This window comes from Myripristis murdjan, chromosome 6 (assembly GCF_902150065.1).
Source record: "Myripristis murdjan chromosome 6, fMyrMur1.1, whole genome shotgun sequence".
In the NCBI taxonomy this organism is placed as follows: Eukaryota; Metazoa; Chordata; class Actinopteri; order Holocentriformes; family Holocentridae; genus Myripristis; species Myripristis murdjan.
Genome location: NC_043985.1, coordinates 18,484,187 through 18,596,495, shown reverse-complemented (window position 1 = coordinate 18,596,495; position 112,309 = coordinate 18,484,187). Strand labels below are relative to the sequence as shown.

General features: G+C 40.5%; 8 protein-coding genes across 16 annotated transcripts; 3 read left to right on the top strand and 5 right to left on the bottom strand.

The window, feature by feature from the left end:
- Positions 1–3,330: 3,330 nt before the first annotated feature.
- On the bottom strand, positions 3,331–12,035 carry hexa (hexosaminidase A (alpha polypeptide)). Its single transcript, XM_030053970.1, has 14 exons — positions 11,697–12,035; positions 10,332–10,436; positions 10,130–10,195; positions 9,909–9,955; positions 9,646–9,756; positions 9,452–9,553; positions 9,061–9,193; positions 8,483–8,663; positions 7,888–7,974; positions 7,689–7,761; positions 7,116–7,290; positions 4,847–4,937; positions 3,871–3,978; positions 3,331–3,707 (listed from the first exon to the last, which is right to left on the bottom strand). Exons 1-14 carry the CDS (start codon positions 11,956–11,958, stop codon positions 3,644–3,646), a joined length of 1,605 nt encoding a protein of 534 aa, XP_029909830.1. The 5' UTR covers positions 11,959–12,035; the 3' UTR covers positions 3,331–3,643.
- Positions 12,036–12,740: 705 nt separating this feature from the next.
- On the top strand, positions 12,741–31,854 carry arih1 (ariadne ubiquitin-conjugating enzyme E2 binding protein homolog 1 (Drosophila)). The gene is made up of 14 exons (XM_030053026.1): positions 12,741–13,185; positions 16,630–16,697; positions 16,823–16,970; positions 21,023–21,115; positions 21,206–21,261; positions 22,087–22,153; positions 22,313–22,419; positions 24,144–24,186; positions 25,489–25,560; positions 26,700–26,830; positions 28,203–28,260; positions 28,668–28,928; positions 29,781–29,893; positions 29,973–31,854. The coding sequence occupies exons 1-14, from the start codon at positions 12,901–12,903 to the stop codon at positions 30,055–30,057; spliced, it is 1,587 nt and encodes a 528-aa protein (XP_029908886.1). The 5' UTR covers positions 12,741–12,900; the 3' UTR covers positions 30,058–31,854.
- A 3,755-nt stretch (positions 31,855–35,609) lies between these two features.
- Positions 35,610–45,802, bottom strand: c6h15orf39 (chromosome 6 C15orf39 homolog). The gene is made up of 4 exons (XM_030054290.1): positions 45,603–45,802; positions 38,428–41,722; positions 36,847–36,881; positions 35,610–35,692 (listed from the first exon to the last, which is right to left on the bottom strand). The coding sequence occupies exons 2-4, from the start codon at positions 41,678–41,680 to the stop codon at positions 35,687–35,689; spliced, it is 3,294 nt and encodes a 1,097-aa protein (XP_029910150.1). The 5' UTR covers positions 41,681–41,722; positions 45,603–45,802; the 3' UTR covers positions 35,610–35,686.
- A 6,094-nt stretch (positions 45,803–51,896) lies between these two features.
- On the bottom strand, positions 51,897–57,172 carry ppcdc (phosphopantothenoylcysteine decarboxylase). Its single transcript, XM_030054617.1, has 5 exons — positions 56,939–57,172; positions 55,326–55,421; positions 54,756–54,884; positions 54,496–54,664; positions 51,897–53,118 (listed from the first exon to the last, which is right to left on the bottom strand). The coding sequence occupies exons 1-5, from the start codon at positions 57,080–57,082 to the stop codon at positions 53,030–53,032; spliced, it is 627 nt and encodes a 208-aa protein (XP_029910477.1). The 5' UTR covers positions 57,083–57,172; the 3' UTR covers positions 51,897–53,029.
- Positions 57,173–57,426: 254 nt separating this feature from the next.
- Positions 57,427–63,150, top strand: hacd3 (3-hydroxyacyl-CoA dehydratase 3). 3 transcript variants are annotated; one of them, XM_030054040.1, is made up of 11 exons: positions 57,427–57,532; positions 59,069–59,111; positions 59,214–59,287; positions 59,405–59,569; positions 59,679–59,724; positions 60,366–60,476; positions 60,607–60,734; positions 60,880–60,992; positions 61,292–61,398; positions 61,774–61,905; positions 61,995–63,150. In XM_030054040.1, the coding sequence occupies exons 1-11, from the start codon at positions 57,470–57,472 to the stop codon at positions 62,069–62,071; spliced, it is 1,059 nt and encodes a 352-aa protein (XP_029909900.1). In that variant the 5' UTR covers positions 57,427–57,469; the 3' UTR covers positions 62,072–63,150. The 3 variants fall into 3 exon arrangements, with proteins under 3 accessions (XP_029909900.1, XP_029909899.1, XP_029909901.1); XM_030054039.1 differs by lacking the exon at positions 57,427–57,532 and adding an exon at positions 58,091–58,349; XM_030054041.1 differs by lacking the exon at positions 57,427–57,532 and adding an exon at positions 58,301–58,349 and having other exon boundaries at positions 59,069–59,121.
- On the bottom strand, positions 63,151–68,339 carry ints14 (integrator complex subunit 14). 2 transcript variants are annotated; one of them, XM_030054037.1, is made up of 13 exons: positions 68,186–68,339; positions 67,917–68,046; positions 67,189–67,474; positions 66,935–67,042; positions 66,631–66,786; positions 66,017–66,135; positions 65,599–65,741; positions 65,412–65,504; positions 65,123–65,267; positions 64,825–64,958; positions 64,162–64,280; positions 63,827–63,892; positions 63,510–63,743 (listed from the first exon to the last, which is right to left on the bottom strand). In XM_030054037.1, exons 3-13 carry the CDS (start codon positions 67,408–67,410, stop codon positions 63,510–63,512), a joined length of 1,539 nt encoding a protein of 512 aa, XP_029909897.1. In that variant the 5' UTR covers positions 67,411–67,474; positions 67,917–68,046; positions 68,186–68,339. The 2 variants fall into 2 exon arrangements, with proteins under 2 accessions (XP_029909898.1, XP_029909897.1); XM_030054038.1 differs by lacking the exons at positions 67,917–68,046; positions 68,186–68,339 and having other exon boundaries at positions 63,151–63,743; positions 67,189–67,410.
- Positions 68,340–68,430: 91 nt separating this feature from the next.
- On the top strand, positions 68,431–76,994 carry slc24a1 (solute carrier family 24 member 1). 4 transcript variants are annotated; one of them, XM_030054036.1, is made up of 10 exons: positions 68,431–68,566; positions 68,917–70,199; positions 71,358–71,417; positions 71,590–71,698; positions 73,101–73,175; positions 73,778–73,863; positions 74,072–74,326; positions 74,418–74,507; positions 74,913–75,079; positions 75,212–76,994. In XM_030054036.1, exons 2-10 carry the CDS (start codon positions 69,084–69,086, stop codon positions 75,459–75,461), a joined length of 2,208 nt encoding a protein of 735 aa, XP_029909896.1. In that variant the 5' UTR covers positions 68,431–68,566; positions 68,917–69,083; the 3' UTR covers positions 75,462–76,994. The 4 variants fall into 4 exon arrangements, with proteins under 4 accessions (XP_029909896.1, XP_029909894.1, XP_029909895.1 ...); XM_030054034.1 differs by having other exon boundaries at positions 73,778–73,929; XM_030054035.1 differs by having other exon boundaries at positions 73,775–73,863.
- On the bottom strand, positions 76,329–103,709 carry dennd4a (DENN/MADD domain containing 4A). Of its 3 annotated transcripts, none has more exons than XM_030054029.1 (31): positions 103,494–103,709; positions 98,980–99,311; positions 98,503–98,749; positions 98,060–98,129; positions 97,707–97,876; positions 96,400–96,638; positions 96,036–96,102; positions 95,853–95,911; positions 95,601–95,745; positions 94,717–94,892; positions 94,270–94,370; positions 92,798–93,016; positions 91,523–91,668; positions 90,975–90,995; positions 89,107–89,243; positions 88,566–88,698; positions 87,933–88,139; positions 87,335–87,463; positions 87,093–87,237; positions 85,757–85,879; positions 84,358–84,468; positions 83,474–83,554; positions 82,551–83,350; positions 82,170–82,386; positions 81,367–81,458; positions 81,062–81,237; positions 80,346–80,733; positions 79,791–79,908; positions 79,322–79,484; positions 79,143–79,207; positions 76,329–78,229 (listed from the first exon to the last, which is right to left on the bottom strand). In XM_030054029.1, the coding sequence occupies exons 2-31, from the start codon at positions 99,288–99,290 to the stop codon at positions 78,093–78,095; spliced, it is 5,193 nt and encodes a 1,730-aa protein (XP_029909889.1). In that variant the 5' UTR covers positions 99,291–99,311; positions 103,494–103,709; the 3' UTR covers positions 76,329–78,092. The 3 variants fall into 3 exon arrangements, with proteins under 3 accessions (XP_029909889.1, XP_029909890.1, XP_029909891.1); XM_030054030.1 differs by having other exon boundaries at positions 89,107–89,240; XM_030054031.1 differs by lacking the exon at positions 90,975–90,995 and having other exon boundaries at positions 89,107–89,240.
- Between the last annotated feature and the right edge of the window lie 8,600 nt (positions 103,710–112,309).

The following is a 112,309-nucleotide window of genomic DNA, read 5'->3' as shown; positions in this document are numbered from 1 at the left end:
TTGTTTCATAGTGTAAGGACACAAAGAAAAGCTAGATATTGCACCATGCTTGCTATTCTCTGCATGGATCTCTAAAACTACAGCCATGGCTGATGTCATTACTGGGAGTTATAATAATAACATCTACTCTTGTTTGTTGTTGAGTCAGCTGCAACATAACCCTAATAAGACACCAAGGATACTGAAGTTAGTGTCTGGCATGTCCTCCGGCTGATTTCTTTCATCTCTAAAATATTCAGTCATTCTTGAATTTAGGAGGATCACTTTGTTCTGAAAACAGAGCTCTTCTGTTGCCCTAAACTGGTGTATAAAAGGATTACCGACTCAGAGCAGTCTAGCGGAGTCGTTGTGGCTGGCAGACAGAGACTTTTGAACTCGGAAACTCATTGTCTGAATCAGATGTATAATCTGGACAGGGGAACAATACAGCTAAGATGTTGTTTATTCTCAAGAACTGCTACATTTATTATTGAAAACTACAACCAAGATTTATGTATTTTTTGGTGTCCTGTATTTTGAGTATATTCACGTTTTTTTGTTTTGTTTTGTTTTGTTTTGTTTTGTGAAATAACATCTTAACAGGTCTGTTTTATTCCAGAGTTTGCAGATAAAGTACATGAACTTACTAGTCTCACACCAGCTGTGACATTGTGTCATCATTTTCTTTGCATCAAAACCTTTAACTGTAAATTGCAGAGTCAAAATGGATTCAGTGTAGTAAAGCAGAAGCACAGCCAGTGATGGATTGACAGCATGGCACAACATACTGTAATCAGAGAGCGGGTCTTTAAGTCAAATGTACTCATTCTTGGTAACTTCTTAAATTCAAGGACAGTTTTGTTCTTCACCAAGACTAAATTTAATCAGGTAATCACTGTATTTTAACTTTTAAATGTGATATTTCTGTATTTTAAGGCAGTTCTGTGTTTTTTTGTGAACAGCTGTGACTAATTTAAAGGAATGGCTCAGTAATACTGATACACAGTATTACACACACTGCATAGAGTGAATATGAAAAGGTAGAAAGTAGCAATAAAATTTTTCTGTGTTTTCCCCATCATAATACCATATAATAATATATTTTATCATTCATTTTTAGAATCATTCAATGTCCATTACATTTTTCTGTCTGGCCGAAGACAGGAATTTAAGCCTATTCTAGCATTGCACTCATTGTTGGTCACTTTGGATGATCCTAAAATGCTTAATTATACCCACAGATGCAGTGCTGCATGTTGCAATGTGGAATTCAAATTCTGCAAGACTTATCAACGCCAGCCTGAGTCATAGGAAACACATGGATTATCTCACCTGAGCATTAGGGAGCAACTGGTCATCTGTGTCTCCACACAAGCAGGGAGGCGCTTTATATGAATGGCTGGTCAAGTTAAATGTCTTAGACCATAGATATTTGCAATTCAAAGGTTTGTGATGATAGGTTATGATACATTGGGATCTGAATATATCATTGCCAAATCTAGATGTGTGAATGAGTCACACATAAAGGGAAATTTCCAAAGATTTCCATCATCGTAAGAATGAAACATGAATAAAGCCATACCGGCCTTTCCCTGTCTTTATCTAGATCTCTGACCAGCTGCTGGTACTGGTGAGGTGCTGATGCCATCAGCGCAACACTGCCTACAGGTTTTGCCTGGGAGGGATTACTGTCAGATTTCTCCCTTCCTGAGCTCTGTGATGGATGTCAATAGCCCTCTGATTGTTTTTCAGATCCGGTCAATCTTTAGCAGCCACCTGCCATGAGCTAACTGGGTGATTAAGATGTGCTAATGTATTTAGGAGAAATATGTGTGATGACAGCAGCCCTTCAGAAGATTGAACACGTGTCACCGTTAAAACCCTAGGTCAGTTGCACGCCAGATCATGCAGATCAGCTGTCCATGAGTTAAAGAGTGCTTTTGTTTTTAACCAATTCTATGCATATGTTGAATATGTTTTTCACAGTACTCAGTTGATTGGGACGTTTATACATTATTTATAACACATGACTAAAGTAGCCCAAGTGGCACTGACTGAACAAGGTCTATTTTGTGTGTGCCCTTGAGTGGATGCCCTTCAATGCTAGTTTACAAACCTATGCATCAGCCTAAGCAGCTTTATATATAATCTCTTTGAATGTCAGCTATTGTCAAAGAGTGAGATTAACTTTTTAGGTGTTGGTGCCCTCCTTGTACATGGGTAGAAGGTATCCCAAGTTGCAAGGGTATAAAATAAAGCTATAATAGATAGCATACTCTCTTCATTGCCAAAAGAGTGATACCCCTCATTTATGAAACTGTTGTTTGAGTTAATTTTCATATCTTTTCAACAAAAAGGAAACATGCTGACAAAATTGGGCGATTTCAAATGTCAAAGACAATTTTTTTTGCAGATCCCAATCTTGGCTTTTTGTTTAAGCCCAGAATATTTAGTCAAGAATTTTGCATAAAGCTGGTATCATCTTTTGATAATTCTGCCCAGTACTGGCAGTGGGCTTCTGTTGTATTGCACTGAGCTTGTCTAAATTGATTCCAATTATCTTTGTTCTTCCCAACAACCGCAGAGGACGGATAGCCAAGGTTGCATGGTTAACACTCAGTTGGGCTTGTTGGAGCACTGCAAAGCCCTCCGCAGTCCCCCCAATTCAGATGAAGAGTGGGAGCAGGATTGAGGCGTCAGCACTATGGCCACCAGGGATTGCCCCGCCCTGCCATCTGCTGTCACCAGTATAATCCACGTGATGAGAAAATCAATTGTCTCAGTCCATATCAAAGACCTGTCAGCTCAATTCAACAAGTAAATTAAACATTAGGGAGACTTATCGTAAAGTCCATGTTACTGCTGACACAGTAATTGAGAAGCTTATTGGTTATTCTTGGGTATGTCTCCTACATGGCCAGCCCATACTCTTTGGCATGGATTAAACTCAATGTTCAAATGTGAATTTAAACTTGAATTACATTACATTACTTCTCTAAAAGTGAATGGGTAACTTTGCATTGACTTACCATGTTCTGTATTAATATTAAAATGATTCTGCCAGGTGTGGCACACTTATCCCAGAAGAGTTAAAAGTGCAGCTATGCATCATGTACTCAGTGGGTCAGCTCTATTCTTTGTGCAAAAATTGTTTTCTCCATCATAGCCTTGCATTTATTTATAACTAGTAGTAGTGGTGATTTCCTTTGAAGAATGTTTAATCATACTTAATCATAAATGTCTGCTGGTAGACGAGAATATTATGACATCTCAATGCAACACTAAATTCAGTATATTAGCAATCACAGTGCTTAGTATAAATACACATACACAAAATAAAAATGTGCTTAATTTATTTTTCAGACAGGAGTATCTAGGCTATTATCATCATTCAAAGTACAACCTAACAGTGCACAATCTAATCCAAAATGCATCACTTTGGATTTCCAATAAGTTTTCTGTGTAGCACCTGTGTAGCATGACTGTTAATTTCTAAAATGCAAAAGAAAATGAGCATCACCCAAATAACCATTACATAGTCCATTGCATTGCACAGTCTTCAGCTGCATAATCCCTAAGGAAACATTTTCTTGAAAACTGGCTGAGTAAATATGAACTTAATCAATCTCTGAAACCTATTGTTGTGTTTGCCCACTCAATCTCTTCAAACACCCTGGTACTCATGTCTGCAGTGGCCAACAAAGAGAGGCTCCGCCTGGATGCCACGCCTTGGAGAGAAAGGGAAGGAGAAAGCATGAATATCTAATGACATGGTGTATAAATAAAACAAGAAACTGGAACAAGTCATAGTATCAAGAAAAAAAAGAGAGTTTAGTTTGAAATACGCAAGCACTGCACTCTTTACATGTCCAAGACAGAAAAGCTTACTACCTAAGCAGCTTGCAGCGAAAGTCCTGCAAGCGAGAAAATGCCCGTGCCACACTGGAGGTTTGCTTCTCATCACTCCAAAGTCTCTCTGCTGCAGCGCTTGCCCTCGGCCTAGGATAATGAATACAACAAGGGGTTATGTTGTATGAACTCATGATTCAAACTGTTACTAAATTTTCTGCCCATTAAAAGGGTTCCAAAAGAGTTCTTTATATGGTGTGGAAAGGGACTTCTGAGAACTGCTCACCTCTAAAAACACTTTTGTGCTTTATTAAAGGTTACTCAGGTTTTTTGTGAGACAGTCATTTTGGTGGCAGCACATAAGCCAACAAGGTTCCTTAAAGGGATAGTTCTGAATTTTACACATATAGTGGTATCTGTTGGTCTGTGCAATTATATCCACCAATTTTGGCTCATTAACTCCTTCCCTGTCGGAAGAACAAGAGCTTCACCAGAAGTGCACTGCTCCAAAATGAATGGAGTAGATAGAGACCAGAAAACAACAATGGTGGTACTATTTTACAGTTCTGCCTTTTTGGACAGCAGGGGGCTTCAGAAGAGTCCTGGAAGTGAATTCAAAACAAATGTGTGTTGTTGTGCATCCCTCAAAACTATTTTTCAGCTTTAAGCCATCTACATGGGAGTAGTTCTGCATTTTTCTACATATAATATAGATTTAATAAAAAACTAAATATTAAAGGGATCTTGACTGTAATGAACTCAAATGGATGGCTGTTGTGTGAAACTAAAGAACATATGAACCCATGTTAGAGGGTTACACATGTCACCTCTTACTGTGAGTTCTAAATAGACCCATTTAGTAAGGATTCTTGATTAATCCCTCTAAAAGGGTTTTATGCCACCTACAGCCAAAAATGGTTGACATGTGAAGACAAGTCAAAGAACTCTGTATTGTTTTAGATAGTCCCTCTATTTAAACTTTATGTTGTGATTTCAGGATTCTTAAACTCATGCATACCAAAGACGAGGAGAGAGATTGGTGGCATCAACATATTCCCCCCACATGCAGACCTCACCCCCAATCACCAGCTTCTTCTGTTCCTCTGTACCTGTGAATGGACAGTAACAACTCTGAATTTAAATCCACAATGTATAATATACTGCAACGTGGTTAATGATTGTACTTAAGCAAACTTCACTGCAAGTCAGCACGAAAATATGTTACCTTTACCTGGTTGTTCAGCAAGTTAATGTTTAAAAAGATTTAGCCTCTCTTTTGTAATATAAAGAAGCAACCTGTGTTAATGGTGATCCATTTGCAAAAAAATTGGGTGATAACTGGCAACTGCCATCACCAGACAAACAACAACAGCTTAACTATGCCAGCATGTAATATTGAAATAACATATTGGTCTTGCACACATCATGGAAGCTCTGTGGCTGCTCACATTTTGTGGTTTAATCGCAAAATTCAGCATTTCCACAAAAGTCATTTATCAGCATTTGTCAGTGCAAGCTTGCACTGAAATACTGTTAACAGTGTTTGATTCATACCCTCTCCATGGTGCAAAACATCCTAAATCCAGGTGAATTTTTGAACTTGGCTCTCCCAGTGCCAGAGCATACTCTGCCTCAAACTACACTCTGTTTATAAATTAAGAGCCTTATCAGAATAACCATTCTTCAGAGTAATACTGTCTTGGAGCATGTAGAGCACACTGCAGGACATTTTGATCAAGGAAAGTGAGAGGGAGCATTTTAATGTTTACAGCAGTGGAGCAATGGTATCACATAATTGGCTAGGCTTACTACCTAGCTGTCTGCCCGTACACACAGTTACAATAATTCTTCTGACTCAAATCCTGACTGCCCTAAATTGTCTCATGTTACCCTGAGAGTTTATTAATGTCAACATGAAAATTACATTAATTTGACCCTTTTCATTTAAATATTTTTGTTACATTCTATCGGAGGCAGGTGGTTCTCCATTTTAGCAGAGCATCATATTGTATAAAACACAATTAACAAGTGTGTGTTATGATAGAACTACGGTTAAATGATTACATTCAGGGGTTGACAGCTGGCTCTTGTGCTCCACAGGAGATCAGTGTTAGCAATGCCCCTTTATTTATTTATTTATTTATCTCAAACTATAAAGGTAACAAGGGCATATGGGACAAAAAAGCAGGCACAGTTGCCACAACCTAATATGTTAATAAATATAAGAAATGTCTGACAGGAATATTAAGTAACTCCGAGTGTTAGGAGCTAGCTTGAGTAAGCAACCTGTCTGGAAAATATGCATAATACTAGAAGACATTATTTGCTTTTGGTAGGCTACTAATCATCTTTAGATTTCTCTGAGTTTTCCTTAGTAACTTGTGGCATGCTGACAGATTTAGTTACACCTCGATTCACTTTTTGGGAGACCAATTTCTTGGAAGATGAGAGTTTTGTTGGTGCTGGACCACTGCCTTGTCTGGGAGGAGCCTTGTAAATAGCTGAGTGCAAACTAAGGACACATTCATGCACATCCATCCTCTGGTGTTTGAGGGAGAATTACCCCTGGTATTACACCTCATCTGTAAATCCCCTTCCACACTGCCTATACAACTCTCTACACACACCAAAAAACACCAGTGTGTCCTCCACCAGTGTGTAACAACAGCACACAACTCCAGAGTCTTCTCCAAGGACTTCTCATCCTTGCTCTCTGATAGGCCTATAAACTCTCAGTCACAAATACCAAAGGTATTTCAAATTAATATATTTTTTTAAATACTCTATATCATTCACTGTGATTTAAAAATAAATAGTGCAAGAACAACTGAAAATAGTCTATGGTACCTTAGTAAGCATTTTGTAATGTTTGGGTTGTTTGTTTTTAATAGTTGGCTTTCACAACATCCTATGAATATTCTAACCATCAATTGTAAACGCACAATATTACAATGCTGGCAGTTGTTTGTATTTGTTGGGTATTGTATGAATGGTGTGCAGAGGGCTTTAACGGCACTGTGGGCTTTAACACATTTTGAGTTAGTCACACAGCAAGCCCCAATATCTGTGTATCAGTGAATTGCTAAAAGTCTTTACTGCCATCTAGTGGTGCAACTATACAGTCAGAGCATTGTGATCGCCACTAAAAGTCAAAAAAGACCGGCGATGCGCAGCCGATTCTCCACAAGAAAACAAGTTTTACCTCAGCATGATTATTTCAGACAAACACACACCAGTTAGAATTTAATACACTTCAACTATCCACTGCACACAGGTCAAACGCTGACCCTTGAAGGCGAGGGGCCACACGGTGTAGTAGCGGACCCAGTCGTGTGTGGGCCCTGGCAGGTCCAGATACCACGGAGAGGCCAGAATCACTTTGAGCCCTGCCTTAGTCACCCTGCGCACCTCACACAGGTAGCAGCCCTCTCTCCACACCTCTACCACTGACAGAGAGCTGCGCTGAAACACAATCCTCTAGTCTATCAGATATCAGCTTGTAAGATAAACGCAGTTAGATCACTCACTTAGAGTGGAAACTTTGTCTTAACTCCTGTAGAATGAGGATCATTCAGACTGAAATGTTTTGGTTATTAAAATCCAGTTTAAGCCATGATATGCATTTTCAATTTACAAACATTTAGTTATTCCAGTATTATGTGCAGTTGAAATACTTTAAAGTCAAAATGACGTTTCAGCAATTCTGCCCATTTTCTCGTCACAGCTGTAAGGATAGCATAGGCATCTGAAATTCATATAAGTGAGGCTCTATTGTGATACATTATATTGTTTCTTTTATGTTAATTTTCTGCCTCAATTTAATGACAAAGGACAACAATCATTTGTTGGGGTGTACTTACTCGTTCATGGTACTCAAAAACATCTTGCCACACTATGGATGTCTTGTTGAGAGCTGATGTTATGTTCACAAGACTGGAAAATAAATAAGATAATGACCTTTGTAGGATTAATATGTATGTCCTGCCTTGATGCTGTGCTACAATTTGATCACACACCACCACAAGCCAGTCTGCCTCATGTTGTTCTTGCACAACCTACTTCTCCATGTAGTATGATTCCAGTTTGGCGAAATCATTTCCAAATCCCATCTTCTGCATAAATACCTGGACATCAGGGTTGGATTTCCTTTGGAAAACAAATAGTATTGGGAGGAGTTTTGCTACATGTAATTAAAGAAATATTTTAACTCAATGTTGTATTAGCATGGAGGAAGTTCAACTCAATTTAAAAATTTGATAGTGGTTCACAGTGTTTCTAGTAGTGTATTATTGCCATTTTAAAGCATACTTAACTACTGCAACTACAAACTCTTTTGGAATAGAAGAAAATGAATTGTTTTCTTTAGTCTTTGTAATTGTCAGATTTTTCCACTGCCTCTGATGTCTTGATTACATTTCCTTGAAAGACAATTGCTGCAAAGTTATCCACTCTGTAATCTCTAACACTGAGGTGTCATATTGTTGGAAAAGTATGAATTATGGACATTGAACACAAAAGACAGTTAACAGAGTCCTTGCACCTCTTGCTGTATCCAACCAAGGAAAGAGATTAGTGATATAAAATGGAGGACCCTCTTCTAGGTCATTCAATGACACAAGATATTAATTCAGTGATGGATCAAACTTTGGCCTACCAGCAGGAGACGTCAACCTCATCTCCTCCTAAGTGAATATAGGACTCGGGGAACACTGCTGACACCTCTTTAAACAGTCTGGCCATGAACTGGTAGCTGGAGGCTGAGGCAGGATTAACGGGACCAAAAGTACCTGAAGGGATGCCCCCTTTGTAGCATGGAGTCAACAGGTCAGACTGCCCTGGGGGGAAGAAGGGCAATTAGAACTTCATTTCAGTTAGATCGATTTGCTTCACTAACTATTTACTTTAAATACATTTTATTTTATTGTGTAGTGTGATGTGGAATTTGATGTCAAATCACTGGAAAATGAGAACTGTTGATGATACTCAGTGATAATAAAAAGAACAAAAGCACTGAGGCAGCCCACAGAGTGGTCAGGCTCGGGATGCAGAATATGTCTATGGCCATTTAGAATCTTGTTTGCCATATTTACCATTAAATACTCCTGTTGTACTAAACCAAAAAGAATGCTAGGCAGGTGTAGAAGATATGTCTGATGTGAGAAAACTAAGATGACACAAATAAAATCATATTTCTAACTAGAAAATGTGGTTCCAATTGTTTTTTAGTTTTACCTTTTCCCCAAGATTGGGTGTGACCGGGTGAATCAAACTCAGGAAGGACTCTGATTCCTCGTAGCCTGGCATATGAGATCACCCTTCTCACATCTGACTGTGTGTAGATGTGAGTCATCGGATGGAAAGCCCCCTGAATCAGAGCCAAAACTTTTGTTAAGGGCGGACGCAATTTTTCAGTGTTTTTTGTCCTCAGGAATACATGTTTTTAGAATGCCCTTGTAACAAATCTAGGATATTATAAACCAACCAAAAATGATCTCATTAAATACAGAGAAAGAAAAAATGTGTACAGGAAATCATTATGAATGGGCAGAGTTATATTTTAAACAACACTAAAAGTGGCTTTCTTTTTGTTTTATACCCAGAAGTGCCCATCTACTTGTCTTACCTTACTGCTAAGGCCTGGAAAAGTGCGGCTCTGGTAAGGAAAGGAGGGGTCATCAACAATGTGCCAGTGAAACACATTGAACTTACTGTATGACATTGCATCCTAAAAAGAAACATATCCATTAATAACCTTTATGACAAACATTCCAGATGAAACATTAAGTTAGAGTTTAAAGAATAACATAGGATTATTACCAAGGTCTTTAGAATGACCTGCACTGGTAAATAGTGACGGGAAGTGTCCAACAAAACACCCCTGAACTGGAATCGGGGGAAGTCCTCTATTTCAGTCTTGTTGACAAAAAACTACAAAGGAAATAGCATAACAGGATAAAGAATATGCCACTTACCCTATCCCAACATTTTAAGCATACACCAAGGTTTACACCAAGGTAAAATCACATGTTCAATTATTGACTTCCTGAGCTCGTACAGAGAGAAAAAATTTGAGAACTTACTATGCCAAAGTCATCTTGATACACCAGTTGACTGAATGTTTCTAGACCTGTACTTAATCAGAGGGTATTGATTGACATATAATTACCATTCATGTTTAAATAGACACATTTAAAAGCTGGATTTACAACATGAGCTATTCAATTCACAGCAACGCACATGCAGAAATCCAATGCCGTGATTCCTTTGTTCATGAACATGCTACATAAATTATTAGAATTACCTCTTAGTGCACCCCACACAGTCTCTGCATTCAAGGCCGCCCGCTCTGCAAACACACTCAACTTGTCTAGAACACAAACAGGAGCACGTTAGACAATGAAACGGGTCTGGGGTCGTGTTGCTGGCAAGACCTCAAAGAAGAGCTGCTCCGCATTGCCTCCCTGAGGTTGGCCTGGTTGGGACAGCTCAGTTTTAGTACTTACATTTCTCAGAAGAATCTGAGTTTGGGTAACTCTCACAGTCTCCTTGGTCCACATAAACATCCAAAGAATATTCCTTAGCCTCACTGAATGGCAGAGCACAATTTCCTATTGGTCAAGTGAGATTTAACACAGTTATTAGTTAATGGGTGATTTTGTTGTAGCAGAGTACATACATACATAATTCAGTTCAGTTCTTTATTATAATCCTTAAGAGGGGCAATTTTGTTCTATCATATAAAACCATGACATAGAACATACAAGACGTTAAAAACAATAAAAAGTAAGAAGAATAAAAATGTGTACAAGTCTATAAGTTCTCCAAGGTTTCAATGATTTCTGTTCATGTGTTTGCATTTGGAGACAGTGAGTGTTTGTGTCAATTACACTTTAACCTATGCAGCCTAGAAAATAAACCATAAGGAACAAATGGAAACTCAGTTGATGACTATAGTCTGAATGCATAACCAAAGCTTTCTGCAGGAGACACTTTCACAGAGATGACACAAACTCCTTTTGTTGGATTCCAATTGTCTTCCCACACCGCATGATCCTTTCATTTAGTAAACTGTTGCTCTTAATGTTAAGATTATAAAAACGCATATCATAGAGAAACATGAAACTCCTCCAATATAAGATTACACAGCACATGCACTGCCAGTTTCACAATGTTATAATCAAAGATGTATTATTCTACACTTTAAAGCACTGACATGAACCAGTGTTACTCCAGGCCATTGTTATGTGGTTTTGGGTAGGTAGGCCTACATTGGCTGACTGATGGTCCGTCAGGCAACAGCTGCCTCTACAAAGCCCATTGATCTACGTTAAAAGCCAACATGACAAACAGAAAGGACAGAACAAAACCACAGGGAGCGCTTTGCTCCACGGTGTTGTGCACTCATACAAATGAGGTAAAGGTGCAATCTTAAATCTTTGCATCACCGTCCTTATTCACTCCTGTTGTCCACAATAGTTATAAAAAGGCCATGACAAATCAGTCAGAACCATACACTGTACTACATATGAAGTAGCCTATAGGCTCTCTTTGTAATATAACTATAGCAACTGTATGGTAACCTTTTAACACTACCAAAATACCAAAGCAAGACTATAACTGCCTCTAGGAACTAGGGGATATCATAGGCCTACAGGAAATTAAATCATCATGTAGCCTTAATCAGTGTAACCATAATATCACCACTGTGGCCTACCACAGACGCACTATACGCCCCTACATGAATATAACAGAGATTTTTGATAAGACATATGTTTTCTGCATTGTGCTTTCAACTCCATCAAGTATATAATCTTCCATTCAATTTACTCTTACTCTCAATTCCACACAAGATCCACATTATGACCTACCTGAAATGTGATCTGGAAATATGATAGAAAAATATCTCTTGAATGCAGCATCCAGGACAGAGCATCCCTGCTGCGTGGCTGAATCCCTCCCATAATTGAAGTTGAAATATTGCGGGTCCAATGAGTATCGCTCCGCTGAGCTGGTCATAGTCTGCGGTAATGGCCATATCCCCTCCACTGCGTGCAGACCTACCAGAAAAATAATTAGAGGCAGGAAGTGAAATCTTGTAACAGAACAGCGCCTAGAATGGACTTCAGACATGACTTAAAATTTTCCCAGCCCTTGTTTGTAACCTAACGCACTGCCTCCGGTCAAGTGCCGCAAAACATTCAGTCACATGATTCCGTGGGGCACAAGGTGTGGTGGTATGTGGGTTTGTCAAAAAGGTAAAATATCCTGCGGTGTGGATGACTACCCTTGTGAAAAACAACTACAATTGTGTAATAATCTCCCAAGTGATACCATACAAATATCACAGCAAATTTAAAAACTACATATAACCTATAATATAAGACTGTTCTTGGAATATTGGAGAAACTGGCGGATATTAAAAAAAAAAAAAAAAAAAAAAAAAAAGGCTTACCATAAACCTACTACAAGGTCACTATTATAGGCATTCATCGAATAACACAACTTGATATAGGAAGATTACAGGGATATGCCAGTGATTTATTTTTATTTTATCAGATCTATAGGGAATGGACCAAAGTTTTGACCCATGAAATACAACATTTATAGCTTAGTGATGTCTTAGAACAACTGCAGGATAGCCAGAACAGGCAAAATAAGCATTGTAAATTAATATTCCTTATCATTTTATTTGTTTTAGACGTTGGTCTTGACCACACACGTCCAAGTATGTTAACGTTAGCCGCAATTGGTAGGCAGCAGGCCGATATAACATTTCTTTTTTTTCTAAATATATGTGCTAATTTTTGAATTTATTTGGAAATACGGTGTGACAAACTTTTTCATAATATTTTAAAAACATTTTCTTTCGCAGGTCATCTGACGTAAGGTCGTCGTCAGTTGGTGACGCTGTGTCTCTTTGTTGGCTTAGCAGCGGCGACGTGTTGTTGTTATTTTCGCTGCAGCTGAAAAATAGGCTCGGATAATTTTGGTTTTTGTATTGTTCCGCAATCGACATTTAACACACTCTAAACCTTTAGGCGTGCTTGTCACAAGTTGATAACCACCCTAGGAATGGACTCAGACGAGGGTTATAATTATGAATTCGACGACGAAGAGGAGGAATGCAGCGAAGACAGCGCCGAAGAGGAACCCGAGGACGACACCCTGGAGCTCGGAGAGGTGGAGTTGGTCGATCCCGTGGTGGCCGGTGGGGAGCGAGACGAGTGCGGCGAGACTGGTGGAAGTGGCCACGGCCCGGGCCAGGAAGAGGAGGACTACCGCTTCGAAGTTTTGACTGCCGAGCAGATCCTACAACATATGGTGGAGTGTATCAGGGAGGTCAACGAGGTCATCCAGGTAGGTATTTTGGTATGTCAGCGACAGGAAAGACCGGGGTCCGGGCTCGGGAGAAGCATAAACAGGCCGTTAACGTTAGCTTAGCCGTGTAGGAGTAGTTTACTTACTGGAAGTTTACAGTCCCACAATTAAATGATGATTAAAAAATAACTTTCACGTTATTATCGAAGTTGTCTTTACGATGTGTTCTTAGTTGTTTGTAGAGCCAAAATACGAGGGTATTTAGATACGCATTAGAAATATAGCAGTTTTCGCCCACGTTCGGTTCCAGGAACTAGTCTTATCCCTATTGAGAAGTTGGCAGCAGGGCTAAGCTAACGGTAGCGTTAGCTTGCAAGGTTAGCCAGCCTGCTAACTAACGTTATCAAACTACCGTAACGTTATAACCTTAGCTAGCGTAGACGAAAATCAGAGTAGCGTCAAATAAGGCTTTTAGTTGTTTAGCTTGTTAGTTGCCAGCCATTTTCTAGACGTCCGTGTGATTATGTAAATTGAGCAATTGTATAAATATTGTTAATTATATTTTCAGGATGGTAGGAAGGCTTGGCCAGCGAGTTGGCTAGCTAGTGTTAACGCTGGTTTAGCTAACCAAGAGGACTACCGTTCATTTTAGGATGATTTCTTTCTTGACTGGAACCAGAAGAAGACATTGTGATCTGGTTTCAGCCATACATTTCTAAGCTTACGAAGAGTAACGTAGCCCCTCTTCGTCTCCGCTCAGGCCACCATTCCCTCCCCATACCTTGTAGTTAAGGCCCACAATGAAATGGAAAGAGGTCTTTAACCTCTTTAGCTAGCTCCTCCAGATCTCATAAGATACAATATAAATTTAAAGAATCGCCCATTTACCATGTTGATATTTCTCATCTTTATATATGTTAAGCCTCACGACATATCAGATGTGAAATATCAGCACCCTGGTCAAACTGGTATGAAGACAAAAAAGAGACGACTGGCAGGAATCTGTCTCTAAAAACGTTACCCAGACCTACTTCATTATCATTTTTTGCAACATCAGGGAAGAACTGAAAAGTAAATTTGCTCAACTGACTTCTGAGTAAAAGTTATTCATTTTAGAGTACTTGGATGCTGGACAGGTGGGCAGACTTCAATGCACTAGTCAAGTAAACTATTTTTAAGGCCATGTCCTCAGCTGTTGAGAGCAATCGGTTTTGCATGGCTTCTGAAGAGACTTGGGAGGTAAAGTTACAAGTGGCTGATGTTTTTTTGCATGGATAAGACTTGGAAGACTCCTCACAATGACACAACATACTTTACAGCCAAAACAAACACATGGATATTGTTCACATACTCAGTGTTGATCTCTAGTCAAGAAAGAAAATACATATGTCTATACAAAATTCTACATGACCAGATTTTCTTTTAGGTAGTCAAAGAAGACATCAAGATGTTAAACAAGTAGAAAAGAACATGCACAAGGAGAACTTGGATTCACCGTAATTATATTATGCATGTTAATGACCTACCTGGATTTGCTATATCATTATGGCAGTGCCTTGTAGAGTGATGCTTTTTATGGATCTCTAATATTATGTAAACATGCCAACATGAGATAAATGGCCTATTCAGTTTGCCAAATCCGTCTTAAGGGGCAATTTGCACAGACACAGTTTAGATTAAGTCAGGAGGCCTGAATTTCTGAAATAGTCAAGATAGCACACTCATGAAAATGGCTTTCATTAACATGGTTAAATATGGTTTAATCACATTTATACGGTGGAATCCATTTCATAAATATGTCTGAAGTTTTCTCTGAAACCCTAAAATGGCCATGAAAATGAATGTTGTAGATTGTTCCTATGGAATTGGAGAATAAATTGCTGAATATTTGAGACAACATGGCGAAGTATGTGTTTTTCATCAGTAAAATTGAAACAACCCTTAGTCCAGTATATAAATTTGCAAACAGCTGAATTTGAGATTTGAATCAAAATTAGAGATAGACTGATGAATCAGTTGGCTGATTAGTCAGGTCGATATCTGGCATTTTGAGAAAATCTGCAGGCAAACAGACAAAGCAGACAGTAACAGTGTTGAATAAATGTTAATTTAAGTTCAGTAACTTTGTGTCTCATTTGTCTTTATTAAATTGCTGTATTTTGTCAGATGCAAAAAACAAAACAAAACAACGTGATATCAGCATTATATATCACCATATGCGGCCCTGCTCTCTATATATAATATCGGCATCAGCATTGGCCATTGAAAAACCCGTATTAGTTGACGACTAGTTACCCCTTGTTGCATGTCTCCCCCCTTCTGTGTCCTATCTTTCCTTTCTCCCTCCACTGTGACTGTCTAATAAAGCAGAATTTCCCCCAAAATATACTTAAAAATATCAGTAAAGACAACTATCAGTTGCCTGGTCATACATTAAAATAATTTACTTGGCTTTGATTACTGTATGAATTACGGTACGGCTTTAAATTATTCTGTATTTTCAGTCTGGTTTCAGTTAGGGTTAGGGTTAGGGATACTATTGACAAACCTCCGAACACAGTAGCCCCTTATCCATTACTGTCATTGAACAGCAACTATACACTATAACTTAACCAATAAACCCATCTCTTTTTACTACAAATTACGATACTAGAGTGTTAACACAGACTGGCACACACAGTTGTCTGTCTGTGAAGACCAGACCAACTCCTCCCCACTTAAAGGTCTTTTTAAAATAGGGATAATTTTATATCTAAACGCCATGTCCTTTTTCCAGTGGACAGGTTGATGCGATTTTCATTGTTTTCTAATACACATGTAATCTTGTAGCAGTTATTGAAACGGTGAAGTGTAACTAAACTGAGCAAGGAATGATTGTTTTGGACAATCAAGGCTGGTTCTGGACAGGACATGAATCAGTTAATCTTACATAAACTTAATCATGTCTCAAAACTTTGTATAAATTATCTTAAATATTGATCAATTAAACAAACCAAATACAGATGTCATATGTAGGAAATATTGGAAATTCAGTATAAATTTGAAAATGGACACAAATTGAAAAATTCTTCACCAAAATCATTGTAGGAAAAAGTGAGAATTTTGAGTATGGTAGTGAAAACCCTTGTCTTTAAAATTGAAGTCCTGAGCTCATGTTCCCCCCACATTTCTCTATATAAACTCAAATGGCATCTTAGTCCAGGACAGAGTTTAATGACCTGCTGTAACACAAGGGAGATTAAATCTTGTGAAAGGAGTAGAATCACCACCAGTGGAACAACTACACCAGCTTTGATGCCTCTTAATTTTGTAGTTTACTCAAACAAATGTGTGTCGGGGGAGTTAATGTGTGGAGATGTAATTTGGTGTGCTTTTCCCGTTAAGAATAGCCATAAATTTAAGCTGTTACTTAAAATTGCAAGTTGTTAGTTGTTAATGTAAACTTAAGGGTGGCATCTGAACAACCATTTCTCTTTCCTCTAGAATCCTGCAACAATAACACGCATTCTTCTCAGTCACTTCAACTGGGATAAAGAGAAGCTCATGGAAAGGCACGTATCTGCAGTATAATCGTTATTTGACATTTTAGGTATATTAGCTGGTAAATTCTTTGTCAGAGTGCATGTATTGACTTTACAACTTATATAGTGATTTGTTTTTATCTTAACTTATACAGGTATTTTGATGGCAATTTGGACAAGCTTTTCTCTGAGTGTCATGTCATCAACCCCAGTAAGAAATCTCGGACCCGTCCTCCAATCAACACAAGATCATCTGCACAGGACATGCCATGCCAGATCTGTTATCTAAACTACCCCAATTCTGTGAGTTCCATAGTTACGATGGTTCTACATTATACATACTGATTGTTGTACCAACGGAGCATGTGTTGACTCTAAAGATGGCACGTTAAGTCTATGCTAAATGTTTCTTTGAAAGTGGTTTGTGTAACAATGAGGCTGTACTTTTATTTAGTTGCTCTGTGGAAATTTAATGTTGACTAGTTTGGTGTAAAGCGACTACTAACAAAACCACTGTCACAGGTGGTGATGTTCTAATTTTCTATGGCCATTTAAGTGCAAGCCTGTCCTGGCCCACATTAACATTAACCTGAGTTAACTCATCCGGTCACAAGAGAGAGTATGAATACAGCAAATATAACACCAAACATTTAAAAAGTAACAGTTATCTAGTTCTAAGTGTTTGGTTTGATTTGTAGTTGTCTCCCATACCTACTACTACCACAGACATGAATCTGTACAAGTAGATATAGCATGGAGTTTAACTGTTAATTTGAACAGAATAGAAACTAACTAGTTGAATCTAATACAACGGCTCCTCTTACTAATAGTTCTGAAAAATATTATTTCATTATTAGCTAGCTCAACTTTTAGTTCTGATCTAACTTTACATAACTGATGTCAGCCACTCTTTATCTGTTCCTCTGTATCCTCCTGTTCTTCCATCTGTCAAATTGGCATGTTACACCAGCAACTACATTATGAAGAACTCAACACCTAGTCAGAAATAGGTATTGAAAGTTGTAACCTATATGTCTACATTAAAACTATTTCAGCTACTGCAACTGATAAATAATGAACAAATTTTGCCTTACATAGCTGTATTATGATTACATTTCTGCTGTTTCCTTAATGAAACAGAGCATGGGTGCTGCTGGGTTCAAATTATTTGGAAAAGGGGTTATGGCAGTGGGCGTTGACAAAACCAAGCAGCAGGTGATCGACCATCTGTCTATAATTAGCTAACAAGTCCAATCAGACAAATGAAGGACCGAAGTTGTTTGAGAGTGGTGAAGCTAAACGAACAGGAGCAACTATTATGGTGAAACTGAGAAAGTATAGTGGTAAGAATTTTTTCCCCAATGTTCTGTTTGTTCCTGTTTTGTGCTCAGTGAACTTCAGCTTCTCACTGTCATCATAACCTAAGCCACACCTGTAGTTCCTTAAGGGAAACTGATTAGTCCGGTTGTTTTGTGGCTTCTATTAATGCTTCAGATAGAACATGGTCAGATGGTTTTGCAAGTCTAAAGAAAATGAATTCACAAGATTAGCTGGCTGTGCAAGGTTAGAACAAATTAGGACAATGAGAAATTATGTTCAGACCAAGTGGCTAAAACCACAGGTGTGGTTGCAGCAACAATGCGTCTACTGACCAGCTCCAGGACAATTCAAAGCTGGGCCCACTTCCATACAACTCAGTTAGACCACAATCCAACTTCTTGCTAAAAATATTAAGTCAGTAATTTTTTCCTCAAGAAGTTTTGGTCTCAGTAAATATAACCTCATTTAATGTGTCCCCTTTTGGTAACCTTTAAAAAAATATATATATAATCGTGCAAATAAGAGGATAGAACAGGAACTTGTTTCAAGTTGTATACTGTATTCCTAGTGATCAACAGTTCCACTATGCATCACTGATTAGGGGGCATCAAACGACAGTAAAGGTGCCTCTGTTCTGTCCTGAAATGACCATGACTGTCAGCAGTGTTTCCTTTTGTCTCTAATTTTTCTTGACGCAAATGGGTGACAAAGGAAAAAAAACACAACATAATGTCTTTCTAGGGTGTTGGGCCATCATGGGCTGCCAGAACAGCTTCACTGCACATTAGCATAGATTCAGCAAGTCTGTGGAACTCTACTGGAGGGATGAACATCACTCTGTCAAAAGATATTCCCTCATTTTGGTATTTTTTGGTGATGGTGGTGGAGAGTGTTGTCTAACATGTTGGTCCAAAATATCCCATCGGTGTTCAACTGGGTTGAGATGTGGTGACTCCAAAGGCCATAGCATATAATTTGTATCATTTTCACCCTCATCAAACCACTCAGTGAGCTCTTGTGCCCTGTGGATGGGGGCATTGTTTTCTTGGAAGAGACCGCTCCCATTAGGATAGAAATGTGTCATAGGATGAAGGTGATCACTCAGAATAACATTGTATTGATTTGCAGTGAGCTTTTCCTCTAAGGGGATAAGTGGAGCCAAATTGTGCCATGAAAATACCCCCCACCACATAACAGAGCCCCCTCACTGTAGGGTACCATTCAGGCTTGTAGTGTTCTCTTGGTGGATGCCACACATACATTCGCCCACTTGTCCAGAATATGGTGAAGGATGACTCATCTGACCACATTACTTTTTTTCCATATTGCTGTAGCCAGTGTCTATGGTCTTTGCACCACTTAAATCTCAAATGTGTAGGCCTATTTGTATTTGTAACAGGGGTTTATGTGCTGCATCCCTTCTGTAATAGTCCTCTCTACACAGTATCTTTTGGAAGAATGGTCTTCAGTCCCTCCAGTAGAGTCTCAGAGACTAGAGTTGTGGTGATCATGGCCAGTCATCATTAGTCAAAATGATTGCATCTATCGACATAATCGTCAGTTGTGGATGCTTGCATCTACAAGTTTTATTGGTTCCCTTTTATTGGAAATTCAGCAGATTGGCTCTTCCAAATTATCTGGTTCTCCGTTTTCATTTGGTATAAATTCAAAATGGGTTCAAATCAGCAATGTTACCTTTAGTTTTCTAACAACCTCCATCATGCCAGCTTCTCTCAGTGAGAGAATCAGAGATCACCACTAGTTCAAGTTTTGATGTTGGGTTTCCTGTCAGTCAAAGTGGCTACGCTGCCTGCCACAGAGGGCCTTTTGTTTTGTAAGGAGTATAAATGCATTGGCAACAGTAACATTTATCTGACTGTCCAGCTATAGATATACATATCCCTATCCAGAGAGAGAGAGAGAGAGAGAGAGAGAGAGAGAGAGAGAGAGAGAGAGAGAGGAGAGAGAGAGAGAGAGAGAGAGAGAGAGAGAGAGAGAGAGAGAGAGAGAGAGAGAGAGAGAGAGAGAGAGAGAGAGAGAGAGAGAGAGAGAGAGAGAGAGAGAGAGAGAGAGAGAGAGAGAGAGAGAGAGAGAGAGAGAGAGAGAGAGAGAGAGAGAGAGAGAGAGAGAGAGAGAGAGAGAGAGAGAGAGAGAGAGAATTGAAACTGTTGTGGCAGCTTGTGGTAGCCCAGTCCACCAAGGCTGCTATACAGTTTAATTTAGTTTGACATAGATAAAATGTATCTGGATGTAGCTCCACTAACTAACATGCAAAGGATTCAGTTCTCTATCTTAGTAATTCAACTTTTATATCAGTTGACTGTTTTGGTTTACAGTCTGTTGTTACACCCCGCTCCACCTTGGTTCCACCTGTGGTCTTGTTTGGTCTTCTTTGGCTCCAAGAAATGATGACATGGTGGCAACTGTAAACACAATTTCCTGGCTTCAGAATGACAAGCCAGAAACCAATGGATGACATCATTTTCACTCTACTTATGTACAGTTTATGGTCCAAACTAGCCTTTGTCTGAACTCAAATTTATTTGGTATGGCAGGCTACTGATCTCTTTACCTTTTTGTTATTACTCAATTGACACTCAAGGCCTTTCATACTGTTAATTAAAGGCCAGTCAGGGATGGAGGATAATACATGCTAGTCACACATGAGGTAAGCCACATGATTGACTGAAGAGAGAGTATGTTCACTTGACCGCTGCTAACAGTTTCATTGCTGACACACAGCACAGACTCATTGTAGGGCTGATTACAGATACTTTGAAACTGATGGATCCATGCTGAAAAATATCTGGAGCTTTATCGGTTTAAATGTAGCTCTAAGCTCTCTTCTGTGGTTGCCTGCTTGAAAGTGTAAACACAGTTGTCGGTATGGCTCAGTCATATTAACAACTTAATTTGCTTAGTTTATTTGACTGATTGATCACTCACATAAACAGTATGCACTGAATGCCAGAGGTTTCTATAATTGGTGTACTGTGTTGTCTCGATAGAAATTGAACTGTTTCTCTTTTTCACAGTACTTCACAGGCCTTGAGTGTGGACACAAGTTCTGCATGCAGTGTTGGGGCGATTACCTGACCACCAAAATTATAGAGGAAGGAATGGGACAGGTATTTACTAAGATATGCCTCAGGTATTCACATGTTAGTTTTTAAATAGCTGTCTGTCTGAATTATTTGCCTTCTGTGGTGTCTTTTCAGACCATTTCTTGCCCAGCTCATAGTTGTGACATTTTGGTTGATGACAACACAGTCATGTGAGTATCTGCTCCATCTATGTCTGTTTTGATGTGTTGTTGCCTGTTGATCAGTAGTGATCAGTATTGGTACATTAGATGTGACAGTCAACTTTGATAATGGGAAAGAGCAAATACACCAAATTGTCCTCTTCTCTTTTCATTTATATTATGTTTTCTCACAATACTTTGAGATAGAAAAATGACACTTTGATATATTACCTCACCATTAGACTGTAGGCTTTTTTTTTTATTTTCACTGATCATTTAGTTAACCACAGAGATTCATTGAGTACACAAGGCAACTCAGACATGCCAGCAGCCAGCAACGCTCAACAACATATTGGGAAATAATTTATAAAAAGCAATTGAAAATACAGAAAATGTGAAATATCAAAATATATCATGTTGCTTTTTTCAATGAGCGGGGCAGTAATTGCTTGTTTCAGGAGTATGAATGTTTAATTGGAAAATCTAACATTTTTGTCTGATTATTCACAAATAAAAATAAAGTAACTGATTTAGTATTTGAAGTGAGGCCTAGTATACACTGAAAATGTTGCACAGCCTGCAGTATTTGGATATATAACGCCACATTGATAGCAGAGATACTAATCTTCCCCAGCTCTAAGGCTGCCACTAATTGTCTTAACCTACATCTTGATCTCACCAGCTAGCAAGATGGTTGCTAATGTGTTGTCAGTTTAGGAGATATTGCACTACAAGCACAAAACCATAAGCCCCTCAACATTCCAGAAATTGTGTAAGCAAATGCTGTGGTGTGATCAACATTTAATTTTGAGACACTGATTATGTTATGTTTTTTCTTTATTTCTTTCCCTGTAGGCGCCTCATAACAGACTCAAAAGTGAAGTTGAAGTACCAGCATTTAATTACAAATAGTTTTGTAGAGGTAAGGTTGTTGAGATTTTTTTTAAAATTATACTACAAGTCTGTTGAAATTACATTTGAAATTATGTTGAGTTTATTTATTTATTAGCTTAGTCTGTATACACAGAACCTATTAATGAAGCTATGTGTTGTAATTCTCTCTCTCATTACTCCTTTTAAGTGCAATCGACTGTTAAAGTGGTGCCCTGCACCGGACTGCCATCACGTTGTCAAAGTCCAGTACCCAGATGCCAAGCCTGTGAGGTGCAAGTGTGGCCGTCAGTTCTGGTAGGAGAACTTCTTACATAATCTCATGGCTGTAAATCAGACTACTGATGACATCCTTCTACTCAAAAGTAGTTTGCCGCTTCTGTTATGCCTTGGAAAACAAAAGTCTATGTCACAGTAGAGCTGCCACCCACAATTTCCCTATGAGAAACGGCACTCTTCTGGGATCCTGGTTACCAAATCCCAAATACACATGTCCAATTTTCCTATGTAACTCCTGCTTTTTCATGTTCCTCTTAATGTGTTCCTCCAGTTTTCCAGATTTATTCCCATATTTTTAGCGAATTTCAAAATCTGCCCATTTGATATATTTGTTAAAATTAGTAACACGAAAACTTTGCCCAGTACTGTCACTACTAATACTGAATGGTCAACAATAGTCTTCATAGTTACTGTGCTTCCAAGATTGGCATTTATCCCCTCTGATTAGGCAGACTACACTACTACTGCTTCTGTTTTGGCTGTGAGTTGATGAGACATTCTGACATTTAAGCCTTTTTTTTTTTGCTTCCAGAGGCGTGTTTGATTTACGCACAACAATATCATGTTTATGGCCTTTGTTAGCTACATATAGCATTGTGAGATGTGGACATGTCTTAAAAACGCCTTTTTAGTCGCTTTCCCTTTTTGACACATACCTAGTCCAGTCTTCCAGTTTTTGACAACACTGTTTTAGCACACTAGTTATTTTGAATGCCAGTGTCCCACTGGGCCTGTTGGTGGTGCTAGAGGGAAGGTCATGGGGTCACCAAAATTGCCAGGTTTCATCCTCTTGGCAACATGAATGTTGTCACCAGTTTTGATGGCAGTCCATCAGATGGATTTAGAGAGATGTTGCTCTGGACCTAACTGCTAACAGACTGACAGACACAGTGGCATATAGGCCCCCCACTTCCCAGCGAGGCAAAAAAAAAAAAGATTAAGCATAGTAGTTTGCGGTAGATGATACTGCATTTCGTTGTCTTTGTACTTTGTGCAGTGACAATAAGTTGAGTCTAATCTAATGATACATGTGCTTTAAGATGCTTTTAGATGTATTAAGTTACCCCACTGATACCAGAAAATTAGTATGCTAATAGCTAATAACTAATGAGCTATGTAAAGTTCAAGTCTAAGAAATTGATGGTGTACTCAGAGCCAGCGTTTGGTGTTTTTTACTGAGGAGGATTTATTTATTTATTGTTTATATATTATGTTTTTAACACAGAAAAAGACAGCACAGAATAGTTGACAGTTACCCAAAGGCAGCAATAACTCTCAGGCCCTTAGAAATTATTTACTGTGTAAATCTGTTGGGTGACAAACAGAACAGGAGGCACTGTATCCATAGCTTGTTCTTGGTGTCTTCAGAATGTGGGTATATTAGAACTGCTGCACTGTTGTAGTCCAAGTACTTGCAGAATTGCTTGTGCATCTGAAGACATGATAAAGAAGCAGTACCCTAAGTTGGACCACAAAAATACTTCAGTCTAAATTCTGTATGTCATCGTGTGTGTTCCTGCTTTGCTCTCATGCTGATCTGTTGCCACTGACAGGGTCTGACTGTTTAATTGTTTGATTGATTGTGGTTGTTCTGTTTTAATCTGTTTTTGTTATGGGACTGGTGGACTCAAACTGAATTGCCCTACAGGGATAAATAAAGTTGTTTGAGTTGAGATGAGTTTAAGGTAAGTGTTAAAGATTCTTTGAAATTTATTTTAATGGTTTGTGTGTTGCCCTTGCAGCTTCAACTGTGGAGAGAACTGGCATGATCCTGTCAAGTGTAAGGTATGGTAATGGTGAATGCAATTAAGGCATCTTAGAGGGTGCTTGCAGGTTGACTGCATTCCTTAAAAACCCTGTGCAATTGCAGCTGTATTTCTAAATTTCATTGTACAATTTAGCAAAGGACCAATAAATGTAAAGTTGCCCAAACTGTTGTAACTGTCAGCATTGTGAAAATGAGATTAATGCCCTCTGAAAAACTCTCCCTCTGGTTACAAACAGAATAAGACTTCCAGTCCAACTCCTGCTGTAGATAACGTCAGGCACAACAATGTTTTAATGAATGCTCTGATTGGTAGATAATATGCACAGTGGTCAATGAGATGCTCCATAGTCTGACAGTAGCCAGCCAGCCACCTGCTAGTGCATCCATTGTTGCTTGGTGTTAAAATTCCATCACTATATATATTTGTTCCTCGAAGATAAAAAAAATATTGGAATACAGCTGATGGAATAATCATTGGGAAGATTAGCCTCTCACTCTGTCCTGCGAGCTGTGTACCATTGACCTTTAAAATTTGAGAGGTAGAAAAAGTTCTCATTGTGTAAGGTATTTCGCAGTTGAGTTGAAATCATTGCATTGGATCATTCAGTGAGTGAAAAAAAAATCTTAAATAATAAATAAGTTTATTTAATTATTTAAGGGGTGTATTTTTTTCTACCATACATTGACAAGTTTCTTTGTTTTAGATTGACAAAACAGAAACAGAGTACAATATTGCAAGACATTGCAGGCTTCATTTCTGCTTTAGTCAGCACAACTGGACTTCATATCCCTCCTCCAATGTTAATTTGCTGTACTTTTTCTGATATGGCCAATTTGTATTTTCAGAAATTTCTTTAGTTACATTCAAAAAGAAATTGCCTGACATTGATTTTTCTTTTTTTGATTGGCATGAAATTCAGCAGCAGGTAGAATGGTCTTTCAAAAGTATTTAATTTGACTTTCTGAAACTTACAGATACCCTGTGCTTGTTAATAAAAATCATACAGTCCATCAGTGCATTAATTACTTTTTGAAAAAGTTAACCTCCATTATTTTTTGCAGAAGTTTGAGTAAAATAGTCCTATTTAGACACTGTTGTTTGAACAAAGAGTAAGACGGCAGACTGCCACCCTCCCACTCATTTTGCTAGAGGACTCTCATGAGACCTGCTGTGTTATTGCAGAAACAGCCCTAGCAGCAACAGAGCATGCCTATGAGCCCGTGTAAAATTGAGATACTTGCACACTTGAATGTCAATACACTATTGAAAAGTGGCAAAAGGGGTTATTTATTATTCTTGTTTTACTTTTGTTTTATAGTGGCTGAGGAAGTGGATTAAGAAATGTGATGATGACAGTGAAACTTCAAACTGGATTGCAGCAAATACTAAGGTATGGACATAATTAGTTTGTTCCAGAGTTTAGTGTTTTTTCCCCTCTTGCCTGGTTACATCAGTACTGCAGCTGTCTGCTGGACCAAAAGTTCCCAGTTTGTGCTTAAAAAAATAAAAACTACTCATTCCTATTAATTTGAGTGGTTCTCACTGTGACATAAGTGGCATTTCTGCTTTGTTACCTACCATGTAAACATCCTGTAATGGGTTCCATAACATGAGTCAATGCGGATCAGAGTCAGAGTAGATTTGCTGAGCATAGGATGAGATGATTTAGAAAAAAATAAAGGTCCAGATATTAATAATACACAGGATTGGGCTGTCACGTTCAGATGATCTTAAATTTGGTGATCAATTTGCATGCTGATGACTTGTTTTAAGCATGAGCGCCTTAGAAGATTGATTAATGCCAGCCCAATCAGGTATTGGGTATTGTTGCACCTGAATTATCAGCTGTCTAAATCAACTGTATTTTCTGTTTGTAACATCCCATATAACATCCAGTGGTAAATTCCTTCGAGGAACATGGTAAAAAGTTAAAATATTTTAACGGCAGTGCCATCGACCATTGCTGCTGCTGGCATAATCTGCCGGACTCGTCTGATATTTACCGTCCTGTCTCATCCACAATAATGGCATCCAGCTTACTATCTGCCGTCTATCCTATTCCATCTGAGTGCAGCATAAGTCCTTACCGCAGCGACCTGCATTTGGTTCCAAACTAGGCCCTTTGCTGTATGTCATTCCATCTTTCTCTCCCCTGCCTTCCCTGTCTCTCTAATGAAACTGTCGAATAAAGCAGAAATGCCCAAAAATAAAATTAAATCTTAAAGTAATTAGGTCTTATTTACATAAAATTTGTGAGATTGTATTTTTTAAAATTTTCTTAACATTTTACTGGTCACTTTTGGGGGACGCATGGATGGGTCTGATTGACAAAACTGTCACAGTAATCCTCATTGCGGAATCATTCTCATCCTCCTTTTGTGTGTTTTGCTTTTATGTTTCTTGCATAACTTGCACTGCTTTTTGATTGTGCTTCTGTTACTTTTGCTTTTGTTTCATGCTTTGTTAAAGCACTCCATAGCTGCTTTGAGAATATAAAAATGATCATTTTTAATCTGCTTCACCCTACAGGAGTGTCCCAAATGCCATGTAACCATTGAAAAGGATGGTGGCTGCAATCACATGGTTTGCAGGAACCAGAACTGCAAAGCTGAGTTCTGCTGGGTCTGCCTGGGTCCATGGGAACCCCACGGCTCAGCCTGGTATGTGATGATTGTGAATACTTTGCAAATGATGATGTACCATTTGTAGTGCAATATAGGAGCACACAAAAAGTATCAGCATCTTTCTTGATAGTAATGTCACTTAAGCAGAACACCTTTACTTTTAGGTCATGATCACATAGTAAGCAGTTTTGAACATGGCTGTGCCGTTTTGCCATTATTTTCAGTGGTTTGTCGTAGGCCTGAATAATTAATTGTAATATTTTCGAAATTGCAATATGGTGAAGTGTAATATCCAAAACACAGAAGGTGCAGTTTCTGATAAAGGTAAAACATGTGACAAAATGTTGAGGTAAATAAAGCATTATGGAGCTACAGTGATGCTCTGGCCTACAAATGTCCCAGTATTTACAAGTGAGGATCACAAGTGCACCTTGTGTTTTGCCAAAAAAAGCATATCCTATGTGATCACAGCTTAAACAGGTGGATGAATGAGTTCTGGATGTTGTTGAGCTGTCGCTTATTCTTTGTCATGTGGACGTCGAGGACAGTGCTCATGGAAGGGGGAGATGGGTGTGGTGGTTGCCATTTTTAAAAAGGGGACCAGAGAGTATGCTTCAGTTAGTAGAGAATCACACTGCTCAGCCTCCTTAGGAAAGTTTTATACCAGGGTGCTGGAAAGGAGACTGCTCATCAAACCTTGGATTCAGCGTGCATTCTGTGCTGGCATTGAAACAGTGGAGAAACTCTTTGCTACTGTTCATTGGGTGTTATCCAAATTTTGGAACTGTAGGAGTAAACAGTCGTCTCGGCCCTGGACACAGGGATCACATAGGGTAGTACTAGCTAGTGCAGTTCCAGGAAGTTAGATTGCTGGCTAGTGAAGGCATTGAACTCGATCACACATTAGTCCTCGCTGCAGCTTTCCTCATGCAAATTTTGTACACAGCTTCATCCAGATATGTAGGCTCCCGTCATTAGGTACAAACACAAAGTGTGTCCAAAGTGTAGCAGTTGCATTCCTTTTTAGGTGTTACCTTGCATGGACTTCCCTCCCTCTTAAGAGGAGTAGTCGCATGATGGTAATGACGTGACATTGCTATTTTTAATTATGGGGGGTTACTGTATTGGCACCCACTCTTAACTTGTCAGAGACATTAAATACAAATTGGCATGCTACCAAATACAAATACAAGTCCAGTTGCCTATGATTCATTTTGCCCAAAGAGACATATCTCAAATACACTACTGACAGATGTTATTCCTAATATGTTTTACACAAGGAGACATGAAAACTGTTTGTTTTAAAACCATCGTGAAGCATGTTAATCAATTATACTCTTTTTAAGAATGATATCGCTTTGACAGCAGTATTCTAAGTGTGGGTTTTTTTGTGGCTATGACTTTTCAGGTACAACTGCAATCGCTATAATGAAGATGACGCCAAGGCAGCCAGAGATGCTCAAGAGGTAATAATTAACTGTCAAAATACCGGAACAATGTTATTGTTTTGACATACTAAGTTTCTGTAGCTTGTTTGCTTTATATCACCTGCCACACGGTAGGAATAAATTTCTACATTTGTCGTATAGTTTATCTAAGAATTATACTTTTGGAGAACTATATGGTGAATATAAATTTGGAAAATATTGGAAAAAATCTCTTGCACTTCCAAATGGCAGAAAATGAATCTAAATTGTAGTAAAAGTGTGTTTCCCCTCTGGTTATACTCACATTTGAGTGTTATAGTCAGTACTTCTGTTTCATTTGCAACAACATTTTGTTGCTGTCAGTGTAGGCCATGTACTGACAAATATGCTGTGTATTGCAGTCTGTATATCCATTGCAATTAAAGTCAATTTTATGTTGTCTGCAGCGCTCTAGGGCAGCCTTGCAGAGGTACCTGTTCTACTGCAACCGCTACATGAACCACATGCAGAGCCTGCGCTTTGAGCACAAGCTCTATGCTCAGGTCAAGCAGAAGATGGAGGAGATGCAGCAGCACAACATGTCCTGGATTGAGGTGCAGTTTCTGAAGAAGGCTGTGGATGTGCTGTGCCAGTGCCGCTCCACGCTCATGTTCACCTATGTCTTTGCCTTCTACCTCAAGAAGAACAACCAGTCCATTATTTTTGAGGTAAAGTGAAATGAACATTGTTAATTGATTTTAACATCATTAGACTGAGTACAGATGGTGCATGACGCAAGTTAACTGAAGATTGTTCAGCAATTACAACAATTTATTATCAACAGTTTGTACAGTAGTCATTAAGTGTAGAGTTAGACAATCACTAATAAATGGAATGATTAATTCCAATTTGATACATGAATTGTATCTTGATAATTGAGTACAAACATGATACCTTGTTGTAGATATCTGTTCATGTCTATGCAGAATTATATTTTTGCTCACCCTCAAATCTTTGTTTGAAGTTGTTTACATTCTAGCAAGCCAGTCCTAGTGCGCCAAAGTCCAAAGAAGTCAGAAGTTACCATGACGTTTTCCACAACTGGTGCAAGTCAAACGGCTAACTTGAAAGTCTCAGTTATCAGAGTTTCTCACCAGTAGATGAACACAGCATCGTAATTATAGCTAAAGAATTATCAAATAAGACATAAGACACTTAATTATCATTGTAGCTTATATGAAATTTTGCTTGGCACTTCCCGAAAGCAGCATAAAATAACAAGAAATAGTGGCAGAAATCCTAGGTCCAGGTCACCACCTGTATCTAATGAACTGATCCTTTGGCCAAGAGCTATCTGTGAACCATATTTCAGCCAAACGAGCGTATTTTTAACTTTTTGAGATGTTAACAGGCAGACAGGGCAAAATGTGGGGCCTGATCACAACGACCAGTCTCCCTTTTCTCTTTCACTTTAGATTGTGATATAAAATAAGTGCATAGTCTGCATTATTTTTAATATCTTATTTTTCATATATTTGATGTTGTTTTGAATATAGTCTGTCTTATTTTTGTGCTCTCAGAACAACCAGGCAGACCTGGAAAATGCCACTGAGGTGCTGTCTGGCTACCTAGAGCGGGACATTTCCCAGGATTCCCTGCAGGACATCAAGCAGAAAGTACAAGATAAGTACAGGTGGGTAAAGGAAGCACCTTCAGCTGTCTGCCATGGTTCATGGTGTTCTTGATTTCTAACAAGCTTCTTGTGTCTGTAGATACTGTGAGAGCAGACGAAGAGTGCTGCTACAGCATGTGCATGAAGGCTATGAGAAGGACCTGTGGGAGTACATTGAGGATTGAGGACACGTCCCCATGCAACGGACTCTTGAGTATCTTGACAAACTAGAGCGCTGATGCAATTAAACAGGGCAGCACGGGCCTTCTGCCGCCTCTCCTTTGGCAAACCAACCACTTTTGCATCATTTTTTCTGGATTTGTTTAACAAAATCTTCAAAGTAAATTATATTTAAATAAAAAGGTAGAGTAATAAAAAGATTAAGTGTACTACAGTATTGTTAGCAACAGAGTGGAGTCTGAGAAAGCAGAAAATCCATCTAAAACAAATACATCCTCTTGGCTTGTATTGTAACACCACCCTTGGACTATCTTGTTTTCCTTTTTTTTTTATTTTCTTGTGAATCTTTTCTGTTTGATTTTGACTTGTTTTTCATTAGTGTGAAAATGTTTTCAACACAGCTTTAATTGTCCTGGCCATGTCTGCTATATGTGGTGAGATCCTTGTCTGGGTGGCTGAATGTTGATAGGATGATTGCAAAGGGGCAAAGACATTTCGGGGGGGAAAAGAAAAAAAAACATCAAAAAGAACAAAAAGCAAGTCTGTATTTTTCAATTTGTAAATAATCCATATGCATGGAAGTTAAAGAGCAAGAGTGGCACGTGTTTGCTTAATTTTTAAATTTAGAAATATTTATTCTTTACCAATATTCAAAAAGGTGTACATTTGCTATGTAGGTTGAGTCTCTCTACCCCCGCAATAGAGTGTGGGAGTTGGAGGCCTTTGGCATTAAGGTACCCCCTACTCTCTCACCCTCCATCTCTACAGAGTGGTGCATAAGTTACACCTTATCAGAGACTGTAGATGGGGACTGATAGAAAGAGTTCATCTTACTTGCCAAGTGATGAGATATAGGACTCCATAAAAGTGCACAGCAGGTTTAGAAAACCAAGAGGAAAAAGAAAAACTAAAATTAATAGGTGAGGTGGAATGCACCGGTTCTGTCTCCCTCTATGCTAACCTTTCTCCTGTATCCTCTCTTAGTTGTTTTTAGAGATGTTTAACATTTAAGAACATTACTAATTATTTACAAGAGCCAAACTGAGTGACATTCACTCATTTGTTTTTTGTTTTTTCTCTTTCCCGACGTGGCTTGAGGTAGCCCTCTTTAAAGCTCAGCTTGCACCTTTGGGATTGGATGAGGGTAATGGAATGTACTGACAGCACTGCTTTTGAGTGCTGGTAATTGGGCTGGATCACTGTCAAACAGGGTCAGGCATTTGCATCACTTGAGCAGGGAATACTTGTATGGCATGGGGCTGATGACGGCCATACTTCTTGGAAGAGATCTCCTACCATGCAGTGAATCAGAACATTGCTTTAAACCAAGTTACATAGATGGACTTGCGTGAGCCTTAGACAGATGAGGAAAATAGGGCGAATTTCTGAGGGTTGTAGGACTGTTTAATTAATGCTGTTATGCTTTTACATTTGAGACTGTGTTTTCACAAATAGGTTGAAGTTTGACATTGAAATGTCAGTGCCCCTCCAGGTATTGCATTGTTCTGTGTGGTGGTTGCTCTGGTTGTCAAGCTCTCTGCTTGTAAATGCTCGCATATGTCTCTGCACTATAGCAGTCTTCACAAGATTGACTGGAGGGGACATGAATATACAGCTACTGGTGCAAGTCAGAAGATGACACCAAAGTGTCAGCCATCATTAAAACACATCCTTTGCCCTAGTTTCAGATCTTTGGGGAAATCTCTCCCAAATGCTTCTTATGTGTTCAACAAACTATTATTTTATCCTAGCAAAATTATAAACTGTATTGTTTATTTGAATAAATGTCATGAGAAATCTCATTATTGGGAGTACTGTGTGAGTCATTAGAATAGGCTTGGTCTCAGTCATATGAATTACCCAAATGTCCATGATGCATTTCTGCGCTATGTATTTTGCAATGTAGTTTATTCTACAAACCAGAGAGCTGTGGTTGTCTTCCAGAATACGGTGAAATGAATGAATTTGGTAACTTATGAATAATTTTATTTTTAGGCATAAAATGTTAGCTTTTTGCACCAATCTTACTTGCAGATTGTTAATATAAGGATACCAAGTGGTTGTCTGTATGATGTCACTTTTGAATTCATTTTGTGTCTCAAGTCACAGACCAGTGATAACACAAGTTGAATGGACAATGACAAAGATGGACAATTTTCTCTTAAGCTGTCTTGCAGATACCGAACACACCAGTTATTGCTGTGGTCATTATTAGGCTAATATGCTCTCCAGGGCTCACTCTGTTTTCATTGTGTCTGCCAGTAGTTCATGAACATTTCAAGATAACATTAAAAGTAACAGAAGCAGCTACTTTCATTTAATTGAGACATCCAAAAACTTTTAATACTTTTCTACATATATCTTTTCTTTATGCTATCAAAGGTGTTTTATTTCCTATTTACATAGTGTAAAAATGTGGGAAAAATTAGTTGTCTGTTTTGGAGAAAATATTAAAGTGCAAAATGTTGCAAACATCCTTCTGGCATGGGTGATTGTTTCATAATGCACACAATGTACATCCTTGCTGCAGCAGCAGCCATTCTTTTTGAAACTTAATACCACACTCAGTTAAGGTGTTTCAGGCTGTACTGGATAAGAACACCAGAGGTTTGAATGGTTTCGAATCCGGCCCCGTTACTGCATGTTATACCCTGCCTCTGCTGCCTCTCTCTATCAATCAAAGAAAGCAGAAATGCTAAAAAAAAAAAAAAAAAAAGTATTAAACCTCTAAATGCTAAACCCTCCCCTTGAAATTCATTTACACACTAGACACTAGAGGGAATTTGAACAAAAATCTTGCCACATGATGGTGACAGAGACCATGTGGTTCTTAGTAGATTTAGATGCACAAAGAAACCGTGATTGGCAAAAATTCCAGTTTACAAGAAACATTAAATACTCAATTGGCACCTGTGTGTCTTCTTTGTAGTAATCATACTGTGAACCCTACACTTATGTTGCTGTAAAAAGATACATATACAGAAGGTAATTTTTACAATTTAACATTAATGTGATTAAAGGCTGACAGCTGGGTGACATTAAGGCCAAATTTTTCACAGCACATTGTCTGACCCACTCCTTTCATTATGTTGCTTATTTATATTACTTTTGTCCCCTACACTGTAAGTTAAGAATGTAGAGCTGGTAATGTGAGGTCTGTGTGAATATATACCAATCTCATAAATTCAAAACACCTTTAAGGTAAGTACTCAGTCTGCACTCTGCTCCGGATGCCTTCGCTCAATGTACTGGTGTCATTTGAGTTGAATGACCAGAAACGGGAACTCCAGGATTAGGAATAGTTCATGTATTTTATTTGTTATATTTTTTCAACAAATTCCCTTCTAACTCGGGTATATATGGTTAAAAAAAAAAAACCATCACACCACAAAATGCTCACCCTGAGAAACAGTAGTTCAAAAAATCTCATAAAAAGTATGTTCTCCATTAGGTGGAGCCATCTATAACATGACAGATTATGGAAATTCTCAAAGCATTACAAAAGTTTAAGAAGGACAAGAAATTGTCAGCATATCGCAAGGGGACAATCTTCTTTCGACAGTTCAATCTGTAAAAGTATTTAAAAACCTTACAAAATATTTAAAAAGCATAAGAAACGCTTGAGGGGGACAATAAATTTATGAAAATAATCAAATCAAGACAGTATTGTTTCAAAAGTCCAATATAAAAAAGTATTTAAATTAACAACATGAAATTTGAGGTGAAAGCTTTAGGATTCACAGTGATGGAGACACCTGTCTCAGCAAGAGACTTTTTCAGCAGCTTAGTTCAGAAATATACTTCAGTTAAATGAAAATACCAGCCACAGTAATGAGGTCAGTCATTCTTTGCTGCAATGATAAGACTGGCACTGTTATAGAATATCCTTAATATATGTAACTGGTGCTGTATCACTGTTAACAGCAACAGGGTGGATTGCAAGATATCAGAAAATGCAGAACAAAGTTGACGTTTCACACATTTGTTGGATTGCTTAGTGGCAAAAAGACTTGTTAACAACTATCCACCAGTCATTGACATGACTCTGCTGTGGTATTTCTTGTGTGACCAAAAACAGTGACAATGATGACTCAAGCATCAGGACAGACTAGATAGTTATTTATGATACAATAGCGTGGGAAATGAATGTACCCTTATTCAAACTTTAAAATTAAGTACAGTAGTTGTCGTGTTGCATGTTTATCCACCTCATAACCATGCCTTCATTTGTGGAGTATCCGCAAAAGAATTTTCTCAGAAACCGTCAGTGCCTGAAACCATGTGTCAAAAATATTGATAATACACACAAACACACACATACATACATATGTATACATCTCCTGTCAAACTCCACTCCTGTGGAAACTGGGAAAATGGTAGCACCTGGATTGATAATCAGTCTGAATGGTGACAGTGGGAAACAGTGTAAAGAAGCAATACAAGACAGTCATTTCAATCAATCAGAAGAAAACAAAGCAGGGTTTGCAGCCACTTAATCCTCGATTTTGAGCCAGCCTTTTTTATAGTCTATCAGCAGCTCCAGGTAGTACTTCCACTCTGGCTCACTATCATATCTGACCTCAAACACAGTCTTCAGAGGGTTGGGATGAGCCTCATGGATACGCACCACCTCTCCTCTGTACCACACCTCTGACTTGTCATCCTCCTCATACAGATGGCGAATCCTTTTTCCCACCAGGTCTGGGTAGTAGAACTTCATGGCCCGCCGGGCCCTCTGGACCGCTGAACGCAGAACCCAGCGCCTCCTGTGCTCAGCACTGTGACAAGCAGACAAGTAGGGGCAATATTTGATCTTCATGAACGATCTGTGCCGTCTTTTTGAAGCTCTGGCAGAGGAAATGGGTCGCAGGGCATGAGGGAAGCCTCCGGTTCTCTGCCACCTGCGGGTAACCTTAGATGTCTTCCTCCTGTGGAGATCTCTTTCACCGCCCCTCTTTGTGGCCACTTCTCCCTCCCCATCATCAGCTTGTGAGAGGGAGGGATCAGAAGTTGTCCCTGAGTGAGAGACTGCTTGGTAGCAGGCCTTTCTCCTGTTCAGGCCTTCACTAAATAGTACCCGCCTCAGCTTGAGAATCATGCCTGAACATTTCTTGGATCTGACCTGAGATTTGGCTAAGCCTGAGGACTGGCTGGCATGAAGTGGGTTGGAGGCTCCTTCTGTTTCTGTGTCACTGGGAGAAGAGGAGAGCTCCTCTGGAGTCAAAGGGCGTGTCCAGGAATTATCAGCGTTTTCCTTTGGAGGGATGATGAGTGAACAGTCCTCCACAGCTGTATGGTCACTTCTTCCATTCTCAATCCCTTTAGACTGGTGGCCATTACAGTCTTTATTACTGAGGACATTCACAGTGTCTCTATTTCCAGACTTCTCTGTATATTCCACTTCTTCTTCCTCTGACAAAGTGTCCTCCAAAAACATACGCCTTGAACTGCTCTTTACCCTGCCTTCTTTTCTGTTCTTATTGAACTGTGTTTTTGTCTGCTTGTCCTTCAGATGTCTCTGTGGGTCTGAACCAGAAGCTGGTAAAGCAGTGACGTCTGAAAATACAGGGATCGTGGCGCCGTCAGTCTCTTCGTAAGCTTCATCTGACTCTCTCTTAGGAGACTCATCTATCTCTAGCTCTGCAACAGAGGGAATGTAGCCATTAGGAACGGTCAACATAATTACAAAAAAATCAAATATATGAAACTGAGGTTATTGACAAAAGAGGAGCGTGATCTTGAGTTAAATAGCTTGCAGATTTTGTTTAGTGATCAGTGAGAAAGTCCGTTCAAGTGAGGGGCACAAGTCAGAAAGGTGGGGGTGGTGAGGACTTATGAGAGAGAGAGAGAGAGAATCAATCATGAGAGAGTCAAGATTTCAAAGAACGATGGGAAAAGACAGAGGTAGTCTCATTTCCATAAATGCCTTCCTAAACAAAGTAAGCTACCAATCATGAAGTCTATGGCCCCCAGCTCTTCCAGAGAAAGTTGACAAATACTTCTGCAAGCTTTACTCAGCACACGTGTAAGGACAGTGTCCTACTAATATCAATAGACAGTGATTGGACAGCATGAGCCTCTCACCACAAAACACCGTTATAACAGCGATAGAAATGATTGCTCTGGGAGTGAGAACAAGCCAGCTGCTACAGGGGATAGCCAGGGTTAAAACACCAATGAAGCAAGAATAACACAGTTCAGATACCAAGCATTCAAAAACATGTGAACCCTAAAAACATTTAGCAGTGAACGGATACAACAATTAGATTACCCTAATTTTACCAGCAAATTTTAATCAGACAATTAGATTAGCCCAATTCAATCAGCAAATTTTTTGATGGAAATAAAAGCCGTTGACAAAGGCCACAAAGTAAAAAAAAAAAAAAAAAAACATAATCAAAGGGGCGTCGTCATCATCATCATCTGAAAACATGACTTGCTTGCCAACCCAAAGGCCACAGAATAAGCCAGCATGCACTGCTTGCCCCTTTGTGCACATGTGTAGGCTGTCATTTCCTTCCTCCAGCATTTGGTAACATGATCCTAGGGCCTGCCTCACACTCTTTAGAGCGGGGTAAGCTATGTAGCCAAATCATGATGGAAAGGTTTAATTTTTTCACAGATATGGCCCCCGCCTCCACACCTCCACACCTCCAGAACAACAACTCCCCACACAAACCATAACAAGTATCTTGTCATGTTACTGAATGTTAGATAAAATGTTACTTGATTGTTGATCATAAAAGCAAAGAACAGTGAAGCTCAGGGGACAACATAACAGAAGACAAATATACCTGGACTTTCTTTTGGACATCAGGTGAGGTCGATTCTGTAAAAAATAAATGGATTTGAAATAGGATATTTATTTCCTTACAGTGACAGTTGACCCTAAAACAACATTCGACCCATAAAACATCTTTACCCTAAGGATGTGGGTCACGCAGATATTTTTTAACCAACCAAGGTCCATGTAAAAGCATGTAATCCGTGGAGTCATCATTTGACAAAGTAAATGTTGGGCGGTCCCAAGTGTTTTTGGGGCAAACGGGGGTCTTTTTTTTTTTTTTAAACATAAAACGTTCTCATTTCTGGCTGGCCTTCAGCCGAGCAGAGGGTAGAGATGGATGGATTTGACCGAGGAACTTAGAGGTATTATGGTTGAGTTTTTACAACTCTGCGACCCTAATACCCGGAGGTTCAACCAAAATCTTACAAACCACCAAAATAAGAACCCTCACACCCCTCACACTCTTTAAAAATGTGGTGTAAGGTTACAAAGAAAGTCATAAGGGTATCATGCTTTGTTCTAAATAAATGGGCCAAGAATGCAAACAAATGTGGTAGCCTGTTTTAGGGGACACCATCATGTAGTTAAAAGTTACTTTTTACCCAATACTAATGCTGTCCACATTGTAAGATACAAAAGAATGGGTACATTACATGGTGTACCAAAAAGATTTACAGAAATCTGAATGAAATGCCAGGACATGTTGTTGCTGTGGGAGCTATGGTCACATGGTGAAATACAATGAGTCATACTGATGTCAGCTTGAGATCCGGGAAGTGTCATTTTTCAAATTCCATCCATCACGAGTTTGTTTCTCTCTATGCAATGAGAAATTTCCTTGTCAAAAGGGACTGAGATGCTGTTTGTCTTTTTTTTGAAAATCTGAAATAGTCTCATGTCGCTCCTTTCTTAACAAACTAAACATTTTAGTGATTCATGTTTACTATAAATAACACAGTAAGGAGAAGTGACACTACTAAATGCCGTTTTCCCTAATATAATACCTTTTGAACTTATCAGAATATTTGTTACATAATTCCTTTCATGGCTTTTTATCTAATAATTATTTTGTGGATTGCAAATGTTTTTTGTCACAAAAATAGTATGTCATCTCTTCTTATAGCAGTCTAAAGAGTAACAAATATAATAAACTGCAATCTTATTTGGACAATGACGTGTATAATGCCTGAAGCTCTTCAGTGTTGTGTGTGTACATACATGCCCACACTTCCACATGCGTCAGTGTATTGCCAGTCTCCCTCAAATGAATGTCCATTGTCTATTCATTTCCCTTTTCCTTGGAGGAACATTTGTTGGCTTTAGTATTGCTTGAATAAGCAACTGTGTCAAAGGCATTGCCCAATATGTGATGGTTAACACAACTGTTGTTTCCTGCAACACCTAATTTGTCAAGTTTGGTTTCACAATAACAAAAGGAAACAAAGACATTCCATCCAGCTAGCCCACAGCAACATTCATTTCAAGAAAGCCAGAAATATCCTGTGGACAAGGATTTAAAAAATGTATTACTCATGTTCTTCTTTACCAGGAAAACTGTAGGATAATTCTGAAGTGACTGTACACTTACCCAGACGTTTGCAGACACAAGCATGATAGAAAAGGCTGACCACATCAGCATAGATGTCAGGCAGGTGTTTGAGGGACAGGAGTCTCCTGAGCTTGGAGGAGCAGGCCCGTTTGTGGAGCTGGGTGAGGATCTTCTCTTCCGAGAGCGTAGTGGGCCGAAGTTCTACTCTGTGCTCCTGCAGGACCTGGTCAATGAAGCCTCCCTGGACCTGGGGGAACAGCAGCTCCTTCACCACCAGCATGGGGATGAACACTGCCCCCGTTCGCATAACATGTGGAAACGGACAGTGTTCCTGAGAAACATACTCTCTCAGCCTCTCAAGAACCTTCTGGAGAGCTGACTTTGTCTCCTCAGTAAGCCACACCTGCCTGTCTTTTACCCCCAACAAACTGGATATTTTCTGAATTTTGGCTGAAGGGGATGCAGGCTCATTCAGTTGCAACTGAGACAGCCAGGCTCTCAGGTCTTGCTCTGTAGAGACTAACACTGTGTTGGACACCAGCTTGCACAGAGAATTATGTAGCTCCAAGAAGCGCTGCCGGGCTGATTTTTGGACCTCAGATTTGGGTTTGACTTCGGCCACTGGCTGAACAGGAGACAGCTTCTCTGGGGTTAGAACAGGGGTAGAACACAGTGTATCTGGAATGACAATCTTGTAGGTGGACAGTTTTAAGCAATGGGCAGGGATGTTTTGGAAGTTCAGTTTGCTCCCAAGTGGCTGATGTGGTGAATTTAATTCAGGATGAATGATGACCATCTGTTCATGTGGTTCATGGGTATCACCCTGAGAAGATCCTGCACTCATTTCTACCATAAGTTCACACTGTCTGCAATCATCTGTGGTCTCATCTTTAATCACTAATAAAGGTTCACTTACAAATTCATCGGGTTCACATTTCTTAATCACCAACATGGGTTCTTTATCATACGAACCAGTGTCCTCAACCTCTTTCTTGATAGTTATCTCCCTGCAGTCATCCTCACTCATTTTACAGTGACTAACAGGAGTTCCCACCAAAGTGTCTGGTTCTACCTTTTCTACCTTTATATCTTTGTGTTCAAGGATTTCTACAACAGGCTGTTCTGCTGGAGTATTTGGACAGATGTCTTTGGATACTAGACAGACAACAGGCCCCTGTCCTCTGTCTGTCTCTTTAATTGCACTGGGCTCAGGGGACTGGTCACTTTTCTTGGGTGCTTTTCTTGGAAATAACACTCCAGAGGCCTCAAGGTATTCTTTGTAAGGGGCCAAGCTGAAGACATTGTCAATGACTGGCATAGGTGAGTCAGGTTTATCTTCTACCTTTACATTGTCAACTTCCACCTTTTGTCGTTTCTGATATTGATCCATTTCACATGAGTCTCTGGTCTCTTCTTTAATTTGAATGGATGGAGATGTGTCACCAACAGGTGTGTGTGAAATACTTCTCTTCAGTTTCCCTTTATCAACAGTTGTACCTAAACTGGATGCGGGGGCATGGTGCTCTTTGCTAGTTGCAGCAGCAGGAGTGACAATCACTTGCAGAGGATTTGTACTAGTGCCAGCTTTGTGGTTATGATCACCATTGTGAGCCGCTGACTGGGAGAGCCTATCCCCTGGGGAATGAGCAAGACCTTGGGGCTGTTTTGGGCATGTGTTTTGAGCTTTATAACGAGAGTAGTCCAGGGGTCGGTCCGTTTTGAATCTGGCTGGAGACGGACTGGGTCGGTTTGCATGCAGGCTGGTGAGTGGGGAAAAAACTCTTGTCATTTGTGTGCTGACTGGTGAGACGATGGGCTGCTCCATATGTCTGCTGGAGTTGGGTTGGTCCACATGTAGGCATGCTGGGGAGGTGCATGATCGGTCAACATGCAGGGTGGCTTTGGGTTGGTGTTTATGTAATTTGGCTGAGGAGGCTAAGGTTCCATCAATATGTAGGCTGGATGGGGAAGTAGTTATGTGGTTAGAGTGCAAGCTAAGTGGTGCATGTTGCCTTTTTAGGGAGGGTCTCATTTGGCTTGCATTCAAATGAATTCTAGGAACTGCATAACATGCGTAGTCAAAACCCCGCATAAAGGCATGACTTGGCATGGTTTCAGTGCTGGGCATAGGGATTTCACCATGAACAGACTGGGAGACAAGGTAACGTTCCCGTGGGTTAGAGATTGTGTGTTTAGGAAGAGCAGGAACAACATCTTCTTTATGCTTTCCCCCTGTATCTTTACACACTGCTCTGCTTTCTACCTCAACATTTGCCTGGGGGTAGTAAAACATAGGGTGCTGTGTTAGCTGGCCATATTTGGACATGGGAGAATGGTCCTGATAAACTTCTGAAGTCATATGCTCATATGGAGGAGGATGGGGAGGGTACAGGCTATGACAGCCTTTGGGGGAAGTCAGCAAACGCTGGCTCGGCTCACTTAAAGGGCCAAACACTGTGTGAGTTGAGGCACAGGGGTAACTGCTATAGTTTGGCTCAATGTAGGCAGGCAAAGTCCTTGCTCTACTTGGGCTCAAGCTGTGATATTTCTCTACAGTTATGTTCTTGAGTGGTAGTTCTGCATTGGGTTGAAACTGCAGACCTCTTTGTTGCATCAGTGTCTCTTGTGTCTTTCTCTGGATAGGTGATCTCTGAGTGTAGCGAGCACTAGTATGCATCCACTCATTCTCATAGACAGTATTTGGCATTCTGTGAGACCCATGCTCCACACTGTATCGCTGTCCTAACATACAACCCAGTTCATTACAGCAGGGGTTATGGGCATAAATTGGTTTAGGAACCGCTAAATAAACCGAGTTGTCTGATGGAGGAGATGAATTCAAAGCTCCACTGGTTTGTTTTCGAACAGCCACTGATGCAGCAGCTGTGGGACTGCTAATTCCAGGACTCCTGGTGTAATATGTAAAGCCTTGTTTGCCTGGAGTTTGAAGCACAGAAGAAGGAGAATGGCCTTCCTCTGGAGAGAATGCCTTGTTGTCTAGTCTGTAAATTACGTGGTTTTGTCCTTCCATGCCTGCATGGTGACTTGCAGGACTTCTGCTATTCAGCAAAGTGGTATTTGAACTGGTCCAAGGAGTAAATCCTGCTGCATCCTTTTCTCTGTGCTCATAGGTAAAGTAGGTCCCACTGTACTGCAGAGTTTGCTTACTGAGGAAACCAGACATATTTCCTGGTTTTGACAATCCTGTAGATGCTATGGTCCCCTCAAATAATGGCATCTTGCTTTGAGGCACTGGACGAATGAGGCTCTGTACTGATTGGCTGCTCATCATGTGGTACCATTGTAATGATGATCCAATATTACTGCCCCAGACCTAAGAATATAAAACAACAATTAGATATGTGCATTTAATTTTAAAAATTGTGGTTGTGTGCTGCAAGTTATCGTCAAGTGTGATGAGGTGAGGGGTCACGGTGGCATTGCCCACGGAAACATGTGTTTGTCTTTTTTTGTCTTCATTTGACAATTACCTAAAGCATGCAGTCATAAGGAATATCAAATCATCAGAAAAGTAACAATTACAGAAAAAAGTGTAAAAAAAAAGGGGGGGGGGGGGGGGATTGCAGCAAAAAAAATACATTTAAGGCTTAATAGTTAAGGTTTTTACATCTTTTTTGGTTTTTAATATCATGTTGACTTTCATAATATAATAGTTTTCTTACATTTTGAACTATTCTTATGTGGCTTTTTCTTATACCATTTACATTTGTGAATTTGTGAATACAGAATGAGGAATTAAATAAAAGGGAAAAAAAAGATTTTCTGTATGAAGGTCTTTCTTTTCAGAAAAAAGTTTTTTTTTTTTTTGTCTAGGCACATTTTAGTGCTATGTAGCTTTTTAGATATTCAAAGCCCTGCCACATAAAGATATTCACAATACAAATGCAAGACTGTTTATGTATCAGAGTCACAAAATTCACACTTTATGTCAATGTCATTTTTTATATTTAATTTTGAATATATATTATGTGGATAATTCTTTGATAGACATCCTTAACCTTACTGGTGACACAATTCTGACTAGTAAAGGTTCTAGCCACTTCCCATTTAAGGTTTTCACAGTCAGCATTTCAGTATTGTTTCACATGGGAAATGAAGACAGGAAAGTTGTTGACATATCACTGTGCAGTATTAACAATATGGCTTGTTAGTGGTGCAATAGGAAAGACCATGGGGCCACTGAAGGTGACAAGTCATCTAGCCAACATGAACATTGTAACCAGATGAAATGGCCCTCCACCAAATTTTGAGGTATCACGCTGCAATATACACAATTTAGCCTGCTGGCAGCACCAGAGGGAGGGTCACAGATAAACAAAAATGGTCAGATTTCACCCTCTAGGAAACATGAATGTTGTCATCAAATTTCATGATGATCCACCAAACAGATTTGGAGATTTGGCACCTCTGGGTCTAACTGCTGACCAGCCGAACAACTGGCATGGTGATGAGCAGCATGTGGGAGAAAACGACTACTGTAAGATTAATGTGCAAATTACGCAAATGTGAACAGCCAGGTTCAGATTTGATGCTGTCAAACTGGTAAAGCTCACCTTATTGCAAGTTTCCGCTAGAAAGATATGATGAAACTCTGAAAGATCCTAGGCTTGATACAGGTCCAAAGCCTAAATGACTCAAGATTGAGCATTAAGCTCCCTCAATCGGTATAGAAACACTGGCACGACAGCACAACAAACTGGTTCATTTTCTAACCATTATTTCTATTTTGTGTGCCAACAATGTGAGAGTGAACAGGTAAAGTACGCATTAATATGTCCCAAACTGTATAACCGAGACATAAAGTTCCCAGTAAGAAGTGAAGATGAAACTGCATGATAAAGGTTTCACCCACATCCCAGTGAGAACAGCAGGAATCAGTCTCTCAAAACGAATAGGCAAACCCCTAGACAGGCACACTTTGTGCACACAAGGGGGTCACCATGAGATAACAACATATGTAACATGAGATAGGCACCTTCCTAACCTTGGCAAATTCTGTGGCTTATCACATGGTACATACATCCTTATCCAACTACAGACACTGGGTCAAGCATGAAGTGAAATGTAAGGTATGGCAAACAAGTTACAAACCTGAAGAAGCTGTGGGGATGATTTAGTATAACCTTAAGTTCAAGAGAGGATGTTTTTCAAAGGGGATGGAAAAAATTCTTTTACTTCCATAATGTGTAATGTGATCACGTGTTCACATGTCCAGCTCATGTCGGCAAACATAAAATTGAAATTTGATTGAACTGCCCAATCAATATTAATACTCTAAGTTCATGAATGTCTTATTTCTGTTGCTAAGAGGTTTTTATAATAACTCACTTGTCAGCAGGTTGTTCACTGAAAGTCAAATTCTATCTATCTACCTACCATGGAAGTGGTTCAAACAACCTTTAATCAAACCACAATTTATCAGATCATCTATTCTGAAACATCACACTGATGTGCAGCTTGTTTTTACATCCTTTGGTCTAATGGAATTACTTGCTGTGTTGTTCAAATCTGTTTTATAGTATCAAACTACTGTGATGGCCATAGCACAGATCCCTTTCATGTGTCTCTTAAATGGCAAGTTAGTATAACTGCAATAAAACTCCAAGCAGTTACCAGATGATCCAATGATTTTTCCCAAAATATAAATTCCTGTATTCAAGTGGCTAGAGCAATAAGTAGTGACTGCCATTGCTTCATTCATTGTCTGATGTTGTTTTTTTTTTTTTTTTTTTTTTGTATACATGCTTTCAAAGAAGGGGAGTACAGATAGATTAAGTACTGTACACATCTTCCCCCTGTTTTCAAGAGGGCCATCAATATTTATTTTCACAGTCATTTCCTGTTTTTGTTTTTTCCCCCAATTTTCTGTAATACAGATTTGTGGTATAAAACATCCCTTGGTGCTTTAAAAGACACTGTTTAAATAAAGACGTGAGGGCGGAGGGGGTAGTCAGTGAACACAACACACTCATTTAACAGTGCATATTTTATAACATGACTGAAATGGGGGTGAATGAATGCACCTAACAAGTGTCTGTGGTGTCTGCAGTCACACAGGGGGAGAGGTGAGGCCAGCTACCAGGTTCCTGAAGCCTACATGGGTCTCATTATGATCACACTCAGTGACAGGCCTCGCACTCGCAGATGTTTATAGGGCATCCTGTTGACACCTCGGAGAGAGTACAGAGGAATGGCATATCCTCTGCATACCTAGTGAGAGGAGAACCTGCGGTTTACGTGCAGAGAGGAAACTAACCCTAGCTGTTTTCAACTGTCTAAAAGCCACAGTTGGTAAGTGTGAGTGTGTCTGTGAATGTGTGTGCCCATGTACCCCCACGTCTGTAGGACAAGGGTACGGGGTGTCAGACTCTGCAGGGCCAACTGTCTAAATGTGGTGTTGGTCTCAAACCACGAGAAAGCGAGAGAGTGAACTTCACCTCACTCCTATCCACTGTTTTTCTCTGTTCAGCCTCCACCAACCTCTACTGACCTGACGTGAAAAAAAGTTTCAAAATGCTATGGAAACTATGTTCTCAAGACAAGAAATAGCTGTTAAGTGCCTCATCTCCACCCCCTTGCATCCACCCACACACACACACACGCACACACACAGACTGATGTCTAAAAATGATCCAAATCTCATCATCTCTTCAGTCAAAGTGAGCCGGGGCCAGATAACGTTCCGTGGAGGGAGCATGAACTCAAGGGGGGGGGGGGGGGGGGGGGGGGAGCAAAAACAAAACAAACAAACAAACAAACAAAAAAAAAAAAAAAAAAAAAAAAAAGCGCGCACGGCGTGATGGCCACCCAAAATGTTTGCACCGCATTTGCAAATAAGTGGGCAAAACCAAACAGTGACAGACCAGTTTTGCACCGACATCCACGTTAAGAAATACCAGGCAAATAATGTGAAAATAACGTGCATGCAGTGGCCCGACCGCACGGTACGAGGTCATTTTCATATCTCACAGCGAGGAAGGCTTTATCCCACGGAACAACTCAAAACCGCATCGTGGATATCAAGACCGTTTTAAAAGTCAGCATGAGGCATTATTTTCCTCTACCACGTCAAACAACTTTTTTTTTTTTTTTTTTTTTTTTTAAACCGGGCTTTTTTTCCACTTTGCTACTACACACACATCATGCACTTAGAGCAAGATCGCATGAAGATTAAGCAAAATGAGTTTTCTTACCTCGCCACTGTAATCTCAGTGTGCAATTTCCAGTAAGACTCCATGTAACACAGCTTTTAAGTAGAAGGGAAAAGTGCGTCAAGTTGTCAAGCGTGGATTATGCGGGACGGTCAACGCAGAGGAGCCAAAATCCCACGACCACTAAGGAAGCTCGACCGCATATTTCCCAGCAAGTTGCCTTTCAATCCATCGTGGCTCCATAGAGCTCAACAAACTGGAGAGAGACAGGCGGGAGGAGGATGGTCTTTGATCAATAGGCGGAGTCACACCCTGCAAGTGTCCGCTCTGTAGCTTGTTTTCTGCTGTTTGGATGTTTACCCGAAGACAACTCTCCTTTTTTTCTAAATTAAATGTAGTTCAGTGTCCAGGGGGTCACCATGGGCCCCTGGTGGCTCCAAGGACCCTTCCAACAAAATGTGTCCACAGTCATTTTCACTGTCAAAGTGTGTTAAGACTGTTTCAGCCAGAGGTTTCACTTCCCCCTCTGCGTGTCTCTCTTCGCCCACAGTGCAGACACTTTTGTAATTCTTGCCAAATCTCTGATCGGAGGCTTAGGACAAAAATCTTATCAAATGGAGGTTAAATGGTGGCCAGTGGTGCATTGCATGTCTCTTTGCATGTCTGATATAAAGGAGTCTTTCATCTCCTGGTGTTCCACTGTACTTTTTAAAATGAAGCAAAAACTGCAGAAATAATATGATGACTATTAATAATAATATTTCTGGAGCTTTTGTCGAGCTATAAGGCACAGAAAAACAATCAAGAATTAGTGGCCATCAAGAGTAGTTATATCTCGTACTTGGTTTACTGTTGTTGTTAGTCACAAACAAACAAGGAAATAAAATTAATGATTCACTGGTGGAATGTAGGCCTATGATCCGGAGTTGCTTTGCTCCTTCATGATTATGCATGCTATAAAACAATAAAAGGCCCTGGTAATAAGATGTTAAGCAGAGAGGGTTACTTCTGGATACAGCCAAATAATAATAATAATAATAATAAAGGAAAAAGAGGAGCCAGGTATTTTGAGATTCAGAGAAGTTATAGTATATGCTATATTGGTTATGGTCTGCACAAATCCAGAAATAACTATAGGGAGCTAGAAAATAACATACTGCTGGAAATGACAGGATATACTGTAAGCTATGACAGTAGATAGATAGATAGATAGATAGATAGATAGATAGATAGATAGATAGATAGATAGATAGATAGATAGATTTACTTTATTGATCCCAAACTGGGAAATTCTATCAGTACAGGGCTGCCTTCTGTTAAACCTCATCCTAATGTAGTTAATGGTTGACTATGGCTGGTGACCAAAGTTAAATTCAGGTCAGTTGCTGCCACAATTGGATTGTATTTTACATCTTGCTAGACAACAGCAACACTGGTTGGCCAGATACTGCCTTGACACACGAGCATACCGCATGATTACTTTACGATGTGATTATCCAAATTCAAACTAATAAGTATCATGCTGTGTCCAATGTATCAGCTACAACAGTGTATCAGCACTGTAACACAACAATTACGGTCAGATATAGAAAACATTGGACTGGAAACCTCATGTGTAAATTCTTCCACTCCAGCTCAGTTTACCCTCTGCCTGTATGAGTTCATCTCTTGTTGTACTTGCATCATGCCAACATGTCTGCATCTGTTAGTGGAGACTAATTTGTGTGTCCAGTGGGACTGCCACAGTTCAGTCTAGACAAGTTGGTAGCTTCCATCAGTCCCTGTGGCCTCACAGGTAAAGGGACGCTTGCTAAGGGATGTGATGAGGGGCTGCATTTCCCCACAGAGTGGTCTCATGTCTCTTCCGTTTCCAGTTACCATGGCATCAAGCCTTAAGGCTAACCAACACGAGGCATCAAGGGGCCAACGGTGTGCTACACATTGATGGCAACATCCCCTATTCTTCAGACAGGGGAGCAACATGATGCAGTAAACATCATACAATCAAACTTGTAGTGGCAATTTTGTAAAGTAGTAAAGAACTTACAAATGAGGGAGTGTTTTCTCTGGGTTTTACTGTTACACTCGTGCAAGTGGACCCAAACAACCCTCAACCAAAGTCTTGAATGAGCACCCTTTATTTCATCTGTTGCTGTTACATATTCCACTGTATTTGCACCATCTCCCAAGATTAATTACACGGTGTCCTATAGGATTACAGAAGCGTTTAATGCATTTATAGTCATTAAAACATCCTTACTATGGTCATTAGGACATGTGATCATAGTTCAACAGAAGGTCTTCAGGATATTAATGCTGCTAACAAGCCTCTGTGAATCTCAATCTTCTTATTAACATCTGTTTAGATCATTGAGAATTCAGGCCACTGCACTTTCCATCACAATACTCATGTGTCAAAATATTTTCTCCACTCTGGATAGTCTGGATAGCCAAACAGTCACAAGGGGCACAGTGCTGTCAAAAAGGTGTCAGAAATCCTTAAGCACCTCAAGTCCCTTCTGTGCGTTTGTTTTTGGTGGCAAAGTCAGTAAATGATTATGGAGGATGAATACGTTTGTGTTATGCCTGTGCGCTGTACTTCCTGATGAAGATGCATGACAAACATTTACTGGCATCGTAGATTACAGTTCCAAGATTGTGACCGATTACTTCCTCCTGTGAAACTTCCTTTTATCTATAGATAGATAGATAGATAGATAGATAGATAGATATAGAGAGGATAGATCAATAGAAAGCTAGATAGATACAGTGGAATATATAAAAAGGGGCAGACAGAGATAAAGATAAGTATTTTTATTACTTTATTATTTTTTATTACCTTTTATTATTTACTGGTTTTTATTGTATTAATAAGTAGAAATTCATAAGCAATACACTGGCTGAAGTTAAGTTAAGAATCAATGTATAAACCATTTTAATGTGTTGTTTCTTGTGTGTCGATATAAGCCTCAACCTTATGTAAATATTCATGCAACCTGAACAATGTCCTTGTTCTTGACATTATTTGTGAATAGGCCCATCAGTTTTAATTCAAACCCAAAAGTCCTAGAGGTTGGTTTACTGTCATTTTTTGAGAAGCCCCCCTCCTTCCTTTTTTGCTGTCTCACTGTCTCGTCTCACACCCCAGGAATGGGATTGTGCACGAGAAATACATGAAAAAAAAAAAAAAAAAAATACACAACTGCACTGCAGGTAATTGTATATACATGTAAAATCCCCAGGAGTGCATCTTACATTCTATAATAGATAGGGCCTATAATACAAATGCATCAATGCAACAACCTCCACTTACTCCCGAGTGAATCCATGAGGTGTTTACCACTTCTAAACAGGTGAGAGGTAATCAGGTGAGTTCTGGTGACACAGGGAGCAGAGCAGCTGATCTCTCAGGATGAAGTTTCTGATGAAACACCGGAGAACATTCCCATGGGCCAGGGGCTGGCAGCATGAGCCCAGAGACCACTTGAGTTACATCAGACACATGAGACGTACACACACATGCACAGGCACACATACTGACAGAGTGAGAGAGAGATTATATTTATTCAGTGCACATCATATCCTTAATGCATGTAACCAATAACAAGGTTTCTGATTTTTCCATCAACAAACAACAACAACAACCGTACTGCTGGAGAAATGAGGATATATGTCAGACTAGATTTTCATTCTCAATAACTCAGCTATGGTGTGAAATTCCAATTTAGGTCAATGATTGACTCAGTGCTCAAACCAGGAACAAAGAGAGCAAACCATTACCAACTCCCTACATTCACCACCCATTGAGTTGACCAGTGATAAACTGCTGAGATAATTTTTAATTCAATTCAGTGACAAAAAGTAATGTGATTAGAAGGTAATAAATCACCCTGGACAATGACACATGGTGGGAGTGTAGTTATGACTGGGCATTTTGGTTTCTCATACCCTAACCGCTGATCCAGTCATTGAGCCAACACTGCATTCTGCACAGCATCACAAAAAGCGATGGTGTGTGTTACTTGTCATGTTACATCATTCCTAATGTATAGTAGCCCCTATGGCATTCTGTACAAAAAAAAAAAAAAAAAAAATCAACTTTCAAATTTCCACTGCACATAGCACATAACAAAGTTTAAGAAAGATGAAAGAATGCCAATATTGAGACATAAGGTTATTTGGGAGACTGTTCAATAAGTTCTGGAAGTAAATGTGATAAAGATAAAGGGAAGGAATGAAGGAATGTACTATTTGGTCCTGGGCAGTGTCCTTTTTATAATGTTACAGTGCCTCTAAATACAGGCTATCTGAAGTTTTGATGACCTGACCAAAATTGTGCAGACATGGTGCTTACTCCCACTTGCAGTCCACCTGCAGGCTGCACAAAGACCCACAGCTCTTTCAAGGCCATGGTTTTACTCCCCTTCACTGTCTGGCTGATGTAATGTTCCTCTGTCTTAATGACAGAAGCAAACAGCAGCCAATAGCTGCACGACAGCTCAAGACAGGATGCTTTTTGTCAGGTGAGTCAAACACAGGGCAGTGTGCACTGCAACCTCTGCAGTAAAAATGTCCAGTTATTTGCAAACCAAATCAGCAGGCCCTGCCTACTTTCCATAAGCAAACCTAGATAAACCAAGCCAGATGATAATCATTTCTCTTAATCTAGCAACCTTTAAAAAACAGTAGCGTCAAATGTGAATACACAACTTTTAATATGTGAGACTGTGAAGTAATACAAAACAAACTTGTTCATTAAATGTAAATGATCAAATATGTGGTGGCAGCAGTGGTTCCCAAGATGGGGTCCAGGGACCACCAGAGGTCCTTTAGAAGGTTACATGGGTCCCCAGCAAAACAGATTTATTAATCCTTCATGGCATTCCCTGGATGTCAGAACAGTGGAATGAGTAGGAGGTCTTTATTTTGAATTCCTGCTCATCCTAGTTTGACTATACCCACTTTTGTTTTTGTCATGGCAGTGTGCAGAATGAGTGTGTTTTCTTTTATTTTCAGTTTTGGTGTAAATGTGTTAGTGCTTGGTGGGTTTTGGTTTTTGTCTGTCTTGTGTTGTGTTCCTCCCCAGTCTTTCCTCTACCTCTACTTCCCCGCTCTCTCTCCCTGCATGCCTGTCCCTCATCCCAGGTCAGCTGGTCCTCATCAGTTTGTCACCACAGCCCTCATCTACCCTGCTAGTCCTTCTAGTCCTCGCTGGACTTTTGCCTCAGCAGTCTAAGTTTGTCCCAGTCAGTTTTGGCATGCTTCTGGTCTTTCTGCCTGTTTGCCGCGTTGTTCCTGTTCAGCCTAGTAACCATTGTTTCTCTCTGTCCCCCACCTCAGACTCCCAAACTCTCTAGCCTTCTGCAGTGTGAAATACAATCTTTTAACCTGATCCCTGCCTGCAGAGTCTGCATTTACTTCACTTGTAGTTTATGAGTTTTCTTTCCACCTCACAACAACAAAATTCTCAGAAGGGATTCCTTGATCAAAATCCTCCAAATTGGGGTGTCATGGTCCATGGTCTATGTTATTTTTATCTTTGGGTCCTTGACATGAAAGTTTGCAAACCACTACTGCAGAGGAAGTATACTTCCAGGCTTGTTGCCAGCATGGTTCCCAAGATTCCTCTCCATTAATTTCCAAAGAAGACAGTATTACTATCTGCTTTTACTCACCAGGTGAAACAAACCATACTATGGCTCAGGTTTTACAGGCTCATGCCCATTTTCTCAATAGCAGACTAGACACATTCCAGACCAGTACATTTTACTTTGTTGGGAGATAGAAGGTCAGTCTCACTGAGATAAACATGTCTAACACTGATGTGAACCATGGGTTTCATCACTTTTGACCCTTGATACTCAGAGTCATGGGAAAATGTACTCGGTGAAGTGTACCTACCACACTTTGGCATCTCTTTGAAGATGTTAGGTCCCAATATTTAAAAAGGTTTTTCCCAGAAGGAACTGCATAACCTTTTCACAAACAAAAGGAGTGTATTGAATTGAATAAACTGAATATAAATTAAATATTACTGTGGGTAGTAGGTCCTTATATTCAGTGAGTCATCCATACCTTAGCTGATAACTTTATAACCCTTTTATATGTTGCTGTGAATCAATCTATCAAATCTGTCAATCCATCTGAATCCCTTCTGTGAAAAGAATTTCCGCTGCTTAGTCTCCCTTAATTACTCTCTCACAGCAAGACAGCTTCTATAGACTCCCTATAAATTTATGACTTCTTCCACGGACAACAGAATAAGTGGAATGCCCAAACCGTGCCAGTAAACCTAGATTAATCTCTGAGCAATCTCATAACAAAAAAACAAAACACCACTGTTTGAACCTTTATTTAACCAGACTGACCTATTAATAACACACATCTCCTTTACAAGAGTGAGTATGCCAAGATGGCCACAGCACTTACTAACATGTCAAAAACAATACAATATATGACCAGAAATTAAACATACAGGGTGCATTATCAGTGAGATCCTGCACACTGGGCCCATCATAGTTGGGATCAACAGATTCAACAGCCAGTCAGGAAAGAAGAAAGATAATTTAAGAGTCACTGAACCCTAGACCACTTGTGGGTTTGCTCACATCTAAAATCATGCTGTGGCCAGGTGGTGACATCACATGGCACCTAATATCTTTGGAATACTTGGAGATGGGATAATTAGGCATGAGTGGAGATAATCAAACATTTTAATTATCAATCAGTAGGACCCTCCATACTCAGTCAAATAAGCCATGTCAGCCATGTCAGTGTGAATTTGGAGTGAGTAGAGATGCCTAGCCAGTTTACGAAAGGGGGAGGCTCGTAAATAACATCACCAACCAACAGGAAACTCGCCTCAGTTGTACAGGCCGCCACACATCTCAGTGTGGCTGAAGCAGCCACTGAGACAGGGAGGTTGAGCTGAACTGAAACCACCACTTAACAGGAAACCTTCTCCTGAGTTCAATGAGGCATCACATAACAAATGTGGAATTCAGGAAGGGGAGGCGGACAGTCACTCCTGTCTCACAATCCATTACTCTTGTCAGTGCAAATTTAGGATAAGTGGATATAGACAATAAAAAAGCTAATCAGGAAAAGGACGGGGATAAATGGCATCTAATAATAATAATAATAATAACTTTGATTAATGAGGTAAATCTCATTGAAACCACAATCTCGTTTTCAATGGATACCTGAGTATATAGCATCAGTAAAACAAATAATTTAACAAACTGAAAAGCTGTGTCCTGAGTCTTTCAGGTCGTCACTCATGCCAGTGCAACTTTGGGATCAACAAACAGCAAAGAGGCATGATCCAACTCCTTTAGTTGGTTTTATTTCACTGACGTTGTGGTCAAAGCCTTGTACAGGGTTGCACCATAAATAAAAATGATCCAGGACTTCCTCACATATTTATTACCCAGTGCTCTTAGAGGTCTGCTGAAAACACGATGAGGCCTTCACGTGAGAGGACGTGGTTCCTCAGGTTTCTGAAGATACTGTTTGACTACATCAATAATCGTTGATACCTCTGCCATGGCCCCTTTCCCTGAAACAGAGCAAAGTATTACTGAGTAAAGTATTAAGACCACTTGTAGAGAGAAATAAATTTGGGCATTTATGTATTTTTTTTGGCTGCTCAGTAAGATTGACATTTAGCATAAGATGCAGACGCACTGCCCTACACTATCACAGCGTTCTCATCAAAAATCACTGTGTGGAAGTTATTCAATATGATACTTTTGTTGAGGCAATACATTTAAAATGTTTCCTGAAAATCACTTCCTTGTGTATGAAACATGATGCAGAGTTAAACGAGCAACCGCACGTTATGAGCCCCAGATATAATCTCACAGATTGTAACTGCAGGATTTGACACGTCTCAGTAAAAATGAATCTTCACTGTTGCTGTGTAACATCTTGAAGCGTTATCTTATTCGGGTGTGCAAAGCAGAGGGCATAAAATGGCATGTAATAAACTTAATGTCCAGTACCTTGTTATGATGCTCAGTTACTCAAAGCTTCTGCGAGTGTTTTCTCCCCAAAGCCATGCTCTTCACTGTAATTTGTCATCTGTAATGCCTTCTTTGCATATAGTTCAATAAGAAGTGATTTGCTGTTATAAATTGGATTTGCACAATAAAAACTAAAATCGGGTTGTTTTTATCTCAGAATCTACTCCATTACATTCTCCAGTTACACTTGGCAATCTGAAGGCTATTTTCTGGTTACACAATTACTGGCATCCTAAAATCATTGTGAGTCTCTGTGCTCTCATGCATGTTTGTTAACCATGTGGCTTGTGGTGACATCACCTTTGTCTATGTTATATTAATATTGCTAGGTTTATCCCATTAGTCCCAGCCTTGTGGTCTTACTATCCCTCCCTCTGCTTTATGTCATCTCATCTGCTCTGTGATGCTGTTTTTCTCTCTGCTGTCTTTCTCTTTTCTGCTAAAATTTTCTTTTATTTTAATGCCCTTCAAGACATGTTTTGCTTGCCAGAACATCGCAAGGTAAAAAGGAATGAATTATTGATGATGGCATTTGTTTAAGTATTTAAAGTAATAATTAACTCTGCATCTTTTTCTTTCAACTAATCCTTTTCTATCAGGACACTAATTACAAAAATTCTCCTTTTTAACCGTTGATTTATACATCGAAAAGAGAGTACAGCCGTTGAGACTGTCTATACCCTGTGTACTACGTGACTATAGAATGGTAATTTAAGTTGATGAATAACCTTTACATTAAACATCACAGATAATGATTCTTTCAGACATGTTCAGATTAAATAAATGTATCACTGTTGTGATAGTTTACATTTTTTGTGTGATATCAATGCAAATATATGTATAGAAAAATAATAAGACTTGGCAGCTGGATGAGGTAAATGATTCCTTGCTCCTCTGGTATCATTACGCACCTTCATCTCCACATACAAGCTTCTTGGCAATGCATGGGATCTCCACGTATCCAAACTCTTTGAGGCTGTCTACTTGTCGGGCAGTGATGGGGTGCTGCCACATGGCTGTATTCATGGCAGGGCAGAAGAGCAGAGGGCGACTGGTATCCCAGGCTCTTACCACACATGTCTGTTAAAAACAAAACCTAATTAACTGGGAAATCAATTGTGAGAAATTATCCATGTGAGTGGGTAATCATCTAATAACTTCATGCTCTCACCAGCAGGTTGTCACAAATGCCATTAGCAATCTTTCCAAGAGTGTTGGCATCTAATGGGGCGATGACGAACAGGTCTGCCCAGCGTCTTAGCTCAATATGCAGCACAGGGTCAGAGCGCTGGGTCCACAGCTGAAATAGAGACATGTCATCAGTCATATAACCAATGACACATTCACTCTCTTGCTGGAATCAATGATATGTTAGATTTTCCAATAAAATAAGTATTAAAATATCTGAGTGATCAGGGCTGGCAATATATCATTATATTGTCATCATCTGGGATTTTTGACATCTTATTGTCATGTAAGTGTGCTTTCCTGGTTTTAAAGGCTGCATTACAGCAAAGGGATACAATTTTCTGAACTTAAAACACTGTTCTTGCTCTCCTGTTATTTGCCTCTACTTGCTTGGTCATCATTATACACATTACTAATGATTGATCTCACTGTGTAAATATTTTGTGAGAGCACCAGTCCTCCCTACAATATCAATATCTGGGTTTTCAGGCAAAAATATTGTGATAACTGATTTTGTCCATATCGCCCAGCCCTGTGAGAGATGCATTATTACCTCCCACTCGTCCTTGTCACTATAGATTTTCACTGCAACCTCAGCAAGGTCATAGAAATGCTTGGCATGCTCTGTAGTGACCACTCTTACATCCACCTAGAGAACAAGAGATTTTTAATTGCACATTTTTTGGGTAAACATGAAGTGTTGTATCAGAGCAAGAGATCTCTTTCATCGACCAAACTGGTTTTGCCTAAGTTAAAGGTATGGCATGTCTGATTTTTTTTTTTCCCTAACTAGGACATCTACGGGTACAAGTGAATGGGACAGATACCAACAGATACTGGCAGACAGAGCTGCATGTTTGTTACAGCTCTGCTTGACTTTACCGCTGTCTGTGACATTGCTGGCATCAACATGGCGTTGATCATCATTTTAAGATTCCAATGGAAATCGGAAAAATGAAAAGCTCTTGACACTGAGACTGTCTTTGTGAGTTTTATTATTAGCCTTTGCAAAGGGGCCATGACAGTGTCTGATCAAACTGACCAGCTGACTGACACAGGCTGACCCCAAACACCAAGTGTTCAGCGCATCTTTAAGTGAAACAAAAAGGTCATACCGAGGTCATGCAGATGGTTTCAAAAGCTGAGGCATATCAGACAGTCACCAGACAGTGGCTGCTTTAACCGACAGGTACCGAAACTAACATTCATAAGGTTATAGGAGAACAGAGTCAAAGGTCATGAGGACACAGTGGAATTTTCCATTACACTGTCTAATATTTTTATGGGGATTGCACTGCCTTTAATTGATTAATACCACATATACCCCCAAAAATACTGCTGGGAGTAATTGTGTGTCACACCCTGCCAAATTTAGCACTGGAGCACCTACATAAACAAACTGTGACTGAGGTGACATTTAAGCTGCTTCTGTCTACGAGGCACTAAGGTGTCACCTAATGAGGATCATAATAAAGATAATAATAAAAAAAGATAAAAAGAATATTATAAATTATTTTAATTGTTATGCTGATTAACCACTGCTATGTTTCCTTATAAAATGCAGCTACACAAGAACTCGTCTTCTGTAACAAGACATCTTCAACCTTAATGATGATGAATCCAGTATCGAGCTTCCAAGTGCCACTTACTTTACCTGACCTCCATTGCTATTGGCTTGAATAGACTTTCAAGCCAGCAGTGAGATTTACAATAATTTTGAATTATTTTAGTGTCTTGTGTTACTTCTAGTCTGCTGAAAAGACCTTGGTGGAGCTGGAAATTTAAGTACTTCTTTTATTATACACTTATTACTACTATCAGCGAATACTAGAAAAATAATAACAATAGGATTTAAGCACTTAGTGAAAGCGCTCCCTTTGTTTCTGCTGCCTTACAACTGCAGTATCTCCATCTAGTGGCTGGGTCATGTATGCTCAATCAGAGAACTAATATTGTGCAAGAGGTGCCTATGCACTTCAATGGGGAGAGGCAAAGGTGACGCTCGCTAAGTGCAGATTGTAAAGAATAAGCATATCTCTATAAAGCAGCTATGAGCTCCGGGTCCAGGGCACTGTTGTCTCTGTGCTGCCAGTAATTTGGGTCCTCGCTATCTAGTCAGAGAGTGACTCTGTGTGCAGAAATTAGAAATCCAGTCCAGCAGCTCACCCCGGGTAGCTCAAGAAGCTGGGAGACCAGAAGAGGCAGCTTCAGTGCTGCAACGCTTCCTGTCACACCGACCAGGACACGAAATGTGCCGCTTGAATCCAGCAAGTCATGTCTTGGCCGAGAAACATGGGAGTCTATCTGCATGTTAGCATTTCATCGGAAAACAGAGTAAACACAGGAAGGCGCTGGAGGAGTACTGCCCTTCTTCTTCTTCGTCTCCCTCTTTTTCTTCGTCGCCCTTTTTCCATTTTATGGCGGGCGGCACCAGCATTAAGGTGTATTACCGCCACCTACAGTGCCGGAGTGAGGAGATTATCTATCCTCTTCGAAGTAAGAAAGAAAATACATATACATATTTTAACTACATATCACTGCTGTCATTAAATCAATAATCTACCTTTTAAATGCCCATTCATATATCAGCCCCGACCTCAACTTTCTATCTGATAAAACACTGCAATGCCCTGTTGTGCAGTCCTCCACCACCACCCACTGAGCCTGACCAGCCAGACCAGCAGGCCTTCTCTCCACATGGGATCTCAAGCTTTTCCCACATCGAAACAGGCAACAGCCATCATTTCTTTCATTTTAAAGGTCTTTATTTCATTACTCACTCCGTGATGATATGAGGTCAATGTTATGGGCCTGTCTAGCCTCTAGACTAGGGTCTACAGGGTCTTTACCAGGTTTATTAAGTGGCAAAATCCAGCATCTAGACATATTTTCTTCTCTCCAACTTTTATTAAACAGTCCAAGTATAATCTTAACTGCTTCCTAAAGTAGTTTTGTAAAGCGTAGCACAAGGCTAGTTTTAACTCCATCACTGTAAACTCTGCATCAAGGGCTGATTCGTCTTTTTTTTTTTTTTTTTTTTTTTTTTAAACCACAATTTCACCCTCTACTGACACACTTCCTTTTCTCACTAATGCTCTTGAACACTGACCAAGTCTGGTCATGTGGCAAATATCAGAGCAGAACTGTGTGCACGTGTCCTTCTGCACGTGTAGCTCAGTTATTTCAGTATTCTATCAGAGTTTCTTAATTTACTGCTAGGAGAGCTCGCTTAAACCACTTCCTCGTTACCACTTCCGTAAACAGAGACGGCCAGCCAACCAGAGAGGAGGAGGCCAACCTCTCCGCCTCGTGCACGAGCACGTTGTTTTACTGACAGAGAGCGAGCGAGCGCGTCCGTAGAATATTCTGGCTATCCATCGTCGGTGCACAGACCGGATAGCATGTAATTTGAGTACTTCATTCATTCTCGTCTCCAGCTGTTTTTGTTTTTGTTTGTTTGTTTGTTCCTGTTATAAATAAAGCTGCGCAAAACGAAACAATGACACTTACGCCGCTCGTGTACTGGGCACAGCGCCATGAAGAAATCTACTTGCGAGTGGAGCTGATAGACGCACAGGTGAGCTGGAGTTTGTTAATCTGTTATCATACAGATTTTCTGCGCCCACCTTTTATTGTACACTTGTAAAGTGGTATGTGGTTAATTTAACACGTATTTAATTCTTATTATGAATGTTTGGGTATTTTGTAATGCACGGGCTTTAGCTCTTTGGAAGAGCTACGTTGTGTAATTTGCATATTAACCGTCTGAAGAGAGATCCTACGGATTGATAGTGTGGCTTTACTAAGCCCTGGTCCAGGCCTGCCACCTTCTCTCAAGTTGAACCCATCAACCAGGCTGAACACACACATACATACACACATACATACACACACACACACACACACACACACACACACACACACACTTTGCAAAAAGTAGCAACCACATGCATACTGTCACATGTGTCATTCATTTGAAATAATGTAACGTGCTGTCCAGGAAGAAGCTCTTAAATGCATATGGGATCTTCCTAAACTTGTTTTACTTTACTTTGCCAGTGACTGAGACTAGAGCTGAGACTGTGGGCTAACACTGTGAAACAGCTCAGTTTCCTGGACTGAGATGGACTGGATAGATAGCTGTTACGGTTCATAATTCACTGGGCAACATTTTTTTTTGTCATTTGGATTATATTATTAACTTTCTTGTTGTTAATGTAAGCTTTCATATATGGTACAGTGTTTTATTTTTCTTTGTTTTCCAGTAACTTTCTGCGTATGTGCTTCTTCTTGCAGAATATTCAGGTCCATGTGCATGAAAATGTCCTTCACTTTAGAGGTGAGATACAGTGAGTATTTCTGTGGAACTTGATGCACATTTGGTTATGGGGAAAGCAGGAAGCTAATGACCCAGAGCTTTTGTATTTGCATTTGTTTCTAGCCCAGGGTCATGGGGCAAAAGGAGAAAATGAATACGAGTTCAGTCTGGAGTTCCTTTTGCCTGTGAAGCCACAGGTGTGTACCTGCCATGAAATGGGTTTATCGAGCTGAACAGAAACTTACTGTCCCTGTTTGCCCCCCCCCTCTAACTATACTGATTATGCTCACCAAAATGAATGTGTGTGTGCCCAGGTGAGCCACAAATCCACGCAGCGCCAGGTGAATGTTACAGTGAGAAAACAGCAGCGTGGATGGTGGGAAAGACTGACCACAAAGGAGCGCAAGCCGATCTTCCTGGCACCTGACTTTGACCGCTGGCTGGAAGAGTCAGATGCTGAGATGGAGATCCGTGAAAAGGTGAAATTACAGGATCTCTCTTTTTAGCATGCACACCCCTGCCCATGAATTCATATACAGGTATATTCAACATCTTTTCACATATTTTGTCTTTTTTTCCTACTCAAAGGAGGAGAGAAAGAACAGGCTGAAGGCTTCAAGGAATCAAGAGAATCGTGAGTACAAAATATGGCACTGTAACAAAAAAAAAAAAAAAAAACATGCTATCAAGTGGTTTCATCTTGAATTGCACTTTAAAACACTTGAAAATGTGGCATACGTGAGGGAAAATTTCAGACATTTCAAAAACCGAGTTATTGTTGCAAGATGTTTCCACGAATTCTTCAAAGTAGCTTTATAGTATTTTTCCTCATAACCTCAAGGATACCGCTGCCCCAGGCTGTTTGAGGCCAGTGAAAATCACTGTAGATGGAGGAAAATGAAAGCGCCTATTTTTTTTTTTTAGTTAAAAGTATGAATAAGGTTTGCAATTTATCTAGTTTCCTTTGTACAGATCACACTGACTGGTTAATAGGCTGTTTAATTAGATGATGCTGAAGCTACCTTTCAAATCCATTAGCTATACATAATGAGGCAGAACTAGTAGCTTGCTCTTTATATAACAATATAAATACTCAACAAATTAGTTTAACTGTGACCAAGTATACAATTTGAAAGACAGCTCTTGGTTTATTTGCCAAAAAATGATTAATTCTGCACTTCAACAGGGTATTTTTTTGCAGTGGGTAAGCATTGGTTTGTTCAGTTTGTCTGTTCGGTTTGCTTCCGTGTTCATTTTGATATGGTTTCTTTTCAGAGTTTGTCAGTCTGAAGACAGGATTTTTATTCATATATAACCTGGTACAGTTCCTCGGCTTCTCCTGGATCTTTGTCAACATGACTGTGCGGCTCTTCATCTTTGGCAAAGGTGAGGATGCACAGCACAACTGTTGCTTAGCATTGGTTTTCCTGTCATTATATATTTTCTTTCAAAGATCTCATTTTGTTTTGCCATAATTTTATAAGACCACCATACACCACACTTCCTCTCGTTTCAGATTCTCTGTATGACACATTTTACACCATCTCGGACGTAATGTTCTTCTGCCAGATCTTGGCAGCAGTAGAGGTCCTCAACGCTGCTTTTGGTGTCGTCAGGACGGGTGTCATTCCAACTCTTATTCAGGTAGTGGATGTTCGTTTGTCATAGTTTAAATCTTGCACATGCTTTTAACACATACTGTCCTTGTCACCAATGCAGTGCCAGTAGATTGTCTGGCATAATTACATCGGGATGTTACTGTAGCTTGTGTGTGTGCTTTTATCTCCAGGTGGTTGGAAGGAATTTTATCCTCTTCATCATTTTTGGTAGCTTGGAGGAAATGCATAACAAGCCAGTCGTGTTCTTCGTATTCTATCTATGGAGTGCCATTGAGATTTTTAGGTGAGTGACCATCTACATATCATTGCTCATGTTAGGGTTATTACTGCTCATTAGGATTCATTGTCACCCCATTAGCAGGGATGTATTTTTCAATTCCGAGTCAAAGGATGGTCTCCAATATAGGCATTAATCTTCAAATAACACTAAAATGTACTGAATTGTGGTCTTTTGTATCCTATATTGGTTTGTTAGCAGTTTGTAACAGAGCTATCAACAATACTGCAAGCAATACAAGTGTGTGCGGCTTCTGCATTTTCAGAGAATGGCTCTCATCTTAGAGATTATATTGTTTCCCTTAGGTATCCATTTTACATGCTGGGCTGTTTTGATACAGAGTGGAAGATCCTCACTTGGCTAAGGTACACAATCTGGATACCGCTGTACCCATTAGGTGTTTTAGCTGAAGGTGAGCTTGCATTGTCTTCTCTGAAAAATACTTATGTAAATACCAGTATTAAAAATTAGGCATGAACATTTAATCAAAAATATTATGAAATTGCAATATGGCATAGTGCAGTGTCCAATTCCCATAACCAATATCCAGGAGCTGCAATTTTTTGATAAAGGTAAACTGTGTGTCATTATAAATGAAGTATTGTGATGACACAGAGAGGCACTGGCCTATAAATTATTACTTCCATACATAAGAAAACATTTGGTAGACCCTAGCAAAAACATTTTTTTTTCCAGTGATGGAAATTATGATGCAGAAATTATAAATTAAAGCCATGAGGTCCAGTCTTCTTAAAAATCTTCTTGCTTGTCTCCCTATTTCATATAGCTGTTGCTGTGATACAGTCCATTCCTATCTTTGATGAGACTAAACTCTTCAGCATTCCTCTGCCTAAAGCCATAGGCACATCGATCAGCTTCTCTCACGTGCTGCACATCTATCTTGTCCTCATGTTTCTGGGTGAGTCTTCCACATGCACACACTCTGAGAAGAATATTTTTCTCAGTCAAGGCCATGGCGTAAAGTTTTTTAATTTTTTTTTTTATCAGGACTATTTATCAACTTCCGCCATCTCTACAAGCAAAGGAAGAGGCGTTTCCGCACCAAGAAGAGGAAAGCAAACTGAAGCTCAGCATCAACAAAACTGCTCTAACACCTCTGCTGCCTGCACAGTGCCGGGACTCAGATTAAAATAAAGCCGTCATCATCTACGTGCTCCACTCTGAGTCCTACGTCTCCTTATGATGAAGTCGTCTTTTTCTGTCTTTCTGTTCTCACTGAAACTTCATTCATGATTGTAAACATCCTACATTAACACGACTTTTATATACATTTCATTATACTGTTTGCATCTCAATCATTGGTGATCTTTTAATTTGAAATTAGTTGTAAGCCATAGAATTTGATTACCCATGTTTTTCTTTTTATACTGTAGCATTATTTGCTGAATGGATCACAACAAGCATCAAGAAGGAAACTTGTTGGTGTGACTTGAAGTAACTGGTGCGAAATGAAGTAAGAGAGAAATAAATTGAAAAATGTCCATAACCCTTATATATGAAACATCCCCCCAAATCTCAGGGAAAAGATACAGGTGACTGCTGGAATCAAGGATACTGCAGCAAATATTGTCTTAGGTGACACTCCAGAGGTTGCTGTAAACTGGCATGACACATCTTACACATTAGGTTTGTGTTTATTAAAGATACACTATCTGCAGTTGTGTTGAAATAGGGACTTTGAGACTCAACCAACAAAAGTAAGCATAGAATTTGAGATTTGTTTTCATCAGCTTGATTCACTGACAAATTCCATGCCTATTCCATATTTGTCGGTGAATCTAAATGCTCCTTAGTTGAATCAACCTTAGATTTTGCATAGTGCACCTCTAAACCATTAAGTAACCACTACTGCTTTGTGAATTGGGACTGTCATCCTATATGATCCTGTACCAATGCAGTCAGCGTAGAAAGGCCCGCACCATAGCATGTCAGACCAGCTTTGTTATGTTTAGCTCCACCTGTAATCCAGTATCATTGACTCCACCTGCTTTGAATATAATTTGTGTCCCTCCTTTGCTCAGGTGTTCCCTTATTTTGACAGTTAACTTGTATTTTGAATACCAACAGTATTGTCAAATCTCCAACCTTTCCTGTTATGTGACAGTGGTTTGACACTGAATAAAAAATGTTCAAAAAGTTTAAACTTGGTCAGTTTATTACAAGATTCTATTTAACATAACATTAATAAAAAAAGACATATGTACATCATCATTTAACAAAACCATGGACCCTGTTGGTGAAAGCAGGTTTTGCTATGTTCAGGCAGCATCACTGAGGAGTCTGACTAATCAGTCTGAGTATCATTTGAAACATTTACTAGCTCTGCAAACAGCCTGTAGATGACTTAATTTAACTTTGATCGTACACCAGGTACTACCTTCATGGTAGTGTAGCTGCACATGGGCTATACACACACACACACACACACAGAGCCTTGTTCCCGTTTGACTATCCAGCAGTGAGTTCATAAAGACTGCCATATTTTAGTCCATTCTTTCTGACTCAACTTGAGAAGTCAGTGTGCATGGGAACAATGTTGTGATCAAACGCAGCATACTGAGAATCACCAGTGCTGGCCAGTTTGAGTTGCTGTGCAGCATGGGATAGCTGAAAGGCGGCATCTGGGTGGGCCGAGTCGGGGAGCAACGTGCACTCTCTCTCCAACAGATCAGCAACTCCCTTCAGGAGCTCCCAGAAACCGAAAGCTAAGGCAGCCTTCCGAAGGCGGTTCAGCTCCTGAAAGATCAGATGAAAAATAAATGTAACCCAACTTCTTATTTAGTAAACATCAAGTTTAACCAATTTTAATGAGTACTTACCTTGTAGAAGGTTTGAGTCTTGTCAGGCAGTTTCCTTGCATTCCTCAGGATCTTCTGCACATCAGTCTGTGGGATGATAACAGCCATATCAGAGACAATGAAAACCCCAAAATGACTTTATTCAGTGTTCAACATTTTCAAATTACTACTTCCATTTCTTCAAATCAATCACTGGGTTATTGATGAGCACAGCTAGGGTGCAATAATGTGACTATGCTCAGTCAGTATGATCAGTCAGAGGGGTTTTGTGATAATAAACCAGTTTCAGCTTCACACACCCAACACCAAAGACAACAATACATCCATGCAGTGATTCTCTAACTGACAGCCTTTACCTGTAGCCCACTGGCCTTAATCCACACAGTGACATTCTGGGCATAGCTCCGCTTGATCTGGGGCTGCACAGGGAAAGGACTTTTACTGTCATCCTCACCATAGGGATTTTCAGCAGCCTCTGAAATAAAGACAAATGTTTGTGAAATCAGAGCAATCACAAGCAGTTGAGCTTTGTAAAGGAGAGTGTGTGTCAATTATTAACTACTTGATTATGTACACAGAAGCCTTTGATCACAGGGGTGAATGGTCATTTACCTTAATGTGGGTTAGTGTGTCATCTGTCACATAAAACTAGAGGGTTTTACAACATGTTTGTGTAACAATGGTGCTAAATTCTAACAGGTAACTGAATGAGGGATTACGGTGTGAAATCCTGTCAGGTCTTCAGCTAACACACCCACACAGACCTCTCCTCTATCTGGTGACACATCACTGATTGGTTGCAGCCAGAAGTGCAACATGCCTGAAAGTTTCAACCCCCTAGAGGGCAAAGCAGCATACATTTTCTGCCGTATGTGATCTAGTGTTGAGTTGCTCATTTGTGGTCAAAGCCCTGTAGGGATTTGTAAGTAACATTGAGAAAGCTTGTGATGAGCTTGTTCAAAATGTGTCTCCAGAGAAACCAGACTCCCTGGCATGCACAGTAGGAAGGGGGAAGCTACCTGAGATTGGCCCCAAATGTGAGATCCTGCCCAGCCAAGGTAGAGGCTCTGGGCCAGGCTCGAACAGAGACATCATCAGATTTGATTTCTTCTTGCTGTCTGCTTGAGAGTACAGCATGCCATACCAATCAGGCCTGGAACAAAAAAAGAGACAAAAGATTGAGGCCATTCAATCATAACAAAATGTTTCATCTCATTTTACTCTGATGTAATCAACTAACATCTAAACACTCTAAAAACTTCTAAATATATCTCTTTGAATTGTGTTTTAAAGGTAAATAACCATGTAGCATCTCACCCCAGCTGCACCAGTGCCACCATGCCTTCCACTTTCAGGCTGCCATGTAACAGCACACAGAAATTTGGACTCTTCCCTGCCATCTGACTGGCTGAGGCTTCCTCCTCAAGCTCATCTGTGGCCCCTGTGCCAACTTCATCCACCTCTGGAATGAAACATAAAATGCACAGGACAACCAACCTGTCATGCGGTGATGTTTACAAATCTGATGCCGTGGCACAGCTGAGCTGATTTGTGTATTACTGTATGGCATTGCTATAAAATACAAAATAATATATTCAACACAAACCTTTATTTACAGCAATAGGTAGTACTAAGTGTCTGGATATGACAGGAGGACTGGAAATGTCCCCAATCTCAATGAAGCCCACAATCTCCAAATCTGCAACACATAATATTTGCAAACATAAGGAAAAAATAATAAGTCATACACAATAAATTGTCAAGTATAAAATACTTCAAAGCCAGCTGGGTACCTGTGTTGACTGTTCTGGGCATGGGCTCCACCTCTTCGTCCACCACCACAGGCTCCGGCCGAGGGAAGACCTGGACGTCTGAGGACAGGTTCCCACAGTGAAGGACAGCATGGAAGGGAGAGTACGCCTGATCAATCAGCTTCCTGCAAACGCAAAGGACAGAGGGCGCTACTTCTCAAAATTAAACATATGAACTCTACAGCCTTGTGTCTTTCTACCTGGCAACAGTGTCTAGACTTACTCCACCGTCAGGACTTTAGTGCCCCTGTTGTATGGAGGCATTGATTGTAATTTTTGTATTTTTCATTTAATGTCACAACTTGCACTATCTTAGAGCCACAAAGTAAAGAAAAAAAAAAGTGTTTTCTTCAGATCAGGCAGGGAAAGTAACATGTACACATCTTTAACAATGTTGTACCCAAACATGGTCTGTACACTCTTCAGGCACAGAGGCCCATCCATGGTGAAGATCTGTCCCTCCCCTCCGTTAAGATGAAGTAGTTCCTCCAAGTTTTCCATGGCATCAGTCATGTTTAACTGCAATTATGAAAGAGAGAGGGCAACACATTTGTTACAGCTGTTGCACTACCTCTGGTGATGTCAAAAACCTCAAGAGGTTTCAATTTTACACAGAAGGATGAATGACTCACCAGATCTACAAATGACGGTGCACATTAGAGAATATGTTTCATTCTAACTAAACAAAGCCAATTTGGGAAATGAATATTATTTAAAAAGGATTACAAATTGGTAAGAAAAAAAAAAAAAAAAAAAAAAAAAGTCACATGTTTGACACACACTTTTCCCAGAAGAAGATCTCATGTTTAACCTGCTGCTTCTTGCTACAAGGTATCTGGTCAAGATTTCCTCCAAAGTTCCGCACTGGTCATATTCATATTTAGACTAATTACAAAGAAGCCAAAACAACATCTTGAGGTCATTCTTGCTAAACTGGGCTACATCTGGCTCTGATTTTCCTCATAACCAAAAATTTGAAAAATTTAAGCCAACAAAAATGGGATGATTCTGTACCTCCTCAGCATTGGCTACACACATAATGAACAGTTTGGCTGGAAAAGGGAAAGGGAGTGGGAACTTCTTGTCATCTCCTCGCTGCTTCAGTGTGTGGAAAGAATGGCGCAAAGAGCCCTTTCCTATACCAAGACATCCATCTGTTACCAGCACCACCTATAGGACAAGAACATGAAGTACATACATATAACCCAACAACAACAAAGACAAGAAGCCTAAGTTGCAATGGAAAAACATTTTGACCATGCCCCACCTTTAGTCAGTCAGAACTGTGATGACAAAATGGAAGAACTTAACAAAATACCTGGCAGGGACAGGAGCTTCCCCACTCCTGCTGCACAATGTTGCTGACTCCATGAAGAGCCGATTCAACACAGGTTTTGTCGTAGTCCTCCAGGTTGCTTAAAGCCTCCTGCAAAGGAAAGGGAAAAGACAAAATGTAGACAAACCATCAGCAACTGAAAGTCAGAGATAAGCCCACTGTCAACAAAGACAAGTGCAAAACAAAACAAAGACAATGCAAGCAACACAGCACATTCCCTATGTGGCATGCTGTACCTGCAAGGCGTTGTAATCTCTGGTGAAAGGTACCAGGAGCTCCCAGAGGGAAGAAAAGGCCACCAGTGATGTGAACTCCAGGCGGTAGTTTGCAGCCATGTGTTCAAACAACATGGTGAGTCCGTGGACAGCCAGGTTCTTCCTCTGGAAATCCTCGCTGCCGTCCAGTGACACTGGCCGTGTCATGGACAGAGACACGTCCATTAAGACCACGGTAGGCATGGCTCACTCCCGCAGTTTGTTTCCCTATAATCACACTTTGCTTAGAGGGACCTCCAACTCACTCCTAATGAACGGAACAGTAAGAAGTGATCACTGACACACCAACAACACAAGTGCCACTTTACTTGTTAATAAGCTCCCATCACTTATGAGACCTGGGAAGACAATGTTACCCCTATCTGTCACTAAGTTACGTTGCTATAACTGCGTTAATGTTGGCTCCAATATGAAGAGAGAAAGAGAAAACAGCATGTTTAGTGGTTACAAAGTTGGCTTATTTCAAACGAGGAAGCTAGCAGGACAGCAACAAATCACCGACAGCTAGCCTAGCTTTGGCTAACCAACTCGGCTAACTACACTTAGCATGGTTTAGCGCTGGAAAAAAACGCCTGAGCAGACGTAGCATATTCGTTACTATTGAATGAATGCAAGTAATTAAGAAATTAACACAACTTAAGCTATATTTTAAAGGCTTTATCTGCAGGAAAAAAAAGAATTATACGTGCCTATCAATGTTTCAACTGCCATTCAGTGTTTGTGTTGTGCACCGCCGTTTCCGTCCGGTCGAATACAGTCTCTCTTGGATTACATGGTTCCGAGTTGATAAGTGAGTCCCTTGAAATTGCATATTTCGTGCTGGAAGAAAAAAAAAACATTACGCAAATTCATTAAGATATGTCCTAATTGAAATGTTGAATATAATTGCTCTATGCGTATTATAAAGTTTAGGCAATAGTTTGAATCTACAAAGACAAAACCTTGAATTCGTACTTACACTTAGTTATTATCATTGTTTCATTGTCATCAAATTATTATTGAACTATCAGTCACAGGCTTCATTTTAAAAAAAGATTTAAACTCAGGCTAAAGTTTTGTAATCATATGTAATTGTATAATCAGCATTTCATTATGCAATAAAAATAAATATTATAAGTGATAGGGGCATGATAAAGTGAGAGTGAGACAATGCACATAATCCTCTTAGAAGACTTCAGGTATTAGGTATTATGCTGATCCATGGTGAAGACCTGTCCTGCGTCCTACATAACCCTCTGGCCATTCACAATAGTTTGGACTGTGTTACTGTTCCCACCTGTGGGAATCTATACCGTTGGAGATTGCTGCATTCCTGATATTTCAAAATATCCAGTCAGAGGTAAGCCTGCATCTGCAAGCACTTTGGGTTCATGAAAATGTAATATGTTGTTTGTACTCGTTGATGTAGTTAGTTAATAGAACGTCCTACCGCATTACCTTCTATCACTCTATGCTCATTCTCTTTTATCACCTAGTTGTTTGTTCTTTCTGTGCATGTTTTTGTAATTTGCTCTTTTTGATGTTAATCTTTTTCAATAACTACGTGTTTTTCCACTGTGTTTTTCAGCAGCTCTATATCAGACCATTCTGTTTCAAGTTGTTGAGTGTTTTGTACATCTATAACTGGCATGCCACCTGCTGCTTACAAGTCATCATGTTATGACTAATTCTTATCTTTATGTACAACAGGCTGGGCTTTCCAACGATCCAAGGATATGACATGAATCGCACCATTGGAATCTTTAATATTATCACCCCATGTTTTTTGGGGGAGAGAATTGGACTTTCCCTTTACCACTGCCCATTTATGCAGCCTAATTCTCCATAGCCAATACTGCCATTGCTCCGTGGGGAAAATGCATTGCACACGAAAGAAGCGACTGCAGCTGAGCCGGGTGCTGTTTCTTCTCTCTGGGGTTTTCCTTTGTACCCTCTACCAGCTGACCATCAGTGCCAGATTGTCTGGGCCTTTGCCCATGCCTCAGATTGGAGAGGACTCTGGAGAAGCTTCAGCAGACGGGGCTGAGGAGGTTACAGTGGAAGCTCAGGCGCTGGAGGAACCCGTCACTGCAACGCATGCATTAGAGCTCACGGATCAAACAACGCCACAGGTGCCCACGACACATCATACTGACACAGCTTTAGATTTTGAAGCATCCCCCACTACCACCACCACTGCCACCACCACCACTACCACCACCACCACCACCACCACTGAATCCCCACTATCACCCACTACAAACCGGACGATTGTGCACTGCATCTATGTGGCTCCTGAGCCTCCACAAGAGACACCCCTACCGGTGACCCCGCCACCAGAACCCGCTACCACCACCATCGCCGCTACCCTTCCTCCCCCGGCCCCTCCTGGTGAAGCTCCACACATAAAGGGTGAATACCCCCCAGATCTCTTCTCTGTTGAAGACCGCAGGAGAGGCTGGGTGGCCCTTCACATTTTTGGGATGATTTACATGTTTGTAGCACTTGCCATTGTGTGTGATGAGTTCTTTGTTCCTGCCCTTGGGGTAATCACAGACAAGTTAGCCATCTCTGATGATGTTGCAGGGGCCACTTTCATGGCTGCCGGTGGCTCTGCCCCTGAGCTTTTCACCTCCTTGATAGGCGTCTTCATCGCCCACAGCAACGTGGGCATCGGCACCATCGTGGGCTCTGCAGTCTTCAACATTTTGTTTGTAATAGGCATGTGTGCTTTATTTTCTCATGAGATTCTCCATTTGACCTGGTGGCCGCTTTTCAGAGATGTGTCCTTTTACATTTTTGACCTCATCTTGCTCATCATCTTCTTCTTGGACAATTTCATAATGTGGTGGGAAAGCGTACTGCTGGTGGGCGGTTACACTTCATATGTGGTTTTTATGAAGTACAATGTTGAAATAGAGAAGTCCTTCAAGGCCCAACTCCACAAACACCAGAGCATTGTCAGAGTCATTGCCGTGGAGGAGCCCGAAAAGGTATGTATTCTTATGAGTAAAGATAACACTCCATTTATTGTTAGATTTTTTTTTTTTATATTGTTCAAGGTTTGCCAAAGTGTGGAGCCAACGTTATTTTCTCAAGAACAGTCACCATCAAGGAAATATTTTGTAGGTATTCAGACTAAAGTTGCCTAATATATCTTATTACTGTACTTACATGTTACAGCATTGGTGTAATAAAAACTGCCCAAAGGGATACCAGATCAACATATGCAGTAATTTTGATAGGAATATGCGTAACTTTTAGAGAGTTAAAATAAGCAGAATCAATGATGCTCAACAAATTATCCACAGGTACCTTTTTTAAGAGTGTTGAGACAGATGAAATTTCATCATGTTAATGAGTATAACACAATCAAACAATATGGTGCTCCATATGCTGTGACATATGGAGCGCCATATGCCATAAGCCCAAGTATATATGAAAAAAAAAACAACAGATTGCTGACTTGTTAGTCATTCTCATTCTCATTCTTATATACTCTGTACAAACCCAAAACAGTGTGCATTGTTATTGAGGAACAATGTCCCATAACTAATCATCAGTCATGGCATTTCCACTCCCACCTGCAAGGTGTACGTGCAAATCATGGCAAAAGAGTGGAATGATACCAGTCTAGGCCTGAGGGACCCAAAGCTGATCAACCACAGCAAACTTCAATCCTTTGAGGCATTACATCACTGGAGAAAATTTAGCATTCATATATGCTGTATTTAACCCTTGTAAATGTGACTGTGGCTTATTTTATATAGAGTACATGAAGCTGCTCATGCATGTGCAGGGTCTTTTGGTGAGCTGGATACACTGCTTGAGCTGGATATCCAGGGGGGAAACTCAGTCACTTTATGTAGTGTAAAGTCTAGAGGGCATGATACACAAAACATTTCAGCATTCTTGTTTCATTTTAATGGTTTGAAGGATAGCTTTTGCCAAATTACAACCTCAGACTTGTGAGTGCATCTCTTTTACTCACACAGAATGCAAACTACAACCCCAGAACACAAAATATATGTTTTAGTGATGCATAAGCCTGTAATTTATAGAAACTAATATAGACACTGGTCCAGCTTGAAAGTTTTTTTGGTTTGACTTTACACATGAATGATTGTCATTGGAAAAATTGTTGCACACAGGGAGATGGAGAAGGTGATGATAATGCCGCACCTGCTCCAGACGACAAGAACCGGCTAAAGGTAACAGATAAACAAGAAAAAAAAAAAAAACTTCATCCTGACCCTTCCCATCAGCAGAAGTACTTGCACATGTGAAAGCATTTGTCAACAAAAATACATGCACACCTAATTTCTGATGTGTCTGCCTGTTGTTGAGTGTTGCCATTGAGACCCTAACCGTCTCTTTCCCCAGTTGAAGCCAGCCCTTCAGCGAGGGGGAAGTTCAGCCTCTTTACACAACAGCACCATGAGAAACACCATCTTCCAACTTATGATCCACACTCTGGACCCTCTAGGGGAGGGTGGGTACCTTCCACATCCCAATGAATGACGCAGAGAGCCATAATGATGCTGTTATTTTCTGTGTGCCATGAAAACTGCTGTTAAAGAGAGTGTCTCGTGACTACGTCCCTCTCTTAGTGAAATGGATTAGCAAAGTGTCCCAAATGAAGGTAGCACTAAGTCCAGATTGATACTAAGCAGATAAATACCTGCCTCACTCTATGGCCAGTTCCACTCGCACAGTGGAGGGGTCCTGGGATACAATGATCTATGCCCATAGTTTTTAAGTCAACATAAATGTTATCTTTAAACAATACTTTTCTATTAGGTCAGAAGCAAACTTAGATATGATTTCGTTTCTCCTTGACCAGTCAGCAGATAGGTTACATTTAAAGAGGTCAGCTTCAAGGTGTGGTGTTGTATGATTTTGTTCTTCTCTGTTAGTTTCAAGCAGCATGGTAATGTGTCCCTGCGTCTGTCTCCGTGGCCCTGAGGCCTGGTCTCTTTTGACGTACAGGCAACAATACACTCCACAACAATAATCAGCTTTTGATTGAGCCTGTAAGATCTGGATCAGAGCCAGCAGCCCTTATAGCAACCCACTCCTTCTCTCTCAATGCAGCAATCATTCATTGAAGCCCATTGAGACCTCTGGTCGTGGCTATGTGTCTAAGTTACATGAAACAATATAATAAAACAGCTGTGACTTACCTTTTCCAAAACCAATTGATTGTCCAAAAAAAAAAAAAAAAAAAAGGTTCACTCATAGTGCCTGATGACATTACTTTCTGTTATGATGTGGACCATAAAAAGAAGGCTTGTTTTGAGTTTAACAGCAAGTTGCATATAAAATGTCTGTTATCCAAAACCACCACCTCCTTCAACAATGATGTTTCCAATGCAGTTTCACTTGTATCAGGATTTGTTTCTGTGACAAGTATAAACATATTGAACCAAGGCAGAATAAGGCAAATCAGCCCACTTGTGTTGAGAAAATGACACTCGATTCAAGAAAATTCTGGAAACAAGTGACATTATCTCATGGAACTTGCAGATTTTACCTTTAAAAAAAATATAAAAAGATGCAGTCTATATTTGGTCTGAAACACTGATTCAAAGGGAAATACAAATGGTGGTAATACAAATTATGGACGTTCAGTGCAGAGAAAAAGCAGGATTCTGACATGAGAAGTTTTTGTGCTATGCCGTGCAGTACATCTTGTTCTTTTCTCATTTCTTCTCATGCCTTATGAGTCATGCTTCTTCTGTTTGTGGTGTTATATTGCAGATACTATGTTACACTATATGGCTTATTTGCTGACATGTGATTGATTCTTTGTCTTTGATATCACAGTAAAAATGGTTGTGTGACGTGATCAAGTGATTTATACAGAATTTGTTTCTTGTTTTGCTTGTTTGTAGGGAAATTTAAGGATAAGGCTGAAACCCTGAACAATGTGGCCAGTGGGAGCAAGGACAGCAAAGCCAAAACTGAAGGTAAAATAGAAGGATGTGATGGTGATGAGGTGACTTTCAATGACATTTTAAAATCCTGTTGTGTCACTGTGACACTCCAGACCATACCCAGTTAAAAAGGCACAGATCTGGATACTAATTGCTCTCTACACAGTTTATAGGGTGTAAAGGTCATTGTCATGCTATCCAGAGAATGATAGTACAATCATGTACTGTTTTGAATATCTACCTATTGCTCATGCTTGTCTAAATGGCTACAGACATGCAAACAAATTGCATATGCATAGTGGTGAATACTGCACGGCTGGTGTTGCAGGACTCTTTGCTGCCAGTAGTCGACACTATTGTCCACTGGGTAATGCCTCTCACATTGTACTGTTGCATTCTTTGCCTTGGCTGCAGAGCATTGTAAAATATTACAGCCATTATACTCCACTATGTGAGCTAATACATTGAGCCATAGGGTCTTTTAGGCACTACTGGTGTAGAAATATGTACAGATCTCTGATACATGTCCTCCATTGCTCCTGTGGTCTTTTAAATTGGTAGAAATGCATGAGGATAGCACACTGTGTAAGACATGGCAAAAATACTCCTGATTTTCCTGACTCTTTTATCGGAAGGTGATGGAAAAACTGAGAAGCCCAAAGAGCCAGAGCCCGCCCCGGCGAAAGACACAGAGAAGAAGGATCAGCCAGAGGACAAGAAGGTACTCGCCAACTATGTCCTGGTGGTTCACAAAAAGCACAGAAGTGATTCTATGATACCTGTCTATGTAAGAGTCAATGTGCAGTTACACATTCTTAGCAAAAACAAGCATTGCAGCAATGTACTTGCACAGTAAAATTAACTCGCTTTTGCTGTTTTTTCCCGTGTCTTTGATCTTTGCCTTTATCTCCCCTTTATCTTTATCCTAGGAGGATGAGCCGGCAGGAGAGGGTGGATCAGAAGGCTCGGGAGACTCTGGGAGTGATGATGATGAGGACGACAGTGACGAGGACAGTGACGAGGACAGTGACGATGACAGTGATGAGGAGGAAGAGTGGGTAGAGGAAAATGATGAGCCTCTGTCTTTAGAGTGGCCTGACACAAGACGTAAACAAGGCACCTACTTGCTCCTGCTGCCCATAGTTTTCCCCCTGTGGCTCACGGTTCCTGATGTTCGCAACCCTGTAAGTCCCACACTCACCTCTGAGAACAATAATGCAACCTCAAATATCTCAATTTAGCAATTTTAGTGATTTTGTATTATTTGTCCTACAGAAATACAAAAAATTCTTTGTGATGACTTTCCTGGGCTCCATTCTCTGGATTGCTGTGTTCTCCTACCTCATGGTGTGGTGGGCCCATCAGGTGAGTTACAACAGGAACATTTTCAGTGCAGAGCTGCAGGATGATAGAGAGTATGAAATGCTCCTTATTTTGTTTTCTCTTGGTTTCTGTTGATATTCATGCACACAGGCAGGATAGACTATGTTCTTTTGAAAACAACTTCCCTGAAGATTGGGGTAAACATAGTGTAGACTGCACAAAAAAGATGTATTATTTTGAAAATAGCTCCCAAAATGACAGGTACAGAAAGGCTGTATGCTGAAAATCTCACCAATTGAGTATTTGTGTATTGAAGTCAGGTTGAAAGAGTGAAATGAATCACTCAGGTTTGGTGGGGTGATGGCTCGAAAATCCGGAGCATTACAGAAATGCATTTTTCTGTTTCTGTAACTAGTTCTCTCTCCTAACATTGGTTTATTCCCCTAGGTGGGCGAGACCATTGGCATCTCCGAGGAAATTATGGGCTTGACTATCCTGGCTGCAGGCACCTCCATCCCTGACCTCATTACCAGTGTGATTGTGGCACGTAAAGGCCTGGGGGACATGGCTGTGTCCAGCTCTGTGGGCAGTAACATCTTTGACATCACTGTTGGGTAAGCCCCATTGGCATAATCATAAAATTTAACACTGATAAAAAAAATATATAGACACCTAATACATTTGTTTTTGTGTCTCTCTCTGCTTCTCTGTTTGTCTTCTTTACAAAAAAAAAAAAAAAAAAAAAGTCTGCCAATCCCATGGCTCCTGTTCTCGCTCAGCCATGGTTTGGCTCCGGTGCAGGTCAGCAGCAATGGGCTTTTCTGTGCCATCGTGCTGCTTTTCCTCATGCTTCTCTTTGTCATCATCTCCATTGGCACCTGTAAATGGAAGATGAACAAGATTCTCGGTGCCACGATGTTCCTGCTGTACATCATCTTCCTGGTACTTAGCGTGATGCTTGAGGATCGCATCATTATCTGTCCCGTATCAATCTGAAACTGTGGACTAGAGCCTCGTGACCTGCGGCAGCACCGTTACACCAAAGTGTGTGTGGATTTTGTGGTGCTGAGGGTCTTGCTGTCTGCAGAATCTGTTTCACAAAGCAACAGTGGTTGCTCTGTGTGGCTGATAGTGACATTGGGATGTCAGCAGAAATACACATTACATGTTACATACTTAGTATTTGTTACACAAGAATGGCTGCTTTTAATGGACATTTTGCTTTACATCACTGGTAAATAACAAGGTCCATTGAAGAGGACAGTCTAATACAACAGTTTAGAAAGTGCAATGGCAGCACAGAGGTATATGAATGAAAACTTGAGGGGGAGATAACATTTATTTTGCAGGTTTACAAAATAGGGTCTATTGGATGGAATTAGAAAACTAGTATGTGTGCATATTTGTCAAATCTACGAGGTTCCTTATTGTGAATTTTGTATAATATGTAAGTTTACACTTTCATCTGCTGAATTCCTTTTTGTTTAACATGCAACTCAACCTAGCAAACCCATGCTTGCTCCACTTAACTGTGCTGTGAGGAACAGCAGCTTGTTTTTTTATTGTTATTTATTTATTTATTTTTTGTAAATAGGTTAGGCACAGTGCTCAGTCCGGAAAAAATGAATTCCTTTGTTCACTGACATCCGTAGAATAAGTGTGTTTATTTATAATTGAAAACAAATTATAGATCCAGTCAGGCAGAAAATTAATTTTTTTATGTAAAAATTATACAAATTAGTATCTGTGTTACAAAGGATAAATAATACTTCAAAAACATTGTTTAAATTGACCAACAGTGTAAACAACATACAGACATCAAATGATGTTTTGGTCATCAGTTTTTTTTTTTTTTTGTTGTTGTTTTTTTTTGTAGTCATTGGTTACAAGGTGGTGTTCACATAGGTTTACAATGCAGATTTACATACCATGAGTCAAAGTGTTTATTCCAAGCACACAGCCTTTCAAAAAAAAAAAAGAAAGAAAGAAAAAAAGATCAGCCTGTTATATATCATGAGTTGTTGTAGTGGAAATCTGGGAATGAGCAGTGTGAGGTGCATCGAGCCACAAACAGGCTTGAAAACAGCCAGATTTTTGTCAGTTAACGATATTAAGAACACAATATTAACGTTGTGAACCATCAGATTTAATCCCGTACATTTTAGGAGACATGTTTGTTGTTCAACCTTAACATCTTTGACAAAACAGTTTGAGTATCCTTTCTTATGCTTAGTGCAAAAAAATCCTGTCTAGAACTGGTATCTGTTCAGGGAATATTATTTGAGCAGTCGGTTTAATAATATGCGCTGTGGTTAAAATGTCCTTTGCAATATGCAAGACCAAACAGTGCAGTGTTTTGAAAATGGGTTTGTGAATTTGCTGAAATCTACACTGTACAATGAAGGCCATAAGGGAAATATACAAAATACCAGAATCAAATACTCTGTACAATTTTTAGGTCCATTATAGTGTAAATAAATTGATTTCTTTATGAAAATATTGTGTCGATTAAACCAATAGAAACATTTATTTTCATTTTTTATTTGTCTACCATTGGTATGATTGTACTATTTTTGAGGAAATCTATCCTTGGTGGTCCCTTACATCATATCAATTATCCAGCAGAATAAGCATTTTATAAAAGGTATTGCTTTAAAGCTGTAAATAAATCATAACAGTATTATTCCCTTATGGGTAAGTTATTTTGGTTCATCAAGGACATGTACAAAAAAAGGATAAATTAATAAAGGTTGTGCACACAGATTAATTGAGTACTCTACTCTTGATTAAGAAACAAGTTCATGTTTTTAAGCTCTAATTTAGTGTATTCAGGCCCTGTCAGCTTTACAGGGCACAGATGAGAAGGAATTTCTTTCAGCTGCTGCATGCACCAGTAATATTAGACAGTACAGTAAGTGCTGTAGCTGCCAACAAAACTGCACACTTGATCATAGCCTTGTGAGCCGCACTGTAATCTAAGTGAGAACAAACGGCGAGAGCTCATCTTGTTAAAAGTGCTTTGTAAAAACAATGTCTCAAAGTAATTATTACCATACACACTCGACAACATTCCTCGCACGGTCGCCAGGACCACTGAGGAATTCAGACGACATGACCACACATTTGCTTTTTACATTATGTACTCACAGCTTCAACAGAAACAAAGTCATAAAATAGACTATAGCTGTACAAACATTTACGATAGTGATACTTAAAATACAGAGGATTCTCTAAGTACTTACAAACACAAGGCCAGTCGCACCACACCTCTCAGTTGTAACAGTGCAACAGCAACTCATGACAGCTGCTTTACAGTAAAGTACTAACCCCCCGAGCCGGGACATTTTGGGGGGTAAAATAATGTCCCCGGAACGTAATTTGGACCCTGGTCCCTGCAGTGGAAATGCAAGTGAGTTCCTCAAAACCTCAAACGGTTCCTGGTCCCTGGAGAAAATTCCTGCAGTGTCATTTTGTCATTGTGCTTACGGGCTGGCTCCATCTCGCTTGGGCCTGATCAGTCAGGTGATCTTTTCCTGAGTCTGAAGAGCAGTCCAAATAAAAAGCAGCAGCAGCAGTGGTGGTGGTGGTGGTGGTTAAAAGAGAGTGATGGGCCACATGAAGGAGAGCTCACAGACTGGGCTCCCCAAATGTCCTCCTGCACTCCATGACCCCCGCGCCAGGGGGCCGGTCACAGTTGTGTGTCAGCTTAACCTGGTTGGGTGTGAGGCGATCATACGCCATCTTGTACTCCCGGTCAAATGCATCTGGGATGAGAAGACAAGAGAGGACAAGAGTTAGACAAACCTGTGGAGACTAATGATGCTTTGACTGGGTTGCACCATAGGAATTAAATGAAAATAGGATTAACAGTAATAAAACTTAAGTAAATCTACTGTAGGTTTAAAATGGTAAAATCTGGGCTATAAAGAAATTACAAATTATCTGACCTGAGTTACACCTCTTCAATTTAAACCCCGTTTAACAAATCTTCATTTGGGAAGTTATCTGCTATACTGAATTGTATGTGACTTCACAAAATATAAACCATTTTCAGGGACAGGTGGAGAACAAAGAAAAATGGCAATAACAAAGTAGTGTGCTTTGTAACACAGTAGTACGTGGACCTTATAAGAAACAATTTCAATTAAAAACATTTATTTTGCAACTATACAGCTTCGTTATACTGGCCAACACCACTGATATCCCACCAAAGAAGTAGGAGAAGTAGTGGAAGTAAATTTCTCTAATTTAGAGAAAGTCACAATTTAGCTCTGAGTGAGTCTGTCCTTTATTTTACAATGAGAATTTTTTTTTCATTTTGCTCCACCCACCCCCAGTATGCTGCCAAATCACCTCACAGGCAGAATTTAATTTAATATCTAACATAACAGAACAGAAAAGTTAATGTGGTCTTCCTGATCAGCGTAACCAAGATTAAAATTGAAAACTGAAATCTAACCCTGGTAATTTTTAAACTAGTTTTCATGTTTGGTGCACCAGAATTACTAGCTAATCCTTAATCCTTTTTGGTTCAACCCACTGTTGGGTTACTTACTTTAAATGAACTTTACTGAATTCACAAGCCTCAAGTGGCATGACTGTGGCTAAGAAGGGAAATCACAGTTCTAGCTTCTAATCAAAGAAAAATGAGGCATCTTTTTTTTCTTTTCAACTTACCGATATTAATGTTGCTCTTGCCCAAAGCCACCAGAGCAAGGAACAGTATATCTCGGTACAGGCTCCTTCAGGGTTAAGACAGAGGAAAGCAATTAGACTTTTACTTCATATCATCTTTCCCACATGAGTTTGTGCTATTAATATACAAAAAAGTGAGCTTGCCCTACTAGTGTCTTTACCTCTGTCTCCTAAAACCCAGCTCAGGCCCCAGGAGTTGAATGATCTGGCTCATGGACTGATAGACATCACTCTTCTTAATGCTCCTAACAAAACCCTGGAGAAGCTCCACGGTGAAGAGCTGGCCCTCTTCGCACAGCCCAGAGCGTATGAGGGAGTTAGCACCTGCAAAGAGAAGGAGAAGAAGACGTAGGTCACCTCGATCAAAGGCTCATTCATCTCCATCTTTCAAAATTAATGCTCAAGGCACTGTCACAGGGGGTGTGATTAGTGGGAGGTCTGAAATAAATTACGCCTATTCTCCAGTTACTTCATATGGAGTATTTGATTTACATGTAGACATCTGTCCTTAATGTACCTTGCCAGCATTATGGAACCAGAGGAACAATTTTCTAACTGGGATTTCACCATTTGGCAATATTTTCCATCACAAAGTGTCACAGCAAAGGCTATAGTGCATGTGTAACCTACAGTGTGTGTTCCACAGGACGTAGCAGGGTTGAACTTGGTCTTGGTGCAGCTTCAGGTTGTCCCACATGATCCTCACAAACACATGTTTGCTGTCCTCAGACGAAACACTCAGAGGAGTCTACAGGGAATAAAAAGCATGGAAGAATAACCCATCATTACATATCTCACAATATGGTGATATGAAACTAGATATTGTCCGGGATTTTGGATATAATACTATTGTGATATGGGAAAAGTGTTGTCTTTTGCCGATTTTAAAGGTTGCAATCTTATTAGACTGCTTTAGCTATTCCATTATTGGCCTCTCCAGGCCTCTCCACATTACTAATTTGTTTATCAAAAATCTCTTGTGTGTAAATATCTTATGAAAGGATGAGTAGTAAACCCTACAAAACCATCACATAATCACTACTGAGGTTATTTGGTCAGTAATGCTGATTTTCACCCAGCTTTATCTCAAAATAGAATTGATAGAATAATGGCTGTTTAGTCCATGGATCGTTACACACACAGCTGCAGATGGCCGAGCTGAACAAACGATGCTTGTGTGTTTACCTGGTCTCCATGGCTACAGTGCTGGGAGGCCAGGATAAGAGCTGGCAGGTTGCTAGGCAGCTCCAGCCTGCGAAAGTACCACACGAGGTTCCAGAAGACAATGGGGTGCTGGTCGACGACGCTCGGGGAGGAGATGGCCTGGTCTCCCTCATTCACCAGCAGACTCTCCAGCTCCTTCCACAGGACCAGGGGGCTCAGGTAGGGCACCGTCACCGGGGCTGATGCTGGCACTGGAAACACATCTGGGCCAGCACTCCCGCCGCTCTCCTGCTCTTGTGGCTGAGCTGTGGATGATTGAGTTTCACAGAGTGCCGCAGACACATTGGCCTCGGGACTGAGTGATCCAGACGTGTCCTCCTCTGTAACAGGATTACTTTCTTTACAAGACCTGAGGGGAGACACAGAGTGGATCCGTTTAAAGAGGCCACAGGGACTGAGAATGCTGTGTGTATGTGCATGTTTGTGTGTTTGTATCTGTGTGTGTGTGTGTGTGTGTCACTGTGTGCCAAAAAAAGTAGACAACAGACAACCTAATTGAGTGCTGGAGATACTATTTGAGATCAATAACATTAAGCCTTTTAAAGTAACTGAATTGTGTGTGAAATAATGAAAATGATGGGATTCAAGTTTTCATTTTGTCTCTATCAGCATGTGTCTAAATGTACATATGTATGTGACTGTATATTTGTTTATCTGTCTGTTGGAGGGGCATTAACCTGCTGAGTAGTCTCAGGTCTTTGATTTCGACATTAAGGAAGGGCAGAAAAGGTGTGCCACAGAAGGGACAGGTGCTGTTGAGGTTGGAGTCATTCGCTGTCCAGCCGGCCATGATCTCCTCGTCGTACACCAAACAGTCACAGGTCTTACAGAGCGAGCAGCTGGACATCTGCACCTGCACAACACGGCAGCAGGAAGACATCAGACAAAATGCACGCAATTCATTAATTCCATACATATTGAACTGGTATCAGGATGGATATATTTCTGATCCATTTTTTTCCTCTTAAATTTCATAACTCACTTCTGTGGTGTAGTTGTGAGTGAAGTGGAAGCGGCCGGTGTCGGGGGAGGAATCTGGAGTGTGAGGAGCTCTGGAGAGAAGCGCCAAACCACCTAGAAACAATGAAGGATTACTCAATTAGACACACAAATACATAGAAACAACTGTCAAAACCCACAGCTCTCATGTAAACTTAGCCGGCTGAGAAAAAAACAAATGTGGGAAACTGTGCATTATGGTAAAAATAAAAGACTATTAGCAGCGACTCATTCCTCAAAGTCTGTCATCAGTGGGGGCTTCCTTTGAAGTACAGGTCTTGTATGTCTTCTGCAGGTATGCATGCTTGTGTGTGTGTGTGTGTGTGTGTGTGTGTGTGTGTGTGTGTGTGTGTGTGTGTGTGTGTGTGAGTGAGTGTGCCTGTGAGTCTGAATGCACGTGTCTATGTGTAACGTAGAGCCTGTGGCTGACGTCAAATTGAATCAGCCGTCCTGTCTGTGGCCTAGTTTCCCACAGCCAAACAGCCAACTCTGCATCACTAAGCCCTGCTCTTACTCTAAATTTAGATTGACAAGAAATGTTTTGCCGCGTAACCGATATAGAAGTGCACTTAAAAGAATGAGCTAACATGCATGGTGGTAAACAATTAAAATTCCATCTTTCAAATGGTCTCATAAGCACTGCAGGCTGCTTTACATTAATTAAGACTGTGTTGTTCCTCTAAACCAGTCATGTTCAGATTCCTAACACATATATCAACAAAAACCAAAACTAGCAGTTTCACTCTAACAATACTGATTCTAAAAAAGGAAGGATGTGGTACAGACCAGAGAAGGAGTTGTGTCTGAACACTCTGTTGGGGGTACTGGGGCTGCCCAGGTTGGCATGGCCCCCCACAGGGCTCCTCCTGAGTCGGGACACGCTGCCGTGCTGGGGCGAGGTAAAGCCATCTGGGTCCAGATAGGAGTCATTATCCAATAGCGAAGAGCCGTCTGCTTCTCCTGAGGTAAGTGAGGACACACTAATCTGGTCGCAGTTTGCATCCTGCGGGAAGAGGAGGAGGAGGTGCAGCCCATCACCACAGAGTCTGGTTTACAAATTGTCTCATATTACACTGCAAGATCACTGGACTTTAACATGCAGGCACTTAGATGATATCAGAGCTTGTGTTGGGAATATTTGTCAGTGAATAATAGTGTGCTACCAACCTGTGTCAGTGAGGTCTGGGAAGACAGACGAGAGTACAGGCGGCTGGCCTTCTCAGCCACGCCCTTCCCTGCTGATATGACACTGCTTTTGAAAATGTCCAGAGTCGGGGTGAAAAGTGAGTCCATGGAGAATGATGAGGTGGAGGGGGTGGGTGATGAGGGAGAGACCAGGGAGGGAGGCCTCTCCTTATCTTTGTGACAGACACCCAGGGGCAGAGAGGGGGATGGTTTCAGCCGCTCCTTGGATTTGACGGGAAAAGGGAGGTGAGTATTGGAGCGGAGCAGGGTGGGGGGTCGGGGTGAGGTAAGAGGGGAGGAGGCAGAGTGGGGCTGTGGGCTTGAGGGATTCTGCAGATCCATACTGGGTGTGCGGCTGCTCAAAGGGCTGTTGACATTGTTCATGTACATCTCAATCTCCTCAGCGAGGTCACGGCGTGTGGTCGGCGTGCTACTGTTGTCCTCCTCACACCCCTGCTCCACCTCTGTCGCCATAAGGGACAGGGGGTCAAACCCTGTCTCGATTCCGGTCCTCCTCACAGTCCCAGCGCTGCAGCTGACACTCCTCTCCACCAGGGGTTTTTGTTTACTCTCTTCAGTCCCCATCTCCTCTTCCTCTACCCCATGCAGCCTGTCTGCAGCTAAGTGGTTCTGTTTAGCAGAGCTGAGGCTGAGGGCACCAAGCCGAGACATTCCCTGTCCACCAGACAAGTCCAGAGACTTTGGCCTCTCAGTCTTTGGCAGAACCCCACATGGGACTGTGGTGTCACTAAATGGACTGGAATGCAGCCTGCTACCATTACCTGTGAGAAAAGCACATGCAATTTCCATACAGAATGACTAAAAACAGACAGTTTTGGCATAACTCTAGGCATTTCTTGGCATAATAATGCCTTCTGGAAGATGTCTCAATGAGTAGTACTGACCTGCACTGGCGTCAGTTGATTTGAAGTTTCTAATGGAAGGAGAGGTGATGCTGATAGAAACTGAATCCTCAATCTCAGGTACTGGAGATTCAAATGACACCAAACTGTTAGAGGGTTACTCTAAAACACATTCTGTTTTGAATTACCAATCTTTCTATTTAGAAATTGTGTCAGTTCTGATAAAATCTTTACCGGTACTTCATTCATGCATATTTGCAACAATATTTGCATTTATTATAAAAAGTCACAGCTTGTTGCTGCCCCAGTAGGTTTAGCTGATGAAATTCAATCGTTTCTGAACAGTCATATGTCGTTGGCGTGGAAACTGTTATCACTGCTGCAGTTTAAGCCAACAAGCCCCCAACTGCACGCTCTCCGTGCCAACTCTGCTATTGCAGAGGGAAGAAGAGAGAGGAACTAACTTGTTGTTGTGTGGTTATTTAAGAGATAGGTGTTTGTCTCAAAAGATGGCAGTCTTGCATTCAGTCCCAAAATATGAAATTATATAAGCAACTGAGTTCTGATGAAATGCCACACAGATTAAATAAGCTGAAGTAAGGACTATTGATCATACGACCTGCAGCTAAGACAGAGTGCATGGCCACTTGAAATATAATTCTAAACAGCACAACAATGATAAATCAATACCATCAAGCATGAAATCACCTGATTACGTAACAGGTTCAATCCATCAACTGAATCTCTATCTCAAAAGCATCTAAATATAACAGCAAATGGATAGGAGGAGAATTGCATTGCCCACAGTGGGACATGATATCCCACCTCTTAAAGAGAGAGGATTCATTTCCCTGCCAATAAACCATTTTTGCCAGTACATAAATGGTCATGAAGTGATGAGAATTAGATGCTAATTCAGAACTCACTGAATTGCCTCTGTCCCTTGTCGTCTGCCAGTGGCGTGTTGTCGCTCTCTCTGCTGCCCATCCTCTCTTCCTCTTTGGACAGTGAATCATATCCTTGGTCTGACTGGCCACCTGAAAAAAAGAAAAAAATCTTTACTCCTCTAAAAACTTGAATGTCATTTTTGTATATGTATATATTTTCTCTCTAGTACTCTTTCTTCTTCTCTCAGAAAGAGCTGAGTGAATCAAAATCCACCTCTTTAGTCTCCCAGGATCCTTTATAAGAGACAACTGATCTGAGAGTCTTTCTTCAACAGGCCATGGCGACACTCCCTAAGGCTTACAGCACATAACACTCCCAGAATAGAAAAGCAGGAGCAGCAGCTCAGGAGTGGAATATAATCTTTGAAAAGATTATGCGTATATTCACAAGGTCAAACTCCTGCAGGAAATAGTACAAGCCCTCTCTACTGCCTTTTATATTTTTAATGGAATTTCTGCTTTAGTCAATCCTTTCCTGTGGAGGGATAAGAAAGATGAGAGAGGGAATGAAAAAGGTTGTGAGCTAAATTCAAATCCATGACATTGTAAATATATAGTCTTAAAGTCTTTGCCTGCTTAGGCACCAATATTCCCAAAGCTATCTTTACTGTGATTTACTGACGACAAAGCAGACATACCAAGGCCCAAACTGGTTTGAAGATAAAGGTGGCTTGAATGTAATCTGCTGGTATTTGAGGGTTTGATCTTTTGACTGGACCACAATGGAAGTAAGCATCACAAAGGAGAATAGCTTAGTTACTACTGTTTATAGCTAATAATTTCGTAATTCATGTTGCAAAACTTACTAAGTGTTCATCATTATTAATATACAAACTCTCAAGTGTCAAATCTATCTTGAATTTATTGGCCATCATTAATTCATTTGACAACCTAGATAGAAAGGCATGGATATTCCAGCATAGTTTGTCAGACATGTTTTTGAGATTATTTGCTTCCTAGTGGAGACTTAGGTACAATGAAATAATGATTTAAAAAAAAGGCAAAACTACTGTGATGGATCATCTAGCTTTTTTCCATTTTCAAGTCTGTGGAAATTGTTTTTCACTCTGTACAGGAATGACTGGCAGCTTGCTATGCGTTTTGTAGACAGGAGAACAAGCCCTGACATCTGCAACTATGCCAATTGCATGAATAATACCACAGGGAGTAATGGAAAGGAGACAACCTAGACTTATAAAAACAAAAAAACAAACAAACAAAAAAAAAAAACAAAAAAACAAAACCTGTGTTATCCTCTGAGGTCAAATCAAATCCAAAGACAGAGGAGCAGTCAAGAGACAAGGAGTGGGAGTGACAGAGTGAAGTGGGGAGAGTGAAATAATAGGTGGAAGAAAGGAATAGTGATGTAGCTTGCTACCTGTGCTACATCCATCATCACTGGAATCCATTTTAGTGAAGTCAGTGTCGAAGGAGGCGCGCTCAGCAGAGTCGTTGGCGCTGTCGAGACTGCCATGACTGACCGTGTCAAGATCACTGCCATCTGAGGGAGGACAACAGAATTGAGAGTGTACAAGAAGGCAAAATGCATTACAGTCTACTCCCAGGATTGTATGACAAGAGCCTGTCTAGTATATCAGCAATACAAAAATGTACAGAACAGTGCTGTGATCATTATCATCTAATGCAAGGATGCACGGTGTCACAATCCTGTGAATTCTGTTTGCCTTTTGCTTTTTTTCCAAAACCCAGCCAGACTTACTGTTGCTGGTTCCTGTTTATCTTAAATGCTGGTTTGCTATTTTGCCTTCACTTAGTTAGTTTGTTCGTGTTCAGTTTATTAGTTGAGATTTCCTGTCTGCATGTGCTATGTGTGCCTACCCTGTTATCTTAACCTGGACTCCAGCCTACAACATAAAAAGAAAACACTTCTTAACCTCAATCCTGCACTTGTCTGCTCACTTGCGAAAAATGGCCTAGTATATATATATATATGGCCTAGTATATCTATCTATCTATCTATCTATCTATCTATATATATCTATATATATCTATATAGATATATATCTATATATCTATATCTATCTATATAGATATCTATATATCTATATATCTATATATAGATCTATATATCTATATAGATAGATATAGATATATATATAGATATATAGATATCTATATATATATCTATATATCATAGAAACCTTTTCTCACAAAAAAGAAAATCCACTTTCTGAGGAAAAGGGAATGAAAAGGGATAGACCCAGATCATGACAGAGTTTGGGGATGTAATAGAAATACATGATGTTTCTCCAACACCATGTCATTATGGTAATGAGAGTCTTTCTGGGCCACTGTGGGAACAAGGGACCGACATTAAGTTCAACCTGTGTACTGTGGCAGCCCGGGACAAAAAGCTCTTTACTCAGTTTAATTAGTCATTAATGAAATTCTGGGTGGGAACAATAAGTGCTGGAGGAGGAGGAGGAAGATAAACCTGGTTATGAGACTGGGAGGGACATCTGGCAGGACAGGCTTTTTACAAGATCAGACGTATTTATGTTGCCATTCATTAAAGCAAAACTAGGGAAAATAAGGCGAAAAAAATCATTTTATTTTCATTTTACCATTTACTGTAAAATCACAACTATGAGAAAGTGGCTGAAAAGCTCAAATTCATGCAATCTTAAAAACTTTTTGATTATGAGGCGTGTCAGTGTCAGTAAGCAGTCCGTGCATAAGAGACGCAGTCTTACCTGACAGGTGAGGATCTCTGAGTGGGGGCTGCTGCTTCCTCCCCACTTGCTTGAACTGCACCACACCCAGAATGACGTTCCTCAGCTTGCCCCACAAAAAGTAGCCTCCTCTGGTGGTGGAGGGCCAGGTGCTCTCCAACACCGCCTGGAGCAGGAACATGTTTTTGTGATCAAACAGCATGACTTAAACTGAACAGTTTGAGTCAAACTAGTTTATTCATATTTTAAGTAGGAACCCCCACCTTGTTGTAGTAACCATAGGTGATGGCATTGGGTTGAACACCGGCCTTCTTCATTTCAAACAGCACCCTGACGGCCAGGACTGGCTGGCCATACTGGCCACACAGCTGCAGCAATACACGGTAACACACCTGTGACAGAAGCACAGAGAACCTAAATACCCATGTTCATTATGATCAAAAATGGCTGGACACTATATTCATTTCAGCATGTTCTACACGATATTAATATTTCAGTCAGGACAACATATGTATTAATATGCATATATTAAATGATCTGATAAAGTGATCTGATTTTGCATTAGCTAATGCACATACATTTGACTTCATGAATCGCTGCAGCACATAGGGATATACATAAACCCCCGCATAAAAACCAGATTTAAGCAGTTGGACCTGAGGAGGAGGACGGTTAAATAAAGCAATGAATTACAGAAGCATAGAGAGGCAGCAGGGGCAAGTTGACAAGGCAAACTGCCATTTTAAAGGCTTTGAGTAAGGAGGTGAGATGATGATTGGTTCACTTTGAATAAACGCACCAATGAGAAGACCCATCAGCTTAAGAGTTTCCTGACAGAGCTTGCTGTTGTGCTCTTCCTACCTCATCAGGAGCCTGTAGCTTCTTTTCTTGCATCTTCCTCAGCACATCATAAGCTGTGCGCAGAGCCCGCACCTTGGAGTGGCAGGTGCTTACGTAAGCTGGCAGACAGATGAACCACAGGCCATAGCAGTGGCGCAGCAGGCATTTGGACCACATCTGGGGCATAGATGAGTAGGTCTTGGCCATCTTCTGAGCTGATTTGATCTCCTGACAGAGAGATGAAACAAATGACGAAATGTAAAATGACTTGGCTTTCCTGTAGTGACTATATTTACATTCTTGCATTTGCATCTACATTCTCATCCACAGTGACATGCAGTAAGTGCGGCAGTAAAACTCCTATATTCACTTCCTAGATTGCCAGCATGACCAGCAAACAATAGTAAGGAGTGTGAGGATCAGAGCCACAGTGCCTGGACAATCAAAGTGACAAATACTCATGTTTTTCCAGAGTGGTCATTTATGATGGAACAAAGTGAGGTAAGACATAATAGGTTTGTTGTTTTCTTTATGGCCGGTATTCCTGCGCTTCCAAAAAAACAGGAAATCATCATTCACCCCTGAGGCTAAATATAAAAGTAATAGTGTTTAGCAGGGTACTGCCAAGAGAATCAGACTGTTTGCACAGCTGACCTGTTTGGAGCGTCTGAAGATGGCCGTAGGGCTGGCGGGGCTGCTGTGGCGCGGTGCCATGCCAGCTGATGGAGGATTTGGTCCTTCCAGGGGCTCCAGAAGCTTAGCATTCAGCACAGGGAAACCAGAGTAGCTGCACAAAGAGACATAGACTCTCAGATACTCTGACATGTGCAAAAATAGACATCAAACGTACTTTATCCCACAAAAACACTGGCAAAGCCAAAACATGCACAATATGTTGGCTTTGACACCGTAGAAGCTTGAGCACCGGCACAAGAATCCAAAAGCGATGTGTTCCAGCTCAAAATAATCACAAAGCCCTAGAGCAGTGACAAATTCTGCAACAATAGAGGCAATTTAAGCAAAGTCTCTCCCTCGGGACCTGGATTGTGCACACCCATTGCAATGTGATGTATTCGTGGAGTGTGTGTGTGTGTGTGTGTGTGTGTGTGTGTGTGAGTGCATGTGAGTGAGACAGAAACAACAGATAAAGAGTGTGTCTGGATTGTTGTTCAGCGATAGATCTCCAGCACGGTACCTATGACACAGAGGATACTCCTCTCCCTGTGGTAACGGGGGCAGCTCCGGGGGGTTAATGTAGACCGTGTGCTCACTGCGGTGCGACTCATCCAGTTCAATCAGTCTGGTGTCCTCTGGCCGTTCGCTGTCCATCTGCTTTAAAAGAGACACACATTCGTCATTGATCTGCGCTCTGTTCTCCATCTACCCTCCAAGCTATGGTAAAACACAAAGCCATACGCTTGAATGCTGTCTTGTAGGAATCTGACATGAGATCAGTCCTCAGATCAGATCAGATGTGAGGTTCAGTGAGGACAAACACACAGCAGTAATGAGTCCATACGTTTCAAGAATATGGCTTTTGTCCTCATTCCATTCAGTTTAACAGGCAATGCCAAGGCAGAGGTCTGATCCTATGAATCCTCCACTCCTTTCCAAGACTAAATTAATCTAAACTGCAGTGACCTGGACAAAATTGCAGAGATGTTGCCCTAAGGACATGATACCATTAAATTGTACAACTCTGGCAGCAAACTACATTTTGCACTGAACTGCCACACTTCCTTTGCCTAACAACTCTCTGAACGAGCCTTTGTCTGGGGCAGAGCACCAAGATCCGACGGCCTGTGTGCTGTGCTGAGGACAACAGCAGCAATAAAGCTCTGTCTGAGGGAACACGTCAGGGTGAGGCCCACGTATTCTTTATTACAAGAGAAAATCACCACTGAATATCTGTGTGGGAGATTATGAAAGCCGGTTACAGGACGTTGATGTGAGGTCACTTGGCTTGTGGTAATCAATTTTGGGCTTAGCCTGGACATGAGCTCCACAAAAAAAATGTTAATATCAGTACACACCACACTGAGAGCAGTTGAATATCTCCCTGGTGCTGCTGCGTTGCAGGGTTTGTTCCACTCAGTCGAGTGGATGATTCAGTCAACTGACCTGCATGCCCTCGCCTCTATCCTGCTTTATGTTGTTCCGCTTGTTGCCCTTCCTCTTAATACTAAGAGGTCTTTCTCAATCATCCTCTTGTTGTCAACTTCAGCAGCAATGAAGCTGAATGAATCAATGCTTCCGCTTCTCAATAAAAACCGCAATGACCATTCATACGGGAGCTCTAGCAGTTCATAGGATGCAAGTGTGACTTCCTGATTGCACAAGTTTGAGGGGATGTGGAGATGTGGGGGGCTTTGTTTTGCTCTTTTTCCTGTTGGAGAAATGTGCATGCAAGTTGTTTTCATAAAATCTGTCAAAACCCCAAAAGTGTAGCCCTTTAAGACTACTCCGGATCCCGTTGGGATTTCAACACCAAAAGTCATCACAGTTAAAGTGCATTCAGACAGACTGTGACAGAAAAAAAGGGTTTATTGCCTCTGTCTTTGTCTTTTTCAATCACTCTTCTATACTTCAGAGAGGCTTCTGGAGCAGGGACAATGCACAAAGGAAATCTGGGATGGCGAGCACAAATAATTTATCTTAGTGTCTAAACGTCACTTCGGAGTCTATAATAGTTCAGCACAACCTTTTAGTGTAGTTCATTCTAATGGCACTTGATTCAATAATGCACACTGAGATCGCTAACTCACAGGGACAGCTAATGCATATAGCTCCAAGACGTTTCATTCGCTTGCAACTCCACTGTCTCTTTTCATGATTTATTCATACTGAGTACACACACACACACACACACACACAAACATTCAACCTGCGGAGCTGAGTCACACACCTTTTGAGTAGGACTGCACATGATACTACACAGAACAACACAAACAGCCAATGAAGCATAACACTGTCCCTTAAACAAGACAAATAATATGTTTGCTGTCTCAAACACAAAAGATTTAGATGACAAAAGGAATCAGATCTCAGGCTCTGGAAGCTTACCTTGCCTCCAGTGGTGAATAGCTACAGGGCCAAGATGACACAAAGAGCAGCAGAAAGAGAAGGGAAACAAAGAATGAGAAAGAGAAGACAAAAGAAAGACAAAAAAAACAAAACAAAAACAAAAGTAGACAAAAAGCATACGCCAAAAAGAGAGAAAAGAGGCAGAGGGATGAATTACTGATTAGAAGAGCTTAGTGCTGGTGTTAATGAGTGGCTCAAGGGAAATGTTGGGGTGCTAATTACTCTTTGCTTGCTTCTATTAGTTCCTGTCATTTGCTTATTAGTTCTGCCAATAGCATCAAGTAAAACAAGGCATTACTAAGACATCTTAACGGAAAGGATGACATGTGATTAATCTTTCCTCTAAATGACTCAGCTCATTCTCAGAAGCTCACTCAAAAAGGTGGAGGCCAGACCAAGTACTTTAATTACTATTAGATTACTGTACTGAGACAATAGGATGAAGCGACTCTTTTGTGTAGGTTTTTTTTTTTTTTTTCGCCACAGGAAATACATTGTCCATAACACAAACGAGCAGCAAATCTCACCTTATCAACACACTCATCAAAGAAAGCCAGGCTGGCATCTTTATCGCTGACAAAGGAGCACTCCTCGATGAAACGGATGAACATTTGAGTCTTCGTCATCAGGGAGTAGAACCTCTGATGGGAACGGTCTCGACTTTTCAGGAACCCTACCAAAGACAACCACAGTCAGCAATAATGTGTTAAAAAGTATGACCATGACAAGCGGGCAGCCATGCAGACATCAGACCAGACTGCTTAGCTGCCTGTAATTGTACAACCTGTCATTTCCCTGTAAAGCCGGGTCAGAGTGCTTATGAATCGGGGTCAAGGCGCGAACTCCTATAGCAACAATGGACCCGCACTTACAGGAAATTAATGCTGTGGTACGAAACAACTTGTTCTCTAGTTCTCTCTGCTTGCATAAGAGCACACAGATGTGCGGGGAGATTGCGCTATTAATCACGGTCGTTTCTCTGGCATGTCATCTATGCCTAATTTCCACTGAGGCTTAAGCTAAATCACCCGAGTCATTACAGTGGTGATTCAGGCCAAACTTTGATGGCGTGGCTCCAGACCTTTACTCCATGACCCAGAGTGGAGCTAAATCACATGAAGGGAGGGTAACAACGCCCTGTCAGTCTGTTTTGTGACACATATAAGGCAGGGTGAAATGGACTAAATCAAATATCCCAATATATTTGACTGAATACTTCGACATTGTGATGGTAATGTAGGGATAATTATTTTTGCTTTCATGACATATGTACAAAGGATATAGCAAATAATCATCACGGCTGTGGATACAATGATCAAGCAGGTAGAGGCAAATATAAGACCAACCAAATAACATCCATTTATTATAATGCATGCTATTGATATAATACTGACATATCACCCAGCCCTTATTACATTTAAAATAACATTTGACACCACTCTACAACAAGACTACCTTTACAAAAAGGGTTTATGAATGGTTTATCATTAGCTTATTAATTAGCTTGTAAACACTTAATATATAATTAGTAAATAATTATAATTAGCAAGATCTGAGATTTAACAGAATAGATGCAGTGCAGCAGTAACTTCATCTTACCAAATAGTGAGCCTGCATTGATGCATGAAAACTGTGGTATAACTTCTTTATGATTGTTTATTAATGATTTAGAAAGTGTTTACAGCCTAATTCATAAAGCAATTATAAGCCATTCCTAAACCTTTTATAAGGGTAGTGTTCTTGTAAAGTTGTTCCTAACAATCAACTCACTCAGCATAGACTGATTGGAAACTGAAACTGACCTTGGATGTCGAAAAGGGAGCTGGCGTCGGTGGTCTTTTCGGAGGGGGCCTGGGTGATGGGCAGCAGGTAGGAGCGGTAGCCCCGCAGGATGGCTGCCATGAAGCGCAGGAAGGCCTCCTGGATCTCCAGCTCCAGGGTTTGCAAGCTCTTCCCACCACTGAGCTCACTGTCAGTCACTGTGTGCTCCATGTGCACGTCCTCGTGGTTCAGCTGACCACCTGAGAGCACGAAATACCAGCATGTGTGAAATGTATAAACATTAAATCTATGAGTGGGATGTTGTGACATCATGACCACATGTTGTCACTAGGTAAAAAGGACACATCGATGAAACAAACCAAATCGATAAGCTTGGTTTAAATCAGCTCTTTGCTGTTTTGCATTTTAGTTTTCACATGAACATGGGGCAAAAGCACTAAAATATTTGTCAGACAAATGAAAACTATGTGTTGTTGGCCACAAAGTATATGATCAATACAGAGGGACATTTTTGTTTGGCTTGAGTACCAACATTTTTCTCACTAGTGCATCGTGAGAACAGACAGCAGAAAGCCTGAAATAGCTTTAAAGGAAACATCCATGCTCAAACAGGCTCATTTTGTTTGTGCTTTGCAGCATGACTGTTTCAGTAATGTAAATATCAACAGTAAATGTCAGATTTTGGTGTTAACCTATACAAATCAAAGAGAAAGGTTTTCTCTGTAAATTAAAATTCACACCAATGTTCAAAAATCAAACACCAGAAATCTCTGGCAGAAAAGACAGGCAGAGATCTCCACGGAGAGCAGCCTCAACAGACCATAATGCAATACATTATAAAGGTCAAAGTGTGCTTTAGTGCCCCAAAGGAGAAATTTCCAATGTGACTGCTGTACACATATACAATATATAATAATTAAAAAAAACACACACAAAATCTTACTTTAAAAATCAATACAAATTACTCGACTATGCTAGACTTGAATATACTCAATAAATGTACAAGTACAGTTTGCAAAAGTACATTAAAAACATTCTACAATCCTTACACAATACACAGTAAAAACCTATTGCACAGTCCTGGCAAATACGAACAAAAGCCCTGTTATGCAATCCTGCATAAGTACAGAATTGCACTGTCTCTCAAAATAAATAAATAAAGAAATAAAAAAGGCTATTGTGCAAATCCAGACACCCAACTGCACAGAGAAATGAGCTATACTGCCTGATTTATGATGCTGCGATTTGAGGGAGAGGTAAAAGCCATTCAAGGAAATCACTAATTGGAGGGACTTCCAACTGAAAATAATCTGCACTTTATCGGAAAATATTCTTGTAATGCACTGAGCATCGTTATTTGGTGATAAGTAACACTGTATGAGTAACAGGGTAGGTTCATCCTTTGAAAATCACTGTAGATGCTGACTCAACAGGGTCAAGTGCTTCAATTATTCATGAAACATCAGACATGATGACACAGCATTATACTCACCCTCGATGAGCTGCTGGTAGAGCTTGTTCAAACTATTCAGAAGATGCTTGCAGGCTCTCCTGGGCAAGATCTTCCATGTTAAAGCCTTCTTGTCGTCCTTACTGAAAACACACCATATGGTTTCCATTACATGGGAGGACACTCAAAAAACACTATTAAGAGATACAGGGAGGGAGACAGACTCACTGACACCAGTGCTGACAGTTTAATCTCTCCACAAAATATCTTTTGCATTCATGTAGGAAATCAGCGGTACCCCAATGTTCTTTTGTATGCAATAAGAATATTTCACATTCCAGTCCATCTCGTTGCATAAGAGAGGCTTTAGTTGGCAGATACTGATAACATTGTGATGAACTTAATGATTCTATGTCAGGAAAACCTAGATACGTGAAAATGATTTCAGGTTGGGTGTTTAAAAGCGGCCATCAGTCAGAGGACACTCACTGGGAGATGGTGTTGGTGTCCAGGTCCACACAGCTGATGTCAGCCGGGGGCACGTACAGGTCAAAGTATCGGGAGTCCACACCCACAATGAATGGACATGGTGCACTGAGCACATCGGCCAGGGCCAGTGGGCACAGAGGGATGTAGGGGCACGGCCAGTGGAAAGGGAAAATCATCTGAAAGCGTGGAGAAAGCGTGGAGTCTCATCAGGACAACGCATCAGTAAGGTCAACGCATACAATACAGCGACTGCAGAAACCTGATCTTACACAAACAATTGGACTTGGTCTATGCTAACTCTTGGCAATCTTTCTTACGTTCTGTTCCCACTTCTCCCTCTTGACTCCTTTTATTAATACTAAGAACATTTTTCAGAGAACCATCAGAGGACTGTTGTATAACCATATTATCCAAGAGGGTTTACTTCACTGTGATAAATGCATCACCATTGTGCCCATAATCATTTTAAAGACCACCCACGAGAGCAGCGGAGTATTTAAAGTTTTTCATGTTGGACAAAAAAAGAAGAGAAAAACAAGTTGGCTCTCATTAAGCCATTAAGGGACTCTCATTTGAAGTGATTTTGCCCCAGCCACCTGATAAGAAAAGATATTTTGGTTTATGTTAAGTATTAAATTGTTTAGATGTCACACTTGAAACCTGACAAACAAAAGGTGAGATTAAAACTTAATGACAAACTAATAACTCGCACATTTTTTTGTATTGTAACAATTCCTAGTGAGTCAAACTATAATGGAATCAAACTATTCCTCATTTTGCTGAGGACACCCTGGAAACCCCCCCAGGGACCCCTGGAGGCCCCCGGCCCTCACTTTGAAGTCCACTGCTCTAGAGCTTTATTATGAAGGAAGAGTGAGACTTACAGACACAAGGGCCTCTGTCACACTCGTCAGCACCGCTGGACGGAGGGAGTGAACCAAGATCTTGTGCTCAGTGACGGCCAGCACCAACAGAGTGGCTGCGTTCTTAGGGCCTAGATTCAACAGCAGTGTGGACAGGCTTCCACCACTAACACACACACACACACACACACACAAATTAAATTTTTCTAAATCAAGATGGTTGTAAATATGTTATCATGTCCACAGTTTTGCATTTGGTTGATGTTTCACTACCTGAGAGGCAGTGGAGAGGAGACAGGCTGGCTCAGAATCAGGCTGTCATGCGGTGAGAGCTGTAAAGAAAAGCAAACAAACACACAAACAAAAAAGCACAGGAGTGTGCATCAGTGGGTGGACGAATGAGTCACATCACGTCACAAATTTTGGGGCCATCAATTTGACCTTACAAAAGCTCACCTGCACTAAGATGCGAGGTCTCTGTATGGAGGGGAACGGGACAGTCTGCATGAAGTGAGAGATGTGCCTGTGGAGGAGAAAATGCACAAATTACAGCCAAAGCGTAGGAGCTGCAATTTTTTGAGAAAAATAAAATGACATGAGGAAAATACCACTCTAAAAAAAGCACTGTGGTGACAGAAAGATGCTCTGTCTAACAAATCATATTCTTCCAGAATATGATTCAGACCTCAGCAAAAATCACATCATCACCATCATCATCATCATCATCATCATTTTAATATTTGAAAAACGTGATGCCAAATTCAAATTCCTACTAAACTACAAAGCCCTACTAAAAATGGATGCATAAAACACTGCTCACTTTTCAATAGGCAGTGCATGCGGCCCAGAGATGGAGTATCGGTAGAGGAAAGTAAGAAAGCTCCTGAAGGACTGGAAGAAGGGCCAGTGGGAGAGCAGGCAGATGCTCTTGTTGCTGTGAATGCTCCGGGTCCCATCAGGCCCCAGATTAGAGCTGTGGAAGCCCAGCTGAGAGCACTGCCGCTCGGTCAGGCTCTCCTCTGGGTAGGGCTCGTAGAACTGGATGGCTGCACCATACACCTGGACAGAAACAGATCACAGACGCATGAACAGATATTTTAGGTTACTTAAAAAAAAAAAATTATTAGGTGAAAAAAAAATCCTGGTGCCATTTGTGCAAAGACGCAAACCAAATGAGTGATACATAGTTTGAAGAAAACACAGCATTTTATTCAGATAATATGATGTTGTGGCACATTTAGAAGAGAATTCTCATCAAACTAAAGCAGATAAAACTGGGCAGCTAAAATAAACCGAGTCCTTTGAAGTCCTTTCTCTTAAATAAATAAACAAACCACACCAGACATGATAGTGCCAGGAGAATAGCCAGGAGACAAGAGGTTGCAGCGAGGAGGCAAGAGTGCACTGAGGCGTTCTGCATTTAAGAATTTGTGCACTAGCCCAAGTGGTGGATGAGCTATCCATTATTCAAAGGATCAGCTGCAAAAAATTCCTTTTATGCCGCATTGCTTTCAAAGGCTAACAACTATTTAGTATTCCATACAGAGCCCTAAGACCATTTTGATTCTGGTCAGCATTAAGAAGTTGATTAAGATTGTCTGGGATTCTTAGAAACACAACTCCAACAAACTAATCCAGGCGGGATAATTACTATTGCACACAGAAAGACAGAAAGAGAGAGAGTGTGTACATGTGTGAGGGCATGCATGTACAAATGTGTGTGTGTGTGTGTGTGTGTGTGTGTGTGTGTGTGTGTGTGTGAGTCTGTGTGTGAGTCTGTGTGTGTGTGCATGGCTGAAATGAAGCAAAAGTGGAACATTGTGTATTATGGGCACAAAAACTACAGCTAACTCTGGGGCAACCACTTAATTAATGATGATGTGAATGAAACTTAGCAGGAAACCTTTCCCAAACGTCTGTAAGCAGCGACAGTTTCCTTTGTAATGTGAGTCTGGTGTATGTGCACGCGCGTCTGTGTGCGTATGTCTATGTGTGCAGTTCCCTGGGTGTTTGTGTGATACAAATCGGCAGAGAAAAATGAGAGACACAACTTGAAACTGGGGAGTGAAAAAAGATGAAGGGGAAAACATATTTATTCCAGCTGCCATTGTAAGTAGGTGGTTCTACCTTTTCTCCAGAGGCCCCCGTCAACACAAAAGTGGAAAAGACAGGCAGAGAGTGTTTGGTGTGTGCCGGCCAGCACTCGATGGTTGCTCCCATGGGAAGGCAGAACATAGGCACCGACTCAGGCAGTGGGAAGGACTCGTAGTCCTCCTCAGGGTACCTGCACAGCAGACCTGGACACGAATGCAAAATAACACAACACAGTCTTCACAGTCTACACTGCCGCCAGTTCAAAACAGGATCTTTGAAATGCTGCCTGCAAAAGAGCCTAAATGGTAGTGACATATTCACAATCAGGTTAGTTTAGCATTCTGGATTTAGCCAAGCTAAAAATTCAACTTCCACACACACTTTACCTGCTTTGTATGCGATGGTGTTAGTTTTAGCCAGAGACTTCTTGTAACACAGGTAAACTGAGGATCCCCACTGGAGCATGGGAAAAGAAACAGACTGTCAGATTTCAGAAAACATCTTGTCTGGGTTGATTAGGGATGCCATTCTCAACAACTGATTGGACACGATGGCAAAAACAGGAATCTCAATCTTGTTAATGCAAAAACATTAATAAGTAAATGGAAAATGTGTATTTCAAGTATTTAAACATATGGCCTACATTAGAATAATGCACCTATAACTGAGTTATAGGTGCAACACTAGCCTGTGGCCTTCAAGTAGAAAAACAAAGCAGCCCAAAAAAATACTAATCTCAAATTAGTACTTGGTACCTAGGTATCGATACTTGTAACCTCACAATGCAGACACAATAACGATACTAGAATATTCTTGAGGTCTGTCTCACCATGCTGCTATTGAGGTTCTTGTCCACCTTGCAGAAGGTATGGGGGGGCGTCTCCCCTTTGCCTGGGATGATGATGCAGACATCAGTGACAGCCAGTGAGGTGTGGGGCTGGCTCTGCGGGGCACGGCGGTAGGTGATGTAGATGCGTTGGGAGGATGAGCTACTAATGTTGGCAGGGCGACCTGAGGGTGTGGTCTGGACTAAGTGACATCCAGGCTTCAGTTTCTCTTTCCACTCATACAGAACCCTGGGATAAGAGACGGTATTTGGGTGTCTATTCATTTCATATGTACAGTTGCAACAAAGCATTCTTTTCATTCAGTGATTATGGCTGCAAAGCAGATTAAACAATATATCCATTGCAGAGATGTAAAACTAGTGGGTGTGCATAAGAGTAGATTAAGAATGACCCAAGACGAGGAAGTGATTAGTGCTGCTGGCCGAGTAAAGGGTCAGTGACTGAGGATTACTACTCACCCAAGATCTGTCAGTGGAGGCTTATCTCTGCCTCGCTTGTAGCACAGGAAGATCTGGGGGCCTCGAAGGCTGGCTCCATTTAGCTCTGCAGAGAGGCCTGAGGGGGTGCTGTCCACACAGGTGAACCCCGGGGGAACCTCCTCACCCAAGGAGCGGATCACCACGGCAACATCGGTGATGGGGGCTTTGGGCTTAGCAGACCTAGGACCGACATCATCAAGGTGGAGCTCTTCTTCCAGAGGCTTAGACGAATCAGTTAGGCCGGCGACCACAAAGTAGTCGGCTACACGGGGCCCTTTATCCTCCATCATTTCCCATTCCCACTCTGTGGGCTGAAAGGCAAGGAAGGGGAGGGAAAAGAAAGAGCTTCAGTTATGCATTGTCATCATTTTGCTGGGTATAGTCTAGATTAAAAACAAGAGGAGAGCAGGCCTTTGCCTCTCGGCTCTTAGGCTCGTGAGACCTGCTTGAGGAGCTTAGGCCGGCTAAATCAGTATCACCTCATAAATCACTTGCTAAAACTCACTCACTGGACTTGCTTTACAAGTTATCTCGCTTTGCTTATTTTGCTACATTGAAAATGTGAGTACGGATGCCTTGCAGCATGTAAAATAGACATAACCTACATTACATTCACTACACTGAGGGGAAATAGGAACAGTATATAATGAGAGCATCTGGAAGTAGTTAGTATGCATTCCTGTCTGTAAAAACACCATATTTCATCAAGAAATATGGGAGTGGTTAAAACCACGACCTTGCTATATGCCATGACCGATTATGTAAAACAAAACACATGCCTTTGTAAGAAGAAAAAAGGGTGCATGTTGAAGTGAAAGCAAAAGCCCCACCAACATAACCAAGGGATGACATGACTGTGCATTGTAGTGCAACAAAAAGCAGAGCTCTTAGAGAGGTAACGTTCAGATACTACATATTCAGTGCTCAAGATGAAACAGAGAAGGGAGAGGGAGCGCCTGTGAGTCAGCTTGTTATAGCTTCACCACAAAGCATGGAGTTCAGGGAGCCCTCTTCACGCTGGGCCAACTTATTGTGTTTTAGCTAAAGGGCCTGCTTTATCTCTCTCAGCAGTTCCTCCACACTCACCAGCAAACTGATAAACAGCTGCCTATTATTCCCCCACTGGGATATGAGGGAGTTAGCATAAAGCTATCGTCTCCTCGGCGTGTCACTGTTAGGAGCCATGGCATCCAATAAGCCGAGTCCATATCTCACCCACTTAAAACTGTGGTTTCCACTGGCACTGAGGCTAATGGCTCCGTGTGGCATTCCACCATGTAGTAGAGTAACGGGACAAAAACCTAATCACTACTTATGGGTTTAGGGAATGAAAATGACTGCTAGTACAAGAACATGAAAATAGTAAGATGCTGCATTGCAAGCACATTGCAGCAGTTACATAGTCATGCTGTGGGATGTGAATGATTCAGCTATTTATAATTGGTCAGCTGGATATGAAACAGCACTTGGCTTGAATTACTTGGCAACAGTATCCAAGCCTATAGCAGAAACCACTGGATGACCAAAAATATAAACAATTTGTCAAGGAAAGGCAGATAGACTTGCTGTTTTATATAACCAGTGAGAGTGACATTTTTTTAAATTTTGACATTGGATCTGTGCATTGTTATTACAAAGTTGTTTATTTATTTGACATCACAGAGCACTTTGGCTCTCTACAATGCTCCCCAACTGGCTTTTGGCTGTGATTTGAGTGATCTTGGCTTACTGAACAACTCAATGACTCAGCAAGTCAAACAGTTAAAAGTTGTCAAGCTTTTGCTGCTCCTTTTTTACATAAAGTCCTATAAAAGTAGATTTTGCTCAGTGTGAAAGATTAGATAGTAAACTACTGTAAAGTAAAGTTTACAGATTATTTTGTGGTCTTTTGTTCTCTCAAAGTCTCAATATTCATTCAAATATTGAACCAGTAGTGCTTGAGTGGAGAGCTGAGGCCAACTGATAATTATTTAATAAAATGTTGTGAGCTGTGCACAAATTAAAATCTGAAAAACAAATCTTTGACCATTAAAGCAGATGCTGAGCTGTTGCTGGACAAATAGCATTGCAAGTCAGGTCAGATTGCATATTGGGGACAAATTGTGAGACCTATACCGACCAAACAATGTTAACTGACTTTTTCTACAATTGGCACTAAACTGTGTGAAAAATACTCCTTTCTTATTATTTGACTTATTATATGTCTTCATCTAAGATTAAAGTTACTGAACTGGATGTGATGGTCAGGTATTTTGAATGTGAGCCAAAAATACAATTTAGCTTGATTGGCAGAGTTCATAAACTTTCCATCATTGCTGTAAAAGCTTCCAGGCTTGTCCTGATGGCAAGAGGACCAAACACAGAGACAATGTAGCTGACGAGGAATAAGACAACGCTGTAAATCTCAGAGGCATATTTCCATCGTGATCTGTGTTTACAGCCAAGAAAAGCAAAGCTAAAATAATTCTCCTGAGTAAACACACACTGCTTCTGACAATCCAAAAAACACCCACTCCCTCACCTTCAAATTTCACAAATGTTGCTAAATATATACCTGATAACATGGCAGATCTGTTGCATGACACCTGGAAGATTTAGGATTAAATTTATATGTAATCTCCAAGTCCAACTTCCACAACATTCACTGTGTCTATTCCTCTCCCTCAACGGCAAGCAGAGAGCTAAAATTATATCTAATGCTTGCCATAGCAACAAAATTGCAAATGAACACGACTGAACATTTTTCATTCAGACACTAACAAAGGTTGAGAACATTGTTCAGGTTAAGAACAAGGACACTCATTAGGTAATATTACCACAAGTGAACTATGGGAAATCAGAGTCTCAGAGAGGGTCCATGCTTAAAATGTCTGAAATGCAGATTTTTGTAGATATATATATCTGGTTTTGTAGATGATTTTCAACATATTATTACTGTTGCGCGGAGTCGGAGGCGATAATGTGGAAGCTTCAGTGTGGAAGTGACTCAGAAACTCATCAGAAACTGTGCAATCTTTTCATTCATCACAGAGCTGAGTCTTTCCTCACAGAGCAGTACAAATAAGGACAGAGCGGATATCCTCTTCTGACCGCCTAACACGCCTGTTTCTCAATGGTGATTTCAAGCCATTTATGTCCTCAAAATAAAAACTTCCCTATTCACATCAACTCAAACTGTCGACACCAAAACGACGTCACACAGTCAATCATTTGTTAATGACAAATAATGCATATGATGGGAAATTGTGGCATCAACGTATGAACACTGGAAAAAAATATTCCACTTACATTGATGGCTGGCACAATAATAAAATTCACAATGGAATATTGACTTGAGTTTTTCATATGAAATCTTATTTTAGAGGATAAGATCTTGCATGCTTTTGATGAAAGAAACATTTTATAACAATTTCCCCCAAACAGGCCGTACTAAATTTGCCATTAAACATTTTAACAACGTTTTATTGACATAAGCAGAATCCTCAGTGCATATTGTGCATCTTTCCTGATGTGAAATTAAGGCTTTTGACCTTTGCCTCCAGCATGACAGTGTGGGTATTATATAGCCCAGGAGGCAGTGGCTAATGGGTATGAGGCTGTATAGCAGGCAGTAACAGGGCTGTGCCAGGGATTAGAGAGCTGTGTGAACAGCAGGGGGCCGGGGAGGATGGGCAGTCTGATCTGGGAGGGAACACCAAAACATTTCACTCAGCATCTGTTCCCTCTTAGCCATGAAGGCAGCCCTCACCCTCCTCTGAGCCATTTAACACGCATGCATTCCTTGCATTTGACAAGAGGGACCCTACTTGATGAGGAAACCACACTGACTCGAGCCAAATGGAGCGGGAGGAAAATCCTCTTGCCGAGTGCTAGAAATAGAAAACTACAACTGCCACTGAAATGATCCTAATGAGCCTGTATCAATGCTTACATTTCGTGCATTGGCATTGGTTGGGGTTATCATATGGATCAATCATCTATAATTGTCCATAACCCTCAAAAACCCTCAAAAACACGAGAAAGATTAGAGCCACTATAATATTGTGCATGAGCTCTCTGTCATGTCCACATCTACAAGAAGCCATCTTATGGAGCGTCTAAAGGGGATGCTTTGAAATAACCTTCCATATGACTTCATTGTAACCAATGGGCTCACTGTAAACATAGCGGCTCACACACACGGGCTGCGATGGGCGCGATATGAGGCATTCTCAGCACACATCCATCTGGGCAGCATGAACATCATCTATAATACAATAAACTATATACATCTTTAAACCCCCATTGAGGCATCCGACACAAATGTAACAATTTAAATCAGATTACCTTGACAAAGACACGTCATATCATCACAAACGAGCGCGCAGCATCACCGCGTCTCAAAATATTCAATACGAGACACACCATAACAAAACGAACGCGTGAACTACGTTTCTGTTTATTCCCAATAATAATACTAATATATATATTTTTTAAAAAAAGTCTCTACTCACATCTCAGTATCACGACGACTGTAGGATGATCAGTTCAATATATACCGCGAAATACAACCAGATCTCCCCTTTGAAAAGAGATGACGATCGCTTACTCTGAGGTCCGTTTATTTCCCTTTATGTATTTATTTATTTTTCGTATGAGAATAACAACAATAATAATAACGTTCAGTCGATTAGGCGCATCCGAGCTTGCAGTACACACTTGGCCCGAGAAGCGCTTTATCCCAGACCTGCGCGGTTCACGTGACCGCTTACAAACCTCACCGACGTCACCGGTGACACGGCTGGCAGCTCTGACAGGCCAGCGACGTCTTCATCACGACGAAAGCCAAGTTTTGACAGGATTTCTTAATTATGCGCACGCCCGGAAGACTAAACTCGGACCAAATGATGCAAATCTATTGGTAATACTAACAATAATAATAGTTACTAAAACAAAAAGCTACAGCCTACAGGTTCTCAGGCTTTTTTTTTCTTTAATATGTTCTTTAATATGTTCTTTGAATGATTTCCTCAGACTATGATCAGACTATAAAAAAGATAGTCAAGCGGTGCGATGGCATTAACAGCTGTGCTGAGCCTGTGTACAGATTTGCTGTTTAACATTTTGGTTGTGTCAACACTAGCAGCCCCATTTATGTGTACCATATAGGGCTTTGTGATGTGAAGTTAATGACTTTGACTTTTACTTTCAGCTTGACAGTGTGTATTAAATGGGCCAGTCACCCCCCCCCCCCCCCCCCCCCCCCCCCCCCCCCCCTTTTCTTTCACAAGTTAGATATGTTCACAGTGCATTTATGCATAACAGTTAAAGCTCATATTTAGTTCAGTTCCAGGAAGATGAGATCTGTGAACTCACTTACAGGATAATGGAGTAAGATATAAGGTATAACGTCAGAGAACTGGAGTGATTCAGTTATTTTGAACCCCCACCATTAGCTGATGGGAAGCTAAATGTGTTTAAATGTAATGCATCATGAACAGGGACCTGCTTGTTAGTGCAGACATAAGCAAACAGCAATCAAATGTATCCAGAAAACTGTGTGTTGTCCCTGCTTGGACTGCTGCAGGTACCAGAGCTGATTTTTGGTGCAGCTCATGCAGACATATAAGTTTGCTTTTAAGAGGCCACTGGTAGAAAAGGAAATGAAAATGACAGAACTGAACTGGTACAGAAAATTGGCAGAGCTCAGGTGGTAATTAAGGACAGAACCAGCGAGGCCCAGTCTCTTGCCCTCTACTGCCCTTATGTGGTCATTACAAATATGCACAGCTGGTGCAGTCCTCAGTCTCAGTGTGTTTCCATGCTCATGCTACTGTATATATGGAAAGATATAACTCTCATAATAACGGTACCTGCACTGAGTTGTCAGGATTTTTGTTCAGTATTTGTTTTTAGATCATGCAATTCATGATCACAGGTCATGAAAATCAATTTTTCTACATTTCAAAGGTTGACACGCAGTAAAGGGTTAGCAATTGCAAGCTTACTTGAGATGATAACATTTAAGATTAAAAAAAGAAACAAAGAAAATGAAAACACATAAAGTGGGATGAATATATGAAAGGTCCCCAACCTCATCCCACTCTCTTTTTTCCTTTCTGTCTTTTTTATCTCTCTAATCTCCAAATTGACATCTTTCGACATCTGGTATTTTAAAGGTGATTTGGGTCATGAGGCCACTAGTTTCCAGTGGCAGTCATGTTGCCTTCACAATCTCGTTCCTTGGCCGTTATTTAGTATAATTTCATGACCCTGTGTTTTTAGAGGCTGATATTGAGTTGGGTGCCCTTTAAATAATGTAACAGAGTATATGCAAAAGCTAATGACAAACCCACTCACTGCTGGCTTCAGTCACACACTTAATGTATTTTAATTCACTTAAGTCACCAAAAACAACAACTCTGTATGCTTGCTGAACTATGAAAATGATCACTTACGAAAATATGCAATGCAGTACATTTTGGAAACACAGTTTACAAATATCAAAACAAAACTGGATGTTCATATAGGAATATTAAAGGGATATTTTAGTGCAGTTGTTTTGTGAATAGTGGGCATGCCCTTGCTTTACAGAGGGATGTCACCATATCACAGACTGATTACTCCTGTGTGTGTCTGACTGACTCTGACTGATCAGGCCTCCACAGAGTCTGATGTATGACCGTCTTCAGAGGAACACCCACAATGCAACAGCAGAATGCCCTCAGTTTCTCCTCTACAGAGATGGCTCCCACAGGAAGGCCAGGTGACTGGATTACTCCAAAGTGTCCATAGGTTGTGAGTGTGTGTGTATGAGTGTGTTTCTCTGTGTGTTAGCACTGTGATGGATTATTGACCTGTCCAGGATGTTTAATGCATGCTGGGATAGGCTCCAGCCCCTGTGACCCTGATTAGGAATAAGTGGATATGGAAAATGGATGGATGATGACTCCACCAAGTGGGCACATTTGATAATAACTTAAGTGTGACTATTCTCTGGCCGTAATTCACACACTGCTAGAGATGCAGGATTCACAGTTTGGGAACATCATTGACTTTATTGCACCACACAGTTCCAAGTTACGATGGATCATTTGGAGAACTTACAGCAAGCCCTTAGTTGATTTCACATCTGAGTTTTGTCTTCATTAATAAAACTGGGACATGGTATTATCAAAGATGTGGGAGAAAACTTTGAGGGAAAACATGAAGACTTACCTGAGGCGTAATCCTAGTTGGTACAGTTAGAGTTGTTAATTTGAAGGTTTCTGCTCTCTGTGTTATTTGTAGTTAATTTGTTCATTAGTGCTATTGGTGTTTCAATGGTGGTTTTATTGTTAAGACCTGAAGTTGTTAATTTTGTGAGTTTAATGTGTCTGGTGATGGGCTGGCAACCTGTCCAGGGTGTTTCACTGCCTTTTGTCCAGTGGCTGCTGGGATCGGCTCCAACCCCCTGTGACCCACAATAGGAATAATTGGATGTGGAAAATGGTTAGATAGATGAATGGAAGGTGTATTCATCTGATTATTGCATGTGTATGTGTGGGCAGGGGACGATTGAGGTAGCACATAATGTATTTTTGTTTACATGTGGTTCATCGGAAGAATTGCTGTAGCCTTGAGTAATAACTATTGATCTGATTTTTTTTTTTTTTTTTTTGGCAATGTACTTGCAGGATTTCTTTTGCACTGTCCTGACATTGTACTTCCTCTGGTGTCCAATTTCACAGAGAGTTTCATTAGGGGGGTTTGCATTAGTCAAAAACAGTTGTGTTTAGTTAATTTTCACCCATTTAATTATGTCATTGTCTACTTATTTACAGTATTTCATTATTTCAGTGTAATTAAAATGGTTTTGTCAAGATTATGACTTAATTAGCCCATTATCTTAATATATTATGTGTGCAACTGAGTAGCAGTCAAACTAATGTCAAAGTAAAAATAATAGAATTTGAATGCCTGTGATGTTGAACCTGGTCCAAGCTCCTACATCGGCAATCATCCGTCCCGACTCCTGCTGAAGTGTCCTTGAGCAAGGAACCAAATCTCTTCCAGCTCCGGAGATGTTGTTCAGTAGATTCACCTGACCTCTAACCTCCCTGTGGAGGATGCAAATAAATGAAAGAAACACATTACACTGTGAGTTTAGTTTACACAATTTCATATAAAAGACACTGTCACACTGTCAAGCTGATCGTAAGGCCTGATTTGATGATAAGTGACAATCTCTGTTAATCTGACACTCCGTTGCAAACTAATGTGACTGATTTTGTGTCTAAAATATGAGGCGATGATGTTCTGACCTCAGCAAAAACATGACTTTTTTACAGTGATGTCATACCTATACACATTACGATTGCAATGTTTGATTTATGTGCAATAATTCAAAAAGGAAAACTGTAACACACACCAGCAGCACATGAATATTACAATTTGACAAAAGAAGAAGTGAGTAAAATCACACTTTAGCTGTGCTGTAGGGTAATACTAAAATACAACATTTAAACAGCAGTCTTTTTTCTTCAGAGGCATTTCTTACACAAGGTATTGACTGCAGCTATATATACATAAGTGCAGGTATGTGCAGTAATTAAGTCATGAGCTCAGCAAAACAGGATCAAAAGCGAAAGTTATCAGAGTCACAGTCAGCTCCTGTACACACACCATCTAATGAGAATGAGAATCTGAAGATGCACACTGTGTGATGATGCCTTGTTGTGCAAAATTACTTGCTGCTGTCAGGGGGAGAGCAGCATCCACTGCTACAGCTTCTGTGCTAGAAATACAATTTATAGGCGCTTGCTGTTGTGAGAGTTCATTACATTATTCAGTCTATTGTAGCCTTTATTCTACAGACAATTAATTACAAGAAACAAGACAAGTAGGTGTTGATTAATTAGCCACCCCCGTTCTAACTAAATAAAAACCTAAATATCTTGTAGAACATTATCATGCTGTATGAGAATTGACAATAAAGTTAGAGAAGTAGTCTCTCCATACTGACACCCACACAATGGAGGCAGTGTTAACAAGAACATCCCCTTCTATCTGTCCTGATGTACAATAGAATAAAGAGCCCCTTTGTCTCTAAAGCACCCTTGTTCTTAATTCTTGATTTGGATCCCCATTAGCTTCCAGAAAGTGTTTGTTGGCGCAGCCCACGGTTAAAAACACAATTTGCACAAAAACACAAAACACAACAATTTGCAAAAATCACAAAATATAATATGATACAAGAATAATAATACACAAACCAATACACAAACATTTAAATAAATGGACCGGTTTCACAAATGAACAGATGAACAATAACATCACATCGGGTTGTGCTCTTATTTCTGAAAACCGACCTGACTGGTTATTTGAAGGTGGTGGCAGCATTGCCATGGTGCACCCTATTAATATAATAATCCTTCACCTTCAGGTCTGGGTTCATTACACAGCCGTAAGAGGTTGAATGTGATATGAGCATCAAACCAGACTGCAAAAGGATCACCTTTCGTTGAGAAGGTGAATAGTTTATACGTGGACATATGAAAAGTGACACCGGCAGGCTGTTAGAAAAATCAATTAGCCTTCAGCACCGCATGAGCTGAATCAATGAATGCACACTGACGCGAAAGTACGCCTATTGATATACATGTCATTATGAGTAGGCCTGTTGTAGACCCACATGAAGAATTATTTAACGCCTGTTGCCTTAAGTTTAACAGTCAGGGTCTTTCTGCAACGCTGGTAAAAGTGTACTGAATTAAATCTGTCTGTCACTTCTGAAATAATGGCTACGCCCCTGCACATTTATCATGCTGGATATCTTCCTGTTGGCTTCACCTCATCATACACAAGCTGTGATCTGTGAGCACGAGCGCTGGTTCAAGCAGCTCAGGGACCATGCTGACAGCAATATTGTCATCATGCTGGTGGGAAATTGCAGGCAGCTTCATCTGTGGGTTTCCCACAGATGAAGCTCTGGCAGACACAACAGGTTATGACAAAGCTTATCACTGGTCCGAAATGTTTTTGTGAATTCAGATTTCTGAATATCACAAAATATTAATACAATAGTAAGTTTTAAAGTTAAGGTTAGACAAATGTATGGAATTTTTTCCCTAGTGGTTGACATCTAGCTATTTTTGGCAATGTGCCAGTTTTTTTTTTTTTATGATTAAATCTGATATATCTGAGTTTTTTTTTTTTTTAGACGTGTCTTGCTGAAACTAATGTATTGTCTCTTGTGATTTTTCAGACCAGTGCAATTAATTGTAGTGGCTAAATGTGACTTGAAGGTTAAAAAGGCTATATAATCTTGGCTAATCCAGTGTTAAGAAATGTCGGTCTTGTAGAGCTGTACCATTGTGCCAGCCTCACACAATAGTGCAATTCTACAAGACAGGATTTTTTCTGACCTTGAGGGTTTGCATAATTGTGGTAACAATGACACGCAGCTGGAATAATTTCATGTTCTGTCTGTCTCAAGAAGAAAAACGGTCTTTCATTTCTGGAAACCTCAGCGTTGGATTCCACTAATGAGACAGCTTAGCAGACCGTTCCCACTGACCTCTCCAGCTATATTTGATTTAGATTGAGTTTTTCTCCTTGCAGCCTACTTATTGCGCCATGCAGACTTACTTTGTTAAAGGGCTGATTTAGCTTATTGTGTAGAATTATATGTCTGTTTAAGTACATTTTCAAATGAATTTGTGAGCAGTCCATATTTCATAGACACTGAGGAATGACAGCGATCAGCCTGAGTGGAATAAACGCTGACTGTGCATCATGAATGGCTAATCAAAGATTTGGCCTCGGTAGACTGGATCCTCACAGTTTCCGTAGCGGGACGTGACAGCAATAAAGATCTGCAGCTGAGTTCTGGTTAAGGCCTCAGGCAGTCCTGTTGCTTTCTACACAGCAGAGTGCAGACAAATAATATGTGTTTAAACAGGAGTACTATCAGATTATTTCTGGTGATTACATTATTTAAGGCCCCTGTTGCTCAGGGAGTAATTTGCTGGGACAAGGCAGGGAGAGCGCACCTCCTCAGAAATAGTTTCATGCTAGTAACAGTTTTTCCTCTGTGTTGAAACAGCCAATCTCCACAGTCTTTGACTTTTCTCCACCCCACAGAAATCTACCACTGTGTGTCTCAGAAGCAGATGTCAGAGGTGAATGTGACATGTCATCCAGCAACGATGCGGTCAACGTCCAGGTGCAGCCGCTGAAAACACACCAAAGATGCAGTGCTGTCAGAGCATTTAGAAGTAAACACACTCTTCCCAACAATTTGCCAGCCTCTCTGAAAAACAGCTCTGGTTTGGAGATATAGCTGGCAGGTTGATTGCAGCAGGGTTTTTTTTTTTTTTTTTTTATGTCAAACAGACAAAGTGAGGTTTGTTGGCTTCGTGCTCTAGGATGCAATTTCTCAAGCCGAGTAGCTTGCTCTGCTCTGGACTCTTAAAAAAAACAGTTATAAGAAAATGTCCACAAGATCTTTTTGCCTCATTTTGTTCATTTGCACCTCTATTTGACATTATTCATTGGTCTTTTTACATTCCATGTCGTTGTTAATACAGGATTGCTACCTAAGGCTCTTTAGTTCATGAGTTTTAAAGCAATCATTGAAATCTATGACGCTTTGTCAAAATACCATCAAGTGAGTTTATGGGTTTGGTGAGGGTTGTGTGGTTGCAACACAGAATGTGTCAAGTAGACATTTACAGATAACGACACGGGCTGTGTGTATGAAAGGGGCGTTTAAATCAATTTTGTCTCTCCTTTAAATATGTTCAAACAACAGACTTTCCACATTATAATTCACTTTTAGCTATAGTAACACTATGTCTGCCTACACATACATATTCTTTTTTTTTTCATTTTCCTAAGCAGATTGTTCTCCATTTGATGAAAGAGCAAGGTTAAGTGCTACCAATGTAGAGGATGGCCTTTGGGATTCAACTGGCTCATGGTGCTATTTGAGTTTTGCTCACGTAATGTTTTTTTTGTTGTTGTTGTTGTTGTTGTTGTTGTTGTTGTTGTTGTTTTTTAAGACATTGAGAAATTGAACGTCATCATGTTATCAGCGCCCTCAGTCCACAATGTTTTGTTCCAGAGATACAGTTCATAAGATTAATACAGCACTGGTGAGATCAAGTATTTAGTCTGTGTTTGTGTGTAGTGGAGGGCGATATGAGACTATCTGCTGTTCGTTCGCTGCTCATTCGGCAGACGATTACATGGTTGCTCATCCACAACAGTTCCAAAAATAAACCCAGCTACATAAGCTTTATTGAGTTAAAATATCAATTTCCCTGCAAACAATATTCTTCCTTCTGTGAGCTTTGGGTAAAATTTAAGCATCTATTGTGTGTGTGCTTCAGCCTTTGCAGTCTTTACTAATGATTGATTGCATGGAGATCAAAGTAGTTAAGATTATTCTCCTGTTGCAATCATTTTGCTTCTCTGTGGATTAGAGAGTGAGCTTCATGGCTAATGGGAACATGTATTTCTGAAGATCAAGAAAGTCAATTATGTCCTTTCAGACTGTTGGTGCTGCTAAATTGGCAGTAGCAGACCAGACATCAGGGCTGATGTGGATGTGTCAGTGACCACAGGAGGGCAGTGCAAATTATTAATTACATATACAATGACTCATAATTCACTGAGACACAATCTGAAAAGGTCCAAACTAAAGCAGCAGAAATAACAGAGCTGAGCACGTTGCTGAAGGCCAGCTCCTCAGCAATCAACATGTCTGCTTTTTAACATTAGTTTTAGTGGTTTCAGTGCCTTTTTAGTACAGTGTCATTCAGGGAAGCATTTTTTTTTTCAACTGTAACCTTTTAACCCATAATCAGATTAAGTGACACTGCTGTCTTCATTGACTCTACTCCCTCTGAGTTGTAGGAAATGACATAAATTGATTCTTCCTGCATCAAAGATAATCAATAAGCTGCAAAGGTATAAACAAACAAACAAATAAATAAATAAATAAATGAATGAATAAATAAATAAATCCTGGATTGGTCAAGGTCCAAAGTGTAAAGGGGAACCACCCATGGAGTCTCACCTTACTCCAATCTGACCCTCTCTCTCTTCACACAGTGCAGGGAGCTCTCTCTCTCTCTCTCTCTCTCTCTCTCTCTCTCTTTCTCTCTCTCTCTCTCTCTCTCTCTGTCCCTGAGGTGCTCTGTTGTGTTTGGTCTGTTAGCTCCTTGACTTAGTGGTCTTACTCCCTTTCGGCGCCGCATTACTCAGGGCTCGTTGGCAGGCAGCTAGACAGAACGTCCATCTTTTCCTGAGCTCAGGGAAGTGTGCTCCTACTACTAAGGACAAT

Coding starts and splice junctions, on each gene's coding strand:
- hexa (XM_030053970.1), bottom strand. CDS start 11,958: ATGTCTGAAGTCCATTCTAGGCGCTGTTCTGTTACAAGATTTCACTTC. Junction 7,762..7,887: donor GAATCATACTACATGGAGAA/GTAGGTTGTGCA, acceptor TTTATTTTCCAG/TCTTGTGAACATAACATCAG. Junction 3,979..4,846: donor AATCTCTCTCCTCGTCTTTG/GTATGCATGAGT, acceptor TCATTATCCTAG/GCCGAGGGCAAGCGCTGCAG.
- ppcdc (XM_030054617.1), bottom strand. CDS start 57,082: ATGCAGATAGACTCCCATGTTTCTCGGCCAAGACATGACTTGCTGGAT. Junction 55,422..56,938: donor AGCTTCTTGAGCTACCCGGG/GTGAGCTGCTGG, acceptor CTTGTTCTCTAG/GTGGATGTAAGAGTGGTCAC. Junction 54,885..55,325: donor GTGACAAGGACGAGTGGGAG/GTAATAATGCAT, acceptor TCTCTATTTCAG/CTGTGGACCCAGCGCTCTGA.
- slc24a1 (XM_030054032.1), top strand. CDS start 69,084: ATGCATTGCACACGAAAGAAGCGACTGCAGCTGAGCCGGGTGCTGTTT. Junction 70,200..71,357: donor CCGTGGAGGAGCCCGAAAAG/GTATGTATTCTT, acceptor TGTTGCACACAG/GGAGATGGAGAAGGTGATGA. Junction 73,930..74,071: donor ATTCTATGATACCTGTCTAT/GTAAGAGTCAAT, acceptor TCTTTATCCTAG/GAGGATGAGCCGGCAGGAGA.
- ints14 (XM_030054037.1), bottom strand. CDS start 67,410: ATGCCTACCGTGGTCTTAATGGACGTGTCTCTGTCCATGACACGGCCA. Junction 65,505..65,598: donor GCCCAGAACAGTCAACACAG/GTACCCAGCTGG, acceptor TATGTGTTGCAG/ATTTGGAGATTGTGGGCTTC. Junction 64,281..64,824: donor ACATTTGGGGCCAATCTCAG/GTAGCTTCCCCC, acceptor TCTTTATTTCAG/AGGCTGCTGAAAATCCCTAT.
- hacd3 (XM_030054039.1), top strand. CDS start 58,272: ATGACACTTACGCCGCTCGTGTACTGGGCACAGCGCCATGAAGAAATC. Junction 59,725..60,365: donor TTCAAGGAATCAAGAGAATC/GTGAGTACAAAA, acceptor GTTTCTTTTCAG/AGTTTGTCAGTCTGAAGACA. Junction 60,477..60,606: donor GCTCTTCATCTTTGGCAAAG/GTGAGGATGCAC, acceptor CTCTCGTTTCAG/ATTCTCTGTATGACACATTT.
- c6h15orf39 (XM_030054290.1), bottom strand. CDS start 41,680: ATGATGAGCAGCCAATCAGTACAGAGCCTCATTCGTCCAGTGCCTCAA. Junction 36,882..38,427: donor TTGTGTCTGCAAACGTCTGG/GTAAGTGTACAG, acceptor TATTTTTTACAG/AATCGACCTCACCTGATGTC.
- dennd4a (XM_030054029.1), bottom strand. CDS start 99,290: ATGATGGAGGATAAAGGGCCCCGTGTAGCCGACTACTTTGTGGTCGCC. Junction 97,877..98,059: donor CACCATCGCATACAAAGCAG/GTAAAGTGTGTG, acceptor ATTCGTGTCCAG/GTCTGCTGTGCAGGTACCCT. Junction 90,996..91,522: donor TTGATGAGTGTGTTGATAAG/GTGAGATTTGCT, acceptor TTGGCCCTGTAG/CTATTCACCACTGGAGGCAA.
- arih1 (XM_030053026.1), top strand. CDS start 12,901: ATGGACTCAGACGAGGGTTATAATTATGAATTCGACGACGAAGAGGAG. Junction 21,262..22,086: donor GTTGATGACAACACAGTCAT/GTGAGTATCTGC, acceptor CTTTCCCTGTAG/GCGCCTCATAACAGACTCAA. Junction 22,154..22,312: donor TTACAAATAGTTTTGTAGAG/GTAAGGTTGTTG, acceptor ACTCCTTTTAAG/TGCAATCGACTGTTAAAGTG.